Below are 144,179 nucleotides of genomic sequence, written 5' to 3'. Positions count from 1 at the left end.
CGACTGACTCAATTATAACATTTCAATATAAGCCTTTAGAAGGGGAGCAAAAAGATGGATGCATGATGTGATCAGGGACTTTGTGAATAAGCAGATGAAGTCTCTCAGCCAAAAATATAGAATCATAGAATCCTTAAGGTTGGAAAAGACCTTTAAGATCATCAAGTCCAACCATCAACACCACCATACCCACTAAACTATGTCCCAAAGTGCTACGTCTACATGTTTTTTGAATACTTCCAGTGATGGTGACTCTACCACTTTCCTGGGCAGCCTGTTCCAATGTTTGACTGCTCTCTCAGTAAAGAAATCTTTCCAATATCCAGTCTAAACCTCTCCTGGTGCAACTTGAGGCCATTTCCTCTCATCCTATTGCTAGTTACTTGGGAGAAGATACCAACACCCACGTCGCCACAACCCCCTTTCAGGTAGTTGTAGAGAGCGATGAGGTCTTCCCTCAGTCTCCTCCAGACTGAACAACCCCAATTCTCTCAGCCGCTCCTCATAAGACTTGTGCTCCAGACCCCTCACAGGAAGGGCTTCGTTGCCCTTCTCTGGACATGCTCCAGCAACTCAATGTCCCTCTTGTAGTGAGGCGCCGAAAACTGAACACAGGATTTGAGGTGCGGCCTCACCAGTGATGAGTACAGGGGCACGATCACTTCCCTACTCCTGCTGGCCCCACTATTTCTGATACAGAAATATCAGAAATATGTTGCAGCTTGTCTTCAGTTTCAGATACATTGCAATCATGAAACAAAGACAGAAAGACCCGCCCCTAGCCAGGCCTTTACCTGGTAGGATAAAACAGTCTCTTAGTCTGAAAGACTTGTGGGTGGAGGTAATATTCTTTGTTAGACCAACTTGTATACTTCATTACCTACATCTTTAGATGTCAAACAAGTTGAAAGGCTGGTGTGACTGAAAGACTGTCTGCTCTTTCAGACTCTAAAGCTTAGTCTAATAGAATGCTATTTCTGTGGACTGATTGTGTCTTACCAATTGTCTTAGACCCATCATGGTTGCTGCAGTTTTTCTGATTAATGATATGTGGGTAAAAGTGGTGATTTGAATCTTTCAATAGCACAGGAGTTGACAGCCGGATTTGAATCATCCAGCCTGAGCTGAGTAATGACTGTAGCAAGTGAAGAGCCTGTTCAGCATGTTAGATATAATATTGTTTCGGGTAAGATGATCTGCTGCCTGCGTGCAGAATGCCAGGGGTGCAGGTGATAGGACTGCCTGGTTGCATGGAGACCAAACAGGCTAAGCTCTTTCAGATTTGGGAGTGAGTACTGCGTGAGGTGTGTGCTTTCTGCAGTTCTTCTTTGCAACGGGAGCAAATTTTTAGCATGAAATTACAAGAAATGAGGTTACGGATCTAAGACATTTTATGAAAAGATACTCTGTGAAGTTTATTCTTGGCAAAGTTTGTCCTGCTGTGATGATAATATCTGTTTTTTCTTTCTGTGGTATTGCCTGACAGATGGTTATATCTTAGAGTTGTATCAGAATGATGTTATTTGCTTGACAGTTATTGTTCTCTTAGGAATACGAGACAGGAAAGGACCTCCCTATTCATCAAGTTTATTTTCATGCTCTTGTAGACTATGTCATACAGTCATAGACATATGGAGCGCTGTCTTAAAAGCAGCTGGGCCTTTTCCCCTCACTACTTTAATTAGAAGCCTGTTCCGATGCAAAAATACCTAAATGTGAGGAAGCTGCTTGTGACATTCAACCTAAATTTATTCATCAACAATTGGTAATAACCAGTTGTTGTACCAAGATTGTCCTTTTACTTTAAATAGTTTTTTTTCTTTTTATTTTATAATTATCTCAGTGTGTTTTTACTCTGCTTGGCTTTACTTTTGCTAGGCTAAGGCCAAGTCCTTGTAGTCTCCGTTCAGTTCTGTTGTTGAAATGTGGAACAAAATGAAGGTATGGCTACTCAGAGACTTTTCAGCTTTCACACAGCAGGTTTTTCCAGTTCCCTCAGAAGGGTGTGTCTTATTCTTTGTACTATTGCTGATAAAAGAAGTGAATAGAAGCTTCCTTGTTATTGCAGTGCACCAACAGAAATATGAAGATAGAATATTTTGTATTTTAAACTCTCTGAACATTGTCTTAGAGTGGCGATGTTGTTCAACCAGTAGGGTCTCGTGATATATCCTCTAATTTAGGAATGCAGACAGTCCTATGAAAGTGGTGTTGAAAAGCAGGCAGATGTTTGATTGCTTCAAGTGCGTGGGTTCCACTTTGTGGTTTTTTGTTTTTTTTTCCTTCAGGCTGTTAAATGTTCAGATTGGTATTCTGTGGCTGTTCTGTGCACAGACAAATTCTTTGTGCATTTTTAATGAGTTACTGCAAAAATCTGTGATCAAAGATAAGTCAGCCCTACTATATAGGAATCAAAAACTGGAATTATGTTTAAATATTTTCTGACTAGTATTTATGAATACTTGCTACTTCTAAGGCTCTTGGTAAATCAAAGTACTCTTCAAAGATATATTCTTAAGCTATTAATGAAAGATGTAAAAAGCTGATACATTTTGCAGAATTTAGCTAAAAACTTAAAAAAAGAGTTTTAAAAAGATCTGACCTACTTTCTTCCCATTTAAAATCCTAAAGGCTGGTGTATTAGAAAAAATAAAACCAAACACTTAACACTGTTTAAAATGCAGTGGAAGGTTTTATATCCCAGGCTTAAAAAAGAACTTAAGCCTTCTAATGTCCAACACTGCAGTTCATAGAGATGAGGCTCCTGGCTAAGGAAGTATGAAGGCAGGCACCTAGGGACCATATGCTGATGGGATTCTGATTTCCTGTCTAGCATTTAAAATATACAATGTGGAGTACTGGTGCAGTGAAGCTGGTCGGTAGGAAACCAAGGTATACCTTAAACATTCATATAACCCTTACATTAATCAGAAAAGAAATTCCATATCACTTCCTGTAGTTTTCTTTTAGGAATATGCTTTTGATACCTATCTTTTATGTAGTAGATGGGCAGTTAATTAGCTTATTTGTCCAAGAAGTAGGAGGCCTTGATTCGAGGCCCTTCTCAACCTGACGGACCGCAAGCCCACATTTTTCTCATCTTACAAGAGTGCTGTAACCCAGTTGCTCATGCTTAGGTAGGTGACCTAACCACCAGACTGCAGATTCAGACTTCTTGCCTACTGTCTTGCATCCATCAACTTGCATTTCTGGCTGCATTATGGTCAACTTCATCAGGAAGGATGGAACAGTCCTGTGCCAGGTACCCCGAAGACTGATGAGTTAGATACTGACTTGGAACACAGATTCAGTTCTCTTTCTTTTACAGGACAGGAAATGTTACTACTGGAGAGTAGTAGAATCTGCATCTAAATTATCTGGTTTAATTTATTATTCTTAGCAATTGTTTGAGTACTGCTTGCTACTTCATGTTTGACCTGAAGATATTTTACCAATTTTTATTTTTTTTAAAAAACTTATATGTATGTATTTTCCCTAAGACAAACATTATGGTTTTGAATCCTGATGCAAGAAATCAAAAGGGAATTTATAGCTGTTTTGATTTAAAATAGATTTTTTTTCTGTATGTGCAGGCTATACTGGGAGACAAAACTATGAATCTACTTCCAAAATTAAATAATTTTTTTCCTCTTTTGTTCGTGAGGCAGCATATAACACTCGTGCAAAAAAAAGTCCTTCTCTCTTCAGATAAAGAAGGCAAGATCACAGAAAATGTAATATCTCATATCTTAGAAGGGGATAACCTAGTTGGGAAACGTACTGGCTGTTAAATTCCCAAAGCATTCAAAAATAAACTTGCTCTGTGTGTTTCCATGTTGCTTGTTCCCTATGTGATAACCCTAAAAAGTTGTGCTTTTACCTGGGCAAAGTTGTAAAAGAATGAAGTTTAGCCAACTTTAACTTTTAATGAGTTACCTTGAAAGTGAAAAAATGGTGAAAAACTTTGCTCAATGAAACAACGACAATAATCATATTAACAGTTGCTTTTTAGCTACAGCCTGCTACATCTTCTGGGTTTCTCAGTGCTAGACAATGGTTGCCTTCATGCATGAATGAGTTCTTTAGGTACACAATTCCTGGGTGCTATAAAGTAGCAATAATGAAAAGTATGTTGAACACTGGTATGATTGCTCCCTTTTGGGGTTGGCTGTAAAATGGAAGGAAAAGGTGAGGGCATGGAGGGCCGTTGTGGGATTGGGTTTTGTGCCCTGTATTGTCTGGCATATGAAGTAAGTGCAGACGATGCATCTGATCTGCAAGATATCTTACCTTAAAGTGGTTTAGTTTTCATAGTTGGCACAGTTCACTGCAAGGAGCACATGTGCAGTGTCTTAGATACCTCAACACATTAGCTTATGCCAAATTTCACTCATGTTTCCAAATGTAATATTATGCTTGTGTCCTATCCTCTCTTTGGCACTGAATTCAAACAGCACCTGTTAATGTTAAGAATAAATGAATTTACTGTAATGTTGAGGATAAAGAGGTTTTGGTGAAAGAAATTTGGATATAAGATTTAGATTTCCTGCCTAATTAAATATTTCAAGTGGAGGTATTCTACTTCAGTTTTATTTAGATTTCAGAAAGCAGTATTATAATGTTAGCACATGCCTTTTTACTAAAATCTTCTTTCATGAGCTCGTGTTTACTGATATTCAGTTCAAATGCTTTTAAGTAATAACCTGAAACATGCTGGAATGTCATTTTTTTTCCAGAAGCTTGTAATTCCTCTGCATGTTGGCTGATTCTCATTTCTGTTTAAATCAGCTTTAATAGAGTTGTGTAGCTTATTGGTATTCCTTTGGTTTGACAGCTGAAGAATAGCAGCTGTAAGTATGAACATCAGGCTAAGGCTTACATTATGTAGCCAACAATCATTTGTTCTGCTACTCTGCAGTAGAAAGGTAAAACAAAGATTTCTTGTGGCTTCAACCAGTGAACAATGAGTTCAGCACTGCTTTTGGATGGTATTGGAACTACTAAAAACAATGAACATCTGTTCCGTGAATGTTATTGCTATAGGCAATGTAGGGTAATGTTATAGAAGCATAATTGTTTTTCTAACATCATAGCTGTCTTTCAGAATATTGTTTCAAAACAGTGTGTTTTCTTTAAGATTGAAGAATATCGGAGCGGGGGGGAATCTGTTCTTGAGTCTATAACTGCATTTCTCTGAAGACTGGTAGAAAAAGGACCACAACGATCTAAGCACTGTTCTATTTCTAATGGAAAGAAGGAAAGAAACAAGTGCAGGGTGAAGGAGACGATAGTACCTGTATTAGGATGTAGGCATGGAGATTACTGGGGAAAGGAATCCTCTGTATTGCTGCTCAAAAAGTACAGTGTGCAGCTCTTTGGATGGGAAAGGAGGAGTAGCTGGTTGTCAAGGAGTAAGAGATCCAAAGGGATCGTAAAGAAGTTGGGTGGTGTCTACCTTGCACTGAGAAATGTAATTAACATGGCAGGTTTTCCAGTATCTTAATTGTGGAGGAAGTTGTCTGGAGAGAACTGAGGTAATGTGGGACAGCCGGTTGTGTTCCTTGATGTGGCAGTTCAGTACCTTCATCTCTTAACCATAATGAAAATTACTCGAAACTGTCAGAAAAGGAGTAGAACTGGTGATTTTATTTGGAAGAGCACTGTTTTAGAGGTTCTTGTGAATGTGCATTGCTTTAATTGGAATCAATGGAGTAGAAGAAACTTGTCTCTCTCAACTTTTATGTGATGATAGAAGTACTCTTCCTGTCTTCATCGAAAACTAGGCTTACTTCAGTTTGATTTACTTGTGACTGGTTGTGTCTTGTTCAAATGTCAGTCCTAACTTAGAAGCTACAGAGGCACCTCCCCCCCCAATAAATCATTATTTGAAAGTAACACAGCACTGGGATTTTTTTGAAAACTGAAATGGATCATTGTAGACTGATACTATTTTAAGATTATTTTAATGGAAGAGCTGCTGCTTCCTATTTTTTCAGTTGCTCACTCACTAGAGACAATAGCAAATAACAGTATTGTATTAGTTGATCTGTTGGGATATAGAAAAAATAAGAATATAATGAATTCTAGTTTGATCTGAGGGAAGTAAAAAAACCCTTGTTTTTTATTAACTGTTGAGTTCAATGAAAAGCTAAAAAAGAGGATTATTAATAATTATTATAATCATAATTATGAGTCAATGCTCATAATAATTTTGTGCACAAAAATAAGTTTAATTAGAAAGGCTGAATTATTTGTGCCTTGTTTTCCTGGATCAACACAGTTAGATACTTTCACCTTTTTGTATGTGTTTTGGATGCAAATTGTGAAATAATTTGTTCAAGACTGGTTTTTCTACATTGCCGTCTTGTTTAAGATTAATTCTTCTGACAGACAGGCACTAGCTAAAACTGTGATTATATCAATTACAAAACCATAAATTTTTCATTGCTTACACTGTCTGAATATGTATCAACTTTTAAAAAATATGTTATTGTTAAATAGTACTAGACAGTTATATTAGTATTATTACTTTATTAGTTTTCAAGTAAATTATTGGAAACTATTAACTTGTAATTTTAAAAAGCACATTACTTTTTCTTGAATAATACAATTCATTCCATATTTTCCTCACCATTTCTAAAATTCCTCCTATGTCCTTTCTTGACTTGCTGTGAATGATGCCATTATTCTGTCTCACTTGAGCTCATAAACAGGAAAATATTTTCCAAATTCAGCATCATGTCGAGGCTATATTTAAGTCTTAGTCATTTCAAATCCTGTAATAAATAGCTATAAGATATATTCTTTCTTATGGATTTGAGCACTGAAAATATTTTTGGATTGCATAATCTCTTTTGTCAGTTACTGCAGCATTTGTCTCTCTTCTTGTAATACGGCATCTAGTCATGCTTCTCTCTGCAACACAAATTCTGCAGCAAAGATTTTACAGGGCTGCTGCTTGTACCATGTAATTCTTCTTTTTCCTTTTCTGCAGGATCACTTTTTCCTACTGAGTTATATACAGGGTACCAGACCTCCATTCAAAGTCCTTTTGTTGTCTACTCCTATCCTGCCTGTCACCAACTCACCAGCAATATGTTTGGTATGTAGGGGTCCACCTCCAGTCTGCCATTAATGACTGCCTTTACATCTTCATATGAATGTCTTGAAGCTTTCTGTCATGCTGCCCTCAGTGGTATGTTCCCAAGATGCAAGTAAAATGAATGTATTTTTTCTGATAGTCCTTCCTAAATTTCTTTTCTCTTTCTACCTGTAAAAAGATCTTGATGAAGGCAAGGCAGCTACTGTTCTTAAACCAGAAGGCAAACTTGACTCTAATGTAACAGTGGTCTCGCGTTCTGCAGTGGAGTGTTGAGGGAAGATCTCTGCATCTTTGCAAAGCATTTGTTTTGCACGGTAGTCCCAAAATCATGTCACATATCTGGATGGTTGCTTTCTAAGCCCTCAGAGTAGGCAGCTATTTTGGATTGCAAGTAACACTACACTGTAATTTTTAGGCTATGTACCTTAATTTTGTAGTTCCAGCTAAAACTCTTATAGCTTTTCAAAGGTAGGCAACATGTAATTTGTTAGTCTGGAATTAGATCTTAATCACAAATAAAATTCCGAAGAAGCTGTCTTGAAACCGTTGACCAAATGCACAATGTTTTTAGAATGTGTCTGACCCAAATCTTTCATAGTCAAGGGATCTGAAGTCACAGGCTGTGGTGTTTGTTACAAATGCTAAGGGATTAAGAATCTGAATGTTTTCTTACATAGAACATAATTACTTTAGCAGTACAACTCCTGAATCTAAATTAAATTGCTCTTTTTGAATGGTCAAGTTGATCAGGTATGGAGAAAATACGTGGAGGTATGACCATACTAGAAGCTATGGTTATATAAGGTCCAAGAAACAAAACTAGAAGAAAACCCAAGAATTTTCTGATTTTTCTTCTAACAATTACATGAACAAATAGCTGGTTCTTAATTCTTTTTAGTGTGCATAAACTTCTACCAATTTATATAGGTATTGGTGACAAATTTAACATAGGTAAGTGTGTAGGACAGAGGAAAGATGATGCATGTAGAGAAAGGCAGAAATAGTCATGTTTCCATGCTTCTGTAAATGTATTTGCAAAGATGAGACGTTCTAGTTTAAAATAAAATAAAAATGGATACAAGTGCATGTGCAGACTTCCTTTGCATCATGATGTCCTGTGTATTAATAGAATTCAGAGAAAAGAAGGCAAACTTAATTTGCTAATTCCAGTGAATGGTTGTATTCAGCTTCCTATTGAGTTATTGCAGAAGGCATTTTTCATTTTAATGAGCATTCTGAATCCTTCCTCTTTTTCTTTTTCTCCATTAGATATTTGCTGTCTTAAATGTGTTTCTTAGCACTTACATCAATATTGTATCTATTTCTAGATCAATTAAGAAGTGATTGTGGTGTGTAACTTGTAATGATTAGCTTAAGGAGGTGTCGAATTTGAAGGACTTTATTATGTGATGGAGAGTTGTGGTTTAGTATGTGAACTTGTTAACATATTCTTTCCTAAAAGGGAAAAATCTTTGCTGGCAGAAACATAGTATAGAAAGTATCAAATGGTTGCTCTAGGGTGTTAAGTTAGTTAGATTATGTCAAAACTTAATTTGTTTCTAAGTAACAATTTCCTTGTTATGGCGTGAATAAAAAGTTCCCCGGAGAGATAGCTTTTTGTAATAAATGATCTTGGTTGTTGCATTCTAGAGTGTTCACAAGCTGCAGGTGGGGATCTCGCATTTTCTTTGCCATATTCAACAGACGTGCCAGGGAAAAGAAACTTTTATATCTATGCTTAAACATAATATCAAAATATTATTTTATTATATGTTTATTTCATAGCTGGTGACTGATTGTGACACCCTCTATGATGTTATTCACATTGCAGTTTTTCTGATTGTCATTACTTTCATATGCAGTTTGGAGTTACTGTACTTGGCACCGTTGGTTTGTTTCACTTTTACCTGGGATAAGCATAGAAAAATGTTGCGTATATGTATTAAACTTTACAAATGCTGTTTTCTTTTAACATATATTACTATGAAAGTGTATTTTTGAATTGCACTATGAAGAAACAGGCCCACTTTTGAGGTTTGGGTGACAAGTAGCTTGACTTTAAATTTAGAGACCATGAGGGTAACTCTGCAGTAGGGTGGTGAGACTGTGGGTTCTTTCTTCCCTAATCAAGAAAGACAAGAGAGATACAGCATCTTGTAATGAGAACTAGAGCACGTGTCCCCGTTTCATTACCCACAGAAAGTGGTATGATGTGATGGGTGTTGAATTTTGTGACCCAGTTATTGTGTATGGGCAGGGGTGGGGCCCTGACTCCTACATACTTGCTGAAATGCTGGGAAGTTCTTGAGCTTCTGTACGGACAGAAAGGAAATGGAAAAATCCACTGCCTGTTTCCAAAATCCTGGGCAAAATTATTTCCCCCAAACTTTTGTGAATTCTTGAACATTTGCTTCTTTTCTGGGACTGATGTAATTCTAAGTTTCCTGGGATATTTAGCCGGTGTAATGAAAAGCAGGGTAGCAGGGAACATAAAAAATGTGAAATGGCTTTCCCATTAAAAGAAAAAAAAGTAAATAAACTAATTTTTGTTCAAAAAAAAGGTGCTTGAAGGAAGACATGAAAAGTATTTATAAACAGTGGGCGGAAATTAATAGGAAATTATTTATTCACTGTTTCTGAGAATCTGGGGTACCAAACAAAGCAAGAAAGTGCTTTATACATGGCATAAATTACAGAACTTTTTTCACAAGATATTGTGAAGAATCAAAACAAAAAAATGGGCTCAACAAGCAACTTTACAAATCTATCGGTATTATTGGTGATAGTCCAAAGTCAGTCTGACTCAAATAGACGCTGTTCTACTGATCGTTGGGGGGGGAATAATTTTTATTTGTGTTATCTTCAATGTGTATTAGATACCATGTTCTGGCTGTCCTGAAGATAGGATTCTGTACTACATGGACCTTTAATCTGGCTAAGTATTAATTGTTGTTTTTCTTAGTTATTGTTTTTATCTCCTATGTGAAGTTGGCTGAAGAGCAGGAGGGTGGTGTCAGGCCTTTGCTAGCAGTGGAATAATGTGGGTTAGTGGGCTTGGGTCATCAAACAGTTTTAGACTATCAATGGCTTGCTTTCACATTGAGGACCCAAAGCTAACTTTCAGGCTGTATGTCATTCACAGGTGGATCAGAAAGCAGTAAAGCAGAGACAGAGTAGTGGTGGCATTGCAGATACATTCTGGATTGACAGAAACCTAAAATAAGTGATTGAAAATAAGTTCTAGATATATAAATTTTTATACTAAACTAGAAGTCAGGTACTTTTCCAGTTGTTTTACTTCTCTTAACCTCCTTTTCCATGAAGTATCACATCAAAGTATTGTAAGGATAACTGAGATCAAGCATTTCCACAGTTGACATGGCATGGACAAGTCTATTTATCCCTGGGTTCCAATTTGTCCTGTTGGGACCAAAGAGGTGGCTGTAGGGCATGAAAGCTGGTGACAAGGTTTTGCTCAGCCTTCCTACCATACACACCCTGTGCTGGGAATTGGGACAGGCAAGTTCTCAGCAAAGACCAGCAATCATTGTTTCATTAGTTGTGGTTCAGACTTGATGGTGGCTAACAAGTGCTGCCTAAACAGATGGTGTGGGTGTCTTACATGCACTGAAATAATGTTTTAAGTATTGTTATAAGACATTTTCATTCCTACAGGCCAATTATACCACCACTGATTGGTGATAAATGAACTTGTCCTGAATGACAGCTGAGTCTTTCTGCAACCAAATACAGCTGCGTAGATGAAAACATTTAGGAATTGTGGAGAAGTCTGGTGGGATCGCTGGGTGGTGCTTTTATCAACTCTTAAAGCAAAGCTCGTTATGTCATTACCTGAATTATGTGAAATACAGAAGATAGGGACAGCTCCTTCTAGGTTACTAAGCAAAATTACAGCCCCCAAAATACCGGGATATGCCTATGTGTTAAAGGCAAATTGAGCCAAGGAATATTTTAATGCCTGGCATAGCAGCAAGAAAGAAGAGTGGAGACTCCTTTTAAATAATTAATATTTAGATCTATTTTATGAGGGTGATTGTTCAGTATGTAAAATGTCCATTTGTTTTTGAGGGTACTTGAGATTGTCCTACAACAAAAGCAGCACATTGACAGAAAATCCAGTTGTTCTTATTGAGTAGCTTGTCCCCAGTGCAATGCAGGAATCTTTTTTCGCAGCTGGATTTTGAACTTCCTGATTCTGCAGTAGAGTTGCCTTAGTGGGGAGACACTTGATTCATAATAAATCGACCATTAATACTGGATTCAGTTCTGCTTCCATTCCACTGTATCTTCAAAATGAAATAAAAATGCAGTGGAGCATATCAGTATGGTTTGAAGGTAACAGCAAAAAAGCATACAGTGATTCTGTTCATGTCAGATATTTTCTGATACCTGGAAAATACTTTTTTTTTTTCTGGGGCAAGTGGCAAGATATTTCTCCTTTTTTTAACATGATTTTAGAGAATTATTTTAAACAGAGGGCTTAGGAAAAATGCAGTACATGATACGATTATTTTAGGAATTGTTTGTCAGTGCATTGGTAGACTTCTTTGTCCTATGTTTATATAAGTAGTCTGATCCCATCTTTAGGTTGTAAACTGATATCTCTACTTATGAATTAGAAGTAATGCCTTTTTTTTTACTGTTAAGTTTGAAAACATTTTCAGAGGGTGCATAATTTCACGCTCCTCAGAGGCTGACAGATTTTTTTTTTTTTTTTTTTACTTAACATCAGCAATTTACTGGGAATCAAAATGTTTTCATATGCATCTTTAAAGCCAGGAGTGAACAAATATCTTTCCTTCCTTTTTAGAGAATTCCGCTTTGTGCTGTCTGGTATTAAAATATGGAAATTTTAGGTTGAACAGAAAGTCAGAGCAGGTCATGATTTTGTCTCTCCATTACACTTGGATAACTTAAAAGTAAAGTATTTCTTGTTTAGATAATGTGAACTTGCTGAATACAATAAGCCATTTTGGTCCTTAGAAGGTGCATGGTATGGTATTCAAAAAGTACTTATAACCAGGGTACTTCTTAGTTTTACTACTTTGAAGTTTCTGTTGTGAATTCCCATCCTGTGATGGGAACGGGGACCACAATAGGATTCCTCAGGGAGGCTCTGCTTCTCTGTGTGTGTTACATGGTTCTATCTGGCGAATTAAAGAGCTTTTGAAATAATAGCATAGAGCTCTGAAACACATGCAGTTTCTTAATGTTTTCGTACATGGTGTTCCCTTCGATGTGTAAATCCAGTGTTGCTCCCTCGGGTCATCATTAACTTGTTTGTGTATTTGGATTAACTAACTTGGCAGCCTTTCAGCGCCTTATTGCAGATTAATAAGACAGCAAGTTTCACCTTGGTGGGGTTTTTTTATCCTTTCATAACTTTACATGTGACTTTCTTTTTGCTGATTGTCCATGACTTGTTTTTTCTGACCTGGTCTTTTAAAGGAGACGTGCAGTTTCTTGAAAGTGGGGAGAACATCATGTGCCAACAAACAAGACAACATGTTTATAGCACATAAACAAACCTGGATATAGATCTTCCTCTCCTTCTGCTGTTTGTCCGTTTGTGTATTTTCTCTTGGAAATACAGGGAAAAAAAATTACATTTTATCCTTCAGTTTGGAAAGATTCTCCTTTCTAGTGCAAGGAGAGCTGTGGAGACTGAGGGATTTACACTAAACAAGTTTTGGAATATCTGTGTATTGTTTAGCAGTATATCAGTGGGCTTAGAAGGTCTTTTAAGAATATACAGCAGAGCCTGTAATGCCAGTTTTCCTGTGGTCCAGCTGTAGTGCCCTCTTGCTGCTGGTCTCCATAGGTGGTGGCAAATGACCACTGTTGTACGCTCTGGTGGGAAAGATTTGTGCAATGTTTCAGAAAGCTCTGGTTCATTCAGCTAATGAACCATGTAGGTGTTGATTTCTCTTGATCAAGTGTGTATTTTTTGAATGAAGACTGTGGGGAAACTGTATTTCTTCACAACCAAATTTGGAAGAATATCACTAAAATTGTCAGATGTACTAAATTTGGGCAGTTTTAAGATTTGCACTTATAGCTTAATTTAGTTCTTTTTCTATAAATGTTTTGATGGTCCTATATGGCACAATATCCTCTTTGAACAGATGCCTCAATCTCAGTTATTGTCAAAGTTGTAAGGCTTATAGCTATTGCAAAAAGTTGTGGGAAAAGGAAGGTTGGGTATCGTTAAGACAGTGGATAAGCTTTATACTCTTCTTTTCCTCATGCGCACATAAATACTTCATTTTGCAGATTGTCAAAAGCCACAGGCAAGAGTGGGTTTATTTAGTCTTGAAAAATAAGATAAAACCAATTAAATATGCATAGGTGCTTATCACAGATCTTGCTTATCTTGATTCAGTGAAGAGGGTGAAGAACTGTCACTGGCTTTCAGAGTCCTGCTAAGCCACTTTTATAAAGCAGCTGGTTACGTATAGCAGGGTGGCTACTTTCTGGTGTTGTCAGGTACAAGAGGTGGTTGTTGGGCTGGTCACTACTGACATTTGGCTTCAGGAATCAAGCCGACCAGATGATGCTGGCAGGTTGTCTCCTTGGGTCTCAAAAAGCAAAGGGAGGAGAGTGGTGGCTAGCTAAAACTCAACCCATCTCCTTTTCTACCCAGTGTTGAACAGTGTGTTTTGGAGCTTTTAATGGTTATGAAGAACTTGTTGAGTGCCTAGTTGGTGTGTTTTATTCTTTTATTCAGAGTTAAATTTGCATCTAGAGGCTTTGTTATTTCTACAGGCTTTTTTTTTTTTTTTCTTCCTCATTTTTTAAGTTTCTTCTTATGCAGCACTGGTATATTTTTCAAATATTTGTGCATTTTCACATTGGTAATTATTGCACAAGCACCTGTGACATTCCTAATAACTTTGATCTTTGACATGCTGTAGTTTTTATGGCTTTTATACTAAAAGTGATAGTGTTTATTCACAGGGTGTTTAGTGAGTTAGATATTTTGCAAATCCTGTTATTACTGTTGCCTATGACTGGGGGGAGGGGGGAGAGGTTAGAGGCTGGGCCATGGCCAGTGTGGTTATTCTATGTTATTCAAGCGTATTAGTACAAAAGAAATTGGTTTTGTGTTTTTTTTTTTGAAACTCGCCTGTCAATACTGTTTTTTGCATTGCTTGCTGAGCTAGAACTCCTAGTTCTCATTATTTTTTTTTTAGTAAGTTTGTAGTTCATGAAGGCCTGAAACAGTTTTGCATGTGGCCAGAAGAGGGGGGAGAAGATCAACAACTTGTGTTCATGCTCTTTTGTGTCAACATGTATGATACATATTCAACACAAAGCACACTCTGCTGATCTTCAAAATGCACTATTTGATTATTTACATGTACTTTCCTGTACATTTTATGTGGGATTAACACTCATTTTTTTTGTTTTTTGAATTTGGTTATTATCATTTATCTGTTTTTGTGTACACTCTCCACTTGAAATAGTGAGACATGGCACTTAAGAGAAGTTTTTACTTGAGTAGTCTGGGATTGTATCTACAAGCTGAGAAATCACGACTCTCTTATTCCTACTTCTTTTCACACTAGAAAACTGTGTGAAAAGAGTTTTCTTTCTTCCTCTCTTTGCTGCTGTACTTTCCTAGCTAGGGGCAGGGCAGAGGCAATGGCATTGTGTCAGAGACTTTGACCGGAGGAGCTGATCTTAGAGAAGCACAGCCTTGGGCTTCAAGAATGTCTTGAGTAACACCATATTTAAAAATTAGTTATTTCAAAAGAAAATGATTTTTTTTAACCTATGCTTGACATTTAAATGAAGAGAAATATCCCTTTGAAAACATTTAAATTTCTAAAGCTTTAGTCAAAACATTAACCAGGAAAAATCCTACATAAACCTTTTATCTGACCAGTGCTAATCCAACTCGTTAGTCCATTTGCCAAACAGCAAAGACAACTGGATGTGTGTTGTCACTGTATTCTCTGTGTTCGGTTGATTTTTTTTCCATTGGGTTGTTAGATGCAAGAACTTAGACCGCACGGAAAAACTCTTCCAGAGTGCTTACGTGCTTTTGTACTGGAATTTCCTTGACACTCCCTTGCTGTTGATGGCTATATTGCTTTCAGTTGAAAGGTGGTATTTTGTTTTGTTTCAAACTAGTGGGCTACCTAATGATGAAATATCTTCTGATATTGTGGTGCGTTGACCCTGGCTGGACGCCAGGCACCCACCAATGCCACTCTGTCACTGCCCAGCTGAGCTGGGCAGGGGAGAGAGAATATAATGAGAGAAGGGCAGGGAGAGATCACTCACTGATTAGCTTCGTGAGCAAAACAGGCTTGAGCTGGGGAGATTAGTTTAACTTATGACCAATGAAATCAGAATGGGGTAATGGGAACTAAAACCAAATCTTAAGACACCTTCCCCCCACCCCTCCCTTCTTCCCAGCCTCAACTTCACTCCCGATTTTCTCTCCCTCCTCCCCCCCGAGCGGCGCAGGGGGATGGGGAATGGGGGTTGTGGTCACTTCATCACACCTTGTCTCTGCCGCTCCTTCCTCTTCAGGGGGAGGAGGACTCACACTCTGCCCTGCTCCAGCCTGGGGTCCCTCCCACGGGAGACAGTCCTCCATGAACTTCTCCAACGTGAGTCCTTCCCACGGGCTGCAGTTCTTCACGTGGTGCATCCCACGGGGTGCCGTCCTCCAGGGACAGCCTGCTCCAGCGTGGGCCCCCGTGGGGTCACACGTCCTGACAGCAAACCTGTTCCAGTGTGGGCTTCTCATGGGGTCACAGGCTCCTTCGGTCGCATCCACCTGTTCCACCATGAAACTCCATGGGCTGCAGGGGCACAGCCGGCTTCACCATGGTCTTCACAGGCTGCCGGGGAATCTCTGCTCCAGCACCTGGAGCACCTCCTCCCCCTCCTTCTGCTCTGACCTTGGTGTCTGCAGAGCTATTGCTCTCACATATTCTCACTCCTCTCTCTGGCTGCAGTTCCTCAGGTTTTTTTCCCTCCTTGTTAAATATGTTATCCCAGAGCCGCAACCACCGTCGCTGACTGGCTCAGCCTTGGCCAACAGCAGGTCCATCTTGGAGCCGGCTGGCACTGGCCCTATTGCACATAGGGGAAGCTTCTCACAGAAGCCACCCTTGTAGCCCCTCTGCTACCAAAACCTTGCCACACAAACCCAATACAGGTATCCACTTACTAACTTTTAGGGAATTAACTTCTAGGTCCTAATGTTTGTATAAACTAGTTTATAATGTTATGAGTAATGATTACAATATTTGTGAAAATCAAGTTTCATGTCAAAACCCTCTTAGTATGCTTTAATCATACTGCCATACCTGAAATGAGCTGTGACAGTGATATTTTGGCAAATAATGTGCCATGAAAAATAGTTACACTGTAATATTTTCCACAAATTTGAAGCCTACTGAGAGAATGAGTGAGAGAAGAGTAGTTATGAAACTGTATGAAATTTAGTCTACATAATTATATTGCTATGCCTTAAAAGCTGACAGGGATGTGAAATCTGGCAGCCAATTATTACTCCTGCTTTTGCCCCGCTTTTTATCTTTATGGCTTTTCCGTCCTCTCTTCCTTCACCACCCTAGTTGAAGCTCATAGCAGATGCAGTGGGAAAATTCTGAGCATCATTTTTCTCTACCATGGCCAAATTTCCGGATTTCGTAGCACAGACTATTGCAGTTAGACTGATTTTTGTCTGTGATGAGTCTCTGCTGTATATCAATTCTGTTTTTAAGCACAATAGCATTAGTTCAAGAATATTAACATCATCAAATCAGAAGTTACATAGACCAGATGGCTAATTGGTTGCTGGAATATGATGATGCTAAGTTTTATATTTCTGATTAAGCTGAGAGTTGTGTGGGAAATGCTAATACAGTCATCAGTAAGGAGCGGAAGAAATTTGCTCTGGGAAGAAACCCAGAATGTTGTCACTTTTCCCATGGGAAAATGAAACCATGTATTGAGGTCCAAAGTACTAGCCTGGGAACCTGCAAGACTGAGAATCTTGATCAAAATAGCAGAAAGGGATGTGAAGGGGGAAACGGGAGAGCTTACCTGGAACTCAAACCACTGGAAGATAGAAATATGTGATTTCCTATATTCACCACAAATTGTCTTACATCTTAGTTATCGTTCCTCTTCAAACTGGCATATGCTTTAAGTTTTCACAGATTAACTTTTTCCAGTGAGAACAAATTTCTTGGACATTTTTTACAAGACTGTTGGAGATACAAGTTAAGGACTGGCTCAGTCTTGGACATTTATACTGGTTTTTATTCCATTTTCAGTAAAGAGTTCTTAAAAAAAAAAATTCCATGAAGTTTCCCTCAACCTAGAAAATGTAACTGGTATCACAGTGATGGATCTTGTATATGGAATGTGTTCTGATGAAGCACGCTGTGAAAACTTGTGTTTTGTGCCCTTTGACTTTATTGTGGTCTGCTCTTATTTTGGGTAAATATTGCCTTTGTAGTAAGGAACCAGGTCACAAAATCTGTGAAATACTTGTCATTTATCATCATTAGAAAAGCAGAAAAATAAGTACTTTATTAATAACTATTCTGGATTGAGGTGTTTTTAAAAAAAACACCACCTTCATAAAAAGATTGATTGACAAAATAAACACTTTCAATATTCTGCAGCAACAAGTTGCAAGTATTTGTTTTATTTTGCACTTCTCCAGTTTCCTAACTTTAAAATTATCAAAATCCAGTTCCTTATTTCTCATAATTCTAGAGAAGATATGTGTTTAAGTTACTTAAAGATAAGAAGAACACCCTTCACTGTTAGGAAATTCAGTGGGTTTTCATACCTGTTGTCATTGTTTATAGATCATGTAATTTCACTTATTAAACAGTTTGCAGACAATTATTGCGGCTTTATGTTTATGTAATGTGAAAGTGATCACTTTTATGAGGAGGGGAAATAAGCTAGTTGTTTGTTTTTTTTTAAATCTGTATGTCATGTATAATTAGAGCATTCTATATCTAAAACTTTCATATTAGGTTCTTCCTGTATATTTGCTCTTTAAGCAAGCAGATGCAGACCTGTGTGTGTGTCATGAGATGAGGACTGCTGCTTTCTTATTACCAAATACAAGATGAAAGCTATATTGATTTATTTGAAAAGTGCAGGAGCTCCCTCTTCTGGCTTAGTGCTTTGTATTGAAAGTTTACAGTAACGTTCTCAATTCATCACAAAAAATATCTTATTTTGAATACTTACATGCAGTTATGTTTTTCTGGTATTTTGGCAGTCATGGTAAAATTTGGTTCAGCCCTCAGATGCCCATTTCAATTCTTCTCTGAGTGCAATATCTATGTTTCTGTAGCCTTGCATTTGTACCATTGCAGAGAGCAGATTTCCTCTCTGACAGTGTGGTATTGCTGGTGTGGTCATGACAGCAATGGTTAATGTAGGTCTAAGTTGCAATTCCAATATGATCTCTTCATTTAAGTCCCACCTGTGCTTTGCACAGCTGTTAATAACATGAGTCCTTGATGGTCACTTGGTACAAAGCCCTATAAATCACCATATGTTTAGAGAGAAGTGGTTTTTTTTAAGAACACTGAAAGGACTTTATGGTTGATCTATATATTGTGACCCCTTTCCTCCCCTCCCATCCATCTAGGGAGCGGTAGGAGAGAGGAGGCCTCCTTGCTGTTTCTGTTTATTCAATATTCTCCTTCATAGCCTCTTCAATATTGCAAATTCTCAGATAAATGTTACAATTTTGTAGATATTTAAATTTGGTAGGGAAGCACCTGAATCTTTCATGCAACATCATTCCCAAGGATAGGGACCTGACTGGAAAAGATGGCACTGGTTGCTTTAGCTGTTTTTAAAAAAAAAAAATCATCAGTGAATTTCCTAATTCTGAGAATGCAGAATGATGAATACTTTTTTTTTTTTTAACTGACCTCTAGCAGTGGTTGTGCCTTTCAAAGATGTCATAATAGGAGCGAAGAGTGCCAGATGAGCCCTAGCCACTGCTTGGTTCCTTACCGTACCATCTCACGGGTACTAATGCAAGGAACACACATCAATATGTACTTGAAGAGACCAGTCACTTTGCAGTGACTATAATTTTTGTACAACATATGGGGTTCTTCAAGTAGCTTAGTTGAATTCAGTTATTTGCCATCTCTCTATTTTTTAGACTTCCTGGAACTTTAGCTTTTGAATTCAGAGGGAAGACTGAACTTTTATCTCATTACAACCTGTCATAGGAGCATAAGGGAGTATATGACATGTACAGGAATGGTGCACATTCCTGTTTTAAATTCTCTGGTGCTATTAGGGAATCTTCAATGTCACCATCTCAAAGAAACACTTACTGTAGAATATTTTTCCATTGCTTTACCAAAATTCACAGTATTTTAATTTACAAAGCATCGGGGTTTTTTAAATGCTTTTATTTAGCTACACTTGCTGGAGCAGGTATGCTTACTGATTTGTGTAGCATCGCCTTTGTCATTGCCTAATAAACTGCAGGATATGTAAGTTGGAGAGGCCACTATGAATAACAAAAAATGTCAAAAGGTTCACTCTCAAGCTGCTTAGTTCTGACTTACACAGTTTCAGACAAAATAAGAAAAAATACTTTGGTATTTGTAGCAAATGCCAAAATAGAATCAATGCAGTATTGTTCACCTAGTTAAAATTACAAAATCCAGGAAATGCAAACATTAAGTTTCCAAAAGCAACATTAACTTGGACTCTCTGCATATCCTATGTTTTCCTGGTATACATTAAGACATAAAGTAAAGTATTAAGCTGTGAATTGAACAAGAAAAACAGAAAAAATTCTTCATGTAGGTAACACTGCCAAGTTAAGTTCTGTTACCATTTGTGTTTATTGATCTTTTATTATTTTGAATTATTTTCGTCATAAAGATTGAATATGATTTTTTTGGCCCAGTGAAGTGAAATCGGAGAGCTTGTCTTCACTGCAGTGTGAACTTGACGTACAGTTTACCCCTTGCCTTGAATCTGACACTTCTTCATCCGTCAGTATCTCAGATTTTAATTAAGTGGGTTTTCAACTTGAAAATATGACTTGAATCTCAGAGGCTGGCACTCTGATTGCAGTAACTTGGGCTATATAGATTGGCAAGACAGAACTTACAATTATTTCTAATTGATCTATTTTCTGTTAATTAAATTTGTACATAACTAAAATGTGCAGAGTGACTGTACTTGCAGAGTAAATCAAGAGTACAGTGTTTCAGTAAAGAACTCCTCTAACTGTATCTCTTTTGACTTATGTGTAATTTTGGAAACTATATATATGATTGTCTCCAAAATTTTTAGGGAGTATTCCAGGTATTGCTGAGTGTTGATTATATGTAACTGGGAACATGAGAGAATCTTGCTCTGAGGGTGGTTCCAGCCTGGAGACGGTACAGAGCTGCAGGCAGAAAAATCTCCCCATCTGATCTGTTCCTATCTGTGCCTGCTTGCATGTGTCATAAACTTAACGTTTCTTGCCTGTGTGAACTAGGCTAATCCGTGTTCTTGAAGAAAGAGAGAGCCTTAAAGGAGATATTTGGAGAGTAGTAAAGCAAGGACTTGCTGGTCAAGAATAGATTTGGAAAGTGAATCTAGGTTTGGAAAGCAATAGCGTGAAAAATATAGGGTCATTGGGGCTGTGGCAGTGGTGGGACAGGAGAAAGCAAAAACTGTAAGGGAAGTAAAGAGAGGGGTTTGTAAAGAGAGGGGTAAAACCAAGTTGTGTTAGCGGAGGAGCATGAATTCATGAGAAGAATAGTGAGTACATAGCTGTGTCGCCCAGGGAGAGGGTAAGATGGATATAGATGTGGAACAAGAAACTGCCAGGTGGAATTGGGATGGCAAGCTCTGAGGGCGGGGGAGCTTCACTCCTAGAAAGAGGGACATGGAGAAAATGAAGATAATGAAAATAAAACTGGAAGGAAGTGTGTCCTGGGTGACAAATCACACAGTGGGCTGGGTGCAGTGATGCTCCCAGAGCTTGCCCAGGAGGAGGAGGGCAGGGTGTGAGGCATGAGAGCTTTGCAGTTGCAGTTGAGAGTTAGATGGAACCAGAGAATTCAAGGATGAAGAATGGCCACAGGGAGGGACCTTACAGGGAGGAACAGAAGACTGCAAGGAGTGTCTGGTGTGCTTAAAGTACCCGCTGTGCAGAGCCTCTGGAACATGTCATTGCCTGGCTATTCAGCTTCACCTTTGCTTTCCTCTACAAACTTAGCATCCCAGAGAAATTTGGCTTGCAAAGCTGTAAACTTGTGGAAGTCAAACACACATACTTCTTCTGACTAGCTCACTGTCCATGTGTGGTACTTTGTTTTTACTGTGCACATGTACATGTAAGGAAGTTTTTTGTTACTTGCACTCAAGATGCAACTAATAAATTACCGCTTAATAAATCAAAACTTTTTCCAAACTTGAGCTAAAGGCATATACTTTTCAGATTGCTCATATTAAATTTTAAAACTTCACATTAAAGAAAGCAACCTGAAACTGATTAAAATGAAATTTATTGTAGTGAGGTTTTTTTTGGATAAAAACATATGTTAAGAAAGTGGAGTTTATTCTGCTTTTGCTCCCAGGAAAAAAAAAAAACATATTATTTAATTATTCATTCATCTTTTCCCTTTACCCATCTTCTTCATCAAAAAAACAAATCATGAAACTTTGACAGAGGTGGATTATGGAAAGTTATGCTGAACAAAGGAGAAGCGTTCAGAAGATTAGGTAATCTGAAAAAGAAGGGGTGGTCAAAAATTCTGTCTTCTGTAATAAAATGTGGAAGCATTGTAAAACATCTCTGCCTTATTTGCCTCTAGAGGTGTATAAAATGTTGAGTTTGAAAAGGAACAATCTAACATTGTAGGGAATGTTTCTGACTGAAATAACAGTATTTGAATATTTATATATTTCTGAGGATGATTTTTGGACACAGATGTTTAACAGACCTCAGAATTGGTGCATGCATGTTTTGTTGAGCCACAGGACTATGAAGTAAATTATGTTGTTGACACAAATACTTGACTAAACTATTTAAATAAATTACATACTTATGAATTTATTAGGCATGACCTTGGTCCTGATTTTATTTCTATCAGAGGTTTTCTGTTAGCTGTTGTAGATGTAGGGTCAACCTATATTATAATACTATTAAAATATAGAGTGTATTTCTAAAACCGGAGTTGCAGAGCCCTTTGGTGCAGAGCACGTGTCATTGTCTGTTAAGGAGTGTTGAGGTTATCAGATGACTCGTTGCAGGAGGTTTTGTTAAAAGTTGTCCATTTTTTTCAGTATTTTAGGGAGTCAGTAAAGTTTATCATTTACTTTAGTTACTTACATTTTTCATACAGACTGTCAAGAAACTATGCCAGAACAAAACTGTTTGTACAGGTAATTAATGAAGAGGCTGTGGTACCTGTTGACAGGTATTTTCCAAGAAAAGGAATGGTTTGTTGCTAGGGGAAAAGTGTTAAAAGTGTGCCCAAACCAGTAACTTAAACCGAAAGAGCAACCTTTGATCTGAGACATAGTTTAGATCACATTTTAATGAATAGTTTTATTAAACTAGTTTATTAAACTAATATTATGCTGTCAGTTGGTATGTTTTATTTGCAGAAAATTGGATCTGTCTAAGGGGATCTGACATCAACTACAGTGATGCTGTTTTAAATTAAACTGGTAGCATTAGTGTATGTATTTAAAGGAATGTTTTCATGCGTTTAAAGGAATGTGCTCAATTCCAACACTGACATTTAAAACCTGAGCCTGGACAGAGCTCATGTAGGGATTTTTGTCTTAAAGACAGGGAAGGTGCAGGTTGCAAACAGTCTTGCCACTGTTGCGGTATTGCTGCTTATTGAATCTATTGCAGTTGTAGCACGGCTATGTTTTAAGGCAGCAAGGATCTGTCTAAAACTTTTAATGTACAATAGTTTATAATGAATATCTAAATGAATAACTATATTACCTACAATATATTTTACATTTTAATATATTCTATATTTCTATTTTTCTTCTACGTTAGATTGGCTTATATTGAAAGAATGTACTTCACAGCTGTATTTAGAGTGGGTTCGGATAAAGGTGGTATGTAGATAAACTGGTTTTGTGGTCCCAATCTGGGTGAAGGAATATTATGGGGAAAACAGTCTGGAAGAAGAAAATGGGAATATCAATTTCAGTGTTGCTACAGGAGTGTCTAGGTAAGTGAGATTTTTCCAGTTGACACCAGATTAAGCTCTTCAGGAGGAGGAAGCTATTTATTGCTGAAGTTGTGAAGGAAGAAAATCTTATACTGTGCTCTCTTTTCCCTCTCCTGCCTGTCTTCTGAGACCTTTGGACAAATTCAGTCAAACATGACAGAAAAGATCTCAATATATGAGTTTCTGGCATGTTTTTGGAAATGGGTGGTTCAGGTAGTGATCAGAGTCATGAGACTTCTGTTAATTGATCCATTGAGGGAAGGATCTAGTGGGAGCTCATCCTTGAAGAGGAAGAGAATAAAATTATGAAGGCCCAAACATGTAGCCCAACACAACAGTTGGGAAGGCCACTGGAAATCAGCCTTGGTTTGTTCTGGTGTTGATCTAAACGGCTTATTATAGTGCGACCTGAGCACTCTCGGAAATAACCACCACAGACTAATGGGGATTAATTTCTGATGTCTTAATGTGGTTCAGCACATGACTTCTTCAATACTCTCTTTTTTAATAGTAGTTGTAGGATTTATCATTTAGATCATCTCTTTTCTCCATCTGTAAAAAATCTTGCAGAAACTAGAAACCAGAGCGATCTCTTCTGATGCATTGAGGCTTCACAGTTAAATTTGAGCCGTGGAAGTACAAGGCACACTACAAGATATGAGTTGAGAGGTGTGGTTTTTCCAAACTGAGTATTTGTTAAAGATGCCTCCACAAATGTATAAATTTAAAGTCAAGCAGTTATACATTCTCAATGGATGCTTAATAGTGTCTAAATTCTCATCTGTTATTCTCAAAGCCTTTTAACAAACTGAGGTTGTTTCTAACATCCTCGTGGTGTAAGCTAAAAATCTATGTAAGCTGAACAAAAGGGAGAGCACTGATAGAACATTACAGAGAAAAAAATTGTGCAGAAGCCTTAAATTCTTCTGATGGCTGAAGTTTGATAGGATGGCAAGACCAGGAGAACGTTAGTGTAGGCAGCTGTTGTCCTTTTCAATTTGGGACAGTCCCTGTTCTCTCCATTGCTATGTTAGTTAATATCATTTGGTAGTTGCATTGGTAGTCCTGTTTTGGTTTGTTTTTTTTTTTTTAATTGGACTCTATACATAGTGGGTTTTGCCACTTTTTAAATGTCCATTATACCCACAGGTGAGTGAGTCAGAGGTAGCTTCTTGCTTCTACAGTGCCTTTGAAGTCCCTTCATGTTTGCGCTGTGTCCTCTATGCAGTAATTCCAACTCAAGATTTTTTTGAGGGGGCCTGTTGACAACATGCCTGTACCGCCTGTAAGAGCGGCTGACCAGCTTTGGAAGACTATCAGGAGCCACAACAGGTTCCGGTAGCCTCAATCCAGGAGACCCTGTGATTGAGGAGGTGGAAACTTTGTCAGAAGAGTTCAAGGATTCAATAGATCTCATGACACTACAACTTCCAAAAGAGTAGACCACTATTTTCAACTCAGATTTTGTCTACCAAAACAGATTTACCACTCCCAGTGTAGAAAACCTCCTTTTGGCAATTTCCTGTGCTGACTAGGTTTTGGAGACTTGTATACATGCCCCGAGTCATTCAATTACTTGAGGCCTCATGATGAATACAAGACTGAATGGCTGGCAAATTTCCTGTGTCCACATGAAATATCTGTCTGGTAGTTCAAATACCATTTTCAGGCATGCTGGTTTAGTTCTGGAAGTCAAGGTTATAGTCTTCATAACTGTAGTATCCTTTAGAAAAACAGGTTGAGTGTTTCTCCTATCAAACAACCTGGTTTTATGTTCCTCCCCCCATTTGTAACATCGCTAGGTTCATACTTTTTAAGTTTTTACCTGTTTTACATCAGTCAAAAGTCTTCAGCCTGCTTTGTAAATGTGAAGAAAATAAATTTCTAATCATTGAAGTGCCAAAAATGTTAAGTAACTTGTAAAATAACCTTTCAGAAATAAATATTATGCAGTTTATTGAGGTTTGGATGAGGAGTCAAAGGTGGAACCAAGACTTCATGCGTGCTGTCTCCATATGCATGATCCTTGCCATAAAGACAAATTTGCATCAGTTTTCCTACCTCATCTTTTGTAGCAAAAGGAGCTTGACTAAAATAAAATGTATGTATGACTAATGGAGTCACTTCCATTCAAATGCAATAGAGGATGCCAGAAAGAAGCTACTAAAGCTAAGATTATGCGGAAGGCTGTTCCTCTTGGCACTCTTTGATCGCCTCCCACCCTCTCGTTTGATCTGACTGCCTCTGTCCATCGTTACTGGTCCTCCTGTGTTGGCAACATGGGCGATGAGGAACCAGATTTATTCCCTCATCTCTTGGTAAGGGGCCTCTCTTCTCTTATTTGTGGGATATGCAGAAAAACGGTTCCCTTGGAGAGCTGTAATTCCAGGATTTTGCAATTTTGGAAGTCGCTCCCAGGAGGCTTCTGCCCTGCTCCTGGCTATTTATAACCGGGGGGTTTGGCATCCTGAGAAGTTATGTCACCTTAACGAACTTGGCGGGGAAGCTAACTAGAACTGCGCCTGGCGTGGTTAACGTGCTTGTATAGCGTGCAGGAGTTATCCAAAGGTGGGGAAACGTTTCTGTTCCTCTTAAAGACATCTAGCTTTATTTTGCTTTTTAATATCTGTCCTTCAACCGGGAAGCCCCTAGAAACAGAAAGGTCTTTCATTACGCAAGTGAACGCAGGCAGAAGTAAGTGGAACTACTTCTTCTGTCGCTAAATTTTAACGGGCTGTTTGGTCTTCTGTTCACGTGCCTGAAAGCAGAGGTGTGCGTTGGGGGGTACCTTCCCAGGAGCTCCTTTGCTCGCCTTGCCGGACCTGCGGCGGGCCGGTGAGCTGAGGGGAGGCAGGGCGGGCGCGGCGCCTCCCGCGGCCGCTAGGTGTCAGGAGCGGCGCGGCGGCCGCGCGGGGGGCGCGGGGCCCGCTGGAAACCCGGCGGCGCGCGACGGGCCTGCGCCGCCTTCGCTCTTTCCGCCCGGTGGGTGCCAGCAACACCCGATACGCCGCGATACAGACCAGCGAGGGACAACTGGAATAGTGAGATTTCAAAAATAAACCCTTTTTAAAGGCGGGTGTAACAGTCCTGCTGGGCATTGTAAATGCCTCAGGTGCACTTGATACTGCCGTTACGTTCCTGGCGTTGGCTTCTCATTTTTATGGAAAGATGGATTGAACTTCAATTTGAGAATATTCGGTAATCCCTCTCAGGACATACCGTAACAGCTGGTATTTCTGTGTTGCAGCAAATCGATTCCATACAGCAGTCAGCAATGCCTATGGCCGGGCTCTGGCAAAAACTTCCAAAGCATTTTAAATAAAGTGAGCCAAAGAAAATAACATCATCACTGCAAAAATGTAGCTTAATTTGCGAGTTGGGGGGGGGAAATAAAAATCCCCATTTCATTCCAGCAAAATATTAAGCATTTTACTGGTAAGGATTTCATCAGGTCATTTATTTTTCATTAATATATATTTAGGATCTGGGGGGAATAACTTTCTGCCGTATGTGAGTTTCTTAAATAATAAGGAGCTTGAAGTTTTTTAATATTGAATGATTTACCGTGAAATAAAGAAAAATAAATGGATCAAATTTAAATACATGACATGTATGTAGATCAACAAGACTTTCCACATTTTGCAGTGAACCTTTTTTAAGGAACCTGAATTTCTGATGGACAACAATGCACCTATAATGAGAACGCCTTGCATGTTTGGGATTTTTTGTTGTTGTTTTGTTTAATAGATGAAAGTACTTTAAGCTATGTATAAGTCAAAGATGTCCCATTAATAGTAAATCATTTCGGTTTAACCAGTTTCTTACACACGTGAAAACTACAAATGCCTTCGTCCTTGTGCAGCTGTAGTGGTGTACTCACACTGGGGACTGTAAGCGAGCTTAGAACATGACTTCTTTATGGCGCTCATATGTGTTAAAAAGAAAACAAGCAGAATTAATGCAAAGTGAATATGTTCCTTCTTAATTGGTACAGCGTGTCCTTGGCTACGATGTCTTCGATGTCTTTTTTTTTTTCCTTTTAAACTGCACCCTGGCTAGATTTGCGTATAGATGTTTTACAACTTTGTCTTCATAAGATGAGCTTTCACTCTGAAATACTTGACTTCCTTATCTCTGTTGTAAATTTTAAGTTAATGGACTTTGTGCTGATTTGATGAATGTCAAAATATTTTTTTGGAAGCTGATGCTATTTTAGTGAAAACTTACTTTTTTTTTTTTCTTCACCACAAAATTTTATATCTAAAAAAACCCCTAAGCCCTAAAACAATCTTAATAGATAGGTTTTTAAGTTTTATTCGGTCATTTTCATCATTGAAGAAGTTATCCAGGGCTGTAACTTCTGCTGTATTTGCCTTCTTTAAAAAAAAAAAAAAAAAAAAAAAAGCCCAAACAAATTCACTGGAGTTTGAAAGCTGACATGCAAAATCTTTCTTTGGGTAAACACTTAAGGGAGGAAAAAAAAAAAAGAACTTTAAGAAGTTGACAGACTATTTAAACTATAGGCTTATACCTAGGGATGTGTTAAGAACTAGCTTATATCTAATAATTGATTTAAAACTGACTAAACAAAATCTTATGGATGGCCCTTAATATGTTGCAATACTTTTAGCAATGTGGGGATTTTTTTTGGTGAAAAACAAAATTTTGAACAGCATATAGTGTTTACAGCACCTGTATATTACTCTTCCACAAGGGTTGTTGCCAAGTACAAATGTGTCCAAAATATGCACTTTCAGAGCCAAGATTACTTCTAAAGTCATCCTGATTAATATGAATGTGTTTAAAAAAAAAAAAAGAAAAACAACAAGAAACAAACCAGCAACAGCAGCAGCAAAATGCTCTTCTATTTGTTTATTTTCTTATGCTAAAGCAGAACTATGCTGCTTGCTTTCTTCAAGGATCCTTTTTGTTTATTGAAATCTGGAGAAAACCCTTGTTTTCTGTTAGGTTCTACTTCCCCCCTCTCCCTTCCTTCTCACACATCAGCCCCTTCTCTGCTATTAGTAAACATTTCCAGTCTTAACTCTGAATTTCTTTTCACAAGTTTGTGTTCCAGTTTCATATTTTAACATACCTGAATTTAAATACGTTCACTTATATTTGAAATCGGTTTTTACTTTTGTTACCTTTGCTCTAAATTTTCTTCAAGAACTGGTTACAAGAAAGACGCAAAATTTAGTATCAGTAGGCCTGTGCAATTATTTAGAACTATTTCTTTAAAAAATACTGACTTTGTAGTAATGAATTACAGAGAATTACCTTACATGGTCTGCATGATAATGGCTCCATCAACTCCACGATTCAAAGTGCTATTTACTTTAGAGAAGTGTTTGCCCCGGTCCTGATTTTTACAACTTCAGTTAAAATTTAGATTATATTTCCAGATTACAAATAAAAATTGTATGTCAGATCTTAAATGAACTGAAAACAATTGAAAGGAGGCTAAGTAGAAACATTGACTAAATTAACATGCTAGTAAGCAATTTTAAAAATCTGGATAAGTAGTAGCAAAATTTGAGTGACTTAAATTATTCACTGTTTTAATAAAATGCGCTAGACTTTATTTCCAAAATACATGACACTCTAGAGTTAAAGAATATAATTTACATGAGAGAAATGTGTTAAATTATTTTTACAGCAGAATAGGCTAGACTGAAGAAAGCAAAACTTGTTTCACCTGGGGAGAAAAAAAATCTTAACAGTCATAAATAAATGCAAAGCACTTTGTTTTGAGAGTCTTAAATCAAAAGCTTATTTTGTGATAATGATTGGATTTGGTTAGCTGCAGTAATTTACAGTTTAACAATGTTCTTAATTGTAAAATTCTGTTTCTGTTCTTTCTAGGAGAAACTGGGAGATAGCATAAATCTTCGTAGACAACTTGGCTGCAAGCTGTTAAACTGAAATTAACTTCTGCCTTCTGGCTGCAGGGTGCTAGTCTGACGTTCCTGCGTGATACTCCGCAGACTAAATCATGCCAGCCTTATCAGCTGGATCTGGAAGTGACACAGGTACGCAAGCCAAGGAGGACTGCATGTTTCCTCCAGATCTTATTTGTTAAGTCTACGGTTTCTATTTTAAGAACTCATCAAATAAGATAATTAATTATGGTCTCAACAGATGTTTAATTTAAGACTTTAAACATAACCTTTTCTCCCTGAAGTTGATTTAGATATATGAAACACCACAGGTAGAATAAATTAATTTTTAAAAGTCCCATCACCATCATCTTCCCTTTCATCCCCAACCCCCAAAAAAGAACAACTCCAAACAGATATTATATATGGATCTGAAGAATTTGGATTAACCTCTGAGCATGGTTTCTACAATGTTTACTTGAAAAAGCAGGAGGGGGGAAAAAAAAAAGATGATATCATACATGCCTTAATATTTGCAGCAGTCTAGACTATCCCCTCTGTGAGTTACAGTTATCAGTGCAGTTATTTCTGAACACAGACTATTTCATTTTGACACGTTCTTTAACAAATTAGGAGAAGAAAAATACTGTCTCGAGTTCTCTTCCTTCCCTTGCCTTCCACGTCAAGAGTCCAGTTCCTATCAGTGACTGCAGGCAGTGGGAGTGCAGATATGTAGCTTTCCCTAGCTTTCACCTTCTTGGTCACAACATTAGGCTATATTAAAAGGTTAAATCTTATCTTGCTGTGCATTCTCTCTGTCTGATAATATTTTTGTCCCTGCTTTAGGGACAACTAAAGTTAGTATTTTTGCTCAAGGGTGTTTGATAAATGGGAGATCTGGCTGATGTTTCAGTACAAAGAACCCTGCTTTCCACCCTTGTGCTTGTTATTGTAGATAACATAGTTTTATCCACAAGAAGTAACAGCAGGATTTTGAAAATGACAAGGGAGATTTCAAGTCAGGAATCCCAAAAATATGTATATAAGGAACTGCATTTGATTCTTATTTTAAATAGACTGTACAGCGCAGTGATTTCTTTCCCCACACCCCAGGGCCATGTAGAATTTCTCTTGGATGAAAAGACTAATCTTTAGAGTTGGGGGGGTGTGTTTGTTTATTTATTACAACGGGGAGGGAGGATAGTGTGTGTTTTTATTTGCTTTTTTTGTCTCCCTATTCCAGTGCTTAAGGTATTTGATTTGATTATAATCTCACCAAACCCTACCTCTACAAACCTTTCTTTTTTCCCCCTTTCCCCATGGAAGTAAGTGTAGTTGAAGCTGTTTAGTATGCTGAAACTCAATTTTGGAAGATTTTTCAGGGTTTACTCTGGGCTGATTTTTCACTGTTGATCTTTGTTTTCTTTATCATGCAACCTTTTGTGTCCTTCTACAACCCACCTTAATTTTATTTTTTAATTATTACTTGGCCAAATGCTTTCTGACATTTCAGAAGTCTCAAGAACATGTTGAGATGAACAGCAGGGGCATGTGTGATGACTGGTGCCTGATGCTGACAATTTTGCTTGTTTGACTCTTTAAAGAATGTTAATATGTCCAAAAGTAATAGTAATGGACATACTCTCTGAATAAAGACAGACAGGGGCTCCAAAAAGTGGAAAAACAATCCTAATTTTAAACTTGAGTGTGTTAAAATGTCTCTAAAAACATGTTTTACTGTGCTTTTTAATGCATATGATGCTCCAAATACACCTTTAATAATTATGGTGTGTGATAAAGCTCATCTCCATTCTACCAGGAAATCTATAGTAAGATATGATGTGCACCATTAATATCTTGCTGTTAAACAATACTGCTTGTTAAATCAATTTTGTTTTCTGCTGCAAGTTTTAAATTGTTTCTTTAAATAAAAATTTTCATTTGGAGGGAAAAGAGAATTATTTATTTTCTTCCACTTTCTTTTATGGTATTTCCTAATGGGGATGATAGGTATTTAAGTATTTTTTCAAATTATTACATCAAACTGTGCTTTCTGTCCTGCCTGTGATAAAAGTGGTTTCTAATCACAGCTCTGTTTTTCTGCTATTAATCTCACTCTTTGATTAAAAAAAAAAAGAGAAACACAAAAAAATCTGGATTTTCTTACCTCTGTTGTTCCTTGGTAGGTAGGCTAGTTTTCCTCTCATCTTGCCTGAATAAACTGGTGTTGTGAGATGTACTGAGTTGAAACTGCTCTAGTCAATGAGAGGACTGTCTGGGGTGTTGTGGACGTAGCAAGTTACTTATTGGGGACCTAACAATACTGCACCCTTAGGCTAGGGACACAACTTTGCTTAGTCTGTCTGCTAAGACTCTGTTTTATTAACGCATTCAAACAAAACCCCAACCTAGCTTATTTTTGTGTCTGTTACATCCTGGTAAACTAAAAGTAAAACTGGATTTTAAAATGAGTGAAAGAACTCATTGAGGACTAGTAAATAGAAATGCATCATCTGTGAATATTGGAAAGCTGCCAAGTCATGGACTATTGGAAACTCGGACACTACTATGGAAGCATTGATGATTTGGGGTTTTCTGTTTGTTTGTTTGTTTTCCGTTGTTTTGTTTTTAATATAGTCTTAGGCATCAGGCCACTGACAAAAGCAGGATACTGTTCATGATGGGCCACATTTGATCAGACTAAATGTTGACCTACTCATGTCAATTTTATATTGCTTTTACTTTATCAACAGACTTTATTAGGGATGTCACCATGTCCTTGCAGCTGCTTCCTTCATGTATGTATACATGCTTTTGTTATTCCACATTTTAACCTGTATATTCTTCTGAACACAGACCATGCCTCTTAAATGTTTTGAGAGGCATTTACTAGACTTTAAACTATGATCAATCAAAAGCATGGCTATGATATTTGCAATCTTTTGTTTAAAACCTTTGTTTTAATTTAGATTCATCAAGTGACTTTGAAATTAATCTTGTAACTTACCAGTCTGATCTGGCTTCTTAACTTCAAGACAGAGGAGAAAGGCGTATGTGCTTCTTTCTCTTCCAGTCTCCATTAGCCATATAGAAACCCTGTTCTTTTAGAATAATAAGAAAATTACTTGTTGTTTATAACATGCGCGTGATCCTGCTCCTCCTTTAAGGTTTATAGTCCTGTCAGCGTCAGGACAAAGTTATCTTAAACCAACCATCTTGAATGGAAGGCTGAGCTCCAGCCTCAGGCTGCATCTGAAGCTTTAAATATTTTCTGTGTTGCAAAAGTCTGCTTGAACTCTGCGTGCGAGCCCATCAAATAGAGTTTGAAGACTGAGCAAGACAACTTGCACTGTTGCAGGTAAAGCAAGTCTGTGAGATCTGGCATTCACTTATCTGATGTATTTAGCAAGATTTAAGTTTGCAGTCCTGGCTTGACATTAATTGATGGCAGCTTCGTTGCTGACTTTGGTGGGGCCAAGATGACATCATTATGCTTTAAGTGTTGTTTTAGTGTGAAAAACATCATAAAATTGTTACAGATTTCTTTCCTCTCAACCCTATATCAAGCTTGCTTGGCTGACAAGTTTAAAAGTGCTTTTCTGTTTGTCCTTAAAAACTAGCGCACGAATGTGCAAAGCAGGCTTTGTGTTTTTGATTCATGTATTGTCAGCAGGAAAATCACATTTATGGGCTGAGTTTGGCCACCAAGTAAAACTGTGTGAGATGGCTTAAATATAATGAAAGTCAGAAACAGTTCTTTAATTTGAATATTGTAAATTATGTAAGCCCTATGCATTTTTGTCTTCCTATTAGTTTCTTGTTGAGTACATATAGGAGCTAATGCTGTGCCAGATAGTGGAGTTTTTTCAGTATTACAAGCCTGTGAAACTGAATACATGTTAGTCTTTTAAATTAAAAAAACAAAACACATTTGTTACTAACCAAATTGTAAGTTTATGTGGCCTTTAAAATATTCCCAGTTTTGGTGTTTTCTTCTCTGTTTTGTAATAATACAAAATAAAGGTATGACACTTGTTCTAAATGTTGGGTATTTTTCCAAACTGCATTTTTAGTAGCGTATTGTGTGATTCTTTAAGAATTCTCTCGACCTCTGAAGCTGCATGCTGTTGATCTGGATGTACTGAATACTGGCAGAAGTATTTTGCTAGAATATTATGTAGATAGGATAGCTCCATAGTCCATATGGATTACCTCCCAGTGAAGTGAGACCATTGCAATTAATGTGAAGTTCAAAGATGATTTTGCAATCATCTGAACACTGAAAAATGCTATCCTTGCTTTTACTGTTTCCATATAGATGGCTTCCCTTTATTTACTACCAATGCATTTTAATCAGCTTGCCAGTTTTAACATAATCTTTTCTAAGAATGCTTGATAATGAAAAGGATAAAAATGTGGAGAGAAAAAAAATGGTAATAACATGAAGAAAAAGCTGAGTAGTTGGCCTAGCTGAGAGGGGGACATCAGAAACATCTGTAGAGGAAGAAGGAAAAATTAAGCTGAAGCGTCTAAGGATTTTAGCCTTTTAAACCATTTTTCAGAATGAAGAGGGAGATAGAAATCAGGGAGTTCTATTTTTACAGCTTGTTTAAAAAAAATGTAATAACACAAAATGGTGGCCAAATATCTTGGTTCATTGTTACGAGATGAAGAGAAAGGGAATGTAGGAGAATGGTGAAGGAAAGATTTCTGGGAGTAGCTCACCCGTCGGAGGCTGCCAGGGCAAAGGCTTGCAGGGCGATTGAATCCTGCTCCAAACTGCCTTTGCTTCCCCACTGACATGCCATGGTGGAAACAGAGCAGAGGGAAAGCCTTCGCTCGCCTCCTTCACACTGGTGGTGTGATTTAGGCATCGGTGTGCCGTTGCGAGTGTAGTGTGTAAATGCCTTTGGCTGCATCGTGTTTTGAGGCTGCATCGTGTTTTGGGGCTACTTAAATTTCTCACCACGTTGAAATGTACAGATATGGCTAGATTTTAATGAAAAATGATATGCCAGCCGAGGCAAAATTTATACTGAATTAATAAATAGAGCCAATATTTTACCGTGCATTCTTGAATTCTTCCAGTCTTCAGCTGCCAGAGGCATTAAATGGCTTGTAAGCTAATGTTAATATGAAAGATTTGGGAAAGTATGAGATGTATGGCTAGCTGTAATTGCTATCAGATTTAATTTTTAAAAATATAACTTGCTGGTGTTGTAAAGGGTATTTATTTTGGTATCAACATATTTATGGTGACTGTTGGAAAAGTTGTTCAAAGTAGAATGAAATTTCTCTAAACTGTTCTGCTTTGGGTTAATATTTTATATTATGCTAGACTGATTCAGCAGTGTGGAATCAGAAAATGTGTGCAGTTATATTTACTGATGGTAAACTCTTTAAAACTGTTACAGTTCTTGGACACAAATTTCAATTCAAATGGTCTGGCAGCTGCAACAATTTTTACTTTTTTTTTTTTTTTTGTGAGCAACGTGTAGTTTTGTGGTAAATTTGAAAGTACGACAGCTATATTGTTTCTTACCAGAGGCTTAAATGTATAGCTATGTTTGTTGGACCAAAAGCTGCAATTACAGAAATGGTTGGCAGTTCCTAGTGATGCCAGATGTCCTTTGCCGAGAGCAGACTGCCATGCTGTACCGCTCAAGTGTAGTAGTGCCAGTGTCCAGGTTAGCTAGCAGAGTGTACGTATTGTGTGCGTTTACTGTCAAGTGAAAGGTTCTGTGCCTTCTCAGCCCAACGTCACGTCAAATATTGGCTGATTTAATAAAACTGAAGGAAATCTAATTTGAAGGAAATTTAGTACTACTAAGAGATAGTGAGAAGCTTCCCTGCCAGTTGTTAGTTGCTTGTTGTGGAACACAGGGGTTCAAATGTGATTTTGCTTTTAAAATAACACACTGGTTTAAAAAAAAAAACAACCCCAAACCAAAAAACACCTCAATGCAGCAAATTAAGCTTACGGATAAAGTATGAAATCGTTCTATTTATTTCAAACAGTTTAATTTTCTAAACTTACTTTTGAGATAAGGTGATGTACTTGACTCTTCAAACTTTTTTGTATTCCTATATACCTCTGTAGACTTGTATATCACGTGTATGTATTTGTATGCATCTATGACTGATTGATGTAATGGCATAATTTGTTTTGACTGTTAAACTTTAAACTCGGTCATACAGTGAATCACAACACTGGCGTGTTTTTGGGTATCAGTACTGCCTAGGATTGTAGGACTTCTACTCTCAAGGCACAATATGAAAGGTTGAGATACATGGTAATCAAATGGTGCTTCCAGTAGTTTTAGGCACAATTGAGTTGAAAATAGTCCTGGCTTCTGTTGTTAGGTGTCTTTATTCAGTCCCTTAATGAGATACTGTGTCATCCTTTTGCAGATGTAAAATGCCACATTTAGTATTCCTTGTCCCCCCTCCCCAGTCCGAAGTCGCTTAACCTTGCAAACTGTGACTGAAGAGTTAAACATGGCCAGTGTGCCCAGTGACATCCTAGTGCTGGAAGGAGTTCTCTCCTGACTGCCTGCCGGGCACTGGCTATTGCCTCTTCTAGTGTTGATGAAGATCTAGATAGAAATACTAAAGACTCACCAAGCTGACAAAGGACCAGTCAACTAGTCAAGTTTATTAAAGGGGTCATAGTAGGCAGGCTTCGTTGGAGGAGCCAAGAGTTTTTGAAAAAAATATGAACGTCAGATCTTTGTAAGAGCTTTCCACAAGCTGCTTAATCATTTGTGCTTGATAGGTCACTTTAAATGAGTTTTTTGTATGCGTTATTCTTGCAGATAATAGGAGAGCTTTTGAATACTCATGAAAGTACATTTTCTGAGCTTTCAAAGTATCCCTGTTGACACAGCGTCTAGTAACTACGTTTTGAGAGGTTTCGATTTTGAAGCAGCTTTGATGAGCTGTACAAGCAAGAACTCTGCAGCAACAGTCTTGCCCTGTATGAATGCAAATAGGGATCAACTATTTAACTCGCATCAGAACGTAACGGTATGCGGTATGCTAAATCTGAAATACACATGTTGAGACAAATCCTAAAAGACCAATAACTGATTCAAACAACTGTGGATTTTTTAGCTCTGGGAGCCAAGTTCCAGAACTAAAGACTTTTCCATTTTGAAGGAAATAATATTTTTGAAAGTGGTGGGCTTAAATGATTGCTCGCTTTCAACATTTTCTGTCATAACATTGTTTTAAGGTGGGTTAACAAATTACTGTAGCTTGGAGGAATAAAAAGTAGGAACAACTTTTAAGTTAAAAGACCGTATTGCCCTTGGTGAGTATGTAATCTTGTTCTTCGAGGACACTTACAGCAAAATTCTTGTTTTCATTAGGAAAAAATAGAACATTGACATTTCTTTTGCTGTGCCATCTGTAAGGATTTCAGCATTTTACTTTTTTTTGTAAGCAACTAACTAAATAAAACCAGATATTTTTTTCAAAGGTGCTGATCACTTCCATGTCATGATTATCTAGTTAGTCAGTATTCTGTGCCTTTGAAAATTAGATTAATCTTTTTTTTAAAACACTAAACTGCAAAATTAAAAAAAGGTACTTGCTGGAATGAGTTAATCACTCTGGCTCTGCACAGAAAAAATTGTTAGTCTTTAACTTTTTGCAGTGTCAGGAAGCCCATATATTTGGTGGAATTACTTAAGAGAACATAAAAAAAGAACTGTTTGTAGCACATAAAATTCAGCACATAGTGGTCTTTTTACAACTGGAGTCTGATAGGACGGTGCAGTATGTTTCTCCTAATGCATATGTGTACTGCATATGTTTTCATTTGAACCTGTGCATAAATACTGATCTCAAACTTCAGAATGAAATAATTTTCAATATTTGGTGTTAGTGACTGATTTTATTATGCAGCAGCAAGGATGTCAGAATGAGTGTTTCTGCTGCAATGCTGTTTGTTTTTGTGTAAGGCAAGTGTTGTCTGAGTCTTTATAGAACTGTAAAGTACAGTTCAAATGTGAAAAAATGTCAACTTGTTATAAATGGCAGCAAATGGTGCTGATTATTTTACCTTTGACAAAGTGGAAAATTTAAAGGTTGGTGTGTCCCATTTTATTAATACAATAAAATTTTACAGTGTTGTTCTGGGCTTAGGTATATGTTCTTTAGTGTTTATTATCCCTTAGTTACTGTAAAAATTTTTGATTCAAAGTCTTGCATCATTGTTCAGAATGCTAATTCAGGAAATTAATTAACATATGAAAGCAAATGCACATCTATTTGTCTCCATTTCTTTCCTTACACTAACCAAAACAAAGTTGGTGTTTTCTTGTAATATGCGGGAGTGATGGAACGCAGAGACCATATTTTTTATCATTTAGCACTAGTTTATAGCTTCCACAGACTTGTCCTAATAATGAAGCTATGAAGGATATGACAAGAATGGTGATATTAAATTTCTCTAGACTAACAGTAAATTTTTCCATTGTGATGTCAAGAATGTAGAGCATCTGGAATCTGCAGTGTGAGTAGTTCAGTACGGGAACATTTTCATCAATTGCTTAGCCATTTATTCTCCTCCTAGGAACAAGCAGTCTTCTATAGAATATAACACTATGAAGGAAGCAATTTTCTAGAACTGGAAAAATTCTTTGTGTGCTGTTGTTTCTGATTTAAAAGCTTTCCACTGCTGCTTAGTCTTAAATCTTACTGCATGTGCAAATTTAGCGTACACATTTTAAAACTGAAATTGCCATTATTATACTCTCTATTCTTCAGATTGAATAAAACTAAATTGTATTAATTAAGCTTAGGAAAAGCTGAAGATACTCTGAAGACAGGAACCACTGAAGTGCGTTAAAAGAACAGATTTTAAGCAGGGACAGTGCTGAGTTTTCAAATGTAGCTGGATTTTCCCTTGAAATTATTGCCTTAGTCCAAGCTGGCAGAATGCTACAAGCCTTCTTCTGCAGCCATTTTATCTTATTTGCTCTTGCAACAGGTCCAGAATGTTCAGAGTAGTTTATCTATCCATGACAAGCCATTGTAAGTTTTATTTTTAGATTGTGTGTGTGTATTTAGATTATCTACATGTGTATAATTTATATGGACTATTTCTGTAGGCCAGGTTATCTAGTCATTGGTTTTTAATTCAGTGTCACTTTTCTTGGCTGAACTAAATTTCAAAAAAAGTGTATTGTATGTCCAGTATTAATTTATTACTTTCAAATTCCTTTGTTCTTGAATCAGGTAATCAGATCTAATAGACTATATAAGCACCTTCAAACAACCCCCTCCCCCTTCCACTCCTATGAGGTATTCCTGTGTGCAATGCTTATTTCATTATATTCATATTTCCATGCTATAGGCCTTTACTTAGTTCCCATAAGTGTTAGATATGGTACCTAATTTATATAACACGAATACAAATAGCAGCATACTAGTATCTAAAACTAGGAGCACTCTTGTTTGTCTGGAATTGACCTCTATTACTGCCACTGGATTATGTGACCTTGTTTAATCTAGAAAAGGCTCTTTTTCCTCCTCTGTTTCAATGATTTGGGAACGTCCAGGGATGATTCCATTGTGATCTGGTTTGGTTTTTTTTTCCCCAAGTTGTAGGACTGACCCTCTTATAATTTTAAAATAGTCTTGCATCTCCATGTTTAAGCTCATTGTTAATTTTTTTATGTATGCTCAGGTCTTTTGGGACCTTTTGAATAAATGATCTGCTTTCAAAAATTGAAGTAAATGAGTTTTTCTTGTGTAAGTTATGTTTACTTTACTGAATTTTGACACCTGAAGTATTTTCGTACTAGAAAATCCCAGTGGCCATATGATTCCTTTTAAATGTAAAAGCTGGTTAAATTTAGGCAAACAAGACTGAAAAAAAATTACAAGAACCTGAGTAGAATAGCAACAGTGTATAAAAAAAAAAAAAGAAAAAAAAAAATTTTTTTTTAAAACTCCCTACAGTGTTGTCAACATCAGGCATTAAATAAAACAGGATTTGTTTTGGTTTGGTTTTTAAACACAACTTCCAGATACTTTTAAAAAAGTTTTTTTTGTATATTTATTTAAATTGTGGGCATCTTTCAAAAAATGTGTGCAAAATTTTTTTAAGAGGGGGTCCATGTATGTCCTATGACTCAAAGAGGTGGGACTTCAAGAGAAGCATCAACTTGAGACCAAGAGCAGCACCAAGGCCTGGCAGCCACGTGCTAACAACAGTAGCATTCATCTCCGAGGTGCTGAGATAAATCTCATTCGGTGGCTTACGTGATCAACTTGCGTTTTTAATTTACAAAACAGTTTGTCTGAATATAGGGGGTATACCTATGACCTTTTCAAAAGTGGTTTTTTTTTTTTAGAAGTGGTCAAAAGTGTTCAGTATAGCATCATTTCCGTCTTTATAATTGCTACTGAAAAGATTAAAAAAATTGGTTTCAACAGCCTGGCAGTACTAAAACCAGTGAGAAACTTGCATTTATTTCAGTGGCCTTTGGCTCTGGCTTGCAGAACCACCTGAGATGCTAGTTAGAAGTTTTGCAGGAGGCTTGATGTTGGGTTGAAGCAGTCTTTCTCTCTTGCTGCGTGGCAGCATCTCTGCACAGCGACATCTTACAGGGCTGCACAGATCTGAGCTACCGCTCTTCAGGTCTTGGAAAGATGGATGTGACAAGTTATCAGATCTGGTAATTTAAATTAGACCAATGTGTGGTTTCAACTTCAGTATCAGTTTACAGTAACTTGATCGTTTACTTTGTCCCTATTATTACTTCTATTTAAAAGCACTTTCTAGTGCTAGTGAAGTCATATGCCAACCACAATTATCACTGTGTCTTCACACTGCAATGAATAAGAACAACACACTTTGTGTAACTGAGAGAGAAATAAAATGTGACGTTTTAGTTGGAGGGGGTTGTGTGTAGAAGAACCACATAACTGTTTTTCTTCATATATGAAAATGAATGCCCATCTGAAAATTTTGGATTCCATGGTACCAGGCACCACAGAAGGAACAAGAGAAAATGAGACTCTGTCTGTAAAAGTAAACCTTTACAAGTTCTAGCACCTTCTGCTGCCGTTCATTACCTTCTGTTTGGAAGGAGGCTATAGCAGAGTCAGATGATCTGGAATTATGCAATTTTAACTTAGGGCATATTGTAGATCTTTGTTTTCTGTTCTTCCCAACTAAATACCCTGAGTCTTCCTCCTGCCAGATTTTCATTTGTCTCCTTGATTGAGTTGTTTTTATTCCTGGCTCAGTGTCAAGAGGACTCTGAAGAGTGGGAGCGTGGTGTTCTCCTGCATGCTGTGTGGTGTAGTCCTTGGGTTCTGCTGCTGCGGAGAAGGGTGGGATTCTGATTTCCTTCTGGCTGCAAGCTGCAAACGCTGGACTGTAGAGCCAAAGCAGGGCAGCAGTACAAACACAGCCGTGAGATTGGATAAAACCAGTCAGCACGTATCTAATTTTCTCCACTTCCCCAGGACTGGGCTGCACAGATTGGATGCATTGCTGTCAAAGCTGTCGGTAGCGCACTAGGGACATGGACACCCGTGTCCCTAGAAGGGGCTATTCAGGGCTATATGAACAAGTGAAGCCCACAGAGACTTTTGAGCTGGACATGGAAACCTTAATGTGTGTAAGCACCTGCAGGGTTAGTCAGTCCTGGAGTGCCAGCAGGCAGGATTTTTCTCTGGGAGTTCTATGCATAAAACCTAAGTCTCATTATGGGCAGATTCAGCCTCACCCTATGTCACTACTGTACTAGTTAATCCATCAGGAAACATGAACTTTCATTTAATTTCACTGGAGTTTTAATTATCAAAGCTTTGAGGAGCAAGTTAAAAGGATAGAATAATTTTATAGTTGATTATATGTGAAATTTAAGCAGATCTGACGGATCAAGGAAAAGAAAGATTACTCTTATATATCTCTTATTTGAAGGCAGTGGCTGAAGTTAGTATTTTCTTTCTTCTGAATGGCACACATTAATTATTCCTAAGCAGTTATGCCACAGTGTAAGCTTACACTGAACTTTCTATTCCATTTTCTAACAACCTTCAGGTTATTCTGAAGTAAATGTATTTGCAGTAACAGAAGTGCTATGTGCAGAAATATAAGGCTGATCATAAAGAACTTTTTTAATTTTCTAAATTAAAACATTTTGAAGCATAAATTGTGTGATTAAAATAACCATTTTTGCTAAGTGCTGAAGTTCTAATGGTCTGGGAGGTCAGAGTCATGAGTCCCATTCAAACCTCTGTTTCCTGGATGTCAGCTCAATCACTGACTGTGTCTCACTAGGCAAGGCTCAGCGTTCTTTTTCTGTCCATGCAAAATTATAGTGGTTTGAGTTGTATCCTCTTTTTGCAGTATTTCTGAAGCATAAACAAGAGCAGATTTAAATAAAAGCAAGATTCTAAGAGAAATGAATGCCAATCACCAAAAACACTTGGACCACAAAAAGAATGTATCTGGAAGGAATGTTTTTTCCAGAATATTTTACTGAAAGGCAGTAAAAAGACAAAAGTGTTAAATAATCAGATCCCGAAGGTACTGTATGTAATTTTGAAAGGGATATATAGTGCCTGGAAAGGTTGTGAAATCATGTTTAGTAATAAATATTCTAAATTATAAGTTTTAGGGAGATAATAGGCATAATAACGATAGGTAACCTATAACTTAAAACAATGTTCTTTACCAGTAATCTGTCTTTGTGATGAACAGCAGCGCTTATTCAGACTAAAAATAATAGCAGGACCGTGTATCTTGGATCCCAGGAGACTATTGGTGTTTTTGTAGACAGCAGACAGGAGAAAAAGGCATTTTGTCCTTTTTACCCCAAGTAATCCCACTGGAAAATTAAACATGTGCTATGAATTGATATCAGCTCATGCCAGGTTACCTCCCTAAAGAGGACTGCTGCAAACACTGTTGCTACATTTCTTGGACAGCAGTTTGATGGCCTGTGTGCATGATGGATATTTTATGCTGCATGCTACTGTAGAACAGTGTGCTACTGTCTGCCCCTCGGAGACCGCTGGTGAGGTGTGCCACAAATAACCAGGAACAGCAATTGCTTTAACCCTACAGAGAATCTCAAATACCTGCAAATTAAAAATGTTACTGAAATATTTCTGTGTGCATATGTGGGAAAACTGTGCTGGTTTTGTTTTTTAGGGTTTAATCCTGCAAAACAGAGCAGTTCCTTTTGTCTTTCCGTGGATTCATACTGAACATGGGATAAAAAAAAAAAATATTAAGCAATATATTAGCAAGAAATATTTAGAGAAACCACGAACCTTTTTTTAATGGACCACCCTATCCAGTTTCTGTTCTTTTAAGGAAGTTTTTCCTATTCATGACTCATTTCACTCTTTGGCTAACATAAAGGGAAATGGAATAACGATTAAGCAAAGGAATGTATGTTTTTTTTCTGGTTTTGTCCTTTTTTCAAAACCTTTATGAATTTTCTGCATAACCTTGTGCAAATATATACGGATGTAGAAGCTTGACAACTGTGACAAGGTAAAAAGTACACGGCTAATACTTACTGCTTAGAAATATTTTTTTTAAATGTTCCTTTTGGTTCTACAAGTTAATGTTATGCTGGATACTGCAGACTCCCTGTTCAGTTAAAATGACATGCTCCAGGCAGCCAATTACACAGAACTGTTAAGTGAAATTAATGAGATCACCTCCAGATTACACTTTGTGTTTTATTTTCATTTTATAGGTCTGTATGAGCTGCTGGCTGCATTGCCAGCCCAGCTGCAGCCACATGTGGACAGCCAGGAAGACCTGACCTTCCTCTGGGATATGTTTGGTGAAAAAAGCCTTCATTCACTGGTGAAGGTAAACCACATTTAAGTCAGATTCTCTTTGAGAAGAGCATATGGAAAAATGTTTTGAGCGCCATCTAGTAAACCAGTGACCGAACTGTTGCTCAGTGAAAACAAAACAGCCTTGTTTTAACTCTGTTTCTGTCAGGAGTGGAAGTTGTTAAATAAGATTCTACCAAAAATACATAGATGATTTCATTTAAGAGTGATGTTTTGGCAGTGTAATGCTAATGCAGCAAACATATGTTGTTTGCCCTTGTTTAGAAAAAAAAGAGTATGAAATAGTAGCAGGAAATCTGAGACTTCTTTATGGTCAACATTCAAGACCTGGAGTTTAGCTTAAATAAATAAATGTTCACAGCAAAAATTAGAAGGAATATATTTTCTGAGGTCAAATATGGCAACAGTTCAGTAGCCACATTAATTTAAAATAATTTCCTTTAACAAAGTCAACTGAAATTCTAGTAAGCTGTTTCTTTTATTGGCTTGCCTCCATTTAAAATTGTGTTTTGCACATAAATATGTTGGACTAAAGTACAACCTAAAATAAGTTTGGAGGAATACTTGAGTAAAGTGTCCTGCTATGAATATGATCATCAACAAGAAATCAAAGCATGCCATGGGAGTATGCAGAGCTACCCCGATAATGTTAAAATTGCTTATAGCAGAAAAATGGGACCAATCAGCTGCTTTGAAATGTTCCACTCCTACAAAATGGTAAGAATGCCTTCAGTCTCCAGTACAGAGTTAACTCAAGTTGGAAGGAAATTCTGAGGTCTCAAATGAGTCAGTAGGTGGTAGTAACCCGTGCCGTGAATATATCCAGACTCACACATAATTGAGCAGGATTTGTTGCTCTTGTCAGTCATTGATCTAGAAGCAGTTTAAAATTGGGATTATTTCAATGTAGGTTTTAAGAGTTGCCTTTTTCCATTTCTTTCAGCTATCTTACTCCAGAAAAAGATGTATTAACGTTCATAGTTGGTCAAAATTACTTTCAAATTGGCTGAGAATGTACATATAAAATAAATACAAGCACTCTCTGATAGTTGATACACAAAAGCAACAAACAAAGTAACAGTGCTTGGCAATACTTGCTTGCTTAAATAATTTCATCAAAGTTTCTGAAATGTGGTCATTTCCAGACTCTCTACTGCTTTGCTGCAGCTGTCTGTTCAGGTGGCTAAGAAGGGAACACTGGTTTTGTTTCTGATAGTGGTGTGCATCTAAGCAAATTCTCAGGTCAGTAACTAAATCAGTTTTCTTTCTGGAATGGGAATTAAAGAAGGCTGACTTGAAAATTAGTGTCAATCTGCAAAATATTGACATTTCAACATTTGCTCTAATTTTGTATTAGAAAATTAGAAGAAAATAGGAATCTCCCCAAAAGAAGATAAAGATAGCATGACAGCAACTAGTTTACTCACCTTGAATATGCTCTCAGTTTGGAAAAGTTGTCTCTCCTAGTTGCATGCCCTAGTTACCATGTTGTTTGTTATTGCAGGGTAGCTTAGTCTTTCTGATTTTCACAAAAAAAGTATTCATGAGAAAGCTTTCTTAAGGCAGCTGGAAAGTTTTGGGGATCAGTGAATGGTCACTTTATTGCAGTTAAAACAAGGCAACAGTGAAATATTCCAGCCATCTTTATTATTTATCTTGTCGGTTTTAGGTCCACGTATTAAATGTACATGTAACTCTGACCCTTTGAACGGTTCTTTTAATGTCCTATTAAGTCTCACACTATCTTAAAACAGACTTAATTCTTGAAACTGGATCTTTAGTGTTCACTAGTTGCACCTCCTTAATACACCATAATAATTTAATTCAAAAGACAAAGTGGCTTTATTGTAAGAATTGAGACAATTAAGAGCATCTGGTGTGACTCAGAGCATATCACAAGCTATTGAACCTCATCTTTTGATTTCTGTGGTGTTCAGTTATAGAAAGTAGGGCATGAAGAGCTTTCAAAAGGTTACCTAGTTCATATCCCTGCTCCAAGATGGGCTTAACTGTATCTGAAACTCATGGTATTTGTTTGACCTTTAACACATTTTTTAGAAGGATTATTCGTTATCCTATCAAGTTTCAGAGAAGGCAATCCATAGCCTTTTGGAAGAGAGTTGTAAGAGCAGAACCACCCCATCTGCCATAGTTTTCCCCTGTTACAATGCTTCAGAAGTGCCAAATCTTTCTTTCTGGGTTCTGGTGTCTTATTTGAAAAACTGTTTTTCCTAGCAATAACTTCTTAAAGTCAACTGTACTTGCAAAGACAAATGTTTTTAATTCCTCAGGCAGAGAATGATGACAGATATTTTGTAATAAAAAAAAAAAAGTACTACCTTAGAGCCAAGGATGTTGCGATCCTGGTATGTGTCGATTTTGGAAGAAAATGAGCATGGGTATACTACAATTTAGGTACCAATATTTCTTTATTTCAGGTAGACACACTGCTTAAGAAAAATTTGTATGCTGATCTTCTTACCTTACTGTTTCATAATGTCAAATAATAGAGAAGAGCTTTTTTTTAAAGTTACAAAATGGATAAAATGCTCCCAATTACTTGAAAGGTTTAAGTATAAAATGAACTTTCTGCTTTTTCCACTGATATTCTAAGTTTTATGGGTATTTAATTATCATAGTGTTTTCTGTATGGTTGTATACTGTGGCATATGGTTTGCTATTCTGGTTCTCTTAATTTTGAAAAGAAAATAAAAAGAGGGGAAGAAAAAAAAGCCCCAAACCTTGTCTTGGAGTTCTCTTCATTCAGTATTGTTGGACAGAAATCTCTTTGTGAACTTGGATCAGCCTGAGCTGTTCTAAGAAGTCAGAAATGGAAAAGTTGTATTAGATCATCCAGTCCGTTCCCCTGCAAATACTGGATTGTTCCCTACAGTACATTCCTATTGTAGTAAGTAAAAGCAGCAAAAACTGATGCAACTGTTCTTCCTGTCCTTTTTCTCAATAAAGGAATCTGTTGATTAGATTTTAGTTTGTGAAGTATAGAGGAGGGAATGCGCAACCGTTGTTGACAGTTTGGAAGAGAAAACTGGCTCTGGATAGTGAATGTTTAAAATTTGTCTCTGCTTCCCTCAATTTGTTACTTCCTTGTCTTATTATACAACTCTCTTAAGTTGTACCAGAAATCTTCAGACATCTCATTACTTTCTATATAGCAGTGATCCCAGTAATTCTGTAGAGATTTATAGAAAAGAAACATGAAGAGATGATCCTCAGGGTAATTACGAGCACTAACGTAGCTGAAACCTGAAATAGTACACATGTGCTCTGCTTGGATTTTTTTTGGAGGAACAGAAGGGATAAATAAAGATCTGTTCTAACTACTCTTTTAGCTTATTTTTAGAGGACCCACAAGAATTTCCATGCGCGTTTGCTTGCTGCTAGTGCACCGGACACGTTTTACTGTTTGTCTGTTTAGCTCCAAGATGAAGTTTCTACTTGCACTGTTGCCTTAGACATTTCTGGTTGTGGATGTAATGCTCAAGGATTGAGTAAGCTTATCTGTTGGCCTGCTAGTGAAGTGTTTCTTAACCAATTGCATTTTACTGATTGATTTTGGTCAGCTCAGACTTCTTCAGTTCTTTCAGCTCTTTAGCCACTAGTGTACTTTGCATTATGAAAAAGAAGACAAAGCAAGTTGTCTTGCTGTGCCCTTGATAGGGAAGAGTTTGTACACCCAAAAAGCACTATGTGTCACTGGAAAAGAAAATAACTACTGCAAAAGTAAAGAATATTTAGTGAATCTGCTCTGATTTTTTTTTTTTATAATGGCATAGTATTTTGGTAGTTGGCCCTTCAAGACTTAAATTTGTGCTAACTTTCTGTTAGTTTCACCTGGATATGGCTTGACTTGAAGTTCTCAGAAATTGTTTTGTATGTGCTAATGTTTGTCCATGTCGATGGCTAAGAGCTTTTTCTAAGTAGAATCGTAGAATGGTTTGGGTTGGAAGGGACCTTAGAGGTCATCTAGTCCAACCCTCCTGCAATGCGCAGGGACATCTTCAACTAGAGCAGGTTGCTCAGAGCCTCGTCCAACCTGACCTGGAATGTTGGCAGGGATGGGGCATATACCACCTCCCTGGGCAACCAGTGCCAATGTTTCACCAACCTCACTGTCAAAAATTTCTTCCTTAGATCTAGTTGAAATCTGCCCTCTTTTAGTTTAAAACCATCACCCCTTGTCCTATTGCAACAGGCCCTCCTAAAAAGTCTGTCCCCCTCTTTCTTCTAAGACCCCTTTAAGTACTGGAAGGCTGCAGTAAGGTCTCCCTGGAGCCTTTTCTTCTCCAGGCTGAAGAACCCCAACTCTCTCAGCATGCCCTCATAGGAGAGGTGTTCTATCCCTCTGATCACTTTTGTGATCACTCTGGACCCACTCCAACAGGTCCTTGTCTTTCATGTGCTGAGGGCTCCGGAGCTGGATGCAATACTCTGGGTGGAGTCTCCCCAGAGCGGAATAGAGGGGCAGAATCCCTGCCCTCAACCACTGGCCACACTTCTTAGACGTGGCACTTCAGGACGTGGTTTAGTGGGCATGGTGGCATGGTGGTGTTGGGTTGATGGTTGGACTTGATGATCTTTTCCAACCTTACTGATTCTGTGGTTCTGTGTGATAGAAGATGGAGAGAGCAGGGTGTGTTTGTGAGGGGATTTTGATGGCTGGTATGTTTGTACCTGTTAAGAGAATTGTGAGAGGGGTTTCTGATTTCAGGGCAGACAAAAAAAGCTACCTCAGAAGGAGCTCAGAGGACCTGCGTTACGCAAAAGCAACAAGGCTGGAAAATGCATGCGAAGAGAAAGTGTAGGTCAGTAGGTGGGATTGGTTCATCATAGGTGGCACCTAACCTCAAATCAAATGGAGTGAGTGGTTTCTGGTTTCAGAGGAAGGCATTGTAGACTTGGAGAGGTGTATGGACCACCTCAGGGTGGGTGGAATTACTGAAACTGATAGTTCATTCACTAAAAAGTTGCTTTGATACTTAAAGTTCTTAAGGTTCTTTACTGCTGGGTTCTCAACCATATTTATTTTTAAAAAGCTGTGCCTCCCCTGTAAATGGAATAGGCTGCAGTTCTGTAAATTCATGTGGAGGTCTGAACTGCTGTTTGCTTTGGAGATGGGAAAAAATGAAGGAAAAGGCAGTGTGAGTAAGCATTTACCACCTGGCCATCTGGGGGAGGAGGTGTGAGTGTGGTGGTTGGCAGCTGGTAACAATTCATGGCCAATGAAAAATAATTGTTCTTCATGCTCTAGAGGAGAATCAGGCAAGGTTGCTTCTTACATTGTAGCTTACAGCTTTCAGTCAGAGAAAGCATGCAAAACCTACTGATGGCAAGAGTAAAGCGATCACTCTTGTAATGCAGACTGTCCAAACCATGCACATATGTGGCCCATTGTGCCAGTTTGAAAACTTTTAACTATTTCTGGCAAGGGGAGAAGGAATTTACTGTAATATTGAGGTGTTAGGTAATAGGTGGTAGTTATTTGTAATTCTTTAAATCCAGGTCATCACAGATCTAGGAAATCTTAATATTTGTAAGGATGTCCTTATTGAAAGAGCCACGTGGCACAGTCTTGCCTCAAATCCTTTAGGCAAAACACACGATATGCAATGTCTTCAGCCCTAGAGAACTATCTAGCAGTAAGGTATACATGAACAGTACTAGGATACTGAATCTGCAAAGAAATATGAAAGCTGCTTGGAGAAAATTTAAGGCTTTTATTTTTCTTATTTTGTGGAGAGGAAGCTTGATCTCCAGTCAATTTTTTGAAGCTTCCTGCTTGAGTTGTATGTACAGAATATATATGGAGGTGTGCTAGAATTTCAGTACTCTTCTCCTCCAGAGTATTTGTAGGCAATGGTCTAATTCATATACTGAAAAATAAACTTGCCACATACTTTCTGCTTACCGAAGGATGAAAATTATTGGAAAAACTAATACTCTGTAAGAAAGCCTGTCGATGACTGACAAGAGTTTGCATTCATATTTGGAGTAACCACCACTGTAGCAATGAGTCAGTTTGCTTCCATCAAAATTACTGCATTCAAAAAATTGTAATGCAAGGTGTTATTCCTTATGAAATGCCACATAAATTTGAAGTGTTACTTTTGAAGCCAAAGTGATCTTTTTGAGACTTGCTAAATAGCCAGCAACTGAAATCTGCGAGTAAAGAGATCGCTCGTAGCTGGAGGCAGTCAGCTGCCTTTAAACTTAATTTCCATGGGAACAGTGATCAGATTAATCAAAATAAGGTAATTGAAGTTTTCTAGAAAATACTACAGGATCTTTACTTTATTCAGGCTGACATTGTTTCCATGGAAACATTAGGGACAAGGTAGGTAGCAGCCAGGCATTGAGCAAACACTTGCTTCCCTTGTTGAGATTGGGAGCGTTTCTGGTTGATGTGTGTGTGTTGAACCCTTTGACTTGTTTGTGCTTTTACTGTGTAAAAATGCAGTACATCACATAACTGGGCAAAAATAAGTAAAACTAAAAGTGGATTCCTGTTTGAAATCATGGCTAAGCCCTCCAACTTTCCACATACTCTAACATGTAACAGGTTTACTGTTTCTTCTCTGAGTAAAGACAAAGTTTGCCATGTGTGTTCACGCATACATACCTGTGCTTACTTGTGCCTTTAATAAAGTGAAAAAATGCACCTTCAATTTATTGAAAAAGTGGTCAGGCGTAGCTTTAGATGGTGTTACCTTGTCTGTAAGAAGATACATGTCAAGTTCGTGACATATGGATGGGTTAGTGCAGTTGTGGTGAAATATGGATCCTATGGGATGGTTCAATTGAAAGCATTTGTTATAATTGTAGCTAGTAGATCGTTTACTAGGAAACAGACAGCTAGTGGACATAAATAATAATTTTTTCCTGAAGTCTATTCAATGGGTTCTCCTATGATAAGTACTTTTCTGTAATTTTTCCATGTGTTTGTATTTGGTACTTTTTGGTAGGAGTTTTAACTGAATATCTAGTGTTAACTTCTTTGTCAGAATTTGGGTCTCTCCAGCATCTTGCAGTTTCTACATCAGAGTTGCTAATGTGTTCAGTAATAGACACTTGCAACTTTTCATCTAGATTTTTGTAAGGAAGTCCTGTTCCTGTCATCAACTCCTCCTTTCAGCCCACTTTACTAAAAATAATAAGAAGAAAACAATTCAAAGATCAGTTTCCAAAGTATCGATTGAATTGTCTTGTTGACAGTTTAGTCGCATAAAAGCTGTAGAAGCTGGGTTGATATCAGAAGTCTCTACAGGTATGGTGTACCAACAAACCTCTGAAATGAAAAATAAAGCAGATAAGCTTATTATGAGAGGTGTGAAGTGTTGGTCTATGACTATTACTTGAAATGTGTGAATAAATCAGTGCTTTGGAATGTGAAAAAACTTTGGTTTAGGTTAAAATCCAGACGGAGGCATTTTTTTGGATCAGTGGTAATTGATTTAAAGTTTCTGCTGGGAAGCCTCCAAAAAGTAGCAGAAATCCAGCCAAAATGTACTGGATATAAAAGTAGTAAATCAATCCTTCAAAGACAAATAGTTTGTAATTTCATTGTTACCAAGGGGGCAGTGTACCAGCCTGGTGACAAAACTGGTGCAGCAGTTTGAAGAGAAATTTTAGAACCCAAATCTATGCTCAGACCCCGATTTTTCTTCTTTTATGAAGCTTGTACAGTATTTATTTAACCAAAGTGATACATTTTTTGTCTATGATACTGAGGCCAATCAAAGGTCTTGTAAGCTGCTCAGTAATAGTAGTCTGATAAATCCAAGACATCCAAAGATAATGTAATTTTAAACTGTTTTTCTACAGTGTTCTTTTCCCTTGGACCAGAAGTTCTGTGGCAGAACATGTGAGGGAGTGTTTAAAACAATTTTTTTTGTTACTGCCTTGGACTATTTTCCTTTTAAGAACAGAAAGTCATAACTACCCAAACAAGCCTCTGCAATGCAAAAACATTGTAAGAGCTAAGAAGGATGGCGTGTAATAGTTATAAAATCTTTCTGAAGCATGGAAACTGATACAATAAGATTTAATAAAAATCTTAAAAATAAGATTTAGTAAAAATGCCTGCCTGTGTTTCCTACCAGCAGGTTTTGTTACTGCTTACGTTAACTTTCCTCCTTTTTTTGGACATATTGGTCGTATCTGTTCTCCAGCTAGTCTTTGTGAAGTTAATTTGTAGTGTTCAGTAATATGTATAATATTACATACATCCTCACTATCTTTCCTCCTCTGTATGAAATACAGGCATACATGCACAGTTTTACTCATCTTTTCTTTTTCCGTTCCCCATTACTCTTCTTTCTTCTGTGCTGCCTTAAGCACTTTTTAAAAAAAAACTTTTTTCAGTCATGTCTATTATAAATCCTTTTTTTCCTTTTTAAAGCATGGGAAGAAGAGAGCAACATAGTACGCTGCATGTGCACTATTCCTTTAGGCTTACAGATAGCATTGATTGTGTGGCAGTGTTCCCTTAACCACAGGTTGTTTCTCTAATAGCCCTTTCTGTGTATCTTCGTAGAATCCAGTGCTCACTTTGGAGGTGTGGTGGTGTCAGTGGAAGTTCACTTCAAACATAAGTTACATTGAGAGCTGCAGCATGTAAGCACTTAACATACCGGTGCTATCCACATGGTGCACAGTCACTGCAGAGTAACCAATACGGTGCTGAAGAAATAGGATTTAAAAACACGCAAAGCGTAAGGTTTACTTGTCTCTGCAAATCAAGGATGAGTAATTTACAACAGGCAATTGCTATAACTTGACTATGCCCTCAATGCAATAGCAAAACCTAAAGGTACAGATTCACTTTGACGTAGCATCTTCAGTATGGTGACATACTCCATTTCCGTCCTACAGAGAGGAGAGTTTCATGCTTTCTTGCTCCAGCTGAGCCACTCTGTGGTGTAAAAATCTTTCCTATTCCTGTAGCGACAGTTTTAAAAACATTGAATTTTCTAAAGTTACAGCTGTCTTGGATTTGTTTTCAAAAAAACATTGGTACCTCAGTGAGCCAATTAGAGTTGCATGTGCATACGTTATGGCTGTGTATTTTGCAGCTGTCTTCCCTCTGGTCCATTTTTGTTACTAAGACCCAGTTTTTTCCTCAGTGTGTCCTCCCACGTATGCCTACAAGCTTCTTCAAAAGCAGACAGCCTGGTCCCATTTCTCCTCTCCAGCTGATGGAAGATGTCTCTGCTCATTGCAGGGTGGTTGCACTAGATAACTTGAAAAGGTCCCTTCCAGCCCAAAGGATTCTATGGCTGAAGTTCACCACTGAAAACAGACACACCTTTGCTCTCTAGATTTCTAAGCAGAACCATGTTTACAGATTCCTCAGATACCAGGTCGGGCTCTAAGTCCGACAAAATAGCCGTGCCTGGACCCTGGGCCCTTTACCCAGCCACTGCTTAAGACTTTGAGTTCTTCCAGGTATGGAAGGACTCCTCTTACTTGCTGGCTACTCCAGCTTAAAGATTGCTAGCAAAGGACATACATTAAGTTCATTAGAGAAATATAAACATACCCTGCTCTCATCAGTTTCTCGACTGGGATCTCACACACACAGACATACACCCACCAATATTATTGATGCAAAGGAATGAAATAGTAATCCATTTTGACTTCTGAATTCCATTTCTTACTTTAATTTCATTATCTGTACTTTCATTCACGGTACTAGATGCATCATCAGTACGCCCCTCTTGATGCATCTGCTGGTCAACAGGGACACATTTTTGCTTCAGAACTGTTTGTTTCATAGAATGTGCCAAATAGGCACTTTGTGCTCTCCCCTTCAATTTTAGGTTGTTTTTCCATCCTGCTGCCTTTCCTCTTTCACCCTGTTTCATAGACTTCTGACATGAAGTCATTACTCCTAAGAAGAGGAGATTTTGAGCCTTGGGGCCACTCTTTCCTTCCCCAGTGGCTCAGGTACAGTACAACCCTTCAGAAGAACATACTTACTGAGTGGTGGTGGGGATGGTGTGGGGTAAAGTCTTATTTTGTCCATTGGAAAGTAGATCTGTGTTGTTTCCTTATCTCTTTCTAACTTTTCTTGCTGTCTTTTGCTAGAAATTGCCAGTGGTGTCAATTATTCACAAACACGACTTTGCCTCAATTATATTGACATTTAAGAGTTAAAAAAAATGAAAACGTGCCAGCTAGAAATGCCAGTGATTATGTGTGGCATAGCTTCAGTACTGCTTTACATTTAGTATGGATATCATCTTCATAAAGTATCTTGAATTTTAATGTGCTTTACAGATCGAGTTTCACGGAAAAGAGCAGTTTTTGTTGAGATTTAGTGATTAAATAATCCAGTAATGACACTACAGACATAGACAGCTTTAATCAGGATCAAACCATAAATCAGGGTGCAATTTTGAATTTCCAAGTTTCAAACATTCTAGGAAAAAAGTAACCCATGATTGTAATCATGTTAATCGGCATCTGAAATACTGAGCTGGTCATGTTGAAGTTTGGTATGTCATTAAAGGCTAACTACAAATCATACCATAGCACATGCTAAGCAACAAAATATTTGTAGTTGTGTGCCCATGCTCTTTCAACCTGAAACATCCACTTTCTACCAATTTCTAACTAATTCTAACTAATAATCTGACCAAGTTTTATTATTGCCTTCTCTCAAAGGGGAAGCGATATTTTCCTCTTGTTGCATATCAGGTAACCACTGAGTAAGACCTATGGCTTGATCATGTCTTCTGTCCCGCTTCTGCTCTGTTGCTGTGTTTTCTGAGTATGTATATTGGTCTTCTAATTTACTAGAACTGGACAATTTTCTATTTATTTTTCTACTGCTAAATGAATTTTTAATGTGAGACCTGTAATTCCATTTGTGATATGTGCATTTATTCTCCTTTTATTATTCCTATTAAAACTTTCATAACCATTCTTTCATGGCCTCTTTGTGGGAATATCGTGCTGGTTTTTATTTATGGCAGCTTTTCCACTGATTTTCCAGACCTTTAAGAATGTAGGTAAGAGTGACCTCGCATACTCTGAGGTTGATCATCTGAAGATAGATACAGTTAGAGAGCAGTTCAGTGTATTTCAGTTGAGCTGGGGGAGCTCAACTGAGTTAAGATGGATCAATATTTTTAATTTCTTGTTCTATCAAGTGTAAATTGACACTTTTGCATGATATAAAAGGAAATGTGTTGCCTTTTGTTTTTGTTAATGTTATAACTCATCTATGGTGTAAAAATGTAAAAAAAAAAAATCCCTGGTTAATGATACTTCTTCCTGATATTATTTAAATTTTTGCTAATTTCATATTCAACTGCAGTGTAAATCAGGCTAGGTCATGCTGGCTAATGCCTTGGTTGCATTGTACTTGAAAAAAAGGGAACTGGGGTCCAGTTCCTGGTTGGAAACTCTCAGGAAATGTCTTGGCATCCCAGTAGTTAACACTTTTGTATTGCTGGTCTGTATTTACATAGATCCTTATTTCCTGATGTATAAAATTATTAAACTTTATCTCTCGATTCTTTTTTTATAATAGTAGGAGTGCCAATACAGCTCCCTTATCTTTGCTGCTGTCATCTCCTCTGTCATTAGGCAATTTCTGCTCTCTTGTACTAGCTTTCCAAAATTTAAAGATATGGCATGGCTGTAATTTTGTACACCTGTACAAATACATTTGTATTACTCCTTCCAATATAAAAAGAAATGAGTATGTTTGCTTTGATGTGAAGCTTCCTGTAAAATGAGTTTGCATGTTCGGATGATTTACTGCAAAAACCTGAAGTGCAGTGGTCTGAAAACTTACAGGGAAATGGCAGTAAATCTCTCCTAAAAAACTGCAATTTTTTTTTCAATATTTAGTCATTATTTTTCATATTCCTCTTTATCCTACAACACACATTCCATTTCAGTGTTGGTGTTTCTTCATCCTCTGCAAGGAAGGTTGAAAATTAGTTGTATCTGTTAACAATCATGATTATCTGGCTGTACTTACTTGGGACATTTTACTCCTAACACATCTCTCTATCCTTTTAAATAAAATTCAGATGCTGTCTTCATCTTTTTAAAATTAAAATTCTTACTCTACATCTTGTTTGTTGGTATTAATGAGTTTATTAGAAACTCTTTGGTTTAATTTCCATTTAGTTTAAGTTGTAGCTTGTCACCTGGCTGTACTGTGCAGGACTCAGTCTTCTTATGTTCTGTGACTTCTGAAGTACTCACTGCAAGTCTTCCACTGCTAGTTTTTATTGATCTTAATTCTTTCCCCATATCTATGTATTTTCTCCACATTTTTCTGTTTTTCTGAATTTTTTTTATTCTCAGAAACAAAAATAAAACTGACTTTCACCTAGTGCCAAGTGCAGTAGGGAAGAACAGAAAATCGTCCTTTACTTAGCACCATAAATTGCCTCTAAAATTTGCTACCTATTCTTAAAGATTTCACAACTTTATATTTTCATACTAATTTCAGGTCTGGGATTTCATCAGAGATGTGTCCGTCCCTCATTGTTCAAATTCCATGTGATTTGTTGTGATCTGTTTGGAAAGTTGTGCTGTCAATCCCCCTTTTTCAGAGAGAAGGCAAGACCTGAACGCAAAGTGTGTCCCCTGAGGCGTTCTTTACTTCCATGACTATGGCTTCATTAAAGAGCATTTAAGCAAATGCTTAATTTCATGCTTGCAACTCGTCCTAATACTCTTAGGCATGTACTTAATTTTAGTGATTGTTTTCTGGTTTGTTTTGCTTTGTAACCTGGACTGTAAGCAGGCAGAGGCAGAAGGGACCAGTAATGTTTTTAGCTCACTTGCCTGTTGGCAGAGGCTGGCAGAGATTTTGCCTGTTGCATTTAAACACCCTCATGTGCTGCTGCTTTTTATTTAGGAGTCTTGCGTACGGTTGGTGTATGGGGAGGTCTGCTAGTTAGTTTTTTGCATTTGAAATTCTTCAGCATTATTTATTTGCACAACTTAGGCTTTTTAATGTAAAACTGACTAAAAATCAATTTCTAGAGTTCATATTTGAGAAATGGCATAAATGAGTACCGTTAGTTCTTGGGATCTGTTTTTAGTGTAGGTGACCTCTTTTAAATTAATTACTTTGACAATTTCAGAAGTATTTAATCTGTCATTTTATTAGTGTTTTGGGTTGTGATTCAGTGTTTGTGGCACTTTGATCCAGTTTTAGCAAAAATTCTGCTCTCATGATGGAGGCCTTAAAAGGGTTTTTCTTCAACGTTTGCATGCTTCAGAGTAGCTTCTTTTAAAGTGTGGTGGATTTTTCTTGCAGTGTGTGGTAGGAGAAGGGACGAGTAAAAATAGAAAATAGTAATTAAATTGTAATTGTGTTTTGCATGTGTATGAATGACCAGAAGGGAGGGTTTTTTCTTCCTATCAATAAAATTTCATATGTATGTGCATGCAGCTTTCAGTGTCTGTATTTTTCTTAAACTGTAATTTATAGTGGAATAACATCATGTTACGAATTAAAATGAGAGAGTTTGGAGTTTGTTTGGGTTTTTTTTTTACATCTGAATTTTATTAATTACTTGACTTGTGCTGTATCATAACATGTTGCACAGAATGTAGAAAAACCTGAAAAGTGAGCTACATATTTCTCATATCACATAAATTGCACTGACCCCACTAGATGGTGCTAATTGATAAATATATGTCAGTGTGTCTATATATGTATATATACATACATATATATTTAATTTTAACTCAAAGCATAAATGTTCCTGTCTGTGGTTAAAGTTTCAGTTTTGAATGGGTTAATTCTGTATCATTGAGCTGTAAAGAAACTATGTCTTCAATATTATTAGGAACTTGGGCAACCTGATTTGAATTGGATCTTGGACTAACTTGCATTGAGTAAAGACTGTAAGGGTGGTGTTTACTGTACTAAGCAGGAATAAACCAAACTCTTCATGGTTTAAATTTAGCAGGCTCTGCCGGAATAGTGAAAATGAAAAAGCACAAGTCTATGCCAAGGTTTCTCACTTCACAGGAATCCTAGTTTTTTGACTACTTTACTTGATTAATGTTTAATTGGCATTTCTGTAAAATCTTAGTTATGCAGAGAATGGAGTTAGGTGGAAAAAAAATACAATCTGTTGGACAACCGGAAGAGCAGTTTAGCTTTCATTCATGTTAGAAATCTGTTTACTTGGTAAGCAGGGTTAAGAAAGTTCTTTCCTTTGGATTGATATTGTTAACAGAAGAGTAGAAATCACTTGCTTTTGGAAAAATGTATGGAAATTAGGTACTTATAATGATGTAAAAGTAAAGAACTCGTCTCAAATTTGTGATGAGTGTTTAAAAACAGTAGTATTGGGAGAAACAAAGATTACAAAGAAAATTGTTTACAAGTAAAAAATACTTGTGGGCAAATGAGAACCTTTTAATGTTTATGTAAGGTTTTTTGTGTACTCTGAAGGAATGAACAAGGCATTTCTTGAGAGAAGTATTAAATCTAGGCACATACATGTTTTGTTTCTAGCATCTAAATGAAATCTTGAACTTAGGCTTCAGGGAAGTTTATTTGCAGTGAATTTGAGACTACCCACTCTTACTGTGCGGTGCTGCTTTCCCTTAGCAGATTTCCAAAGACAACTCTCATCTTTCAGTTCTGTCTCACTTTAAAGCTTCTTCTTCAACTGTATTTATTTGACAAAGCAGGACTGTACAGTTGTTCACTTAAAACATATCCTGATAGCTTCTCTATTTGGAAAAGTGTTCTTTTAATTTTTTTTTTTTTTTTTAAAGCGCTATCTCCATATTCTTAGTGAGTTACCTCTTCAGTCCTCTAATTCGGACTCTGGGAGTAATTTAACATGAATGGATATTAGTATTGGCACAGAAAGTGTTGTAAATTTATGTTCAAATTCAGTTTATGGCTTTTTCTTTGCTAATCAACATACAAGCACAAAACAGTGGGAAATAATGGAATATTGGGTATTTTTTTAAATTGCTGAATTAGTTAATCAATTTTAATCACAAGTCATGAAATGTTCAGAATTGCAGTTTTCCTGGATATGTCTCAGCAATAAGATGACAGTTGTTACTGGTATATTTTGTGCTTAGGACTTCAGATAATGATAGCTTACAAAACCCAGTCAGTCAGCTGTTGACATGATCTTTGTTCTTTACATTCTAGTAGCATCCAGTCTGTTTCTTTCCTTTTTCAGTTCATGTTTAGTAGTATAATTATTTTTCTCTCTTTCAGATAATTTTTTTCTTTCAAATAATCAATTCTGATATTCAAGAGCAAGAACAATTATGTTTTTCTGTAGTACAGAAAGCTGACTTCTGTAAGAAAAAATCGTCCTTGGAAATTGATTAAGATCTTTAAATTTAAAGTACCAAACCCCAAACAGAGAAACACTTTTGCTATATAAAACAGTAGCATTATACTTGTGCTATTTAAAAAAGGTTTGTCATAAAGCTAAAGAAACTTTTACATTTCTTAAAATTTGACCAATGGCAAGACTTGAAGTTTTTAATTTTTGATGTGTTAGATCAATTCTTTGGGTTATTTGTTACACTTAATAATTCAAATTAGTTAGGCATACATCTTCCAAGTCATTGTTGCATACTTACACAGTCAGGTGATACCTAAAAAAGGAAGTACCAACAGAGTAGTTAAGTGGGAAAAAATGGAAGATTTTCTTAAAGAAGGAAAGAAAAAACAAGTTTATTGTTGGAATGTGGAACTGAAATACTGTAGACATGTATATTTTCTTTTTCCCTGATAAATCTAAGTTCATTAATGTCTTGAATGAAATAAGTTTTTCTTCAAGTTTGATACTTAGAACTATTGTAAAAAGATCATTTGTTTGATCATTCCAGTAAGGATTATTTCCATCTGCATTTAATTACAACTGTGCAACCTCACTGAGTACTGTTTCTCAAAACTGAAGGGCTTCAGTGGGAGTTGCAATTCCTTTCTTGCTTACATGAAGTATTCTTTAAGTAAAAGTATATTTTAAAATAAGTTATTTAGAAAGACATGTTATTTATAAGACAATTATATCAGGAAATTATTGCAATTAGCTGTAAGTATCTCTATCAGTAGTTGGAAGACCAAAAAATATAAGGTTACAGTAATTTTTTTCTGGTTAGAAGTCATTTTAGTAGTATTGCTTTGAAAATTAAGTACATTTTGTGTCTGATCAGTCCTTGTCTGTCTTCTAGTGATTAGGAAACTGATACTTAGTTCCTTTTGGTAATATGTTCTGGAATCTTTGGAGAAAAAGTGGTGTCATAATCCTGAGTATTGTTACCATTTTAAACTGCACTCTTTATATGTGACTTTGAAAACTTTGTTTTACATTTGATCAATTTGCTATGTCTGCAGCACTGCACAGAAGTATTTCCTCAGGTCACTTATAAAGCACGAACACAGAAAAAAATTATGCAGAGGAAGAGAGATGAAACTTTTCTTTAATAAAAAATTTGGTCTATGGTGTTGTGAATGATGAATCGTTATTCCCGCTTTGATGAAACAAAGCAAAACAAAGACCCCAAATTCTCTTTTTCATTTAAATCTGAATGCTTCATTTAGAATGTGTTGTTTATGGAAGTAATAATATTGGGGATGGGCAAAGATTACCACTGAATGGGAGTATACAGGCAGAAGGGTGAAGAGCCATAAATTGGAAAGAGCAGTTTGTGACCTGGAATCAGTATTGGTCTTCTGAAACTTTTCCTCAAACTTTTACCAGATTTAAGATGTCTTTATATAGGTCAGTGTGTGCTTTTGGAGAAAAAAATTGCTATACTTTTTATTTTAGCAGATTCAAGCTGGTGTGATTCAGACTGGTACTTGATGGTTTTACTGCTCCGATTTTGCTTTACTTGAAAATGCATTTGTGAAGGGTAGTGCATTAAAATTGTAGGGATCTTTCCATGGACTCCAGTTTGAAGACTGCTTGTTTCAAAGGAGAAAAAGCTTGATGATGTTCTGTTCTTCCTGTTCAAGGACTCTATGTCCTTAGTTCACAGAAGAGAGTGAATTCATTCAAATTTGGAATTGTTCTGATGCTCCTTCCTTTGGAAGTGGGGTTAAAAGTACAGAAAAACAATGCTGAAAATACTGTATACAGTAGCCATGTAGGCTGTTTGGCTCTAAAGGGGCAGGGAAATTTATTTTGGAGCAAGTGCAACTTGTTTGGCTTTGGTCTGAATTTCCTCTGTCTACCTAGGGACCCTCTTCCTATAAGCAAAGTCATCAAAACCTTTTCTTATTTCTGACAAAAAAAGTGCATTTGAATGAAGTCTGTGAAATCTCATATAATAGCAGCTTTATTTTATTGTATAAGGAACAATGAATTCAAAGTGAAAAGTGTTTCTTACAGAAAAATAAATATTTTAAGAAACTCTGCAAGGAATAACTGGGTTTGTAGCCAGTATTTAATCTGTTTTGCTTAACATTGCAAAAATAAAATAGCTAATACATTAGTCCTATTACCATATGCTTTCATATTCATTCAGACCAAAATTTTATTATTCTTGAGTCCTTTCTCTTTTTTGGTGATATTGACTAAATTAAATAAGCCTCTGAGGTATTGAAATACTTTTTTTAAAAAAAAAAAAGCTTAAAAATGAAGGAAGAAAAAGGACAGTATCTCACAAGGTAAGCTATTAAGGAGTTAAAATCACAAGTAAGCATGTTAGAGTACTCTGCAAATGGGTATGAATAAGGAAATGAACATGTCATGTAATTGCTATTTTAATCTTTAAACTGCTAGCAGTTTAGGATCCTACTTGAATAATAATTATCAACTGTGTGGAAACTAGACGGCATGCTGTTGGATTATCGGTAGTTAAGAAAAAATGTATTGATCGTAGTCAGATTGCAGGTAAGGCCACTAATTAAGCAAACTGTTGAAATTCCAGGAGAGCAGTTAAAATGATGAGAGGGCTGCAAAACATGACCCATGGGGAAATACAGAAAGAGTTTGGGTTGAACTTAAAAATGACTGGAGAAGTAGCTAAATTTTCTTGTTTAAAAGACTATCACAAAGACAAAGTAAATAATTTGTTGTTCAGGATCAGATGAGAAGTCAGGAAGTCAATTTACAGAAAAACGCAAGTCCAATGCAAGCCTGCTACTCCTATGGCTGTAGGATCTCAGAAAGGGCTGGAAGCCGGGTTATCATAGAATCATCGAATCTTTGGGTTGGAAGGAGCCCTTAAGGTCATCTAGTCCAACCCCCTGCAATGAGTAGGGACATCTTCAACTAGAGCAGGTTGCTCAGAGCCCTGTCCAACCTGACCTGGAATGTTTGTAGGGATGGAGCATCTACCACCTCTTTGGGCAACCTGTGCCAGTGGTTCACCACCCTCATTGTCAAAAATTTCTTCCCTAGATCTCGTTGAAATCTGCCCTCCTTTAGTTTAAAACCGTTACCCCTTGTCCTACTGCAAGAGGCCCTGCTAAGATATTAAAGAGTGCTGGCCCCAATACAGACCCCTGAGGGACACCACTCATCACCGATCTCCATCTGGATATTGAGACATTGACCATTACCCTCTGGATGTGACCATCCAACCAATTCCTCGTCCACCTATCGGTCCACCCATCAAATCCATATTTCTCCAATTTAGAGAGAAGGATGGTGGGGGGGTCCATGTCAAAGGCCTTACAGAAGTCCAGATAGACGACATCCGTAGCTCTTGCCTTGTCCACTGATGTGGTCACTCCATCATAGAAGGCCACTAGATTGGTTAGGCAGGACTTGGCCTTGGTGAAGCCATGCTGCATCAAAATTCTTGCTGAACTAAAGTTCAAGCAACAAGTGCTGTTGAGAGTGTAAGTTGAAGCTGTGGCTTCTCCAGGCAGTGCTGCTGATTTGCATTGATAGCACCTGATTTAAAATAATGCCACTCCATTAACTTTTTTAATCTGTAGATAACACCATTGTATAATTTTTACAAAATGTAACCTGAAAAGTGCCCTTAAATATGATCCAGTATAACTCTATTACCACATTTTTTAACTTAGAAAATTACTGTAATTGTCATAAAGTTCCAAATTTTTTTTTTTTAAATTGCAGTGCAGTCAGAAATTTCTGGAGGAGTTCTATTTTGAATATATGTCATTCTGAATGTTGTGTAAAGGACACTTTTTAAGTGTCATCCAGCACAATCCTGGACTCTTTGCTACCTTATCCTTAAGGACTGAACAGATGCTAGTATAGATTTAAATTGAATGTAAGGAAGAAATTCTTTATGATGAGGGTGATGAGACATTGGAACAGGTTGATTAGAGAAGTTGTGGATGTTCCATCATTGTATGTATTCAATGTCAGGTTGGATGAGGCTTTGAGCAGCCTGATCTAGTGAAAGATGTCCCTGCCCATGCAGGAGGGTTGGACTAGATGATCTTTAAAGGTCCGTTCCAACCCAAACCATGCTATGATTCTATGCTTGGAGCCTGGTTTGCATTCTTTTAACACGACTGTAAAGACTTTTATGATCTCGGAGTACTTTGCTCTCAATATGCATGTTTATTTGTTGTCTCTTTTCAAATAATGGCCTTCAAGTATGCACGTGACCTGGAACAGAGAGAGTGTCTTGGCACTTTCGTTTGATTCGTGTGTTCTGCTGTAGCACAGAAATGAACTCAGCAGAAATCACATCAGTTTTTTTCAACTTTAGGACCTTGATAACAAGCGTCTTTCCTGTGATACGTGGAATGTTCTCATGAATAGGTTTACTCTTCAATGGACATAATGTTTTAAGCCGACAGAAATTAATAAAATCCCATCAAGTTTGCTTTTGGGCCTCTTTTAATTTCTATGAATGAGTTGCTTACTTAAAGGACTGCTAAATGAACTAGTTACCAAGTTCTATCAAGGCTAGAAACACTTCCTTTTTCAAACTGTATTAATGTCTCCATTTGTAACACTCCTCCCTGTCCCCAAAAAAAAAACCCTTTAGCAGCAGATGGGATAAAGCTCAAGCTAAAGAGTCTGCACTTTTGGGTTTCCATCAAAAAATTTAGGTGCCTTCTTGTTGGTTATGCCCTTGTTCTGGCTGTTTGCGGGGCTGGAAACAAGTGATGCAAGAGCAATCACTCACCACCAGCCAACCAATGGCCATCTAGTCCCCAGGCAATGGCTGCTTTGGAAAAACATTACATTATATGGTATGGAATATCTTGTTGGTTAGTTTGTGTCAGCTGTCCCAGCTGTGTCCCCTCTCAGACTCTTGGCCACCCCCAGCCTGCTTGCTGGCGGTGCAGAGCAAGAACAGAGAAGGCCTTGATGCAGTGCAAGCATTGCTCAGCAACAGCTAAAGCAGTGGTGTGTTATCCACACCATCACGAGTCTACATCACAGCACCTTATGAGCCGCTATGAAAAAAATGAACTCCCTCCAAGCCAAGCCCAGTACAACACTTTATACCAGGCAGTCTGGAGGTTTTCTGATTTTTTTAAAGTTATTTCATGCTATAGTAATAAAGAAGCTTATGATTATTTTATTATAGTTCAAGTTTTTAGTTCCTTTGTTAAGGTTGTCTAACATTGTTGTTCTGAGTGACTTCTGCTTACTGATTCTTAACTGTTTAGGCAGAAATATTTCCATGCTATTAGTCTGCTTTTGTATTCTTATGAACGTAATGCTTCTGCTTTTTGCAACAAGGGCTTGAAAGAGAGAATGGCTCGTTTGGTGTCATGAAACTTTTTGCTGTGGAAAACTGGGCCAGAATTGAGGTATCTGAATATCTGGGGTTTTGTCTTCAGAGGCTTGCTTTGATACTTGTAACATTCTCTCAAAAGCCTTTCTGCACTGTGCAATCACTTAATTTATATTTGAGGCAATTTAATATTACAATGGAGAATGAAATTGTCTTTGCAAACTTTGAGTAGTTACTATGATTTATGCATTTTTATTTTGTTTGTCTTTTCTAAAAAACATAATGTTAACTTCTTAGCAATATTCTATGTCTCTAACTGCAATTCAAGTCAATTGGCCTGAATAGAACATGATTTAAAGGCTGTATGTGTTCTAAGAAAGTCAGTTTTCAAGATGTTGCATTGGGTATTTGAAATGAGTTGGCATTTGATTTGCTGCTCAGTTTTCTTACACCTCATGTGTTCATCATGCCATATTACTGCAGAGTTGTTCATATATTTAAGTTCATTAGCGTGCCAAAGCTGCAATGAGAACTACTACAGAAAGGTTTGGGAACAAATGAGTAGCTTTGCATTCAGTCTATATTTCTGTGCTATGTAAATAGTCTTACAGACACCCAATAAATGGTGAAAATAAAGCAAATTTGGCTATTTATTCTGTTTCCTTTAATGTGGGAGGAGGAGAGGGAATTAAACAGTCTTTTAATTAAAAAGTCTACATCAAGCAAAATATGCATACACTTTATGCACACCATAGACAATGGTATGCAATTATAGTTTGTGAATGTTTTTATGGTTATTTTCATTTGTTTCGCTGTAGCCCATCATTTCTTTTTTCCTTCTAAGTTCTTTGTTTTACCTTGACTCAAAGTGGTTAGTCAATTTAGACAGTGAACTCACTGTCTAAATCCTGGAGTTAAGTTAGTACCATTAGTGATCAAATGAAGGCTCTAATTCTCATCTTGAAATCCCACTGTGTAAATATTTAGAGTATTCACAAATGTGTCCTTTGCAGTCCTGAGGGCCTTGGAATGATTTCTCTTGCTCCAGATATTACAGATGCAGGACACAAATTCCAGATGAAGCCAAAACTAACCCTTACTGGCTCACCAGTTTCTCTTTTGCTTTCTTTTCCATTCTCTGCATCTGTTGTGGCTTCTTACGGTAAACATGGTCCTCTAGCATCTCCCTGGTTTGTGGTGCCACTAGTAGAATTCAAGACTTTTTTTTTTTTTGCAAACAGTACATGAACCTGAAACTTTGGTGGACATTTAATAGGTTCTCCATGTAAGAGGGTCTTTCATTGTGCACCCATGCAAGTGACTAAGCCAGTAAGTACAGAAGCTGCATGGCTTTTGTCAGTGCTTTGATTTCAGACACTTTTATTGATACATTATGAAGAATATAATGAAGAGAGCTGTTAGGGGAGATGTTCTGCCTACTGTTATGAACTTTCTACAACAATATTCTCAATTCTTGTCTTCTAGACACGTCTTGGTGCTTCGTGTCTGTTTATATTGGCATTCTAGTTCAGATCAGGAGTGTATTTTTTTAAAGCAATTTCCCATCTTCTCAAATTGTGCTCCTTTGGTTTGCATCAGCAAGCATCAGCAGTCCAATATATGAGAAGGATTCCTTTCTGGTGAGACTAAACAAGGAGATTAGCTGCTAATGGGTATTCAGTAGACTAGATTAAACTAGGCTAGTCCAGAGTAAAACCCCAGGTGTGTGTATGGTGTGGTGATTAGGTCCTCAGTGCCAATTGTTCTGTTGCATTAAACAAAGATGGTGTTGCATGTTTTCATGCATGCGTGTAATTAGACAAACTTTGCAGGTACCTTATTTCCATGCTGAGAGATATCTCATCCAGTAAAGTCATACCCACACCAGGTAGGTCCCTTCCAACTGAAATAGTCTATTCTATTCTATCATCATATGATGAAAATAATCCATTTTGGAGGTCTGTCTTAAATTTCCAGAAAAGTTATAGGTGGAGAACTTTTTAAACGATTGCTAATAAATCTTGGGCTGTAATACCAATACCTGAAGCCAGGTATGTAGTTTGTAAGTGTGTAGTATTGTTCTGTAGAGCCTTTCAGAAAAGTTCTGCTTACACAACTGTATGAAAGTCCACTAAATTCTAATAAAATTATTCTTGTATTGAGGGGATTCCTTCCCAGAAGCAGCTGGGGTATTGGAAACCGATGGTATTATTCTGTTCACATCCTTATCCCCTTCCCCTCTGTTGTTTTCAGCCATATGATATCAGAACTGTACCTGGAACTGAAGAAATCTAAAAGGAAAAATTAAGTTTATTTTATAGGATTCTTTGCTCAAGATATTTGGGTTTTTTCTGGCTCAAAAAGCTCCCTGTGGGTTTTGAAATACTCCAGGTAGGGGAAACTGCAGAAAACGTATTTCTGCTACGCTTTGTTATAGAAAGCTTAGTTCAGTCTCTCTGGGAAAATCCAGAAACAATTTCCCTTGCCTACAAGTGTGCCAAAAATTGTATAAATTTGCAAATGATGATTTTTCCCTCTTGGGGCATATCTTCACAGTAGATTGTCAGTTTTCACAGAACCTCGTAAGTCTACCCAAAGTACCCTATGGTGAAAAGGATAGGTAGTCATAAAAGAAAAAAATAATCAAAAAACAAAACCTGAGCAACTTAGTCATCTGCTCAGCAGAACAGCTGTATATGTTTTATTTACAATACATAACTCTTGCTTTAGCAGACTTGGTTTCATCTGTGAAGAGATTTTCAGGGTTCAAGTTGTACACTTAAATGTCACAAGAACTTAACAGTTTTACTATATTTTTTATGTTTTTAGCATGATGCAGTCTCCATCCATTCCGTAGGTTTCTACTACAGAGAAAGCAACAAACTAAAGTTACTGGACATTTGGTATAGCCACAGAATACAAGTTAAATTTACCTTTTGTATTAAATAGAATTCTTTAGAATGAAGTTCAGACAAATGGTTGCAAATATGAAATGTTTTATCTTGAATAGGTAAATGCTCTCTCTTCTACTGTTTTCAATCCACTCTCATACTGCTCTCGAAGTGTTTCAGGATGGTTTTAACTTCTGTTACAGTTTTAATTTCATTGAGTGAGTTTGTAAAGGGGCAAAGTACTTGCACCACCTTGTCCTGCTTTGCTTTTCAATTCTGAGTTTGCCTAGCTTACACTGTCTTCATTTTCATCAATGTGGTCTTTTAATCTAGATATTTAAATTTCAAATTCCACTTGTGTAAGAATTGAATTTTGGAAATACAATGCTAGTTGTGCATATATTAGCATGATTTACAAATTTCAGATTTGGGAAAATAATTAGCTGAAAGACAGCATGCGGAGAAACTGCCAAAACGTTTGGCTGTGTGCACAGTAGTTTTCCTAAAGTTGGTAGTCATAAATACAGTCATTCATCACCCTGAAGTATGGGAAATTCAGAGGCCACCAGGTGAGTTTGCAAGTGTGCTCTGTCATCTGTGAAAAGCAACAGAGATGACCTAGTCCCCAGTGACTAGGGAAAGGCAAGTGCTGTACCCATCTTCAAAAAAGGCCAAAAATACAATGTGGGGACCTAGAGGCCAGTCAGCCTTACTGTGATCTGAGGGAAAGATTACGGACCAAAACATCTTGGATCACATTTTTAGACACGTGGAGAGAAGTAGTTGCGTGAAAATGCATTTTTGCCTCACTGAAATTTGTACTTTGTCAGTTGAATTGTACCAAATCTCCAGTCTTACTGTGTTCAGGAAGCTATTATGTATGTGCTGCATACGTTATGAATACATTAGTTACCCAGAAGTTGGAGGTAGGTGGTATTCATAGGAGAGCAGTAGGAAGTAGCATTTCTGTAATACGCATGATAATTTTACACTGATACGAAAGGTAGTCCTTGTATTTTGTGCTGATTGCAGCTTTGTGCACAGACCAGGGCTTTTTTAATTTTCTTAAGTAACTCCTTTGTAATTTAAAGAGTTGGAAGACAGATATTGCTGTATAAAGATCTGATTTAAAAAACCTAGATTCATTTAGCAAGCAAGGCAAAATGCTGCCTTTGATTTGATTAAATCAATATTTTTGATGTTTAAAAAAAACACAAACAAAAACAAAACAAAACAAAAAAAACCCCAAACCAACCACGACGGTCTGTATTACATCTTGAATGGAAGTATGCTGAGGTTGCAGTGTCTGTTACTGTAGAACATGTAATGTTTATCCCTGGAGTCACTCATAGTGCCGGTACAGTAAATTAATAAAACTTCTAACCCGATGTAGCAAAACCTAATATCCAGAACTGTCTAGTAATAATAGTTAAATTTTCCTGCTTACTTGATTAGCTCCTGCTGTTTGCTCCAGATTTGATTTGTCAGTTACTCTCTACAACTCCTCCATCGTCAAATAAAACCTTAATGACTTTCCTTAAATGCTTAGCTGAATTCCAATATCCACTGTTAGGAAAATAAAAATTTGTTTCAGCCATTTGCTGTTATAGGCAGAGCCAATCACTTGTTAAAGTTAAGCAGTATCTCCTCTTAAAACCCTTTTTTTTGTTGCATGAATTTACAGTTTTATAACTTTTTTTTAAAGATGAGTTGCACAAGAATGTTTCAGCTTTTTTTTTTTTTTTAAATTAGTTTTGGGGTTTTATTTACTGTGGGTTTTTCTCCCCTCCCTGGTAAAGACACCTACAGGTTGTCCAGGGTGAAAACAGCTTCATCGTCAGCGGCACTTCTATTTTCTTTGAGAAAGTAGAAGGTAGCATAGGTGACTGCTTTTAACCTCAGAATTGATGGAAGCTCAGCCTGGATAAGATCAAGATGTTGGCCAAAGCAATCAAAAAAATGATGGATTTGAAACTTTTGATTTATTATGCCTTTTATTTATTGAAGTTTACAGTCTAAGTAAATCACAAATTTCTGCTAAACTCCAGAAGCTACAGCTCCTTGTTTTGTTTAGTTTCTGTGCTTTGTGAGCTAGAAATGTGCAGTTTCCCAGTCATTTATACTTTTGGTGACATCCAACATGGATTAGTCTTACTTTGCTGAGTAAACAATGTCTACATAAGCTATGTAATATTCAGACTCCTGTTCTGGAGATAATAGTGCTTTGCATTTAGTTTCCAGATGAGGTACAAATACTTGCTGTTCAGAACAAATCATTTTACAACTTAGAAATTGAGCAACTGTGGTATCTTCATGTTTCACCTTGACATTTCAGAACTTTGGTATCCTTTAACAAACCACATACAGAAATAATCTTATTAAGATTACAGAAATAATGAAGGACTTGACCAAGACTTAGATCTTGCTATGTCACCTTATACGAACAGAGTGCCGTATAGCCTTTACTTCAAAGAACCTATAGTCTAAATGAGTAAAAAACAGATGTGGACTTAGAAAGTGTTAAGCAGCACAGCACAAGACAGGAAAAACGGCAAGCGCAGATGTCATTGACATGGCATTATCTTGTTATGGGTGTGGTTATTGGAAGTTCAGATTAAGTTCAAAAGAAAGGGCTGGGGTGAAGGTTGAGGGAGTCGTGGGCAGTGAGAGCAGCGAGTGCTGCCGGGGGTAAAAGGAAGTGGAGAAAAGCAAATGTGGAAGAGGAGGAGAGGCTGGAGGGAACAGTTAGTGCATAACAGATATGGTCCAGTCAACTGCAAACATTTTCAGTGTGCAAAGACCACTGCCTTGGTTGCTCTTCACAGCTGTCCCTCCTGCCTGGCGTCTGTCCCATTCTTCCCCAACAGTGCGCCGGGGAGGGGTCGGGTATCATTGGGGTTCCTGTACCCCAGGGATGTGAGGGGCTCCCCAGCCAAGTCCTGAGCCCTGCAGCCTTTGCCAGACCTCGTGTTCCTCTCCTTGCCAAGCACAGAAGTCCCAGATTTAGCTCCTTGTGCAACTCTTCCAACCATCTGGAGTCCATGCCTTCTTCAGAGCACCGGCACTGAAGTAGAAATCAAAGAATGGTGTGTGTTTGCATCAGTTCGGACTACTGTTGTCGTCTTTTCTTAAATTTTAATTAACGTTTGTACATCTGTGTACATTCGGGAAAATAAATAAAATTGAATGTTTAATGTATTATTTTGTGCCATTCTGGAGAGAGTGAGCGGCTGCATGGTGCTTAATTGCTGGCTGGGGCTAAACCATGACAACTTTTAAAAAAACTTGTTAGAAGCTTTAAAATATTTTGGTTCTTTTAAGCTTTCACACTGGAAAAATCTAAATTTTGAAATGCATGACTTGTGGAGGAGGGAAGAGGCTGGATATTTAAATGATGGTGTATCCTTTCCCCTTTTGAAGGAACCAAAGCACACTGCATTTTTAATGTTGATAACTCCCCATTAAAAACTTTAAATGCTCCTAAATGACTTTTAGTTGCTGAAGGACTGCCTTTTTCTTTCAGATGTGTTAGAATTCATATTAGCACTACTTTGCCCTTGTTTCTGAATTATTTTAATGACGGCAGCCGCTCCACCAAGCTGTCTGTCAAGATGTGGGTGGCAGGCTATTATTTCACTTCATAAATCATAATTTACAGGGGGTTTTATATCCATCTTGGGGATAAACACTTTATGCTTTGTGTTTTCAGCAGCAATATAAAATGTAATTGATACTTAAAGCAATATGTTAGAAATATGGACACAGAAAGCGAGGAGAGAAAAATCACAAATGTTTAGTTTTTCTGTGGGTTGGTCTACATACTGAGCATTTTTTCCATCTGATTTCATATTCTTAGCACTTCAACAGAGGATGATGATGAATTACATTTACATGATTGCTGCCTGTAGGTTACTGTAAGGATGTTTCTTTAGTTACAGACACTCAACAGATCAGTTAGCTCAACAGGGTCATTTTGTACCGTTTCTTGTGCTGCTAAATATACTTATCCTTTTGTGCTATTGTCTTCCAGATTCATGAAAAACTGCATTATTATGAAAAACAGAACCCGGTGCCCATACTCCACGGTGCAGCAGCCTTGGCAGATGATGTAAGTGTCCCCTGCTGAGATCACTGGTACCAAGTCTCCCAAAAAACTGTCTGCAAGCAGAACTCCTCATAGTGCAAACAAATGAATATAATCCTCTGAGCTGAAATCATAAGAAGCTGCAAATGTTTCCAAAGGTGCTGTCATCACCGGGCTTGTTGCTGATATTACTTTGATTTTTATTCACTTGCCTGTTATAAAAACATTGCATCTAGATAGCCTCTTGTTCTGCTTTAATAACTACGTAATAGAAATTACAGGTTGGAACTCTACTGGGAGGGGAAAACCTGTCAACTATTCGTGCTTTGAGAAAGTCACAGACAAGAGGAATGCTTTAGAAAAATAAAGACAAATGAGATAGCAGCACTGCTGACAGAACATGAAAAATGACAGATAATACTACAGAAATGAAGCACATGAAATGTCTAGGAAGGAGGCTTGTTAAAAACAAAAATAAAAAACTATTTAAGAAAAAATGGTGATTTATTGATATTGGAGCTTTCCAAATTACCTCCATAACCAAAAAATAAATTGTAAAAGTGGTCGGCATTGATGGAGTAGTTAATTTCCTGTTACTGTAATTTTTATTTTAAAGAAAAAAAATCTAATCTGCCATTTCTTGCTATTTGGTTAATTCTAAGATTCAGATGAATTGTGCACACACCTGTATAAACTATGACTGAACCTGAGGTAGGCCAGGATAGAGACATGTTTAATAAACTGTGGTTTAGGTGAAATCCAGAAATCTTTGTTGCAATTGATGATCTCAGGTTGTTTTTTGGAAAAGGCAATACATATTATGATCCATTTCAAATACGGCATGTTTGAAACTTCACATACTTTATAAATGTTTTAAAATCTTAACTATCTTTTCATATAATTAATAACTTTTGATTTTTAAATTTTACAAATGGTTAGATGTTGTGGATTGAGTATGGTAAGATTTTAACGAAAAGCTAAATTAAACATATTTGAAGTCTATTGAGAAAAGGATATAATGTAATTTAATCATGTTTCAGTAGGAGGAGAGCTATATCCTGTAATATACCAAATATAATAATGCATTAGCTTTGACATCAGGCATATATTAGTAATATTTTTTTAACCTTCAAGTAGCTTTGAATAATGTTGATAGTAATTTTGAAAATTAGAAAGGTGATTGAAATTCTCTTCATTAAGTTCTTGGTGACATATTAATAATCCTTGTTAACATTTCTGTTATGGATCTCTGGGCTAAAATTCTTAATAAGAATAATTTCATTTTTTGGATGCAAAACTTCTTGATATTTTCAGGAATGCTGAGCAATCACATTCTTTGTTCAGCCCCATTTAAAACGTATACTTTTGGAAACCCCCAAATTAAAGTACTTTGTCACTCCTCAGTTGAGAGGGGTTGGGGTTTTTAACCCTATGAATGTATTATTATGTACATATGGTAGTATTTTTAAAATGTACATATTTTGGGACATGAATGTCTCTAGACATCTGCCTACTTCTTAAGCACAGCTTCTTTTTAAAGATCCTCTTGCTGGTTCTTCATTTTTGCTTACGTGTAGCTGTACACCTGAATTTATTGGCACTGTCCCATAGAATGAGGATGTCCTTTGGCAGCTGAATTCAGGTTAGCATGCAGTAGGATTTTCTGTGTTTCAATACTTATCAGCAAACTTTACATGCAGTGGGTTTTGTAACTCCAAAACCCATGGAGTTCCAGGATTAAAGTACTATTCAATTTTTGGCACATTTGTCTGACTAGTTGTCAGCTTCAAGGGATTTAAGAGCATGTTGGTGATATAAAACACACTTGTGTTTCAGTAGGCTTTAAATTAATGTTTTGTTTTCCTAGTGATAGTAAATGTTCTATAGTTAAACAAAGGAGATATTCTTATTAGCAAGTGAATATTTCCTGTTTGATTTAAAATTTGACATGCTGCTAACATAACTAAAAACTGTTTAAGGAGTCTGTTTTTATTCTAGTGTTACTTTTTAAAGCAATTTAGAGGTAACAATTGTGGTGAGGCTTCTTTTCTAAACATTTGCATATTCCTAGCTGCCATACCTTCTCTCTCCTTACCCCCAGTGACTTTTAGGCTGAATTTCCCATTAGCGATTTGGAGCAGCGGTGTCCAACATAGGACTCTTGATTTCATACAAATGGTCTAATCATTGCTGGCAGTATAGGTATATACAGCAAATAAGGCCTCTGGGTTATTAGAAAGACTGTTCTGGCAAAAGAAGTTTCAGACCTTTCTCCAGAAGCTTAAAAGCCCCAGGGCCCAGTGCTCCTCACCTTGCCAGCCTCACTCCACATCTGCCTGTCTCCCTTGCTTTGTCTGCCCCTCTCTATGGTGGCAGCTCTTCATAAAGAGCTTGGTGAAATGTTCTGGTTCCCTCAACAGAGGATCATAGAAGAGTTTCCCAGACAGCTTTTCCTGCAGTCTTCGGCATAAGAGGTGATCGGCACAATATCGGTGTGCCCAATGTATTCTATATAGTTTGTACTGCTGATGGTAGCTGTCAAAAATCTTGGCACTTCAACAACAACAACAAATAAAAATCCAGACCACAACTGCTAGGAAAACAAGAAACAGCTCTAGTGATACCTGTTTGCTAATCTGGAAACGTGGCTTTGTCTTCTTCCTCCTCTATCAATCGTTGTCTTCTTCCTCCTCTTCTATCATGGCATGTTCCATGTGCCTTTAAGACTTTCTTGGAAATATTTGGAAAAACTTTGTAAATTATAGGAGCAAAAACAAATTTTTAATTATTTCATCTCGAAACAAATGTTTTCTAAATTATGAGATTAAAAAGCCTGTTAAAGCAATAACAAAACAGTGTTTCTGTTTCTCACTGTTCTAAACCTTATGTAACTGCATTTATATTTGCACCACCAAAGCAAGGGCCAATTCTGCTGAAGTTAATAGATGCTTGTGCACGATTCATCTGATATAGAAATGCTGAAGCAGTCATTCTTACTGTGTCATTACTAGTCTTCATCAATGAAACACGAATGAATAGATTTTATTCTCTAGTGATGAGTTAGTACAAGCTAAAGAATGAAAAGAGGACCATGTACCTGCTGTCATTCCTATTACAGATTATTTGCAGCTTTGTGGAGCTTTTCCATAGAACATGCAGACTAGACTGCAGTCAGATTACCTCAATACTTGGCTTAGTGTGCCTAAAATATTTCATTCTGACCTTTTCCTACAGAGATAGTTTTCCAATCTTTTGGTATTAAGACACAAATATTGTTAAGATTAGCATTGATGTATTTGATGGACATTTTTATCTATGCACTGCAGTTAAAAGCTATGGGACTGTAGGTAATGAGTATTTGTTTCAGTCCTGTTAACCCTGTATTAACTGGCAGGTTAAAAAAAAAGTATTCAAACCATGTCTGATGTCTATAATTGCTTCTAGAATTGTCTATTATGTAATTATACAAAATATCTATCCGTTTATCTTGAAATGTATACAAAATGAAAGTACAAATTTAAAATTGGGCTAGACAAATCTTGCTGCAAATAACCAATCTTTCTTTGAGACATTTTTATGATACTGATTTAATGCAAAGAAAATAAGTGATTATCTGAAATCACGTTTTGGATTATGAGCCATGTAGCTTCAGAATTTTAAAGTTCAGTGTTGTGAAATATGTTTTGGCTTTTCCTTCTTCTGGAAAAATACTCCGAGTCTGAAATCCTGCAGTAAAATATGCCTCTTGAGTCCAAATTAGTTGAGAATGTCGTGATAAGAAAAACTCAAGACATGAGCCAAATAGCCATGGGATTAAATGTTAGACTGCTGCTCTATTGTTCACCAAACCACAATTTTGTAGTATAACCAAACATAAATTACTGATCTTGTTGTTAGGACATAGCTTGTGCTTTTTAGGGGCTTGAATTGCTGATGACCTGTTATAAACTATATTATGATTAACTCACTTCACGTTTAACAAGCGCCTTCCAGTGTATGTGTAAACATAATAAAAGGTTCAGATTGCTTGCACTGTAGGGGCACTTTGCTTTCTTATCCCAATCCTAAACAGCACAGCTACTGTGGGTTTTTGGAAGCAGTGTGGATTTCACCACCTCATTCAAAACTGTTTTTTATAGACAGTGTCAAAGTTTGATCCAGTCATTTTTACAAGCAGTCCTTTGTCTGCACGCAAAGGACCATTCACTTAAATGAAGTGCTGGGATTTGCCCCCATCGCTATAAATCAGAATGTGATCTGGCTGCACCCTTGCCAGAAATGATTACTTGTGTTAAACTGAGCCAAAAGGCCTGGCTTAAATCTGGTCCACTGAGGGCCAGAAAAAGAAGCGCGGTGATTGATGGTGTTTTTCTTCATGCTGGCTTCTGTTTGAACATGCTGGAAAGTAATAACCTTGAACAAGATAGTTTCTGGGTTGTCGCTGATGCACTGGGTCAAACAACGCTTTGCTGATGGTCTTTGTGTCGATTCCATCTCCCACCCAGCTGGCTGAGGAGCTGCAGAGCAAGCCACTGAGCAGTGAGATCAGAGAACTCTTGAAACTTCTCTCAAAACCCAATCTCAAGGTGAGGATGTGTTGCACCTGCAAAGTGCTTTCTGCATGGGTGTCTGCAGCTGCTTCCTTGGGCTGCGTGGGGGTTTGTCTGCTTTAACGAATATGTGTGCTTTTAAGAAGGGGAGCAATGTTAATAGGAAATACCTGTTACGAAGAAAAACATTTAATGTTGTCCATAAATTGTTAATGCTGTTACTGATATTTATAAAAGGAATTCAGTGAAAAGCCATCATTTATTTACAATGGATATTCCAAAAAGTGGATACTTGATTTTTTTTTTCTGTTTTTTTGTTAACTTTTATTGCATGCGCTTCATAAATTTATTCAAAATGTGCTTTTACTAAAAGGTTTTCAGTCATACTGTTGATTTAATCACACTGTGCATGAGTAACACAGCCTGGTACTTGGAACAAAATCCTGATGGATATTATTTTTTAAAAAGTATCTAATTTTGAAAACTCCTGAGGGTTTCTGTCGTGCTTTTGGGAAACTTGATACCTTTTCACTGACAATAGACTATAGAACCATTGAATCACTCAGGTTGGAAGGAGATTGTCTAGTCCAAGGTGCTGCTCAAAGCAGGCTCAACACTGAGTTCAGAGCAGCAGGTTGCTCAGGGCTTTCTCCCATCAGGTCTTGAAAATGCCTGGGGACAGACATTCCACAAACACTCTGTGCAGCCTCTTCCTAATTATCCTCCTCGTAAAAACTGTTTCCTTACATCCAGTCAGAACCTCCCCTGTGTATCATTGTTAATGCACATATTACATTATTTTTCCACTCTAAAGAGAAGGAAGACCTTAATGCTCTCGATGCATATTGCAATGCTGATCAAATGCAGCAGTTGATAAGTTTAGAGGAAAATTGTAGAGTGGAAAGGAACCCTTTTTAAGACAGTTGCTTCTGTATATTCCCTGTACAACACTGATCTCAAAACCTGAGACATCATGATGTCTTCAAAGTGGTACAAAATTTTAAAGGTCAACTATGCCTCCTTTTTAAAGATTTTTGCACAGTCGGTTATTCCACAGTTTCCAAAGTGACAAGCTGCTTTTCTCTGAAGGGGTAGGCAATGCCAATGGCTTATTACAAGAGGAACTGTTGGAGCATCAAATTCTGTGATTCTGTAGGTAGTTCCTTAGTCACTGTTCACGTGTGTTTCATGAAGCTTTAGTGGATTGAGTCTGAAGACAGCTCATTTGTCACAACTGCATCTCCCCCTCTCCCTTTTTTGTCTTCTCTTTCTCTCTTCCCCCACTATCTGTCTTGCTCCCCCTCCTGCACTCACTTTCTCTCTCTCATTCACTCACTCACTCTTGCGGTCTGTTCCCTGGAAGCGTTAAATGCAATGTGATAATCTTAGTGGGATTTCAGGAAAAGAAGTGCCTTACCCTCAGCGTGGTTAATATGAACAACGGCAGTAACTCAGCAAATGTCTGTCTTTGGCTGCAGGAGGAGATGGCCAGCTGCAGGGTACCAAGCCCTTTGCATGGCCAGACTGCCTAATCCTGCGCAAGGCACACACATTTCCCTGCCTTGCATAGCTTGCCAGTGTTTTTGTGAGTTAGGGGAAAGAACTGACAGTATGCCTGATATTTTTGCCTACCCATTATCTTCTCCATCCACCTTCTCATGGCAAACATGCCATGGTAAATAACACCACTCCCTCCTCCATCACGTTGACCAGAGAACGTGCGACTCAGTATTTCCAATTCCTCCCCAGAGAAGCCCTCGAGTCTGTTCAGCTGTATCTGAGCTTACGCTATACATTGCATAAGGTTTTCTAGCCCTTCACTACTAGGTTGGTGGCTGGAGAGAGTTTCTTTGTTTCTTTCCTGGTAGATTCTTGGGGCAAAATGATGCCTAGAACAACTCTTTCCTGCACTTCTGAAATTACTTGGGTTAACTGAGATCTTTTCTAATGATGTTGCATAGGCTTTATCTAAAAACATGTATATGGCTTAAGTTGGGATTGACTTAAGCTGGTTCTGTGTTATTCTGCAGGGGGAAACTTTCTGCTCCTGACCTGGCTTATAACTGCAGTGTCAGCTGGAGCCAGCAGGAGAGCTTCCACTACACTACAGCTCTGCTCTAATGTTCGTGGTACGATGAAGGATGGGTTAGGATGAGGTTACTGCACTACAGCACTTGTGGAAACAAGTTTGGTGGTGTAAAGGGACATGTCTAGGAAGATGGTTGTAACTTCACAGGTTTGGTTAACATGCCAAAAAAGGCTGGGAGAGGTTTCCAGCAATTGTCTGGCTAGGTGAATATTTGTTTTGTTGAATATATTTCTGAGTGTTTGCATCTGATAAGTAAAGCTTTGACAAGTTTGTGGTGTTCATCCATTGACAAATGTTTGAAGCAAGAAAATTATTTCTCTGAGGAAGTTATATTTGTCAGACTTGAGATTTTCAAAAGTTCTTCCCAGGTTTTGTCAGGTGCATTTTCTTTCAGGGAAAAAATTAATTGGGCGTTGCTGGTCTTTTTAAAACTGGATGCAAACACTGAGTGGGGTTTTTTCTGCTCTAACATATGACAGCTTTTACCATAATTAAATGAAGTAATAATGGTTGTGGCTTATCTCATCTGATTAAAACGGAACTGTGGAAGTAGAGCAGAGCACTTAGCTCTGGGAAATCAAATGGATTTGTTTCTATAAGATACTGCATTTGTTTTCTAGATTTAAAATAAAATTGCAGAGTCCCATGGACACAAGTCAGCAGCATCTATTGTTTTTAATTTCCAACATTGAGTAAAGACTTAAAATCTACATTCTGTAATCTTGCTTTACCTTGTTAAAGATATCAAGAAATAGGACAGTATTTCCACACCTTAGAACCTGAATCCAGTTGAACGCAGTATTTGATTATTTTTTTTTTAAGCAGCCCAGAAATTAACTCTTTGAAATGTATCTTATCTCTCATTCAGCAAGCTAAGTACAGCAATGGATATCGTCAGCACTTGTCCATCGGAACCACAAGTGTGCAATCAAATGTTTGCAATCAGTTGAGAAAGATAACTGTTAATATACGTTTACACTTCCGGCATATATGTATGTAAGTTTAAAAGGTCTGCTGAGTTGGTTGTTAAAAAACAGCATGTCAAAGTTAGAATGGTGGTAAATAACCAGATATACTGAAACTTATATAGCTGTGCTTGTGTTTCTTAAAGCTGTGAGATTTATGGGGATTGCTGTGATTTTCTTTGGTTGTTTTTTTTTTCAGTTGCAATAAAACATATACCTTAAAGATAACCTTAAAAATACAAAGATATATAAATTCAGTGTCAGGCTGGGCCAGCCTGCTGGCAGTGCTGCATGGCTCTAGTCTGAATGGTGTTTGGACATACGTGGGGATGTGGTCGGGTGATTTGAAATGCCGGTAGATCAGGCTTGGATCTGCCTGCTGTAGCTCTCTGTAAACATATTTTAGATTTCTGAAAGTGAAAATTTGGTCTTCCAAAATTTCTGTGTTTCCTGGCTATTGTAGCAGCAGCACTCACTGACCGTTTCTGCGTTGCAGCGGGACAGGCTGTGGAAAGCCCGTGTGTTGGCAGCATCTCCAGGTCTTCCCCTCTCCTGCTCAGGTCCCACAAGGCAGGCAAGACCTTGATGCTCCTGTACAAACCTTGCTGAGCGCAGCCGGCCTTTCTTCTCATGATGTTTAGACTTTTTTTTTTTTTGCAATCCTTTCCATTTGTTCAACGCAGGAGCTGGTGCTTTTAATGAATTGCGTATTAACCCGTATAGTGCTACCACCATTTCCGTTACAAGCATTAGGTAGTGTGGTGTGTCTGTTACAACCTCACGTGAACGAGGAACGGGGGGAGGACTGTGGTGCTGTATGGAAGGTTGTGTTCTGTATAACTCAGGCTAATGGGCTGCATGTGAAGGGGGTAATTCCTGGCCCGGGTGGAGTGGGTGCTGCACCTGCTCTTGGATTTTTCCTCAGTTCCTGGAGTGACTTTTGTAATTCTTGAGGTGTAACCATGAATCAGATTTTTTTTTAACCCTATTTCAAGCTTACTTTGCTTATTATATGAAGGGAGCATTTAAAAGACAGTTTGTGTTTTCAAGATTTGGAGTTTATATTTCAATTTCGTTTTGAAGGATAGGACGTTTACATGGAAATTATATGGTTTTATACATGTTTGAGTGAGACGCAATGAGGAATTTCCATACTGTTTTCCATGTGTAAAAGAAAGGAACAAATGTCCCTTAGCTTCCTTGCCTAATGACAACATTAAAGTTAATGTGTGCTGTAAATACACAACATAAACATCTCTCTTACAGGAGGCTTTTTTCCCTTAATATTTTCCATAGCATGAAAACTAGAATAGATAGTGAGGACATTAATGATGAAGGGATGTTTCTGATTTAAGGGAAGATGTTTCTACATGTGCTTTGGTAAAAAATATGAATAATAGAATAAAGAAGTAAATATTCTCAGCTTTAATGTTATATAATTAGGAGAAATTTAAGGAACTTACGTGACAGCAAACGGAATGTATGTGGAGAGGGGAGTGGCACAGAATTTTGAAAATAATGACAAAAATTTAAAAAATTATGATCCATCAGGTAGGCACTAGTGCAATTGAGAGAGATGTCTTTATAGAGTAATTTGGCTTTTTTATGAATCTGAAAGTATTGCTGTTGTCTGAGAGCACTCCATTACTTTTTTTTTTTAATTAGCTATATTATCAAGAGACAAAATACTTTATTTTTCATTGCTATGCAATTGTATAAATTGGAATAGGTAATTGGAAGGCTAGGATTCAAGATGTTAACACAAAGTATAAATGAAAGGGAATTTAATTCTGGATTTTTAATGGACTTGTCACAATCAAGTTAGAAAAATGGTCTTATCTGTCAGCAGGGACACAAATGGGAATGGAGGTGGACACCAGAGTTACTCTGTCAGTTATGGGGCAGAAACCCAGGGACAGACACTGTAAGAAAGGAGACGGACAGATGATCAAACTAGAGAACAGAAGACTTTAAAGCTTTCAAATTCTCTTCCACTTTTACTTAAAAAGCTTTCTTGAACAGTAGCTCTCAGTTCCTATTCTAACAAGCTGGAAGAAGCTGTGTTCTTTTTGGGACAGTGCCAGCACAAGGGCATAATTGGTATTTATTTTTAAAATTATTTGAAATCTGAAAAACTAAAACAATTAACTATAGGAATTAACATTTTAGGTATTTATTTCGTTGTTGTGGCTGTAAACAAAGATGACTATAAAAGGGGTGGACCATCTTTTAGTCCATTGAACAATTTTATCCCAAATATACTAACTTTGAGACAGGCTTGGGATATATTCAGATCTGACTTGCTCTTAATGTTGTGTTTATAACAGCAGTTAGATTCTTGATCATTACATATTGTAATGAGCAATTTACCATTTGAAGTTAATCCTTATTAGGGTAAATTTAGTGTGTTTTTAAATTCATATAAAGTATGTCCTTTGTGGTCGTCGGTGTAATGGGCAGAACAATAATTATTTTAAAAGCTTATGCCACTGTGCTAAAACTATTCTGAAGGATGTTTATACCTCTTACGACGCAGAGGAAATTAAGCTTTTTTTTAGCCTCCTAAGGATGCCAGTGGTGATTCTGCCTGTTTCAGTGGAGTTTATCTTCCGTTTATGTGCTCTGAAAAGTTTGCCAGCTGCTAGTCTGAAACATAAACCAGGTGCCTAAACAAGGGCACAAGGCAGGACTGTGAATGACTTCAGTGCATCATGGTACACAAGAATGTAAAGTATTTGGATCGCTTTGGGTGCTGTATTTGTAGCCGTAGAGGGAACAAGCGGTGGACAACCTTGAAGTATTTTTCTTGGCTTCTCTTTCATTTCTGTAGAATGAATAGAATTTTGGAAGTAATTTTAAGATAACTTGCAGAGTGAAGCGAAAACCGCTCTCGTATGACTAGGAATGTTTTCAGATTAACTTATCCATGGACAACTTCAGTGTGCTGTTCAGAGAAAATACAGATTCTCTAAGTTGTTTTCAGGTTTTTTAAAATCGCTTTCAAATGGCAAAGACGCACACACCAGAAAATTGTAAATAGGATTTATGTTTGCTGTTTTATTTGCAATTCGTTTGAGGTGTACTTGACTTTCAGTTTCACAAAGCATAAACAATTTGTGTTTGTAAACATTTTCATCTGGTAAGTACCTCCTTGGCTTTCCTTCAGAATAGAAGCTAAACAAAACTAAAACTGCAGATAATGAAACCAGAGCACTTTGTTCTTCATATTAATGTTTCCTATATTTGTTTAGGTTTCTTTTAAAAAAGAAATAGTGCTGCTTTTAGCTTGAAGCATACCTTTTCTGTTGTCCTATCTTGTTCTGTTTTTCTTGTATTTTCTGGGAAGTTTGTAAATTCTAGCTTTTATTTCATAAACAACTGCTGATACTTTCATCCATGCCATCTGCTAGATTTGCACAGTGGCCTAATAGACTGTTCTGATCAAAGTGCTACTTGTTATCTTAAAAAAACATTTTAAGCCTTTATCAGCAGAGTCTTCTAAAGCTGCCTTACAGTCACTGGCAAAAAAAGACAATATAATTTACTGTGTAAGAAACAGCAGGCATTTTTCTATAAGAACTTTAAAATACAAAGCACTCAAAGAATATATTGTGCTATAATAATATAAACCAAAACCTGTTTTTGCTTTGAAAGGTTAATGAAGCATTTCTTGTAACATGTAATTAAAAAAACTTTAATCTAAACTTTGTCCTCTTTCCAACATTTGCTTTGTAATTAGACTCGCTGAGGATTTTCCATCAGGGCTTTTTCATTGAAATACATGCGTTTTGCAAAGTCAGCATTTTCCATTGGAAATTGTTGGGATTTGCCTACAACTGGTTTTTGCATCTGGAAAACCCAATACAAATTTTAGGTCAATTAACATCTGAGCTACATTTGGGCTGTTATTGTATCTCAAGCTCTTGGAGGACCTTTTGGCCCTGTCCCTTTAGAGACCTGCCTTCTCAAATACACCTATGTGTTCTATTTTTGCTCATGTCCTTGGAGACCATTCCTCTCCTCTTTATGGAATATTCATTCTCACACATGGTAACACAGACTACAATATGTGTTCAGGAAGCATCGTTTCCCATAATTTATAACTACTTACTCATCTGTAGTCCTTGAGGTTTGCTGGTTGAGCCGGTTACAGGAGTTCTGCTCTTATATTAAGATACTTTGCTGTATAAACTAGTTTAATTTTATTAATATGGTGAGCTGGAGTACACTGTATTTCATATGTCAACTGAAAAGTCACCTAGCTAATCCTCATTTGTAAAATCAGGTGCCACTAATTTGTAAATCAGCAAGAGCCTGCTTGATTTTTGATGGTATGCTGTGAAGTACCAGCAGTGAGAGAGAAATATTTATTTGCCACCTAAGTAACATACCCAAATTATCACAACAAGAAGCAAGGACCACAGCACTGATGGTTTGATAATGCTGGTTGATGGATAACCCAGAGGTGTTCTGAGCATACCAGCTGTGAAGCTGGGGGAGAAGGGACAGAGCTGGGGAGACTTTTGCTGGCAAGCAGATGAGATCCTTCTGCCCAGTGTTTCCTGCCTTTAAACTATTTGCCACTTTGGGAATCCCTCCATCATCATTATGGCAACCTTATTAGAGGAAAAATAGTTTTATTCTTAACCCTTTTCAGCTTCAGGCCTTGACTTCCTATTTCCATTTCCACTTGCACCCCTGATTCAAAGGAGTTTTTTATAAAAAACTTGTTTTTGGGTGGGGAGCACTGGGACAATATGTTGCTGTCTTTGTTTTTGGAATGTCCCTGTTACTGGAATGGAACAAGTTAAAAAAGTCCTTGTAAAAACAGCAAGAAAAGGCTTGATTTTTCACACCTGACAGGCAAAGAAAATCAGAAAGCAGTTGTGGCACACTCTTAATGTGGTAGGAGCTGACAGAGCATACATGTAACAATATACAACATATCGTAAGCATAGATATAAAATTATATAAAGGAGATGAAAGAATACTGCATGAAGATATTTAAGTAACAACCATCGCATTACCCTGGAATTGCTTTTCAGGTCTGTCTCTTGATAACTCAAATGACGTCCAACGGGCAGCTTGTCTGTCAATCTTCTCAGACGTGTGCATATGAGAATGCTTGCTAGCGGCCAACATATAATAAACAAAGTGAATGATGTAATAAAAGTGAAGGAAGGCAGGTTGGCAGCAGAAAAGAAAAGATTTGAAAAATAAATCAAAGAAATTCTTTGCTAATATATACAGACGTACCCATGTGAAGGAACCAACTCTAACCCATGTAAGAATGCTGAATTGCATACACGTAACTATAGCACTCACGTACAACACATTAACTTTGGCAATATTACTAGATATGGTAATTTAGGAGGAGGAAAAAGTTGCTATGGATAAAATCACATCCCATCAAGTAGCAATTCTATTCAGATAGTGAAAATGGAGACCTGCACAATATGAAGCAAATAGTCCCTTTTTTAGTTGTCATCTTTTTATGCTGCTTTTTCCTTCAGTGGTGCTTTTCCCTTGCATTTGCCAGACCATATTCTATTTGAACTCTCCATTCACTTATTCAACAGTCTCCTCTTTTCTAGTTCACTAATGAATCTTCAATAGGGACCCAGTATGGTCTCGTAATAATTTTTTTTCCACTTTCTGCTTATTTTTGTGTTTCTAGTCAGTGGCAAGACTCTTTTCCTGTGACTATGTAACTTGTAAATCTATAAGTACCCTTATCACAAATAGTTTGGAAAATTGTAAGCTTTTTTCTTATACCTGTGTCATGGTTTAACCCCAGCTGACAGCTAAGCAACGTGCAGCCACTTGCTTGCTATTTTGCTGGCCTTTTAAAAAGAATGTTACTATTTAAGAGGCAGGATTTATTCTATTGCACCACATCTATTTTAATATTTTATAAATCTTTAGTTACGACTTTATTAAGTACTTATAGAAGATTTACTTATATGTAATGGTGAAGATAATACTCACTGCAGCTTTTCAGTTCTCCAGAATTATATCTGCACTTAGGGCAATTGATATATGGAAATACTATTTCTACTGTTCAATACAGCAAAAATCCAAAGCAGGCAAAAGTAATCACCTTAAAAACTAAACTGCTTCAATATTTTTAGTTAGGTGTCCATGTCGTATGAGTGCTCTGTATTTAAGACCTCCTTATCGTAAACAAATATGTTACTATTTTCTGAAGGAATTAAGTATATAATCATAGAATCGTAGAATGGATTGCATTGGAAAGGACCTTTAAAGGTCACCTAGTCCATGCCCCCTGCAGTGAGCAGGGACATCTTCAACTAGATCAGGTTGCTCAGAGCCTCATCCAGCCTGACCTGGAATGTTGCCAGGGATGGGGCATCTCCCACCTCTCTGGGCAACCTGTGCCAGTGTTTCACCACCCTCATTGTCAAAAATTTCTTCCTTAGATCTAGTCGAAATCTGCCCTCCTTTAGTTTAAAATCATTACCCCTTGTCCTATTGCAAGAGACCCTGCTAAAAATTCTGTCCCCATCTTTCTTCTAGGCTCCCTTGAAGTCCTGGAAGGCTGCAATAAGATCTCCCCGGACCCTGCTCTTGTCCAGGCTGAACAACCCCAACGGTCTCAGCCTGTCCTCATAGGAGAGGTGTTCCATTCCTCTAATCATTTTGGTGACCTTCCTGTGGACCCACTCTGACAGGTCCCTGTCTTTCCTGTGCTGAGGGCTCCAGAGCTGGACACAGGACTCCAGGTGGAGTCTCCCCAGAGTGGAGTAGAGGGGCAGAATCCCCTCCCTCGACCTGCTGGCCACGCTTCTTTGGATGCAGCCCAGGACAGGCTTGGCCCTCTGAGCACATTGACAGCTCATGTCCAGCTCTTCGTCCACCAGTACCCCCAAGTTCTCCTTGGCAGGGCTGCTCTCAATCCCTTCATCCTCCAGCCTGTATTAATACCGGGGGTTGTCCCAACCAAGGTGCAGGACCCTGCACTTGGCCTTGTTAAACCTCATGAGATTCACACAGACCCATTCCTCGAGCTTGTGCAGGTCCCTCTGGATGACATCCCATCTCTCAGGCATGTCAACTGCACCACTCAGCTTGTTGTCATCTGGAAACTTGCTGAGGGTGCACTCGATCCTACTGTCTAGGTCATTGATGAAGGTATTAAAGAGTACTGGTCCCAATATGTACCCCTGAGGAACACCACTCATCACTGATCTCTATCTGGACATTGAGCTGTTGACCACTACCCTCTGGATGTGACAATCCAACCAATTCCTCATCCACCAAACAGTCCACCCATCCAATCCATATCTCTCCAATTTAGAGAGAAGGATGTTGTGGGAGACCGTGTCAAAGGCCTTACAGAAGTCCAGATAGATGATATTGGTAGCTCTTCCCTTGTCCACTGATGTGGTCACTTCATCATAGAAGGCCACAAGGTGGATCAGACAGGACTAGCCCCTGGTGAAGGCATACTGGCTGTCTCGAATCATGTCCCTGTCCTCCATGCCTTAATATATCCAGATTCTCTTAACCTTATGGATCAGTAGATTTTTTTTCTTTTTAAGACTTTAGACATCATGCTGTTGTCATATAAAGGCTGTGTCATTTCTAAAAGACACTTTTTCAGAAAGGGCAACTGCAACATCAGCTTTTACTTTTCTTTGACTTATATTTTCGTTTGATTTCTGGGTCTTCAGATGATTTTTCAACCAAGAAAAGATGCATGCTACTGCTGTAGACACTTAGTATTGTCAGGATGCTGCCACTTCTTCAGAAAAGGAATTGATCAAGGAAGAGTGTTCCTGTCTCAGTGTTTTCCACTCTGAAAACCATCTATTTGTGCTCTTGAAAGTTACGTAAATAGGACTTAAAGCTTCACTTTAGCTACATGAATCACGCTGCAAACATAAAAGAGATTTCGTTCAGATTCTTCACCATTGATTTAAAATTAGAGCTTACCCTGCCATTATCCACAGCTGAGGAAAAACATAGGGCTGTCATCTGGAAGAATATTAACACCTTTACCAGATGACACGGATAGGCTCTGTGTTTCTGTGAACACTGAGAATAGTTTGACTTTGGAAACGTCTCCAGGGGCTGCGAACAATGAGCCAGAGGAAGTAGGAGTCTGAAGGTGTGGAAAGTTCACTTTTCTGTTGGCTGTTGCCGTCTGGCTACCAGCTGCAGGTAAACCCATCAGTTCAGACTGGTGCATCTGAAATCAAGAAACTGTGTATTCAGTCAAGGAAATTACCCTTTTGTGAAAGGAAGTTCATATAGTCATGAATAAAGTCCACCATAGCAAAGAGGAAGAAGTAATATATACTGAATATTGATCCATCTGAGATGTTGCTATGCTAAGAACATTAATATATGGTAGATATTAAGAACACAAAACCACACATGAACAGTATGTGTTTTCAATATTTTGAATCTCTATGGTGACCCAACTGCATCAAAGTCAAATTGGAAGAGAAAAGGATTTAATTGCCAGCTGGACAAGCTTGAACTAGAGGGCAACTCTGGTTTAAGTGCAGATGGGATAGTTGCAAGCATGGAATGTCTTTTCTCTTTTGTGCATACCTTACTGTTGTCTTCTCATGCAATATATAATTTCTAGGGAATTTATAGAGAATATATAGGAAAACCATAATATTTAAAGGATGGAAATAAATAAATGAATGCTGATTTTTTTTCCCATGAATTAGCACACACATTGGTTTCCTGATTACAAACTGAAAATCATGCTTAATTTAAAGGACCTTATTCAATTTTTCTTACTGTCACTGTCAAAGGTTTTTTGCTTATGTCAAATGAATAGTGTAAATGATTTTCAGTAGCAAAAGTAAAAACGTGTTGATTTCTTTGGAAGTTAACTGATTTCTTTAACATTATGTACTGTACATATTTACTTGGGAATTTAGTTTAGAACAGAGTATCTCAGATTTTTGTAGGAAAGTAATTAGATTATTGCACCTTCAGAGGGATAATATTACTTTTCTGCCTGATAAGTGGTTACTGTAGCTTGTGTACTCACTTACTGGTTCTACAGCCAAAAAATAAAATTCAGTCCTACTGTTACCCCAGCCATCCTCTAGCCGCTTCAGCAGCAGTACCGAGTTTGTCCTGCCTATAGTTTTGTTGCTTCTAGATTATGCTTCTCTTTAGCCAAGCTGGAGAGTTCAGCTGGTGTAGTTGCCCTTATCTGTTGGTTGAGATGCCCATTCTTACCTGTGCTCTTGCTATCTAGTTAACCCCTTGCATCGGGGTGGGGGTTGCAGGTGCTCCCGCAGCAGGCAGTGCTGGTGGTCAGGACACTGCCATGTGCTGCCCTTCGCTGATGGCTGTTTTACCACCCGTTTGCTGGAGAGTGGGATTCATCAGTACATCAACGTAAAATCTAGCTTATGTACTCAAGATAGTAGGTTTAAAGACTAATTCTCCTGTAGAAAAAAGGAAGGTTGGTCTCACCCGACACCCCACTTATCTAAATTCTTATCTCCCCTTTTCCCTATTGATTTTGTGCTGCTTACCGTTTGTTCTTAAATGTATAGCTCGATTCTGAAACCTTGTCTTTTTATCTCTTTCTTCTCCAAACTGTTCTCAAGTCAAATTGCTTTTCTGTGCCTATAGCCTGTATGCCAACACCATTATGCTACAGCTTTCTGCTGGTTTTATTCTCATGCTTTCTAAATTCTTGCACATGTTTGGCTGTTATGTCTCTTATGCTTTTTGTTCCATTCTGATGCTCTTCATGGTCTTTTCTTCAGTGGCTTCAGCCTCCTCCCAGCTCTTTCAGTTTTCCTTCTTTGATATCTGTCACTAGATGACTTCACTCACTTGATTTTAACTTTATGCAAGTTACTCATCAATCAGCCTTTCCAGTCATGAATAATTTTCTCCACCAACATTTTTAGCTTGTCTTTTTGTATTTCTTCTGTAACCTTATCACAAAGAAAAATGCAATATGGCTAGAGGTTTCTGGAGGATGAGCTCTGCCAGGTGAGTTCAGGGGCACGTTTCTGTGGTTGCTGAAGTTACTTTTCTCCTCCAGCGTAACTTCTCCGTGCCAGCCTCAGCGGAAGTTACTGTCACCATAGCAAAGCAAAGAGGTGGGAAAAAGTCTCTGTCTTACCTGATGGAGTTCAAGCTGAACTGCCAGAGAAGGTGACCAGTGCTAATGATCTAAGCTGTGGACTGGGACAGCAAAGTCATGGGCTGTTTTGTTCTATTTTGCTGACTCTGCCAGGGCAGTAATCTACTCCATAGGCAAGGTGACCAGCGGCTGGGCTGGCAGTGTCGCAGTCTGCTGCAGCTGTTGGCTTTCATAAAGGTTGGTTTCAGTGCCTAGAAATTTTATGTCAATAATCTTGACTACTAACTATTTACTTTTCTAATCTTCTTGTTTCCAGTACCATGACGAAAGAGGCTGCTTTTGTTTCTTTGTCTGTTCTGTCTTGCTTCTTTTTTTAACTTACTGTTCTGTAAAATGTTTTTCTAGAATAGTAAATGCAAAATATTTCCAAAAGTAAAGCTTAAATTGAGGGTTTTTTTGTTGGGGTTTTTTTTTTTTTTTAATGAGATTTTAAAAACATAAGGGGCTGTGTTCATGAGTCAGGGGCTACCTGGGGTATTTTCACTCTTACAGATCTCAAAATATAAACAGAAGCAAAAAAAAAATTGTCATTGTTTTAAAGGAGCAAAAATGTAGTCGGTGTAGTTACATGATACACATTTTTCAAAATATAGAACTGTTTTCATTAATAACATTCTCAATTTAAATAAACATTTAAAGTTTCGGAACAGTTTAAGAAAAAGAACTTTGAATGTTTCCAATGTCAGATTTTCTTTGTGTAAGCTGATAATGTAAAATTTCAATGTATAGACTGTGAAATGATCAGTGATAGCTTTAATAACTAGTCCTGTATTTTTCATATTAGACTTTTCAGAGGTCTGATGAAAGTATTCATTTCCAGCTAGATCATGTCTAAGAATTTAGCTGAACATCAATATTTATATTTAGGTAGTGCAGGAGTTTGAATCATACCTTCTTTCAAGTTCTAAATATGGACCATGTTTATATTAGTGAATCATAAGCATAGAACTTAGAGCTGAAATAAAATCTTTTTCTCCAGAGGTGCTTAAATACGACCCGAATCTTGGATCATACATGCATAGTTCTGAAGAGCTGTGTATTTGAAAACAAAACCAAAACATTAAAAAAAAAAAATTATCTGCACTTCTTGCAGTTTCTTGTGACAGGTAAAAACTAGTATCACAGAAGTGTGTAAGTTGATCACTTCTTGTGTACAAAAAGAGAACATTACTGCCTTTCCATTGCCTTGTACATTTACTGCACATTATTCTGGGTAAATCTTGTTCATAATAGGATCCAAGTTTTATTTCTTGGCACTTGTAATGTGTTTGCTTTTAAAAAAATCCCAACCTTTTCTGTAGAAGTCTAGTCTGATACATAGTTTTTTGGACTAAGCATGCATTATATTAATTGCACGGTACAAAGAAGCTGCTGAAGAAATGTCCTTTTACTCTGTGAATGTGGTCATTTTGTCATGTGTTCGGAATGTGGAAGTTCTCTCAAGGACAGGCTCTGATCACTTCTAGTTGAATACAGTAAGTGAAATCAAAATGGCTTTGTAAGTTTTGGTTGCAGACTAATTATTTCCCGGTGTCTATGCTGCTGATTATTTCAAGAACAACTACAGTGGACAGAGAGTAGTGTGTTAAAAGAAGCAATGATGGAAGACAAGCAGGAAAGAAATCTTAGCATGTTCAGTGTACAGCATAAACAAGTCCGTCATGACAGAAGTTCTTCTGGAAGCTTGACTGAGAAGAAACACATCATTTCTGGCGTTGATACTCTTACCTAAAATACACATCTTTGCACTGAGATAAAGTAGTACTAGAGTTTGGGGAAAAATTCTTATATTGAAAACCGTAGTACATTGTGGTTTAATATGTTTTTTGGGAGGAGGAGGAGGGAGGGAGGGGGTTGATAAGTTCCAGTTGTTGTGAGTGAAGAAAAGTATCATAAATACCAGGCATTGATTGGCATTAGTTTACACTACTTGAGCTGCATCGTTGTTTTGCATGCAGTGTCCAGGAGCCTGATCTGGCAGTCAGAGCAGGGAGGTATCATATTAACACTGATGGAATAATTCAGTGTAGTAGTGGAGAGAATCTGTTTTGCAAGTTTCATTGTCAAGGGTAGGTTCTTTTGAACATGTTTTAAGTTGCTGCCTTTTACTCTGGAAGTGGTGCTTTATATTATTTTCATCTGTTTTCTCTATCTGCCTGATTGTTTTTAAACTGCAATATAGAACCTCATTAAATCGAACCAGTCCGTGAATGTGCCCTAGCTTTATGTGGAAAAACGTAATTGCAGAAGACTAGTTTTAGAAGTCTTAACTGTAAGTAGCCTGAAGTAAAAGCAAACACTACTTTTGTTTTAGTTTATCTTTGATATTTCACATATATCTTAAGAGGACTGCATGTGATTGCATGACTTTTACGTATGTAATGCTTCATAATACACATTTCAGGAGGAACCATAATTGCTAGCCTGAGGTTTTTAGTTCAGATCTAAAGTAAAATTAATCTTTGATGGGAGTGAGCTGGTAATTTTGATGGTAAATAGTATAAGTTCATAGCTGTGTCTTGGGAGGAAACCTAGAAATAATTAGTGTGTTGAAATGTTTTTATCAAATTGCACAGTATGTGTAGAAATTAGTGAAACAATAGCAAATTCTCATGAACTAGGCATGATCTTCCTCTGTGTTTATTTTGTTGAAGACCTAATTTAAAATTTAAAGTTCAGAATTTCAAGATTACCATACACCCTTTGCCTTCTGCTTTTGACATGATAGCTTGTGGCATTGCCTGGAAATTGTTTTCTCTTGTTACAGTCTCCTTGGTTCAGGAAAAAAATCCTGGAATAGTGTAATGGAAGTGTCATGCTTTTTTAAAACATCTGCATCATCCTTGAGAACATACAGTTTCTGGTCACTTGTGTACTCAAATATTATCTGCCATATATTAAGTAGCAAGTAAACTGGTATCAAAGAAATGTAGCCATTTTCTGTTCTTTATTACAGAGCTGCTTCTTAATGATTATTGTAATTGTTATAATAGATTCATTATTACAGTCATTGATACCTTCTGATATCATCCATGTCAACGACATTGACATGTTCTGCTTTATCCTAAACACCTCAAGATTTTCCAAAATGCTTTATTTTTGTTGTCAGGAAGGTTATCGATTTGCAAATTACTTCTGCTCTTCAGACTACAACTTCTGTAATATTGACTCTTTGGGAAAAAAATATCAGGTCAAAATGTAAAATATTCAAGTATTTAGGAGCAACTACTTAAAAACAGAACCAACTGAAAGCAGTACATAGAATTATATGTATGGTTCTTGCTGCTATTCTTGCTATAACGCATAGTTTTGACTACAAAAGTAAAAGCATTACTTACCTTTTAGACTGGTTAAGAACGGTTGTTACAAATAATGAGGACTTTTCAAAATAGAAGAGAGTTCTGTATCTAGAAAAAGCTGTGAATTTTAGATTATAGCTGAGATTTTTCTAGAGCCTTAGGAGAATGAGCTTTCTAACTTCCTTTGACTTTCAAGATTTTTTTAATTTCTGCAAGTTCAAAAATTATTTTGTTTTTGCGAGTGGACATTTTGTCAGGCTTTGTTAGGCTTTTTGAAAAATCTATTGCTTAAGCTATGCATGAACTGGAGAAGCAACGGAGAAAGGAAGGAGGCAAGACATGTGACAGGTGGTTAATAAGCTCCAGCCCAAACCAAAATGTTTCAGCAGTATGTTCCTCAATCTCAATCATGAATTCCACAATGAATTAAAAATTCCAGAGATAATTTGGAGCTCGTCTGAAACGGGACTATTATATGAAAAGGATCCAGTAACCAGATAACCTTCCAGAGCTCTTCTGAAGGGGATAGTTGGGCAACAGCGTAATGTCATGCATCTCATGCTCCAACAGAAGCACTGGAAGATGCTTATGTTGCTTATTTGTTTCATAGGACTGCTTGCTGTATCGAAGAAACTTTTTTTCCTAGGACAAGTAGAATGATGTTCTTACTTTAGGAGACTTAGGTTTTCTCCTGTTCATAATTCTTGTTATTTCAAGCTAATGTGCAAAGCACTTGGTATTTCATGTGTCTGAAGACACTGTTCTGAATTCACAGTTTACTAGATGCATACATTGTATATATGAAAACATATACTTTATGGAGTTGTTTCATCAGTTTAATGTGTTAAAACTGTATACAAGAATTGTATTCAATCTACATGTATCACATTAGTAGAGTCAGGCTATAAATAATATCCTCTGCTTTGTCTTTCATAAACTTTTCAGATGCCCAATAATATACTGACTATTAATGTTTCCAGGCTTTGCTCTCTGTACATGATACTGTTGCTCAGAAGAACTACGATCCTGTCTTGCCCCCCATGCCTGATGATATTGATGAGGAAGAAGATTCAGTTAAAATAATCAGGCTTGTCAAAAACAGGGAACCATTGGTAAGTAACCCTGTCTTTTATTTTGGGGTTTTGTGTTTGTGCACAGGGTGGGGAGTTTTTAGATTGTGAACATGAATGGCTGACAGTAACTTGAAATGTGGATAGACAGACATTACGCATGTTTATTCATAATGTTCAATAATACCCTTGTGACTTCCATTCTCGGTCATTATTACTAACGCATACGAAATGAATAATAAGAATTTGTTCATTCATGGTATTTGAGCATTACATACATTGGCCAGTCTGAGCATTTATATCCATCTTTTATCTTGAATTCAAATCATGAACTTGTTTTAAAATGAGAGGCGGAGAATGAATCCCCAAAGTAATCTTGACCTTTGTTGTGAACTGTGCCCGTTAGCATTCGTGTAAAAAATTTGACCTTTTGATACACTGAAAATAAAGCATAAAAACATATTTTAAAATACTTGAATTGAAATCTGGGCAAATTTAAGATGTCTGTTGTTGTAGTTTGGGTTATGAATACTAGAAAGTTAATATCTTCATGGGGATATCTGGAAAAATGAAAGGACTAAACCTAGGTTGTATTACAAGTATATTAAAATGCTTTACTGATTTGGTTATTTTTATTTGCTGTAGAGTGGGAGTCATCTTGTATAAAATTTAACTATATTCTTTTTCTCCTGCAAACCAGTAAGAGCTTTGTTTTATGTTATACTGGATATTTGTTTTAATGGATAGCAAGCCCGAAGAAATATCTGCAAAGTTACTTTGAGAAAGCCATGATTTTGTACTTGAGATGATAGTGGGAGAGCGATGCCTCTGTTACACAGGGGTAGCTTGTCCCACAGTAGATATCATACTATCATTCTTATTCTTGATGGATTTCTGGCATCAGTAAACAAGAAATAAGTTTTGGTATTTACTGACTGTAGGTGCCCATGGGCATAATTAAAAGTTTGACCATATGGAAAGTTTTTACTTTGTTTTAACATATCAAACCTTTTTGTTTTCCAAATATTTAAATCATAGCTTTAAGCTTTCCTTTTTTTTAATCAAAGAAATTCTTTGAGGACAAAAACAAACTTGCTTTAGGATTTAGGATCAGAAAGAATATTAATTCTGAAAGGAATGGAGAAATTTGAACATAGAGTATGAAATGAATTCTAATTGAGCAGCTTATTTTTAGTGTTAATGAAAACACCCTTGTTTTTTCTTGAATTTTGCCTAAAAATCTTAATAAAAATCTTAATGTACATAGTTTCATATTTCAAACGTGATTTGCTATTAACACTTTTGCGAGTTAAATACTGTAAGTTAATAGTATCTCAGAATGGATTGGGTAAATAGCAACTTTGAAAACAAAACTGAGAGATTTTCTGAAAACTTACATGAGATAGATAAATTGTATATTGGATTTTGAGATTTTTAATCCCTCTTAAAGGGACAAACAGGGTTGCCTAAGCCGAAGGTTATCCCAGGACCGTTCTTCAACTTCCGCTCTTGCCTATTCAGTCTGGTGGGATACTGACCTCTTCCAGATACCTGTGTGTCTGTTGTGGTTTAACCCGAGCTGGCAGCTCAGCCCCACGCAGCCGCTTGCTCACTTTTCCCCAGTGGGATGAGGGAGAGAATCAGAAGGATTAAAGGATGAGAAATCTCATGGGTTGATATCAAGGCAGTTTAACAGGTAAAGCAAAAGCCACGCGTGCAAGCAAAGCAAAACAAGGAATTCATTCACTGCTTCCGTGGGCAGGCAGGTGTTCAGCCATCTCCAGGAGAGCAGAGCTCCCTCACGTGTAACCATTACTTGGGAAGACAAACACCATCACTCCAAATGTGTCCCTCCCCCTTCCTTTTTCTTCCCCCAGCTTTATATGCTGAGCATGATGTCATATGGTATGGAATATCCCTTCCCTGTCCCAGCTGTGTCCCCTCCCAATTTCCTGTGCACCCCCAGCCCACTTGCTGGTGGGGTGGTGTGAGAAGCAGAAAAGGCCTTGACTCTGTGTAAGCACTGCTCAGCAGTAACGAAAACATCCCTGTATTATCAACACTGTTTTCATCACAAACCTAAAATATAGCACTATATGAGCTACCATGAAGAAAATTAACTCTATCCTACCAAAGCCAGTACAATCTCTTAAAAGGTGCATCCATACTTAGCACAACTCTTGTGCTAAGGAGGTAACAGAGAAGGTTTTTTTAGAACTTTCTTTTACTAGTCAGGATGGCAGCCATGGAAAATATAAAAATAGGAGAGAACTCAGTTCTTCAGTTTAAGACTGCTTAGTTTATTTACCAAGGTGAAAACAGCCTTATAATGGAATCTAGGAATTACTAGGAATAGGCAAAGGGTGGCAGCTAATTGCAGCCTACATCTACCTGAGAGCAGGGAGCTCATGAGGACAGTACAGTCAAAATTTTCTCAGAGTGAAAGATGCTAAAACACGGGGCAATGGCCACAAGTTGCAGCTCTTGGAGATTTAGACTGAGAATTAACAGAAGTATTTCATTAGGGAGGAAATCTAGCTCTGGAGCAGACTAACCGGAGATGTGGAATCTCCAACATATACCATAAGGCAATGGCTGATCCGATGTGGCATTGACAGGAGTCCTGCCCTGAGCAGGAGATTGGCCTGAATGACTTCCAAAAGCTGCCCTTTAACCAATGTTTCTAAGATTGTACCTTATCTGTATGGGAAAAGAGTATCTGTGGTCTTTCCAAAACCCCAGCCTGTCTTCATGTTTCATTTTTGTCAGAGAAGAGCTTGTGGTGCGTTCTGTTTTGCATGTTATTTGTTCTCCAGGAAGACTTCAAAGAGTAGCGTACAGTGTCCCCCTCCTCTTCCATAACCCACCTTCAATCCTTTTAAACGTTACTAATGTTAACCTCAAGCATTAATTTCTTTGTGGCAGATTTATAGTGACTTATTATGACATCATCACCGCAATACGTAACAAACCTGTTATTTGTGTCTTTGTCTTCCCTAGATTTTTTTTCCCCCTTAGGTAGGGGTGAGAAGAAATATGGATAGTAATGCAGATAAGGTCTCACCAAAATAAGGCATGTAGAATAAATAGACAGGTTTATACTAGGTACATTAGAACTACTGCATTTATGCTTCCTGAAGTTATTTTATTAAGGAAAGGATATGCCATGATCTATGTTTACTAAAATATTTAATATTTCATTATCTATTTATTTCCATGTCTTTTAATGGCTTTTCCTTCAAAGCTTGTTCTGAAGTCTTGGATATTCTTCGTACAGATCAGAGAGTGTCTCCTTGTTCAGTTTATCTATTTGCTATCCTCCAGTCAAAAAGTCTGACATCCACTCGCATCATGATATCAGAATTCTTGCTACCGAACTTGAGATTGGAGGTACCATACAACATTTTTTTCTGGGATGGAGATTGTCTGGTTTCTTGACTTGAAGACACTGAGTTCTTTGAACTTTGCTTTCTCCCCAGATACATTCTTATTCTCTGTTTGTACACAAACAGTAGAGATTGTTTTTCTGCAAAGCAGTAAGCTTTACATCAGTTGCGCACCTTGGGCATTCTTGAATTGGATGTCTCCTTTGGATGACTTTCAACAGTACTCCCTGTGAAGCAGATTAGGCACTCTCTTAACTTCTTTGGAATAATATATCTAGTGACCATTTTTATGTAAAACTGCACCACATTTCCTCTTGTACTTTTTCGTGCTTTTCTCTAACTTAAGCATCTCACCAGTGTTCTGAGTCAATGTTAATCACATATTAATGAAGCCTGAGTTCCCAGGAGTAATCATCTCAAAAGAGAGGGAAACACATGGTTTGTGGGAGGGCCTTCTATTTGCCAGATTTCATCAGTTCAGAAGTCAGTGCTGAACTTTCCTCCAGTTTTTTGGAAGAGATGATTTAAACTTTTTGTTAATCCTTCCACAGGGTTTTTTTTTCCTAAATGCTCTAATAGCAAATGCCATTCTAGTAGTGTCTCACTCAAGCTAAGTGAAATTGTGTTAGGTTTTATCTGAACAAAGTAATTTAGAACATCTCTGAAAACTTATGTAAAGAGAAGTAGAAACATCTCTTTTCAGAGATAGTCCGAAATTCACCTGGCTATAATTAGGCTTTTTATCAGATAACTTGGAGGGTTTTTACTTACACCTGCCTCTTCAAGGGCTTTTTCAGCCACTGCCATGTTTCTGGTTAGCATTCCTGATATCGGAGATGCGCAACCACGCTACCAAGAGTTCCGTTCCTGGCTTCTCAGTACTTCCAGCTCCCAAGTGATATTCCAGGTTTGTTACCGCTGTCATGCAGTTATTCTGAATTGGATGCTGCTTCACGTTAAAATGGTTGCTCCTTTGTCACACAGATTCATTTCACATAAGTTTAGCCATTTGAAAACTAATCTCTGTGCTGTGTCTGTAGTCAAGAGAACAACAGGCAGCTCCAGAGAACGAACCATGCCATCTATTTAAGATGCCTGCCTTAATGAAAGGATGATTCATTCTCTGGAGCTGCCTATTTCTTTTCATTACTATAGGAGGAGCCTAGACACCTGGCTTGAGCTAGATACCTGGTTTCCATAGCTGAACTTGGGTGAAGGGAATTTGGGTGATTTAAAATTTGTTTACGTGTTCTGCCCATGCAGATTCTACAGCTCTTGCTTACCTCTCACTCTGAGTCCCCATAGCTCAGTTCTGATTAGTTATTGAACCCAATTATTTTATAGGTGGGATTAATTTGGGTGTAGGGACAGTTTTAGTGTGCATAGTCACATGTATGTGGGCATCAACATTTAAATAACTCTTCACTGTAAGGTAGGTGATGGATGTTTGTATTTGCATTTTCAATAGAGAATAAATTAAAATAAGGCTTATTGAAATACTTATTTGCATTCAACATCTGCATGTGCTTTTGTTTAACACAAAGGTATGCAAAAATATTACTGATGTCTCAAACTCTCTTATTAATAATTTATTTTACAGGCTAGTCTTTCTTTCTTAAACATTGTAAGTCTTTATTTTTAATATTCTGGAACCAGCAGATAAATGGATGAACTAATAAAGCTCACATCTGTGAAACCCTGAGTGATGCTCACCCGTCAGTGTTACTACATTAAAAATGAAAAAATAAAACAACCCAAAACCAAAAAAACACCAACCCAAAATCCAGTGAAAGAGCTTTGCTGAAGGAGCTTGTATTACTTTTAGTGCTTTTGCATGGTATACCTTTAAACATTTTCTCAGTCCGATCACCATATGGCTCCCAAACTCCTTATTTTTCCCTTCAAAAGTATTTTAAACTGAGCTATGCTATTACATCTGTATATGTCTCATTTAGGGTAACTTACACTTTTGGCTAGCAACACTGAAAATATTTTCCAGCTCTCAAGGTCCAGTCTAACCTTCTTCCATTTTTAAAGCTCTAAATGAGGAGCTGCACTGCACATGTAACTGAAAGTACTGGAGCTGAACATCTCATAAGGAGAAATTCTTGCCAGATTATATATACCTCATAGTTTAAGCGGGCCTGGCAGCAGTATGAGAGAAGCTGCTTTTTCAGAAAATCAGCTCTTTGGGTTTTTGAAAAGAAATCCACTTGTGTTTGATGATTTCTTTTTAAGTGTTCTAAATTGGGAGGGAAGGCAAATTTAAGGAACACTTTTTTTCCTTTGTGTACTATAGGTACAGCAAAAATACATAAACTCTCAAATAGTGCTTTTCATGGACCTGCCCATTCACTTTGAGTTTGCCATAGAGGAGTTATTGACAGGGAGCTAACTGGGGTTAAATGGTTTCCCTGTATTATGAACTTGCTTTTGTGCTTTGTTTGAAAATTCCAGTTTACCTGTTATCTTTGCTGGGGTGTCTTTCAGATTGGTTAATCTGTGCTAGGAAAATTCATTTTGTGCCAGTAGTGGTAATCACATAGAGCATGAAATGACTGTTGCACTTGCACGAGAGCCTTATTGTTTCTTCCAGACACTGTCTGGGTCAATGCTGTGGTGTTCAATTGCACACAAGTTTTTTTTCTAGGATCTGTCTAAAAACAAGGCGAAGTGAAGTGGAGTACCCCTTTTCAGACATCAGCGCTGGGCTGGGGTAGCTGGCTGATCACGGTGGAAGGCTGTCAGTCATCCCTTGCCTTTTGCATTCGGTGGCATTTTATAGTGTTGACTTCTAGGTAAAAGGCATAAAGCCTTTCTGTTCAGGTGTGTCCATGATTAATTAGGAGATTCTCTGTTTTATATTGACAATATAGTAGAAATTTCCTGTATTTATATTTGGCTCTAGCATCCTACTGTTGCTTTTGTATTTTTGATGGATATATTCAGAAAGAAGACATTTTGTACTTTTAAACAGATGTAACTTTCCAGATATTTATTATTAATAATAAACTTCAAATTAATTGCTGTTGCTGCAAGGTCGGAACTGAATATTGAGATATAGGCTAGAGGGGTTAATGCTTAATGCTTAATTGTTTAGTATATTCCTAATGGTATGCAATTCTTTTTGCACAGAAGTCTAATTGTGAGTTTTTAAAGTGAGATTAGCTGCACCTAAATCTTTATCTTTTTTGAAGCTCTCAGACTCATTTGAAACTGTAATACAAACAAATGCTTACTGATACTATAAACAACACAGAAGAATAAGGCTGGCAAATTGCAGAATTACTTTGCTTATGGATAGAATTTCATGTTAATAAATTTAACATGTAAAACACACAAACACAGCATATCAATTTTGCTGTGGAGTGCTGGCTACTGTTAAAGTCTCAGCCAAAGAGAATATTGTGTGATGACTGTTTTCATTTTTCTCTACTTGCAATAAATGCCACTTGCTTATAAAAAAATTATAAATTAATCTCCCTTTTTTTGTCTTCATGTCTTGTGTTGTATTTCTATCTTAGAGGTAGAGGGAAAGGAAAACAAGTTTATTTACAGTCAGTAAAATTAACTGTAGTGAAATGTCACCCCCATTATTCATTTGTACATATTTCAGCTTCATGTTCATGAAACACTTAAAAATTGAAGTAGTGATAAACATGATGTTCATGTTTAATCTAAAAAAATACAGAAAGGTAGCTATAAAAACAATTTAATTATTCAAGGGACTTTAATTATGTACCTTACTTCAAGCACAACACTTCTCTGATGGAAGGCAATTCTAACCAGTGATGGCAGAGTGCAGGTAGCACTGTCTGGTGCTCAGAGGTGAAGTAATATTGTTCATTCACTAATCACAAATAATGGAAATTTTCAGAAAATTGACTTACCTGCCAGAGTCCTAAATATCTCTGTTGATTAACAAAGTTAGAGCTGCTGCAGGTAACTAATAGCATTAACATCGCAAAATAATCACGTGCAGGTAAAAAGCTGTTGGCCAGGAGGTGCGTTTTTCGTGGTGTTTTTAAAAAAAAAAAACCACTGGATCAAATAACCTTTTTGGAGGTGATTATACAGTACAACTTATCTAGCTAAAATCCCCTTCGTAATTTTGTGGATTCTGTCTTCCAGAGCAGGGCCAGCATTTCCCCCCTCGCTCCTCCCCATCTGCCTGAGAGGAGTTAGGCAGCGGCTCCGTGCCTCCGCGTCCCTTCCCTTCTCCCTCGTGCCTGCTGCTGCCTGCTGCTTCCCCGTCACCTTGCGCCTCTTTCCAGCGCGCCCTCGCCGTTCTCGTTACAAGGGCATTTTTCCTCATCTAGACAGCTGTTCGCTGGAAATTTAACTACATGATGTCATTTGACTCGAATGCCTTGTGCTGTGTTTGTGTCATGTATGAAAACGGCCCTGGCTAACTCGGGAAATGTTCCCCTCCTCTGCGTTTCTGTCCCGCGAGTCTCCCAGGTGAGCCCTGACCTGCAGCAGCGTTTCTCAAATTCGTGTGTGTTTGTTGATAACACTGTGAAGCAAAATTATGATCAGCGGGTGTACAGGCAGTTCTGAGTGTAAAGTGCAACGATTACAAACACAGATAAACTCTTTGTACCCCTAGTATGTCATGTGGCCTCTTTTAATGTAGGAACAATAATTTTTCAATTTCCAGCAGTAGTTTAGTACAGTTTTAGCAGCAGACTCAAGTAAGGTACACTGCAGTTAACATTAAGTTGAAAAGTAAACTTTTTCCATCATTTGTCCTTTTTTTTCAAAGCTGTGTACATACAGAATGCATGAGTTACTTCTGAATGGAAAAGTCACATTTTAAGAGAACGGTGATAAAGCAACATATTTTGTACATTCCTTTCATGAGCAAGTATCGTTTCTGGCTTTTTCACGTATCGATATGATATCAGCTTTTTGCAGTTTTACATAGCAAATGTTTTTTAGTGTAGGGAATTAGAATTATGGTAAGATTAACCAAATAACTTTTTTTTTCTTTCTTTTTACCCAAGGGAGCTACTATTAAACGGGATGAACATACTGGTGCAATTGTGGTGGCCAGGATAATGCGTGGAGGAGCTGCAGATAGAAGTGGTAAGGTGTTGCTGCTGGGCACTAGCCATTCAAGTTCTAGAACTTGGAACAAGATGAGATAAAATGGCATATTTTGTAGAAATGAAATCCATCACTATCACGAACAGAAGTATTTTGGGTGTGGACAGTTTTCCAAAATGATATTTCAATACTGCTGAAAGTATTCGTGTTGAATCTTTTCCCCAATTCAGTTGCAACCAGGTATCTTTGAGTTAGCCGATACTGGGTTTTCTCTTTTTTTTGTTGTATCATGATTTGTTTCTGATTGAAGACATCTACTTAGAAATGATGGGATATGCCATGATTACAACCTGCTGTTGGAGGAACTCGGGATAGTTGCATTATTTTATATTAGGATGTCCATTTGGAGTTTCAGCTGGTAATTCTCCAAACACCAGCACATTCCTTGACTGCCAGTTTCGTTTGGGGTGCTCAAAGTCTACAAAAACTCAAACAAGAGGTCCTGAATTGTACCCTAAAGTGCCTCTTTTCACTGAAGGGAATCTAGACAGCTGTGTTTCACACTTAGATGGGGTAGTGGAGTAAATCTAGATATATACATTGTTAAATTACCAAGCATTTGTGCCACAAATTAGCACTCACAGCCCAAGTCATCTTTGCAGTACTTGCAGCTGTGTAGCAATAAGAAAGTAGTATGAGTAGGAAAAGAATTGGCACAGACATTTTTCAAACATCTGCATATAAGTCTGGAAAAGTCATAGAGAAATGGTACTAATTTTCAGGAGGAAGGAAGGGAGGTGAGTAAACCAACCATCTCAAACTTATCTGTGAGGACGGTAGCTGTTGTATTCACCATATATTCCTGCTTTTAAGTTGGAGCTTAAAGTACATGAACAAGGCAGAAAAAAGCTGAATGTTAATGGCTTTTTTTGCATAATACATAGCTACAGGTTAACGGCTCCTCTGTCTTCTGTAGGTCTTATTCATGTTGGTGATGAACTGAGGGAAGTCAATGGGATTCCTGTAGATGATAAAAAACCTGAAGAAATAATACACATTTTGGTAAATACCAAACATTTTAAAATTAATTTAGGGGAGTCAAGAAAAAGTAGTTGGACTTAGGATTTCTGGTGTATTTCTTAGAAAAAGTATATTCTGCAAATAATGCCTTTTCTTCCTCTATTTCCTTTCTCTTAAAGAATGATTTTCCATGCATTACATACATATGCGATTACAGATTACTTGTAAAGAGTTAGTGATGGTAATATGACTGTAAATATGTTGTAGAATGTTGCATACCTCAATGTATAATCTACATTTTTTAAGGCACACCACGATCTGTTGAATTCAAACTATTTTAAATGTATCCATTAATAACATGTTAACTCCATGTGAAAATTAATTCATAATACATTTACTTGATAGAGTAATTGGTATATTGAGATAATATTTTTATATGGATTTGCAATAAATAGCCATATATATGATTATGTTTGTACTCTTCTGAACGACACAATCTCTAAAGCCAGACTAATTACTCCCTTATGGAACACTATTGCAGATTAAATAATTTAGACATTTTCAGAAGTATTTGATATTTTTACAGCAAAGAAACCAATGATGGTCGTGACAGCTGTTTATATTCATGGTGTAGGCAATTCTATATGCATAAATACCTTGCTGTCCTGCTGAATTGAGTGGCTGTCCCACAGTTTGGTTCAATAACTGAGATGATTCATTACAAGCGTCAGCCCGATGATATTCATACTTGCTTTATGGTTTTGTGTTCCCTACAGAAACATATTTTTTTTTAATATTTAAAAATCTCTAGAAACACAATAGCACTAGAAAAGGTGTGAACAATTTCCCCATTTACCTCCTTGAGGTACAATATAAACATCAAAAGCTAGTTAGAGCTTGTTTCAAAAGTAACAGAATTATTGATTCCAGTCCTACGGCTGGTGAAGTAAGAACTTGGCTGCTGCTTGTCAAACAGTGAGCTCTTGGATTGCAGACACGCCGGCAGAAGTATGTCTCGCTTGGTAGTGGACAGGCCTGTTTCCATTTTGCTTAAATCGTTGGCTGTCTTGCACTCTGCTAGTTTTATGAAACTTGTCGGCCGCATGCAATAGTAGCAGAGGCTCCAGCTGATTAGCACTTCCCTCAATAGACAAATGTCACTGAGGCAGTGGGAATATATTGTGGTTAATAAGTGAAATGCAGCCAGACACACTTTAAGTGGGATATAGGGAAAGATGAATGGATGAGGTGGTTGATGACGGCTAACTTGTTTTAAGATTTATAGTAGAGGGCTTTTTTTCCATTTAGTACACGTAGTCTGTTCAAATATGTTTTTCTTTTCTAGTTTCTTAAAGTTGCCAAAAGAATAAATCCCCCCCGATAGTTTTATATGATAAATATGGCACAAGCCTGTTTGAATTTTTCTATAATTTTTTTTGAAAAATGAAATGTTAGTTGGATTTTTCCAGGGATGTCCAAACTGTGCCAGGAGTCCAGCGGTTGCTCCTAATATGTATACATTTTAGCTGTAGCGTTTGCTCCTGCTTTCAATGCAGAAGTGGGACCTCTGAAACATGCAGGTCCCAGTTTTTAACAGTCCATCTCTGCCCACCAGTGAAGCAAATAAAACTGAGCATTTCAAATGGGCATTTTAATCTTTGCGCTGCAAGGTTTGGTTGGTATGGTGAAGCTTTCAACCTCCACGGATCATGCTTGGGAGAGGGTAGATTCATTGTATTTGATTATTTTTAAATTAATTTGAATTTCTTTTCCTTTTAAGGTTTCTTTGAAATGTACAGCTTAATTCTCAGTGCATTTTCTTTTCAAATGTTCACAGGCTCAGTCTCAAGGAGCAATTACATTTAAAATTATACCCAGTGTGAAAGAAGAAATGCCAGTGAAAGAAGGCAAGGTGGGCAAGTCTGTTTCAGAATCCATTGCAGTAACTGTTATGCTGAGGATATATATTGTTTGTTTGGGTGACAGAACGTGATTTATGCCTCCGGACTCCGTTTTTATAATGTAACAATGTATAGCGCACTGTATGCTTCAATACTCACATGCTGGGTTTACAAGTGACTGTAACATGGTTCTTAAGACCTAAGTCTACAGCTGTGAAGTTGACATAGGTAATCTTGTAATCTTCCGTCTTCCGTGAGGACCTGGCTTGCTTCCAAGTAGTCCTTTTCTTCCATCATGGACTAGGTAGAAGATACTTGATAGCACCTTGGTTCAAAAGTATCTTCTCTTCTGTTCTCCATATGGGCACGCTATTCACCTGCAAAGTCCTATTTGCCTTGGATCGTAGAGACTTTACTACATTGGGATTGCAGTTGCAGAAGCAATGAATTTAACATTCCCATACGAACTTCTAATGTTAGACATCCATAAGGATGTTTTACAGCAGTAAATGTTTATTGCTTTACATTTAGTTGAACGGTTTTGAACAGTAAAAGCAAAAGAGGGAGATACCTTTGGATTACATTGAATATTTTGATTCTAAAGATAAAACCCGGTTTGTTTCAGATGTTTATCAGAGCCCTATTTGACTATGATCCTAATGAGGATAAAGCAATTCCTTGTAAAGAAGCTGGACTTGCTTTCAGAAAAGGAGATGTCCTTCAGATCATGAGCCAGGATGATGCAACCTGGTGGCAGGCCAAACACGAAGGTGATGCCAATCCCAGAGCAGGCTTGATCCCTTCAAAGCATTTCCAGGAGAGGTGAGCTACTGAGAAGCATAGTTTCATTATTTTTTGTAGTAAGAGAAGACACTTATTTGCCGAGTTGTTAAGTTAGCATAGTTGTCATATGTAATGCTCATAGATTACATGGGTATGATAAACCTGCATTTGCAGCAAGACGACTGAACTTGGAAACCTGTTGCTGAAATACTTTGGATTTCCTTATTTGTCTGGCTAGAATTAATAATGACAAAAACTGATAGGATAACACTGATCCAGATTGAAAGGAAAAACATATGGAAAATAGCACATCAGTATCTGTATTCACACTGATGTACTATGCAGGAATAAGAACTGCAGCCGGTTTTGGAGAGCGTACAAAAATTTGAGGCTGACAACTTAATTTTTTTAGATTGTGAATAGATTGCATTGGTTTAAGGTAATTTCTTCTAAAATCTTCTGGATATTTTGTAATAGTCTCATGATGTTAAGTGTTTATTAATCCCAAACTTGTCGTGAAAACTGAGGAGTTTGTGTCTTTTGTCTACCACCTCCCATTTTATAGGAGATTTGCACTAAGAAGACCAGAAGTACAGATTCAGCCACTGAAAATTTCCAACAGAAAATCATGTAAGTCTGTTAACCTGGAATAGAAATCATAATCCAGATCTCTAACCCTATAAAATAGCAGTTTGTTTCAGCCTTGTGACTACAGGATGCATTTCTCCTGGGCACAATAGCTTCTTGATCACATCAGTAGGAAAACAAATACAAGAGCTGAAATTAAAAGGTTTAAAAGCAACTAACAATTTTTCCCAACCCTCTGACTTTGTTTTTGAAGCACCGAGCCAAATTAGTGTTTTGATATATAATATTTCAAAGGTTGAAGAGTGTTCTTTTCCTTTTGAAATAGTACAGAATTGGCTCAAGAGTTTATATAATTTGGACTGTATCAATACAATGAAATTCATATTGAGAGTGAGATAAAAGGTCAGAGAGTCTCCTCTTCTCTTCCCCATATAGTTGGTGATTTTTTGTGTCCTGTGAAGCAGCACAAATTTTTAAAAGTCAGGACATTCAGTTCTTTGACAGGCTTTCATGGAACCACTTCTTACTGTTTTCTGAACAAATCCATTCTTAATAGTCTCTGCTTTTAAATACAGTAGTTGCACAATATAAGAAAAATAAGCTCTTAAGAAAGTACATACATCGAAACAAATATTTTCTTTCCACTGGAATTTACATCAACATCTGTTTTAAGTATTATTGCATATTTTACTTGACCTGTTATTTCTTTCAGTTGTACAGACTCATAACGAAGTGAGTACAATGTAAGAAACTATCACGCTTCAGTAGGATCTAAATCTTAAATACAAACATGTCTGTGAGTTCAACTAGAGTTATTCAGAAAGTGGTCTAAAATTTCCAACCATCTTTCATTCTCTAACATTAAAACAAAAAGTATGGATGCTATGGCAAACAGTGGATGCTGGCACACTAAGTGCAAAACTAAATGCTTTTAACTTTAGAACTTCTCACTGAGGTTTCTATTGCAATTCTCTTAACTCCATGCCATGGCTTTTGTGTTCTGAAGTTTTGACAGTTACTGTTAGTTTTCTAATAATCTGCATTTTCTATCTTTCATTCCATTTCACTATTTGATTGTGTGCCCTAATGCTATTGTTAACTCCAAAGCCCTTGATTAGCTTTGTAATTACAATAACAGACTAAATGATTGCACTATAGCTTTTTGAATTTATGTAGATCTTAGAAACAAAGAGGAGCTCCTCCAGCCTGTAGTAAATCTGTTGTTTTTCTAGGTTCTAGGTCAAGTTGCTCTGCCCCAGTTTTGGAAAAGTGTCTGATCCCAGGGTATAGCTATTTCTCTCTGTCCACTGTTCTTGAATCTGGATAATACCCTGAACAAGAGCCTTCAATTAAGGTGGCACTGGTGCTTTTGAAGAGGTAAATCAGCTGCTGCAGCAACTCTGCATGATTCCTTTTGTAATGGACTGCATCTTTTTAGTGACCTTCGAGTGAAAGGTTTTACAAGATGCATCTCGCCCTTCCAGATAGGTAGCCTGAACTTGATTGGGAATTGCCAAAATGACAAGCCAAAGAAGACCCACAGTACTAGTGTTCTTTCTGCTGTTTCCCCTGACTTTGCCTTAATTAGCTTAAACAAGGGAGAAGAGTTCCTCTCTTCCTTCCCTCTCCTTTAAAACATGACAGAGCCTTAGAGTCAAGCAATATGCCTATTATTCTTCTCATTTAGACTTTCTTTAAACAAAGCAAGGTTCAGCTAAATACCATCTAGAAGGCAATGGTGCCTCTTGAAGGAGGAAAGACTGCACAGTAATGTAGGTTTGTCATTTTCTCTCTTCCCCATTTCTTAGGGCAATCTGCTGCTTACATCTGCCAGATTTCCATGGAAAGAGGGGAAGTGCTGTTCTCAGTGCAGGTCCATCCCTTCATTCAAAGACTAAACATGTTTTTAGTGCTGGGAGGGAATTCAGATCCTTCATAGAGGAGGCATTTTAAGGACTAGAATTCAGCTATAGAAAAAAATGTTGCGACTGGGGATGTTGCTTAAGCTGCTCTCAGGAAAACCTTCCACTTGCTTGGCTATTCAAGAAGATTCCACGTAAGCTGGGAAACTCAGCACCCTTGTGATCTTTCTAAAGTTAGGCAGCTTTTTCATGTTAGCAAGCACGGCAGCGAAGCCGTGAGATGTGGAGGCCGTGCCTGTATTTGTGCACAGCAATCACCTTGCCAAAACTGGGAGATGCTGGAAAATCATGCATTGATCAGCTGAACAAACAGCATACTGCCAGTGTCGGAAGCACGTAAGGAAGGTGACATAGAGAACAGAAAATTGGAAAGGACTGCTGGGTCTGATTTTGTTTTTTAGCCCTTTCCTGTACTGTGGGGTATGGCCCACTGATTATTGTCCTCTAAAGCTTTATTTAACAAGTTCCCATGTAAGGAGGTGGGAAATTGGTAATGCTTGATTTCCTCTAACTCTTTTTTTAATCCTGTACTACAGGCCTTCAGCTTGATATAGGGTTCTGCACTGTTTGGAAGGGTAATTTTGTGGGGAAGCTGATGTTCTGTAGATCTTCCTGAACTAGCTGTATATTGAGAGGTTGCTTGCTGTTGTGGTTGCGTCCAGTCGCATGACCTGAATTTCCTTAGCAGTTTGGAGGGAAAGGGCAATTTGCCCACTGATATTCTTAGAGCTTCCCAAAGATGAAAACCTCTTCACTTCAACAGAGCTGCTAATAAAGGTCCCTTTCCTGACAGGACTGGGAGTTGCACTAGGAAGCTTTCTTGAGACATGGTAAGCACTGGATGTTGGCCTGCTCTGTTCAGTCAGCTTGTTCCACAGATCCCACATTTTGTAACAAGGAAGAAATCTGGGTACATGCCTTTGTTTTTAATAGGGAGAATCAAGGAGAAATATTCTATTTTCTTGTATACCAGAAAATTTGAGTCGGCTCTGGTTTCTTAGGTGGGCTTCCAGGGTGGTAGTGTCCTTCTACTTGAAAATTAATCTAAAAATTAGTCAAAATTGCATAGCATGTGAGAAGTATTCTCCAACTTCTTTTTCTCCTCTCTTCTCAAGGAAGTTCTGGAACTGGGAAGGACTGGTGTGTTTAGAAAAAGAGCTCTCTGAAACATAGTCAATAACTGTTTACAATAACATTAACATCCATCAGGATTTGCTCTGATAATTAAGTATGTTTCAAAACCTGCAAGGAGCTAGAGTGCATTACTTTTGGGAAGCCTTCTTTCTATTCCCGTTTTGAATTTTTTATGCTTTTCAGCATAGCAATGCATGTTGTATAAAGTTGTTACTCTGTACACATATTTGGTATCATAAATTTAGAAGCAAAATAAAAGTGGGCTTTTTTGGTGATGCTTGTATGGATACACATATTGAGGAAAGAGAATAGAGGACACTTCCAACAGAACTTTTTCATCAAGAATTATGTGCACTGAAAAAAACAGAAAGCCAACCTAGTTCTGAATTATTAAAAGGATCAGTTTACAATGGAAATGCCATTTCTTAGTTTCACTTTAATAGCCAAGTCAACTGTTTCTGTTTGTCTATCTGTAAAGTGAATATTAGTACAAGTAAGTACTTTAGCTTTGTGGAAGATACATACAGACACCTCTCCCAGCATTTAGCCATTTTCTTGAAAGACAAAACAGCATCATTCTCACATTGCACCAGTCGAAGTGAAAACCTTTAACATGCTGTGTGTACACTGGAGGACGGGGCAAAGCAGTGTACATTCCATAATGAAAGGTAAGTGAAATCACACTTGCATTTGCAAATGGAGAAGGTGCGCAGTTTGGTGGTATCTGAGAGTAAGGTCAAAGGAAACTGATAATATAGGTGGAGCCAACGCTGTCAAGAGATGGTTTTACATTGAGAGGAAGACGCAGAAAAACTAGGAGTAAAGAAATAAAGGGAAAAGCAGGGCAGTGAAATTTTGTGTTGATGAAGAATAGGAGAAAGTACTGCAATAAGGGCAATGGAAGAACAGATGGACAAAAGCTTCCCATAAACCCCATTAGGCAAAACCCCACACAGGATGGGCTTTGCAAGAATTAGATTAACACAATTAACAGTATTATGCAAGAACATTACTGTAGTCACTATTTGCACTATAGTTCAGTTGTTTCTTGATTCCATTAAATCAAACACTAACATACTTGTTTTGCTAAAGTTTTTGAAATGGTGAATGCAAAAATCACTGATAGGAGCTCTGACCTGTTTTGGTTTGTTATTATTGTTATTTGATAAGTTTTAAAAGCATGAGATAAGTGGCTGTTGGATGTGCTGACCCGCTGATAACATTGATAGTGTTACTTCCCAGGGTCTGGGTTAGTGCAGAAATGGTGGAGGGATAACAAACATCTCAAGCATTTTCAGCAGTTTTCTCAATACTTAACAGCAATGACTTTCCAGCAAAAAGCAGTGTTGTGCATTAATACTATGGGGAAATTCTACTAGGGAAAAACGATAAGAAAAAGCAGCGTAGAGAAGAAAATAGGAAAATGGAATGAAAGTAAAGGAACAGAGATGTGTCAGTAGGACTAACCCTCTGCATGCTGGGATGGTGAACATGCAGTATACCTGCCGCGGGGTGCGAGGGAGCTCTGTGGGATGCAGAGGGAGGTACAGTAGAGGTGGGTCTGGCTGCATGCAGTCAGCTTTGGTGTGTCTGAGGTTGTGAGCCACCGCTGAGTGCCAGCTCCACAGAAAACCGCTCACCTGGTATTCCTCAATAATAATACGTAACAGAATTCCTGGCTTTAGCAGGTCACCTTATCTTGGGCACAACTTTGTAGCTAGAGTTGGCTCTGCGAGTTCTCCTGTTGCTGCATGCTGGCTAATTAGGAGTGACGTGAGACTCAGCACGAGGAAGAATTCATTTGTTTAATAGCTCCCAGTCTGTTAACTTGAATACAAAGACTACTCATGCTCTGACTGTAATAGTCATTGCCAACAAACATGCTCATTCTTGCATTTGTAGCCTACTTTAATTTGTAGATAAAACAGTGATCACCTGTTTTTTTGAGGGGGAAGAAAAAAAAAGTGAATTTCTTCAAATAACAACCAAATAACTTGCTGTTCTGCAGTTGTTATAAACTACAATAATCAGCCAAGACATTATATTCCTTCAGCATAATTTTGCTTTCACAGTGGTTACTGTGTTTATTCTTATGTTATATATGTGTTGTCTCTGGTATGAAAATTACTGGTAACTTTATATTTCATACTAGTGTAGCCTGTAACTTCTGTTAACTTGTGCGGTGCAGGCATATGTGTATGTGTATATCCATGCCCTGTGTGTATAGTTATATATAAATATGTATATGTATGTAGCATATATGACAGAGCTGTTCAGGGATGTCTTTTCCATGAAAATACATTTGTTCTGTATATTTAATGCTAAATGTAAATACTTACTGTGGCAAAGCCATCATCATACAGTTTTTCTAGGGCTTAAAACCTATTTTACTTTCAATTTTGATTTACCATATGTGATTGGCATTGTATGAGCAAGAGGAAATATTTAACTGCAGCCAAATGGTGTTCATTCAAACAAGATGTAACACAGTTTATCCATAGATGAGTGTCTTGTGAATTGAAGATTGTGTTCTGCCAACAAAAGAATTTAAACAGGCTAAAAGAATGAATGCTTTGTACCACTTGTATTTGAAGACCAAACATTTAGGATAAACGTATAGTAGGACTCTTTTGCTTGTTATAATTGCTGCACAATCTTAACTCTGCCTTTCTTCTCAGTATTTTTCTGTGTTCGTGTTTGAAACTTGCTTGCCCACCTGCAGGTAGTTATGAATGAAAACAAAAAATAAACCAGACCTATAGAATTAAATTAGCACATTAGCATCTTTGTTCAGAAGTCTCCTGTCCTTACAAATATTAACTTCCTGCTACCACAGAGAAATTAAGGAAACCTGAAGCTGGATGACATTTGAGTCAAGGTCACATGAGACAGAAGTGGAAACGGATCTCATAAACTCTTGCTCAGTCCTCCACTGCAAGACTATCCTTCTTCATTTTCCAAATTATCTTGGTAGAGATACTGTTATCTGATGATGTTACGAGAGGATTAAATTAGATCACCTTAAATTTCCTATAGCGTGAACATAGATGTATCGTTTGATCTACAAAACTCTATAGGATAAAAACTTGCAAACCAATATAAATGCTGATTGCTATGTGGGGCTGTTCATCACTAAAAAATCAGGAGTGTTTAATATATTCACTGTAATGCAGATCGTTGTATGTCACAATTTCTTGTTCACTAAAGTGAAGTAGAATTTAAGGGGTGATGTAACTTGCTTGTGATAAGAAACTAGAACAGAGCTGCTGGATCTAATTTTAGACTGAGAAACATTTAAGTAAGATTCTTTGTTGGAAATATTGTTGAAAGAAAGTCGGCAAAAGCTAAAAATTTTAATCTGGTGCTGGACTGTTCCAAAGAGTTGAAGAAGGTCCTGGAGAGGCACTGGTTTTGAGCTTCATAAGAAATATAATTTAGGGAAGGCCTCCAAAACCAAATCTGAATATATTTCAGTTAAAATACATACAAAAATACAGTGTATGTGATACTGTTTTGATTGTTATAGTTTAGCGTATTGGCTCTTCTTTCTAAAATGAATAAAAACACCTACTTCCTAAGCTTCCATTGCGCTTGTGTTTCCTATTTCTTGTTTCCCATTTACGTGTGGTACTGCTTTCTTGCTGTTTCATAAGCCTGTTCCGTGAGTATTTCCTTTGTAACTTCTTCTCCCTTCTTACCACACTACATTTCATTGATCATATTTCTTCTTTTCCCAGTGTTTTATTTGCTCCATGTTGCCTTATGTTTTGGGTTTTTTTCCATTTTGTCACTGCTTTTATTTTCCTGCTTCCCATGAGATTTCCTCCTCTTTAGTCTCTGTCCTTTTTTAGTCTCTTATTTGTTCCTTCCAGATAAACATCTCTATTTCCTTTCTCACCCCACTTCAATTTAGTGTAACTGTATTGGCTTGAGATCTACCCCAATTTTCCATGTCTTTAAATTTTGGAACTTCAGGCATTTATCTGCACCTACCTGCTGCATGCGTACAACTGCTTCAAAAACACAGAGCTGAATTAGCGGTGAATGACAATAGAAAGTTTCCTGGCAAATCTCTGGCTTTACTAGGGACAAGCAGTAGCCCTGGTAAAATTCCTGATAAAGTTCAAATTGGGAGCTACATGTTGATGACTGTCTCCTAGCTACGAAGACACACTGATTTCCCACGTCTTTTCATTATAGACTGTTACCTTCAATCAGCCCAAGCAAGCCAAGAGCAGTATTAAGAAGGGAGACTTAACAAACCACAAAAAGTTCAGAACTCCCTCACTTTATCTCAGCATTAAACCTCAGCTTGTAGACATTCTGACGTCTTTGAATTATGGATAAGACCATTCCCTTTCCTAGCAGGGGTAGCCCAGAAGCTTATGTTTCCTTCAGCTGGTCTCAGCCCTGCTGCTGTAGCTCCACCATCTCCCACACTTGCAGGTCCCCTCTGAAGGTTTGCAGTGGTCAGGGTTGAGGGAGTGTCCACCTGTGTGTACGTACAGACCTCTTGTTCTCCTGGTCCAGTCTTTCACATTCACAAATGAGGACTTGTCTGTTTCCAGTGATAAAATACCAAACGGAATGCTTTAAAATGCACAGTCACTAGTTAAGTCAAATAACTTTCTTGAATTCAGGAGACTTTTTAGATGTATTGATGCGAACTGGGTTTGAGCATTAGTGACTTGTTTTCAGGAGATACATTACAGCCTATTGAAAGTCATGAAAGTGGAAATAGAGAAAAACTTGTCATACGTATCAGGAAGTGTAAGAGGTCGCTCAGCACAGAGAAGGAGAAAGAAATAGTACGTGTAAGCCAGCCTGCCATCCTAGGTCCAACTTTAGGGCATTTGTCACTTCAAGAACTAGGAGCTTTTAAGGTCAGGAGAGGAAAAAGCATCCAACTTTCACTCTCAACTCACAAAACTGTCGGCACTCTTTTAAGGCACCAGATGTGGTCAGCCAAGCAGTGCTGACCTTAGAGGACTTTCCAGCCTACTAAAACCATATGGTCACTGCAAGTGTAGAAATAAACTTTAAATAGGATTGAGAGAAGTCTTCCAAATGAATATTTTAAAACATAAGTCCTCAAGAGAAAAAGGTACCAAGAACTGATTCTGCATAACAGTATTCTTCCCCTGGCAGAAAAGACTTTCGTATCCATTTCATGACACGAAATGGGAAAAAATTCCGTGTGGTCAGATAGGCAGGAGAGTTTTGACCTAGCCTTTGTTTGGTACATCAGTTACGTATTGTAAGATTGTAAAAAAACTCTTGAGTAATTTTTTCGCATTCTGAGGAAAGACATGCTTTGTGGAAACTCTTTGAAATATTTATATTTTAGGCATATTTATCCAAATTCCGAAGGAATTTGAATGAGATGTAGATTGTTAAACCTCTGTGTAAATCGAGACCTAAGTATATAATATCTTTGTGAACAAAAATCCATTTTATTTATCTTGCATTTCTATAAAAGCCCAAAGATGATTGTAAAGCTATATGTTTTCCACTACCAAGGAGGCAGAAATTTATTGACTTACTATAGGTAAGCAGAACATCTTAAGTAGATCTATTCTATTAGGATAGTGTCAGAGAAAAAATGACAAGAGTATATAAATTCTTTCAGCATTTTTTCAGCTACAACTATAGACATTCAAAAAAAAAAACCCCAAAACCCCTCTAAAACCCAGCTCCAAGGGAAGTAGCAGCTGTTACTGTAACTGCAGAAAAATACTGAGATCATATTCGTGGTAGTGATTCTTAGAAATTCTATGTTAAGACTGATTAAATGGAGTTAACAAGCTTTGCATTTAATACCAAAGAGATCTTCCATGACAACTGGGTAAGGTCATTGCTACCAAATAAATAGTGGAAGAATCTAATATAGGAAATTTAAAGTGCACGTAATATTTCAATGTCTTTCTACGTTCTTTTCTAACTGAGTGTAGTTAAACATGTAAGTGAAACTCAGTGCCAGTACGTCGGTATATGCCTCGATATAATGGGTGCCATCAAAAGGATTTTAAAGTAGCTTACATAGCTAATTTTTTTCCTATTTATGAAGTATTAAACAATAATACTTTGTTTTCTTGGCTGTTCTAAGATGAGGAAGCGGTTGAGTGTGGTAGGTGCATTTTTCTTCTTCAATTTAACTTTTCTTTCTTAAGTTATGTTTTCACTCCGTTTAATGATTTCCTTTCCTATTTTCCCTTTGTGCTTCTCAGAGGAAATTGAAGGTACATGTACAAAAGTTTCCCTGCATAGCCCAATAATTTTATTTAGAGAACATGTGTTTAGAATTAAATTGAATATAGTCCAACTTTTCTAAGAGATGTTATATATACAATGCTTCTATATTGCCACCAAATACACTGAATCATTTTTTTAAAGTAGATAAAAATGCTAGAATATGGCTTCGTGTAAAGACCAGTAATTTGGACTATTGTTTTAAACTGCATTCTCTCTCTTTCTTGAACTTTTGGAAGATACGAATAGAAAAATAGTATCATAAAATAATGTTAGTAAAACTTCGGTGGGCTGGGTTGGAAAGAGATTGTTCCAACTTAATTACATAGCCATGAGAAGTCTTGCGTTTCTAATTAATACTGACAAAGTATTTCTCTGAGATGCTAGAAAGTTCATCCATGTAGTATCATCTTTACTGTTTTCCCTCCGAGTGTAGCTGGTTACTGTTATGCTTGCAGCATATGTTAAAGTAATAGCAGCTGATCTCATGTATTTTATTTTTTTAGCTTAAGAGGCCTTTGTTTATAAAGGCATTAGAAATTGTAGCTCATATTTTTGATCAAAGGGCCTCTGGCATGTAAAAATATACATTATAGCTATTTTATATCAAATGAGAGGATGTGTTTTTGATCAAAAACCTTTCTGTCTAATCCAGTGAGCCAAAACTTAAAGCTAAAGTCTGATAATGTATAATTTATGAAAAAAGCTTGATTTACATGAAATAAGTTTTGCTTTCTTTTTCGTATTTTCTATTAACTTATAAAGTGTGAATAATACAGTGTTAGAATTCTTTTTAGATTGTTTGCTGTCATCACAATTTTTGCTTGAAAAGGTAAAAAGATCAGTGTGCATGCTGCAAAATTCCAGCGTATCTTGAGATAAAATATAAAACAATAAATGTTGTTTTATGTTTTTAAGAAAATGGCTTATTGAAGGCTTTTTAATGCTATGCTTTGTACAGTTGTCTTTTTTAAGTAATTTCTTCTGTATTTTTTGCTGGGCTTCTAACTATTCTGCTTTATTTCTTGGCTCTTATTCTGTATGCTTTTACCCTTCGTCCAGAAGATGCTGAATGTGCTGGTCACAACAGTGGATCCTATCTAGGTGAGCAATTGGTTACAAAAACAATTTCTTCCTTTCTTTCAGCTTCTTTACCCTGGAACTACTGTGTCCACTTAGCTTTTGGGGGTAATCTGCATACAAATATCCTTACTCTGCATGAGAAAAGCATGAATATTAAGGTTTTTAAAATGGCTCATTGGATTTGACATAAAGGATTTATGTAGTGTATGCCTTTATCTGGTAAACATAAGCTACTAAAATACTGGTTTGATTTTTAAGTCAAAATATATCTATAAATTTGGGAAAAAAATTTACTTTTAAAGTACATTAAGTGAGCAACGCGTTTAATGAAACAAGAAGGTTACTGTATCGTGACAAGTTTGAGTAAGTTTTTGAAGACACACTGTCAAGGTTTTATCCAAGTTTTGCTTACACTTTCTTTCTTTGTACATGTCTGTCTAACAATTTGGAGAGGATTCAGTGAGAGTACAAAGCAAATTTTCAGGCACCGGTTCTTTTTCCATATTGCAAAATAAAATAAGTCATAATAACTCAATAGCTTAAATTTAGCTTTAAAGCTAGTCTGAGCTCAACGTATCATTGCGGGGAGGGGGGGAGAGGAGGGGAAGGAATCCTTTGGCTTCAGCTTCAAGATTCCAAATTTCAAACAAAAGTAACATTTAAAAAAGGTGAATGTTCCATGATATGTTTCAACTTTTTAATTTGTGCCATTTTAAAAGCTATGTAAAAATATTTTAGTTGAAACTGTCCAGAATTCCTGCCAGCTGAAGGCTGGCTGGAGCGGATTTTGTGGCAACCAGCCCTTTTCCCAAGGCTTTCATCCTCCTACTACAAGAGGAATGGGAAGAAACTTGTCAAAGTGCTTTAGTACATCCAAGTCACTGGGCTCACTGAAACACCTTAGACCAGTACTGTAAATTAAGATGGTTTTCATACTGCAGTATACTGTTTTTAAATGTGGAATATAAACTACGAACACACAAGCTATATAACTGAGAGAACTTTGACCCTTTTCCAAAACCTTAGTGTGGTATAATTTCATCAGGTATTCATGGAACTCATAGTCACCTGATCATGCTGAAAATAAACTTCCTTCGTTTGTTAGGTAATCAACTAAATTAATGTTGAATTGCAATTGGATTGAGAGATTGAAGTCTGCTTGGAAAATGATACTTTGGATGTGATTCCAGATGAAGTGCACTTTCCTTATCAAATTTTCTCTTTGAAACAGAAAAGACCCTTCCCCCTGCTATCTTTTCTTTCTGTCTGCAAATACAGAGTGCATCAATTCTCAAGATGAGACTATCACAGTTTTGCAATCAGATCTTAGTGGGCTGCTGCTTTATTTGAGAATGAAGGTGGCAAAATAGAATCCACCTTTTCTTGGTGCTGTAGCCCTTTCAGTGGAACGTTTTGGTCTACAGTTACCAAAAAGGCCTGGTCATCTAGGAACGAAATGTCTTGTGAAAGAAGCTACTGTTGTGCCAGATGCAAAGAACAAAAAATCAAGACGGGGTGTAGTTTACTTAGGCAAAACTTTACAAAAACTTTTGGAGAATTACTGTACAGTGCAGGCACTGGTTTATCTCTTGACAGCCTCCACGCAGCAGAGTGCTGCCATTAGTCCAGAAATGGGACCTTCTGCCTACTCATGATGGGTCTGTGCTGTTGGAAGTGAGGTGTTGGAGGGGAGACCTAGAAGACAGAACAACAGGGAGAAAAAGACTTGTCTAAGGTTAGGACCAGTTTTGGGGTAAGGACACAAGCATATTCACCGATTGTGAATAGCTAGCTATTTGGTTGAGAAAACAGAGGTTCCTTGGACCTCTTCACTAAGAATCATTCATTAGAAATTAGCCTTTCAAGATCAAGCAAGTAGGCTTTTGAAAGATGATGTCATTCTTTGCATATGGTAACACATGTTACATGTGATTTTGTAACTGAGAATGTCTCTTGCACTTGTGTCTCCTATTAGAGCCCAATCCTATTCAGACACATTTAGGGTTGCTTTTCTCCTAAATTATATTTTCTCAGGGAACAAACTGCTGTGGAATAACTTCCTGGGCTGGACAAATGCCACTGCCTAAAGTGTAATAATCTGACCAAAACTTGCTGACCAGCTGTAGGGAGGACACAAAACTCTTACCTATGTGCTGTGCAAGGTAGAAAACTTGGATACTCTATAAGGTAAAGGAGTCCTAGGCAAAGACACTTTATAAACCTTCTATTTGGTAGCCAATACCATATCTAATTTCTGCAGTCTACCTTCCTGCTCAGGAAGGGCCTCTTTCTTTTCCACTGGTCTGAGTATATATTCCTTCAATCCCAAGGGTAGTGAAGGCCTTCAAAGATACTTCTTTTTTCCTGCCTGTTGCTTTTTAGGAGAGTGGGAAAACAAATATGCCTGATTTTTGAAAACAGCTTATTCTGAATGTCCACCTGTGTTTTGCAGTTTTGGAATGAATCCTGAGCATCTCAATTTTTCTAAATGTGCATGTTTTTGAAAGATGATAGACCTTTATGGCACTCCTTGATTACTAAGTAACTAAGAATTTCTAAGCAAGTCTCTTCATTATTATAACGTAAAGTCTTGATTAAACATGCTACACTGAAAAAAAAAATCTAAAACATTGTCACTGAAGGGCTTGGGTCACACCAAGTGTGGGATGTTTCAGAGACACCTGAGTAACTGCCTGTCTGTATGTTGTAACCTGTTACAAGACCAAGGTAGTCTGATTTAGTTTAACCATTGATGAAGGAGTTTACCTGTATAACCTTGGATGTATTCACACATATGGAGAGTTAGTACAAGGTAAGTTGAAGTATAGTAAACCGTTTGTGTGTCGTAAGTTCTAGAAAAACTTTTGAAAGAATAGATACACCAGTTACTACGTGAAACCAAAAAGAGTAAGTCGTGTTTCATGCTGCTTTTGATAGCGTTACCAGCTCAAGTGAACTACAAGAAGTCTAATATCAATTAATCAATTTTCAGTTTGTTTTATGGCTTGTTACAGATTTAGGGCTCTGTATTTGCTGGCGTTTCAATCTGTGTACCGGGGTATTCTGTGAGCATCTGACACTCTCTGAAAGGATATGTGCTTTAGACACACATGAGGTGGTCATGAAGAGCAACAGAAGAGGCAGCTTTCAGAAAACAGAATGTCTGTACCGTTTGGGGTCATATCTTTTATGTCCAAGGTTCTGCTACTATTAATTTTGAATCTTCCCCTCTAAAGTGACTCAGATAAATCTCATGATTTTTCAGCAAATTCTAATATTTAAGTTACAGTATAGTATTGTATGTTTCTGCGGTAATTTCCTGAGGAATTGCTGGGGAGAACATTAGGAGTTTGCTTTTGCCAAGCGTAAAGTCTAGTTACATTACTTGAATCTTTATGAACATACAGTAAATATAGATGAATGTCATCTGTTTACTATTCTCAATTTTGTCTTAAAAATCCAGACATAATCTAAATTTTTATTAACCCTGTCTAAATGTGCAAGCTGGGAATCAGTCCAGAAGCAAGCAGAGTAAGAAGTCTGCTCTGTGTTTGTGCAGTTCCTGTGTAACAATAGAAATACTTGGTATACGAGCCAGTATAAAAAAATCCCAATATTTGGGGGGGAAAAAAAATCCAGAAATATCTAGTAAAAATACTGTATTTATACAGACCTAGGTAATGGTACCAAACTTGCTTTTGTCAGAAATATGAATACAAAAAGTACCTGTAAATGCATTCAGAAATAAACAGCATTTGTTCACTCTAAGATCTGTAAGATTAGAATAAATTCAGCAAAGAATATACATAATTTAAACACATACTTAAGCACTTGTTTTAATTAATGAAGATGAATAAAAGCATGTGTAAGTGCCTTATAGCATTCTGGAGCCTTACTGGTGAATTCATGAAGCATAGGTGAATTTAAATAACTGCACTGTTAGTGCAATTTCTCTCAATTTGAGAAATTAACTTTCTACTGTCGTGAATGTATTTGGATATAAATTCAGAGAACATAGTCGCAATCTTTTGTCCACTCTGCTTGAGAATTATGTGATTAAATCTAAATAAGCACAGCTTTTTACATCAAGCATCCTTTTAAAATATTTTAGGGAAGACAGGTTCATGTGTTGCCTGTTTTCAGTTTGGATTTCAGTGTGAGGTGAAAGTGGATTTCTTTATGTAAATGTCCTGTGAGGACAGGCTGAGAGAGTTGGGATTGTTCAGCCTGGAGAAGAGAAGGGTCCGGGGAGACCTTATTGCAGCCTTCCAGGACTTCAAGGGGGCTTATAAGAAAGATGGGGACAGACTTTTTAGCAGGACCTGTTGCGATAACACAAGGGGTAATGGTTTTAAACTAAAAGAGGGCAGATTTCGACTAGATCTAAGGAAGAAATTTTTGACAATGAGGGTGGTGAAGCACTGGCACAGGTTGCCCAGAGAGGTGGGAGATGCCCCATCCCTGGAAACATTCCAGGTCAGGTTGGACGTGGCTCTGAGCAACCTGATCTAGTTGAAGATGTCCCTGCTCACTGCAGGGGGATTGGACTCGATGGTTTTTACAGGTCCCTTCCAATCCAAACTATTCTACGATTCTATGAAATGTAAGGATGTTGTTCTGAGATGACCAAATGTATATATTGCTAGTGGTTTAAAAGAAGAATCACACATTTCTGCTAAGGTTTTTTTCATTCTTTTTCTTAGAGATGTAAGTAGTTTCTCTTGGATTGTTGCTGGGCCTTAATTAAGTTTATGAGTAGCAGCTTTTGATTTTTATTTCATGTTGAGAACTGTTATAAGGTTCGGAGACATTTGTAGTTTGAGAACATTTGTTCTTCATATTTTCTTCCCAGCGGCTGCTCTTATTTCACCGAACCTGTTACATTCCACAGTAGTTTATGGGTTTACATGTTCAGTAAGCTTCTAGTCGTGTAGCTGAACCCAGTGAGCTGGTGCAAGCTTCTCAGTGTTCATAATTTTATGTTGCTTTAGTGACGGAATTTTCCCCTTTTATTTTATAGTCTGCATACTTGGCAACTAAGGTTAATCTCTGCTGATATCCATATTCCAGACACTGTAGCCTGCAGCTCCTTTCATATTCATTGAGGCTTATATTATCAAATATTCTGGGCAAGCAATGCTTTTTCCCTTTGTTCTTTATAGAAATTTACTTTTAAGCTTAGTCATTTTGTAGAAACTTTATTTTTCTATTGCATATCAGTATTGGTTTTGGTTTTCCATAGTGATTTTCACTATTTTTTTAATAATGGTCTATTGTTAATTTAAATATATGAAGTTTGTTTTTATCTTTCCTATACTGTAACATAGGAAAACATTAGCAGATTATTTTTTGCTTGTTCATAAATGTTTTTATTCCTTGCAAGTATGATGATGTTTCAATGCAGCTTAATCTTTTTGCACAGTCATAGCTGCCCAACTTATAATGCAATTATAAATGCAGAGTTCAATAAAAAATATTTATTAACCTTTTTTTATAAAATAGTTTCTGGAGGTAGTAAAGTTAAGCCACATATGTGAGGATATATAATGGCAGAGAGGGAGAATCATGTTTCCAGGAATGCAGTAGCAGTATCATAAAAATGTGGGATATTTTTGAAACAGTCTCATCCTTTCTCTCTGTACTGTACATTTTCCTCGGTTTTAAAAGCTGCTTAACACAAGCTTGCTTGTGCTTCTGTATAGGGCTATTTGGATGTGCTTTGAGAAACATTTAAAACAACTTTCAAATTGACAATAGTCTTAAAGTGATAAAGCAATCAGCATATCACAGGTTTGTAATACTCAGTAGTTTTACAGAGCATCTTTACCAGCACACTGCAAAGAAATCAGACTTACTGGAAATCTGCTTTGTTACCTCTGGCTCCCATGTTTGTTTGTTCTTTTTAATTAATATAATAGCTTTTCTGTAATGTCTAAGTCCTAGGTGAACTTCCTGTTGAACCTTCTTAAAATACAGGACAATATTACTATTTTAACTTTACCAGTGAGTTCAGTCACAGAAATATCGGATGTTTTAATCAAGGAAACCCATGTTAGCAGTGGAACCGTATCACCCCAGTCTTTGTGATGCTTTATATGCAGCCTGTAAAAGTGACAAAGGACAAATGAGCCTGAAGACAGCACTGAAAGATTTTCTCCTTTCTAATTAAAAAAAACCAAAACCCAAAACCAACCAACCAGCCAAACAAAAAAAAACACCAAAACTTTTTTTCTCGTTTAAGAGAAGAAGGAATGAAAATTCTTTAGCCCACCACCTGGTAGTCTGGTAATGAAATCTGAATAACATGGATGGAGAAAAGAGAAAGAAGTTACAAATGGTCTTACTAAAACCTAACAGCAGAGATTGAATTGATAGGAAGATTTTGCAGAGAGGATATTTTTCCTAAAGATTGCACAGGTTGACATGTAAACCGAGGTTAAGAAGCTGTTGGTAATCACGCTATGATACAGTTAATCAGAGGCACGGAGGTATTTGTAAGATCAACACCAAACTGGAATGGAGATGACTGGCTTAGCTTCATTTGATCTCTACCCTTACTTTCTTCCAGATATGTGAATTCTAGTTTTTGTGACAACAGTCTTTATTCTGAAAATCATTTAGTAGCAAATGGGAAGAATTATTTCTTTCCTTTTTTTTTTCCTTTCCATAAAAAGATTATGAAAAAAAAAAAATCAGAACAATTTTCAGCTTGCTTTTAGGGCAACTGATTTTTTTTTTTTTTTTTTTTAACCTGGAGCCTTTAAGATTTGCCTTCAGGAAACTTGTGACCCAATTCATGTGTCTGTATTGCTAATGTTACTTTTAACCTTTCTTTATATACCTGTCTAGCTCTTCTTTCATCAATTTTCATTTTACTTATTCATATTTTGAATATGAATAGGTTGACACCACTGTATTCTCAAATAAATCTTCCCTTTTTGTGTGTATGCGTGTGTTGTGAATTGCCATAGTTATAGGGGCTCACATCAATAAAATAACTTGCTTAACATCCTCCATGATCCAGGTTCTGCAAAGATTTATGCTAAGTGAAACTGTGTATATGTAAGATGCTAAGCCTGTAACTAAGCCTCGTAGGATTTCACTTCAGATCTGGTTCTAAATATTTGCAGAACTGAGTCTTGAATTTGCCAGATACTACCTTTGAAGAAAAAATTGTAATGTGATTACTTCTCAAACACCTAAACATAAGTGCTTTTACAAGTTTATGAAGACATATTGTTGAAAAATCTGGGGTCACCAAAAGTTTACACGTGTTTACTGTCCTATGAAATGTTCTGGCCAAAAAAAAGGGTGTTGGGATTTTTCCAGTATTTAAAGTGTAGTTTGTGTTTTACTTTATTACCCCCAAATAATGAAGTAAGCTTTGCAGTCCTTCCTGTAGTTCCTTCTAGAGCAAAAGCGGTGCCATAGAGATACCAATAAAATGTAATATAATGCAATGTAAAGGATTTATTTGAAAAACTGTGAGGTAATCATTCACAAAGGAGTAAATTGGTTCCTAACATATAGTATAGAAGGGGGTTTTTTGTGCTGTTTTGCTTGAAAATGCCTATTGTTACCTCCTTTGAGAGTACTTAAAAGCTATGTGAAATTTCCAGTCTTCTAGATAGGCACTGTAGATGTCGCACTGTGGATGCAATTGTAAATGAAAATTTCATTTTCATTTATATTAATTTAATATTATTTTTTAATTTCATGCTAAGATATCCATTATATGGGTACTCTCTTACCTAAGATGTTTCATAGTGTTTTGGAATTTAACTAACAGTGCTTGGTTTTAAACATCTTTGTCTTTGTGCACTTTTTGTATGCTATCAGCATAGAGCTGAGCACAAAAAAATTGTTCAAGGAGTTAATTCTCATTAACCCTTTCAACCACCAGATGTATTTCTACCGTATGTTGTGTTTGATACATGTGCCATGATGATTTAATAGAAATGCATTAAGTATGGTATGAGAGTCTAGCTTGCATGAATTTCCTTGTGTATATATACTAATGTATAAGACACTCAAATTATCTAAATCTGTTAACAACTTATTGTAATTATATTTTACAACTCCTTGTTGCCACTGGTAATCTTAATTCTGCAGTTTAAATAGGCACCTGACATAGTTTAAAACTGTGGGCAAATATCATTCTTATGACCTGGCTTATTAAACATATAATCCATTTTTTTATTCCATGCGCCAATTCTCAACTGTTTGGAAGAGACATTTTCAAATACTTTGAGAAGACTTATTTTCTTACTTTGAAAAAAATCCTGTTCTTATTGCAGCTGGTTTTAGAAGGAGCTTTCGTCTTAGCAGAAAAGATAAAAAAACAAACAAATCTATGTATGAGTGCAAGAAGAGTGATCAGTATGATACAGCAGATATCCCAACATACGAAGAAGTTGCAAAATATAGACGACAACCTCATGACAAATACAGGCTTGTAGTTTTGGTTGGTAAGTTGTTTTCTTTATTTTTGTCTGGGTAAAACTGGGGACTGCTGATTAGCGCAGTGCTTATCACAAAATCATTTAGATTGGAAGGGATCTCAGGAGATCATCTTGTCCAGCCTCCCACTCGGCAGGATTAACACTGAATTCAGAGCAGGTTGTTGATGACAACTTTGGGAACCTGTCTTCCCACTGTGTCTTCTCTTGTCTTCTCACCATGGACCTTGGTAAAGAGGTGGCCTCTGTCTTCCCCAGTGAGTATCAGAAGGGTGCTGCTGGGTCTCCTTGAAGCCATCTCTTCTCTGAGCTAGACAAGCCCAGTTCCCTCAGCCTCTCCTCACAGGTCATGTTCTTCAGCTCCTAGTCATCTTTGAGGCCCTTTGCTGCCTTTGCTCTGGCTTATCAACTTCTGTGTTGCACTGCAGAGCCAATTGTGGACAGAGTACTCCTCACAGGGTCTAAAGGAGTGCTGAGTAAAAGGGGAAGAGTAATTTTGCTCTACCTGCAGGCCAGGCTCTTGCTGATACAGCCCAGTCTTCTGTTAGCCTTCATTGCTGCCAGCATGTGCTGTGGGCTCATGCTCCCTGTCCACCTGGATCCTCAGGTCCTTTTCATCCAGGCTGCTCCCCTGCCAGCCAGTCCCCAGCCTGTACTGCTGTGGAGCTTAGTCTGTCCCAGATGTAGGACTTCATATTTGTCCTCATCAAATTTCACAAAGTTCTGCCAGCCCATGCCTGTAGCATATCAAGGTGTCTCTGAATGGAAGCTCTGCCCTTGAGCAAGTCACTTGCATCACCCATTTTGGCATCTGCAAATTTGATGAGGGCCCATTCTGTGCCCTCCTCCAGGTTATTGATACAAATATGAAGCGGAGTATGTCCCAGGCTAGACCCCTGAGGATCTCCACTGGTAATGAGTCACCCAGTGGAGTACAGACCAATAACCCCTACCCTTTGAACATGATCATCCATCCAGTTTTTCACCTACGTAGTAGTCCACCTATCTAGACAGAATGTTCCAACTTGTGTATAAGGATGATTTAGGAGACCATGTTTAAAGCCTTGCTAAAACAAAAGGAGATTACATTAAAATATAGCTACCATGGTTACCTGACGGTCAAGCTGTACCTAAACTCAAAACAGTTACGTCTGTGTTCTGCTCTTAGAGATCAATGAATGTATCTATGTGGAAAAAAGAAGAAAAAAAGAATAGAATAAATACCTGTGGTCAGCCAAGATGGAATATATAAGTGTAAAGAAACAAAAACATCTGCTGTGTTAGAATAAGTAAGTAGACAAGTAGAGAGAAAGGTGGATGAGAGGTGGACTGCTGTAGGCCAAGAACGTATGTAAACGTAGCTGCAGAAGACTCAAGATGTCATCCTTAGTCAGCTTCCTGTTCTATAATCTGTCACTGTCACGAGTTCCCCACAGCATTTATTATCTACCCCAAAATGCATTGCTTCAGACTCCTAAAAAAGAGAAAGTACATTATCTTAAATTGTGCAGAGGTAGCCATCGGCGTACCAACGAGTAGTGAGTAACCATTGCTACCAATGAGTAATGTCTCATTGCCTATTGTTTCTTTTGCAGTAGCACAGAGGTTGATGCTTCATTAGTAAAGTTTATTCCGTTCTGAAAGCCGCAGAGCAAAGAAATAAGACCCTCTATCAGGGACTGTTATGAACTGTTGAGTAGCTGTGTTTTTATATTGCTTGTATCCAAGGGAACATTAAATTTAGTTTTTAATATACGGATTTGTCACTCTCCAGCACTAAAATTCAGCCACCTACTAGTGTGATCACTGTGAGATTGTGGGCTATATACAACAAGTAATAACATGGCTGAGTTGATTTTACACTTACATCAACAGAGTGCAGTGCAAAAGTGTGATAAGTAGACTTTTTATAACAAATTGCATATGTCTGATCTAAGGAATACCTAGAGATTTCATTTGATTTTTATTGTAATAAATCAAGTGAAAAAAGTGTGCTTTTTCAGTAACAAAAGCAGTTCAGAAATTTATTGCAGACTTCAGTAATTCTAATGTTTTTCTCTGGATATTAAGAGCAGCTTAAGTCTGGCCAATACCATAAAAATGTCTTGGGCAAAATGTGGAAAAACTAGGAGAGCTAAGCAACACAGGTATAGTGGAAGCGAAGAGATTTAAAAACTTTTTGTGTGCCAGTAGCAGCATTCAATATAATCTGTCAAATATAATTTGGATATTAGTACTAGGAAACAAAGGGACAGATAATTAATTTATAGCTGTAATTGGTGGGGGCATTAAACGTCTTTTCTGTTTTGCTAGGCCTAAATGTATAATTTACTGTTGGAAGGTTTTTTAGGTTTTGTTTTGCCCTGTTTTAGGGGGAGGGAGTTTGACAACTTTGAAGTGGAAATTTCTTTTGGCTTCATTTTAAATTGGCCTAGTCTAATTTGCAGAATGCAAATTGCACACACAGTTATTTTTCGCGCCCTGTAGCATGACATACACTAGTCTCAGGTTCAGCTAGATGTATTGGTTTGTCAAGATTCTACCTTATGTGCAAATACAGGTTCATGAATAAAGTCCTGCATATCCCTGGGGCTAAAATAACATCATCTGAAGCAGTAATGATACAGATGTTTCTGCTGTGCTTTTAGTTGTTATGTATGTGATGAGTCTGCTAAAAAAAAAATTTATCCAATATCATATCACCAGTTTTCTTCTGGTAACTTACTGTTCCCAGGCTGCCCACAAATCCTTGAAGTCTTCCTTTGCAAATATTGCCTGCATCCTGTGTGTGATACCTTGCAGCCTAATCAGGCAAAGGCAAAGTATTTTAATATGAAACATATTATTTAGACACTAGAATTTTCATTAGTATTAATGAGGGAAAAGTCCTGCTCACAAAGGCTTCTGGTTCAGTAATTGTGAGGGCCAGACTAGCACAAATTTTATTTCCTAAGAGTCAGAATGGATGTGCCGCATACTGTAACTTTACACAGCGTAGTTTCAGCTAAGTCAGAGCTTTCTGAAGGGGCAGTGCTAGGATAAAGCAAGGTCAGCAGTAACAAACCATGAACACGTGTCCACCGGAATGCAAAGAAGGGCACATGTGATAGGACAAGGGGTAATGGTTCTAAACTAAAAGAGGGCAGATTTAGACTAGATAGAAGGAAGAAATTTTTCACAATGAGGGTGGTGAAACCCTGTCACAGGTTGCCCAGAGAGGTGGGAGATGCCCCATCCCTGGAAATGTTCCAGGTCAGGTTGGACGGGGCTCTGAGCAACCTGATCTAGTTGAAGATGTCCCTGCTCACTGCAGGGGAGTTGGACTAGGTGACCTTCAAGGTCCCTTCCAACCCAGAGATTCGATGATTCTAGGATCTTTCTCTGCTACTTCAAAATGAAAAGGATGTTCAGAATAGAAGTGTACATTACATTTGGGAGATGTAGTGTAAAAATCAGAATAATGGATGGCATTGCTAATTAGGAATCAGCCTTCAGCATCCATATGGTACGCTTACGAGAACTCTGCGAAGACAGAACTGAAAAAGAAGAATCTACACCTTTCAGCAGTTAAATTTAAAGATGCTTTTAAAATGGTGATCTGGAAGGCGAGACAGAGGAGTAGTAGTGAGGTTGTGGTCTGGAAACAGATTTGATCGAAGTTCCCAAAGCATCTGTCGCAGGAAGCGAAGCCTGTGTTCTTTATATATAAATAGACCTAAAAGCATATTGTTGATTTGACAGCATGTAGACTGAGGAAACAATATTTGATGGACGGTATACAATGATTTTTTAAATTTGAATTCCACTTGTTTCATTCTACTTTGCCAGCATATATTGAGAATTTTAATTACTTTTCCTATAAAGATCTGTATTTGCCTTAAATAGCTAAACTGTTAATAAAGGAAAAATGTTTATTTAAATAAATAAGAGCAAAAGTAGTGCCGCTATCTACATAACACATTGCTTTCCTCTGCAGACATGCACCAGTAGAGGCTGCTGTACACCATATTAAATAAACATTTATACATACTGATAGATTAATTTACAGGCAGGTCAGAGATGGAACTTGAAATGTAGTTGTGTATTTAACTTATGTAAATGTATAAAAATGATAAATGCAGAAACGCCAAGATTTTACAGAGAGACCATAGTCTGGGGTAGAAGCAAAGTAGCAGGCATTTGCTTTTCGTCATTACGTGTTTCTAACTTCAGACAGGGCAGATAGTCATGTTTACAAATAGGCACCTGAAGGTGCTGGAGCATCAGTCTTTGGTTTTGACTCTCACCAGCAACCAACCAATATATCACTACTTCATTAAAATTTTCACTAGGTTTGTATTTCCAGTGTCTAAAATGTCTCTGCTAATAAGCACTCCATGCATTAATGTGTCATTTTTACTAGAAGAGCAAGAATTTTCCTTAAAACCACATGTATTATCCTTGTATTATTTGGGATATGGTTCCAATGACTGACTCTTCTCTGCATTCGCAGAAACGAAGCCGTTGCGCTGTCAGAAACACATGAGCGTGCAGCACTGAGCTCCCTTCACACACACACACCATGGCCCCACCGCGAAAGGGGCCAGGCAGGCTGGAGACCTGCATGAAGGGCTCCTGGGAGCAGGCAGCGATTGCCCGTGGAGCCTGTGAGACCTCAGAGGACAGAGGGTCCTCACTGAGACCTAACGCACCGCTGGCAAATGGCTAAGAGTTAGGGACAACCCGAAAGCCAAGAGGAACGTCTGCTCAGTAGCTTCTAGGACAGCAGTACTCAAGCGGAGGTGGAGGAGACGGGTCAAAAAAATTCCGTGCAGTCTTTGTTCCTTCCTGCCATCCTCTTTCCAAGAGTGGTCTCTCTTTGGCAGCCGTGTGAAGAAGGAAACATTTGCTTTGGACCAGCTCAGACAGCAGGCAGGAGACGAGCATAGTTTAAAAGAAAGTCAACAGCAAAGAAAGAAACCCAAACATCCCGAGCGGGCTGTGACCTGGGGAGTGCTGCCCGTCCCTCGTCCCGCCGCGCCATGCCACCCTCACGCAGTGGGAGGGTGGACGGTGGCAGCCGGAGCCAGCCAGCGGCCGCGCGGCGTGGCTGCCCGCCGCCGGCTGGAGGGAGCGCCGTGCGCCCGGGGCGCGGGGAGAGGGTGGGAGCGCGTGTCCTCGGGGGCCTCTGGTGCGGCACGGGACGCGGCGGCTGGAGGGAGTGAGGAAACAGCGCGATTTTTTTCTTTCAGGTCCTGTAGGGGTTGGACTGAATGAACTTAAACGGAAATTGCTGATCAGTGACACCCAGCATTACGGGGTAACAGTGCCACGTAAGTAAAAAGACTCTTCCATTCTCCTATTGCTATACTTGCCTTATTATCCTTTATTATTGCATTACCTTAAGGCACTTTCAGATTTGGGTCTCTAAATGCATGCTTGGCATCCAGATCACTTTTCTAATTTTTAAAAGTGCTGCTGCAGTTGTATTTTAAAGAGCATTGATTAAACTGATAGGACGTTTTGGCTCGGAGGCGTTGCAGTAGACTTTTAGTACAAGTTTAACATGATTGATGTCAGCGAAGTTTAGTAAATGAAACTCAGCTGAAGAACACCCTGGACTTGGCTGTAAAGCAGTGAAACGTACTCTGTTACCAACGCTTGCTTTCAGCAAAATGGCCTTTATATATTAGACAGGCTGAAAATTAAGACTGATGATAAGCAGTTTAATCCTGCGAATAAATTAATTCAATCCCTTTGATTACATTTAGAGAAGTTGATGTGGGGATTTTTTCCCCTCTTTCCTCTTGTCTGACCAAGTAGTGTTGCTTTGTATAACACTGCATAACATTGTTCTACGTTAACTTCTACAATGCTTTACTGGGCTTTCTTTCATATAGGATGGTCTGCTTTCTACTTGTACTTGTGCCTCCTGTAGGGCTCCTTCAAAGATATAGGTCCAACGTTCTGAATTTGTGAGTTATCATTACAGTTTTTTTGCAAGTACAGGTATTCTAGAAAGTATATGTATGAATGAATTTGCTAGGTAGAAAAAGGGATACCTTTGGTTTTGGCAAGTCATGTCATTTGCACATATTTGCTTCAGCTGGGTATTGAAAACAACAACAAAAAAAGCCAGATGTTCCCAAATATTTAACACATTGAAGCATATGCAATCATTTGCCCAAAAATATTTCTCTAAAAATTGCCAGTATTCATCAAGCTGCCTTCTCTCTTTTCTCTTCCAAATTTGCGGTTATAATTTAAAACAAACACATAAAGAAATCCCTCTTTCTGAAATTCAGTAAGTCAGGACTTGGAGGGAGAACTGGGGTTCTTGTCTTAGCAATGTTTCTCTTCATGTTCAACCTAAGAAAAGCGTGATATCAAATACCATCTAAGACTGTGTTTCTGCAAGCAGGTTGTGTATGTTCCTATGTGACAGAGAATGGATGATGCTGTAACATACAACTTGTTTTAAACAGGACTTTTGAATGGGTTCATTATTCATCAGTGGCAGCCCCACAAATAAGTTTCATTTATAAGCAAGAACTTTGTACCTAGTACTTGAGGGAAAGAAAGAAGTGTGCATAAGGCTACAAGGCTGCTAAAAAAAATGGAATTTACTTTTGATCACCGTCTAAAGAAAAGCACTAAAACGTAAAATTCACACCCGTTTTTTTTATTCTTATGCTTCATACACCATAGCTACAAGTGTTGTTAATGAACATAAGATTTTATAAATCAGGTTGGTGAGCTTCGTTTCCCTTTACGGTCTCATATGCTAAGAAGTTTAACAAGTGGCAAGGCTGGGGTAATTGTTATGGACTGCTGCTCCTTTTATTATTCATCTGTCCTCATTTTATTGCGTTTTTCCACTGGTTAATAAAAATGATAATCTGATACTTGTCCAGTAGGGTTTTTTCCTCCCTTTCCTGCATGCTTTTACAACACAATCTTGTCATGTGCTGCCTACCAGATCCAGAGCAGCCTTATGTCCATCAGAAGCTGAGGGAACCGCTACGCTTAGTATTGCACAAGGGTTGTGTGCTTTTCAGTGTTTCCTGAACTGGTTTGTATTACATTGTTTTATGCATCTTTTCCTTTTTTTTTTTTTTTTTTTTTTTTTTTTTTTTTATTTAATGAAACTGCAGACACCACCCGACCAAGGAGAAGCCAAGAAAGTGACGGTGTCGAATACATTTTCATTTCCAAGCACTTGTTTGAGACAGACGTACAGAATAACAAGTATGTTGAAGAGATTTTAACTAAAACCGCAGCTAAAACAATGGCTTTATTATAAAATGGGGCTGGTTGTAATTTTAGATAATAAGTCAAAGTGGATATAAGTTGCAGTGATTTGAAGATGTGTTAAAATTATATTTTGATATATAAGCAGTTCAAAGGAGCTAGCAAAAACACAGAGCAAAAAAGCAGTATGTGCAAACACAAATGTTCCTAAGCTTCCAAGTAGTTTCAGTTCTTTAGCTCATCAGGAAGACATTGGAATTGTAGGTGTTCGGGGTAGGGGAGCACTCCTTTAATAGGGCATCGTCTGTCATTAGCAATAAAGCATTGCAGCTATGGGCGGGGGGGGCCTGGAAGTGCTGCAGATGTGCCTGAGTCAATGTTTGCGTAGTTCTGCTCTCTTTCAGGCCAGGCACTTCCTCTGCTTTTGAATTCAGAGATCTACAGTGAAGCCTCTGCCTGTAAACCCGCCAGAAATTAAACGAAAATGGAGACAATGGTAGCATCGTGCTCTCCAGCAGCCTGTAAAACATTGTAGCTTGAAATTCTGCCCCAGTGTTTCAGAGGGCAAAAGTGTATTAGACACAAAGCTGTGGGTTTTATTGAAACTTCAAACTGTGCTTTGCTTTTTTGGCAAATAGCGCTTGTACTTTTATAGCACATAACCAGCCGCCTTGGTTCCATTAGCACCATCGTCGCTCCTCCTCCTCTTCTGAGACAGAGAATTTGGATATTCTGTAGTGTGCAATGAAATTTCAGTAGTTTCTATTGTTTAGCTTATCCACTGTTTTATTGCATTGCATTAGTTCAGAAAAAGAGGTGATGGAAAACATTAGTGGGCTGTTGGACTACAGTACTTTTTTCTCTTTAACTGTAATACAAGCAGGTGTTACTGATTTGAAAGTGGTAAAGTAGAAGATTTCTTAAAATTGACATGCTGAAGTACTTGACAGCATTTCCTTTATAAAACATGGTGAAACTCTCATGTAAAGTAAAATATTTTTGCTCCTGAATTAGATCTTACAAACCAAACTGATAAGTTTTTTTTTCCTGGAGAAAATGGCAATTATTCCAGTTGTTTTCACCTTCTGCCACAGGTTTATCGAGTATGGCGAGTATAAGAACAACTACTATGGTACAAGTTTAGACTCCGTTCGATCTGTTCTAGCTAAAAACAAAGTTTGTCTGTTGGATGTGCAGCCTCATGTAAGTAAGCATGTCTTGTGGACTTCTGTCGTTCCTCACGTTGCGTATTGGGATGCCAAGAAAAAATGGTTTCTAAAAAAGTAGATTTTATTCCACCCTGAACGCCTGTTGAGTGGGCTTGCTGGGTACCTTTATCACAGCAAGACTCTGAAAGGAAGAGGGGAAGGAAACTTCAATACATATTGGCAAGTATTCAGCCCGGCAATTAAGTGAATTGAAAGCCTGCAGCATAATAGCAAAGATTTAATTACAAAATGTTCCTATATTTTCGTTCATCTTTCTGCTGGTTTCTGTTAGAGGTTCTCTCTGAAACTTCAATCTCAGAATGGCTTTGAGCTATCATCCAGTCCAGCAACGCGCTCTCGCACGTTTCACCGGACCGTTCATGCAAAAGGTTTCCACGCAGGGTGGACACGAGTCAAGGAACGCACTAAATGTGTTGTTGGCTGGATAATGGTTAAGAACATTCCTCTCTAAACCATTTGTTCTTGCGCTGACCTTGCCTTTCAACCCCGCTGAACAGCTCCGCTGGGAATTTTTATGCTACTAATAACCACAGTGCTTCCAGGAGCTGGAGTAGTTTGTTTAAACCCAGCCAAAGTATTTCTTCTTCAAGGGTGGCCAGCCTGTGACTTCTGAACCCCAGCCGCTTGTGAACGGCTCCCGGGGCAGTTTTGGGCGCGGGGCTGTGCCCTGGGCGCAGGGCAGGGGGGCTGCGCTGGCAGAGGGGTGGCCGGGGCAGCCAGACCCCGTGCCAGGGGACGGGGGGAGCTGGGAAGGGGCTGGTATTGCCGGGCTGCTCTGCGAGCCCATTGCCTGTCCAGCACGGCCCTGTATTCAGTGAAAGGCTAAATTCTCTGGGGGACCCAGGCTTGTGAGCCGTTCTGGGATCCCACTCTCCGAACGGCATTTTCCTGTGGGCCCTGGCAGCGTGGAGAGGACAGAAAGCTGCCGGCCAGCCCGCCTCTGCTTCGCCCTGGGCGCAGTCTGGCTGGAGAGCTCTCCGACTCCCTGCGTAGCATCACTCTGACTCAGGAAGGGTGAACGGCCAGAGCTCTGTGGTGGACACACAGTACTGAAGAGAACAAATCACTGACCTGTTGTGACTGAGTCTCAGACACCTTTTCCCGCTACTTCTCACGGGTGCAGAAGGTGTTATTTCTGCTAAAATGCGTTGAACTTTTCCTCTCCTCCATCCTCCGGCTGCCGGTGGCACGGCAGTGCGCAGCCCAGCCTTTGCCGGACTGATGGGCTTTGCCAGCAGCCCCTGTGGAAGTGGAGAGTTTCCTCCCCATTCGCATGAAAATCCTCCTTACGTGAATCCATGGGTGGCGGGATGGCAGTAAATGAAAAACAGTCTTCTAGAAGTGCTTTGTGGGTTCATTTTGGTTAGTGGAGAGTTTCTTTTATTATGGTAAATTCCACTGTGTGAAATAAACTAATTAATTAAAACCTTTCCTCTTCCCAGACAGTGAAACACTTACGAACATACGAATTTAAACCATTTGTTATATTTATAAAGCCTCCGTCGCTTGACCGATTGAGAGAGACCAGAAAAAATGCCAAGATTATTTCAAGTAAAGATGATAAGGGAACTGCAAAACCCTTTACAGTAAGTATATGTAGACATGGTAAAACATGAGAACTCGGTAAGAGTTTTGTTGTAGCGGTTTACCTTGAAAATAAAGGGGATCGCTGGATCAACTCGATCCAGTGGAGCTTGGACAGAGTATCTTCTTGTTTCCCAACCTCTCTCACATCGCAAATTTATTGTTGTGGCTTCACTGTTTGATGTGCTTATGGGTATTTACACTTCCATGATCCTCTGATTTTATGTCACTGAAGAACCCCCACAGTGCAAGTATATTTTTATGAGAAATAATGCTGTGGATTCTTCAGAAATTTGCATGTGGGCTTAGTTGTTTCTATTCAAGTATAAGCATTTCCTTGTTTTATCTAGTGTATCATTGGGTCTAGATTTACAGGAAAACTCAAATATAAAGCATCGATTAAAAAAGTAAATGCTACTTTAATAAAAACCCCATATATGTGGATATGAGAAACAATTATGGGGAAATGTTGTAAGAAAGGAGGAGAAAAATCTAAGAAAGTAACAAATGCTGCTTTTTGCCAATAATTAAAAAAAAATATTAGTCAGATTACCCAACAGTAACTTATTTACTTCCTTGAAATATAATGAAATCATATTTTACTTGAAGCTAAAGCAAAGCTGATCATTGTTAGACTTCTTACCTATGTTTACAGCATGTATCATTTTCCCTCATTCAGATGTTATTTAGGATTTTTTAGATTTTGTTTCAAACTGAGTCACAGATATAGTCACAGACTGTATCTGTGTAGAGTATGCATTTGAAATAGTTTGGAAATAATGCCCTATAAGAATATGTTCTAGGGTATATAAAATGTAAGAGGAGTTCATTCTTAAGAGCAACCTTCAGGACATTGCTTATTTAGGATGGGTTTAATCTCTGAGAGTTATGTAAACAATTAAATTCCTAAGATTTGTTCCCTCTCCAAACATGAAGAGAAACCCCCTGAGCCAGGTCGAACCAGGCATAGAAAGACAGCTCCTACCAAGCTCCTAAAAGAATAAAGGCTGCACTGTAATATATCACATGCTAATAGCAAGCTGAGACTTAAGTAATGAAACTTTAAATGTATCATCAAAGCAAACAGCTAGAAACATTTTCCACTGGTATTTCTAATAGAAAATGCCTCTGTAATTACCATGCAGTGACTAATTCTGTCACTGCAAGGGGAGAGGTGGAAGAATTGCCTGTTGAGCAAAGTCTGCTCGTGAGAATGCTCTCTGAGATCACTTGTGATGGTAATTTCTATATTTTTTTTATTATTATTAAAAGTACATTTTCCATCTCCTGATGAGATGAGAAATAAGAAAGTACCTTTGCAGTTGCCACAGAACGAGTTTACGTGATGTTGCTATGGACTGACTGTGCCTTGCCCTGGTCTTACTAGGAAGAAGATTTTCAAGAAATGATTAAATCTGCCCACGTGATGGAGAGCCAGTACGGCCACCTTTTCGATAAGGTGATAGTCAACGATGACCTCGCTACAGCTTACAGTGAGCTAAAAACCACCTTTGACAGGTTGGAGACCGAGACCTTCTGGGTTCCTGTCAGCTGGCTACATTCATAATGTTTTAAATAAACAAAACATCTGCTGTTGTCTCAGCATCAAAATGTGGGGCATGGTTAGGCGTTACTTGATGGCCATTTTGGTGGTAGGAGGGCTTTCTAACTCTACCTGAGCAGCAGGTACTCTCTTCATGCACTTGGAACTGGTCTTGTTTTCCTGAGTCTTCAATCCTCCTGCCCACAATTTTGGGGGAGAACAGTCAGATTAAACTGAAGTCTTACTGTGCTCCATAGGGTGAGCTAATACTAGTGTAACAAAACTGCCAAACACCTCTATCGTCATCTGTGTATTTCCAAGGTAGGCTTTTTTACCGGAGAGTCTGGAAAAGATACTAATTAATATGGGAGATCAGCACTTCGGTGGGTTTTAGCATAACGGCTCCCATAAAGAGCACATCAGCACCTGGAAGTTATTACCCCCAAGTGCTTGGGAGCGCTGAAACAGGCAAAAGTGACCAACATTTGTAGGAGGAAGACACCGTAGTTTTAATTACATATCAAGATAAGTGTTTTTCCTTTTCTAGATGTGAACCTTGTCTTTATATGTACCGAGTGATTTTAGTATTCCTTTGCACTTACATAGTCATGGAAAGAAAGATGTATTCAGTGGCTTAATTGTGAAATACTCTGCTGTGAGCGTGCACGGATTGAAAATGTTTTCACGCATGCTTTGAGGCACAACAAAGAACACTCACAGGAATATTTATTTAAATAGGGAAAAATGTGAGTTACTATGTATATAACTTCAAAGTTTTGGGGATTAATCTTCTGTAAAATCAGTGGCAAAGTGACTTGAATAGCAACAAATTAGAGAGTAACTTTTTTTTCCCCCCTTTAAATTGATTTCAGGCATTTTTGGCATCCTTTAGAACATCCTTTTCCGATCAGAAAATTTCAAACAATTAGCAAGGAAACTTTAGAAATCTGGAAAGTAGTTGCAAGAGATTAATTGTTTTTATTGTTTAGCATGTAGTGATCCTTTGTAGTATTGTAACAGATATTCTGCCTCCACCCAAAAATAAATTAATGCTGTAGACTTCACTGTAAAAAGTACCCTTGTCACTGGTCAGATGCAGTTGGAAACCTCATTTTAAAATTTGATGTGGCAGTGTAAGCAAATGTATATTAGATGATGTATTTTTAATATAGATAATTTGGTATTTTTCTTTATTTACTACTGATATGCAGGAAATGAGTACATCTGTAAAGACCAAGTAACACCTGTGTGTTGTGTTGTGAATATGTCTTGTAAGTACAGAATGTGTATAGGGACGTGCTGACTTCAGATCATCACATCTGTGGCATTCAAACAGGAAACGGTTATTTCATGTTAATCTGTAAAGAGAATATAGCTGTCTTGTTTAAAGAAAAAAGAATTTAGTGAAACTTTATATATTTATGAAAGGGTTGAAAAGGGATGTTAAGTTTTTAAATTTCTTGTCAATGTGATCATTTACTAAGGAGATTACCAAGTCTGTAATTTGAAACACTGTCTCTGTAAATGGAGCTCAACATTCCATGTAAATATTTTATTTCACTTCATACCCTGATAAAGCCATCAGATTTTGCAGTTTTATTCTAAATGCGTATTTAATGTGTGGGTCATTGCATTTGGCTTAGAGTCGTATAAAATAAATGAAATGCAAGCAACAACAGCAAAATCCCTAGGAGTCTGGAAATGTTTATGCAAGAGTTACAGATGTACTGAATCCCAGTACGGATACACGCTCCGCTTGAACAGCTATAATGTAACTTTTGTCAAATTTCACCGTTCTCCTGGTGGACTTAAACTTTTTTGTAACATAAATAGAAATTTGTTGATTAAATTAATTGCACGGAGATTACGTGAGTTGAGAAAATTTTTTCTATTTTTTTTAATTACTGAAAATCAAACTATTTTTCAGGGGATCTGGAATTCAGTGGGTCCGTCTGCCTTTGCCTGCGAGACGCCGAGTGTCCTCACCGTCACTTGCAATCAACCCAAACTGCGAGGGCACTCGGCATCTCTCAGGATCTGGCCGTTTCCAACAAGAGGGGCCTTAGTCCTTACTGAAACGCTCTTAACACTGCTTCTAACCTGGGCTGTCTCAGAACACTAGCGTACAATAACGCTTACATAAGGGACCTGCTTTTCTCTTTAAGAAATAGATGCTAGAATAATCTGCAAAATCCCCGTTACAAACAGTTAGTTCTGGCTGTCCTGCAGGCTGTTTTTCTTGTTCTTTTGAAATTAATTTAATTCCCATTCCTGGGTCGGTGTGGTCTAGGCGGACCTTCTACATCAGGTTTGCTGTGCCGGGCAGGGGAAAGCGGCGCAGTGCTTCGCTGCGCTTACAGAGACACTGACCCTCTGATCCGCGGCGCGGTCCTGGCAGGAGTTTCCCAGACGGATGGCTGCCTGCCCCGTCTCCAAGCCAGGAGCTAATTCCTGAATTGTAACACCTGCAAAAGAAAGGGAACCACAGAAACATAAATCCAACCGACGGAGTGAAACGTGCACAGAGTCTTTGAGGAGCGAGAAACAGTTTTAATTAAATTACTAGATTGCTCTTGAAAATCAAACTTTATTGTAGTGTTTCCTTCAAAAAAAAATGGAAGCCACTGGCCACTGTGAGGCAGGCAGAGATGACAGTAGGTCAAGGCAGAAAAATGTCTTAGCCCAACAGTTTCGACAGGAGAGGAGCCTGCTTATCGTGATGGATGCTGAGCCCATGTGCTGAACTGTTCTGGGATACCAGGGAGCGGCGGGGGGGCGGATTTTTCCTTTGACTCCTAAGAATTTGGGAATGAAGATGACTAAACGTGTTTCCAATATTCCACATATTCAAGTTGTGCTGTGTGGGTTTTTAGAGAACTGTATGTTTTGACAGTCGAGTCCAGATGTTTTTGTTGTGTTTTAGCTGTTTGCTGTAGTCAAACAAATGGTTTTATTTTTTAATATTGTACCAAGCTCTATACTTGAATTTGCCATCGGGTCCTTGGTTGATGTCTTACCTGAAATCTGATCTTACTTTCTTATGCAAAACAATAAATTATTGATATATCACTGAAGGCATTTTTTTCTGTATTGTAAATTGGACCATAACATAGAGGCTTAATGACTTGAAAAGGTAAAATGCCGAAGTAGTAAGTTATTTCATAGGTCTCTCTATTAACTGTAAAGCTCCAATTATCTTTAAATGGAAAAATAAAGCAGCCTAGCACAAGGACTAAAATGCTTAATTTTTCATTTTTGTTGCCGAATTCTCCTTCAAAATAGATGTTTACCCTTTCCTGCAGCCCACCCCCAAAAAACATGTTCTTTCTGAGAGCAAAAGCTTAAATCAGCGGGTCAAACTGAGACATCGGCTCGCCCGGGCTTGCGCAGGGCTTGGAGCGTTATCCGAGTTCCCGACTCGGAGTGCTTCGTTGGTCGCGTATGCTCCTAGGCCACTCACAAGTCCCGTGGGAGGCTGTGTGCATTTCTAGGACTCAGAGAAAGTAATGCTTAAACTAAGTTGCTTTTTGCATTCTGTTATGTCTTTTCCAGGAAAAAAAGCCTAACATGTACTAGGATTAGAGAGAGGCCTTTTAAGCCCCTTCTGTTTTGTTTCAGTGCCGTATTCTGCATTTCCCACATGTACTGAGGTTCAGGTTTCTACTGTGCGTGGAGAATTTTTTCCTCAGTAAAACTCGTATTTGGTTTTTTTGAGATTGTTTCAAAGGGTGAATAGTTTTTTTCAGAGATTTACAGTTAAAGTTATAATCCGAGTCTATTTTTTACTACTGCAGTATCTACAGTCATTTCCCCACAAGAGTAAAGAGTTTTCTCTGTATCAGTGCTTAAAAATTATTTGTACTTGCAATTTGCCCAACATCCTTTTGCTCTCAAAGTCATTAAGTATCATCATATATCACCATGATTAACGTATGATACCAAGCATTCAACAGAAAAATGTCTGAACACAAAATTAAAGGAACACAGTGGGTGTATTTCTTGTTTGAGAATTCTGGTGCTAGATAATGGTTAAAGGTTTCAGCAGAAACATACACAAAAACATTTGGAAACAGTTAAAGTCTGGTCTTAAATTTTGTCTTATGTTAAATGACAGTACAAATGAGAGAATTTGGAGTTCTAGACAGCTGGAGACTTTTTCCCTCTTGGTATCTGTGTCTGAAATACAAGTTGGATATTTGGAAGACTGTATGGAATGATTTTACATCTCTATAATAAAATACTATGGTATTTTGTGTAGCTGACATCCAACATTTTAACAAAGAGGGTAAATCCTTGTGATTATTGAGACTTTGTTTTGCTTCTATTTTAGTTGTACATATGTCTGTTTAAACAAATTTTTAATGACTTAGTGGCACAAAGCTGCCAGCTACACATTTCAATATTTGAATGGAGAAAAATATCTTCAGGATTTCCAAAAGGCACAAACGGTATTTGAAAACTTCTTGATAAGAAATAAATAGAGAAAATTAGGCCCCAATTTCTTTTGTAATTAGGTCTATTTCTTTTTAGTGTCTGTATTAATATTCATGACTTGAATACGCTAAAAAAACAGAAGGCATACTGTAGTTTTCCTCAAGTGAAATTTAGATTTGTGGTTTAACAAAGATGTTACAAGCTTTCTATAGGATTATACACAGGCTCATGGAAACTTAGTTTTAAGGGATTTGGTACACGTTTTAGAGGCAGAGGGTCTTGTGGGTATGGCAGGGAAGCACTGAGAATGTTACAAATCTGAGTACTACCCTGGAAATGCATCTTTGTTTTTGCAAGTCACTGAACAAGGAGGTTAGCAAGTTGGCTGTGAATGTTCTACCGTTTCTCTTCCCTCCTTGGTAAATATAAATGAGCGCCAGTAAATCTTCCTTGGTAAGCAAAGCCAAAATTGTTGGAGTTATGGAGAGTTGAAATGTAGTACCCAGAAGGAGCACTCCGGATCCTGGTGATGCTGGCAAAGCTGCTGCTTTACTTTCTTCTGATTTTGTTAACTTTTACAGCACAAGTACAGTGATCACAGCCTTAACACAAACTTACCAAACTCTGCTTAATCGTTGGCTATTGATTATTTTTTTCCTCTTGGCCCATGTGCAGCTTTAGTTTAGTAGTCTCCGTCATGCAAGGGGGGGAAAGGGATAATCAACTCATCTTGAAAAACAGTGAGACACCAAAAATTTGATACGAGGACATTTTTTACCTCCTTCCCAATAGACGCTAGAGCGTATGTGTTTCTGAAACAGAGGTGAAGAGCTAGCATTTGATCCAGATGGAGAAGCACATGAACAGTGTTTTGTCCTGTGAAAACAGAACTGCTCTGAGAGGTCTCTGTGGCCTGTTTGATACATGAGAGCAGCACGTGGTAAAATTTTAAATTTTATGCAGCCAGTGTTGGCTTTAGGGGTTCTTGTTTAAGTAAATGGCAATTGGGGGCAGTCCTTCTTGTTTTCAGTGTGACCACTGGACATTTCATGGTGTGTCCCCTCCCTTTCCTAGATTGGCATTACTGGCTTATTCTTAAGAAACGATGGTTTTCTGAAAAAGTTCTATGCTTCAAGTGGTGGGAGTAGCCGTGTTTCATGATCAAGGCGCACATTTATGATGGGGCAATTGCACAGATGAAACCATGGGTTGAGACCATTCCATAGTGCATGTAGACCCTTTTGTATTTTACTCTGAGAGCTTTGCATACCATGATGGGTTGTGCTTCCCCATTAAACCTGCTTTGATGCAGCTTCTGGAGCCCTACTCCCAAATACAGACTGGCCTGTGTTAGGCACCATATGAACATGGAACAAAGATGTAGTCCCAGGTTCAAAGAAGCTCGTTAAAATGTCAGAAAGATGGCAGAGCAGTGCAGACCAGCAAGAAGGTGCAAAGAGATCCAGTGAGCACAACTCCTCTTACCAACTGGCACCAGAGGCTGTGCTGGCGTAACGGGGAAGTCAGACCTGGGATTCAGCATCTCACGGGAGGTTCAGGTTAGGAGGCTTCCTGGCAGGGCTTCAGCCCGTGCTTGGCAGCACCCAGGCACAGCTGAGGGGTAGCAAAAGGTTGGTCCTAGCAGCCACGAGGCCAGCCTGACCAGGGGAGAGAATTTAGCTGTGTGTATATGAGCTGTGCTCTGCCTCTCTCCTTCAGAGCCAGAACAACAGGTCTTGGCCCGTTTTACTGGCTGGTGCAGATGCAGGCAGTCTGTTTGAAGCCCCGGTTGCAGTCCTGGCTACTACTGATCATAAGGCACAGAAGGAGTCTTTTTGTTTGGTTGGGGTTTTTTTTGTTGCTGTTGAAAACTGGCCTGAAAGCTTTGTTATTACTGGTGCTATCTGGATAGTATGAAAGAGCAGCCTCAGTTATTGGCCCTGCTGGGGTATTATTCCAGATGTTTTTCTTTACACAGCTGTTAAGCAGGAAGTAGAACCAAAACCAAAGATTGATTTGAACCATTGTTTTGTCAAAAACCAGAACTGGACCTGAATTATTGTCTTCTTTTGACTTCATTGAATTCAGATCATCATTGGCCACAGCTGGATCCAGCCCCAGCTCAAACCAAACTGAAGCAAGCACAGCCTCTGACCACGCTTTTGAATAGGTGAGACTTTGAAGGCCAAGAGTCTGCATCTTGTAATGAGTGCAGCTGATGTTACCTTTATGCCAACAGCAACTTTATTTTATTGTGCATGTGTGCATATGTATATATGTTTATGCATTTATCAAGTGCTCTAGTGTAGACCAATTCATTTTAATGAAAAAGCAGGCTTACAAAAACACTGCTTATTGCTTAATTGGAAGATTAAAGAAAGAAGTCTACTGATATAAAACCAAAGTTTTAGCAAATAGATGCATAGTTTTACTCAGGCAGGATTCTCACACATCTCAGGAAGCTTAGAATTTTACATTTCTAATATACTGTTTTGCCCCTATTTTGTGAAAGTCAAAAGAGTTTCATTGAATGCAGACTACAACTGTGTTCCCTACATAGTTAAATATGAAATCTTGCTAGGATAGCTTAATTGTTCCCTAAATGAAAAGGCTGCTTTGTACATAGACTCTAATTTTACGCTTGCCAGATAAAGAAACGTGAACGTGTCAGGAGACACAGGGATTTGTCTGTGTAGGAGTATCCCTGGGCCAACTGTCTTGCCTTTTATGCGATACAGTGGTGTAAAACACCATTCCACTAGTTTTGGTTTACAGAAAATAGTTTCTGTGGTGGCATCCTGTGGGAACTGAAGTATCAAGTTCTATTTTCCCTTTCAAAAGTCCAAGTACGTATGTACCCCCCTCCTGAACCTACGCCCTCCGTGACTGTCAGCCAGCCGCAGTGCTGGGGGATGCCGTGGCATGGCAGGGGAGCGACAGGGAAGCTATTTCAAGCAAAGCAGGAGGTGCCACTCTTGGCCATGGTAAAGACTGCCATAGGTAACAGCACAGTGTTTGAAAGGAGAGGTGCTATTTGTGATAAGATTATACAGTAACTTGGTAAAAGAGGAAAATACTTTATTATTCCATCTTTAATGTTCAGAAGTTTATGTGACACTTCTGATTATCAGACACTACTACTCTGACTGCAAACTCCTTCAATTTTCTTTTGGCTTCCCTACTGCCCACTTGCAAGCAAGAGTTGCTGTAATTAAAGCCTTCATTCTTTATGTAAACGTAACCGTAAATGATGTGGAGCTCCCATCTTCCAAAGCTACCAGACCAAGTAAATAAAGACAAAATTCCTGCAACTGTTCTCAAGTGACCTATTCTGTTTAATCTCGTTTCCTTTCCTCCTAATCAGTCTTCTCAAAAAGCCTCTCCATGTCAGGGGCCAATAGTTTAACAAGAGCAGCGTGGAGCAGAAAGGAGAGGCTGGCCAGGAACCGCTGGAAGGGAGAGGCAGGGGCACCGCCGGGCTCTGAACCACCAGGAAGTCTGCAAGCCTGGCACAAAACTGAGCAACCTATGGGTGAAAACAGCATGGGAAGATGATTTAAGCAGCACGGTGTCATTTATTCCCTCTTAACTATGAGAAGGAGCAGTCTCCATCCCTATGCCCTTCACTCATAGGCATTTAGCGGGGAGCAGGGAAGTCACCCTCTGTGCCTGGTGAAGCACTCCCAACACGCAGTTCTTAACACCATCGTGGCAGACTCTGCAGATGGTTTCCCTTCACAGTGTCATGGGTCGAAC

General features: G+C 37.9%; 1 protein-coding gene across 1 annotated transcript; it reads left to right on the top strand.

Moving 5' to 3' along the window:
* Positions 1 to 29,341: 29,341 nt before the first annotated feature.
* Positions 29,342 to 136,013, top strand: MPP7 (MAGUK p55 scaffold protein 7; the record flags this gene model as incomplete). Its single annotated transcript, XM_081996405.1, has 16 exons — positions 29,342 to 29,378; positions 42,962 to 43,080; positions 70,650 to 70,727; positions 75,209 to 75,289; positions 92,740 to 92,871; positions 101,222 to 101,303; positions 102,241 to 102,326; positions 104,122 to 104,196; positions 104,811 to 105,007; positions 105,534 to 105,598; positions 124,242 to 124,412; positions 129,635 to 129,715; positions 131,537 to 131,630; positions 132,728 to 132,836; positions 134,305 to 134,448; positions 135,834 to 136,013. The coding sequence occupies 16 exons, from the start codon at positions 29,342 to 29,344 to the stop codon at positions 136,011 to 136,013; spliced, it is 1,731 nt and encodes a 576-aa protein (XP_081852531.1).
* Between the last annotated feature and the right edge of the window lie 8,166 nt (positions 136,014 to 144,179).

Source organism: Phaethon aethereus (genome assembly GCF_964289735.1).
Source record: "Phaethon aethereus genome assembly, chromosome: 2".
Taxonomy (NCBI): Eukaryota; Metazoa; Chordata; class Aves; order Phaethontiformes; family Phaethontidae; genus Phaethon; species Phaethon aethereus.
This window is presented reverse-complemented; position numbering and strand designations above follow the sequence as displayed.